At 55.8% G+C, this 127,833-nt stretch overlaps 4 protein-coding genes across 6 annotated transcripts in view; 3 read left to right on the top strand and 1 right to left on the bottom strand.

The window, feature by feature from the left end:
• Nucleotides 1-959: 959 nt before the first annotated feature.
• SNX33 (sorting nexin 33) lies at nucleotides 960-15,329 on the top strand. 2 transcript variants are annotated; one of them, XM_027123675.1, is made up of 3 exons: nucleotides 960-3,961; nucleotides 10,043-10,248; nucleotides 14,811-15,329. In XM_027123675.1, the coding sequence occupies exons 1-3, from the start codon at nucleotides 2,491-2,493 to the stop codon at nucleotides 14,829-14,831; spliced, it is 1,698 nt and encodes a 565-aa protein (XP_026979476.1). In that variant the 5' UTR covers nucleotides 960-2,490; the 3' UTR covers nucleotides 14,832-15,329. The 2 variants fall into 2 exon arrangements, with proteins under 2 accessions (XP_026979476.1, XP_026979475.1); XM_027123674.1 differs by lacking the exon at nucleotides 14,811-15,329 and having other exon boundaries at nucleotides 961-3,961; nucleotides 10,043-11,027.
• A 10,801-nt stretch (nucleotides 15,330-26,130) lies between these two features.
• On the bottom strand, nucleotides 26,131-61,398 carry CSPG4 (chondroitin sulfate proteoglycan 4). 2 transcript variants are annotated; one of them, XM_027123677.1, is made up of 10 exons: nucleotides 61,214-61,398; nucleotides 42,424-42,587; nucleotides 37,412-40,933; nucleotides 35,583-36,065; nucleotides 35,074-35,250; nucleotides 33,240-33,438; nucleotides 33,026-33,160; nucleotides 32,760-32,926; nucleotides 29,149-29,332; nucleotides 26,131-28,831 (listed from the first exon to the last, which is right to left on the bottom strand). In XM_027123677.1, the coding sequence occupies exons 1-10, from the start codon at nucleotides 61,299-61,301 to the stop codon at nucleotides 27,003-27,005; spliced, it is 6,948 nt and encodes a 2,315-aa protein (XP_026979478.1). In that variant the 5' UTR covers nucleotides 61,302-61,398; the 3' UTR covers nucleotides 26,131-27,002. The 2 variants fall into 2 exon arrangements, with proteins under 2 accessions (XP_026979478.1, XP_026979480.1); XM_027123679.1 differs by lacking the exon at nucleotides 61,214-61,398 and adding an exon at nucleotides 52,028-54,608.
• A 10,632-nt stretch (nucleotides 61,399-72,030) lies between these two features.
• CIMAP1C (ciliary microtubule associated protein 1C) lies at nucleotides 72,031-75,503 on the top strand. The gene is made up of 4 exons (XM_027123764.1): nucleotides 72,031-72,276; nucleotides 73,096-73,206; nucleotides 74,101-74,214; nucleotides 74,824-75,503. The coding sequence occupies exons 1-4, from the start codon at nucleotides 72,156-72,158 to the stop codon at nucleotides 75,303-75,305; spliced, it is 828 nt and encodes a 275-aa protein (XP_026979565.1). The 5' UTR covers nucleotides 72,031-72,155; the 3' UTR covers nucleotides 75,306-75,503.
• A 50,394-nt stretch (nucleotides 75,504-125,897) lies between these two features.
• Nucleotides 125,898-127,833, top strand: part of LOC113629360 (uncharacterized) — a 121,968-nt gene continuing 120,032 nt past the window's right edge. The window contains exons 1-2 of the mRNA XM_027123777.1: nucleotides 125,898-126,236; nucleotides 126,693-127,150. Of these exons, the coding sequence (XP_026979578.1) occupies nucleotides 125,898-126,236; nucleotides 126,693-127,150 (797 nt within the window). The remainder of the gene's footprint in view (nucleotides 126,237-126,692; nucleotides 127,151-127,833) is intronic.

A 127,833-nucleotide genomic window follows, 5' to 3' on the forward strand; every position in this document is an offset into this window, starting at 1 on the left:
TTTGCTTCACCTTAGGTACCTCCTCCTCCAGAAAGCCTTCCTTGATCCTTGCTCAACCCAGGCTGGAATAGGTGCCCTCCCATTCACATTTCATGGCACTGGTCTCACCGGGCAGGGAACATCTCTTTACTTGTCCTGACACATCTGAGCTTCTGGTAGGTAAGGACAATGCCTTATTCGTCTTTGTAAACCAAGGGGCCTGGTACAGAATACTCAGTTAATGTTTCCTTGAGTGGAAGGTTGAATGAATGAGAGACAGAATGAATGAATGAAGAACAAGAGGGTGGACTTGTCATTTGACAAGAGGGTGTCAAACTCTCCGACTGCCTTGTTGTACTGTAATCTCCAGTGCCCAGCACAGTGCCTGGCAGAATCAATGCCCAGGGTCAAGTCCCCTTTACCTCTTCCCGGAACCCTACCCCGAACACTCCTCTCTCCTGGGTGCTGCCGGCAAAGACAGGACATCCAGTCTCCGCCGGCCGCCGCACGAAGCGAAACGGAACCCGATCCTGCCGGGTCTTGTTACCGTCGTTACAGATGTAGAGGCTTGTCTTCCCCCGCCCCGAAGGAAGTCGCCCAAGACAGGGGTGCTCCTGGCCTTGTCTGGCTAGGGTACTAGGACCCGCAGCAGCCCGTATCTAAACTATCCAAACCTTCTCAGGCTTCTTCCAGGAGGGCGCCGCTGGCTCTGGGGCCCCCTCCAGAGAGCAATCCCCGGGCGGCGCCACGGCCCCGTTCCCCTCCCAGGAGCTGGGATGGGGGGCAGGGGAACGAGAGGGGGGCGTCTGCGGGTCTCCACGCACTTCCTCCACCCTCTCTCCGGGGTCCCGGCTCCGGCGCCCTCCTTGTAAGCACCGCACTTCACAAACTTTAGGAGTTTGCCTCACTTGCGTCGCGGAAAAGGCAGGAGGGTGACGGAGCCCAGGAGGCGAGGAGGCGAGGCGGCGGCCGCAGAGCTCCGTCCCTCGGTGCTTAAGCCCCTCGGGGTGAGAGGTGTCTCCCAGCCAGGGCGGACGGGCTGGCCCTATTCCCCGACCGTCTCCTTTCTCTCTCGCATCCAGATCTCAGCGCAAGTGAGTGAGGGTGATTGCCAGAAGGAAAAGCGAGGAGTAGGCGGGAGCCCCGGCTCCTGCGCCCCAGGCCAGTGGGAGGGCGGAGCCGGGCAGTCCGCGGCCAGCCAGGACGCACGGAAGTGCTGTGGAGTTCGCCCAATTCCCCAGCCTGCTTGTCCTTCTCCCTCCCTCTCCCCACCCCTCACCTCCCCCCCGCCTCACCTCCCCCCCGTCGGCTATTCCTTCCTTCCTCGGGACGCCACCTCCCGGAATCGCCTTTTTTGTTGTTGTTTTGGAGCTGGCTTCTCACTGGCGGCGCAGAGGGGCTGCGAACGCTGGAGAGGAAGGCGGGCTGGGGGCGCAGCCCGCCGCCCACCGGCGGGACCCCGCGGGGCAGAGCGGAGGACGGACAGTCGGCCGGGCCATCTGCTCTCCAGAGCTCACTCTTCAAACTCCTGTTGAGTGTGTGCGTGCACGCGAAGGGTGGGGGTCCACGTCCCGCGTGCGGGGACCGGTTACCGCGGGGTTACCTTTGGCCGGAGGTCCTTGGACTCAGATCTGGGTCAGCTTCAGGCTCAGAAACTGCTGAGAAATTAGGCAAACAAAAGAGGCCACTCAGCTAGTGGCCAGAAGTCGCCCGAGCGCCTCGTCGCGTCCCCTCCTTTCCCCGGGGCGGGGGCCGGTCACTTGGGGGCGGGGAGAGGGCGCCCCAGCCGGCTGGGGGCTGGGGGCCGGGCCGGGCCGGGCCGCCGGGGTCGAAGCGTTGGCGGCCTGTTGTGTAAGCCTCAGTCCTTGTTTTCCCGGCCTGGCTCGTTGTGAAGCCGGACACATCCACCCTTGGATTCGATTCAGGAGGCTGCTGCTTTTCTCCTTGCCCCTCTTGGATTTTCTGGATTTTTGAAAACCCAGTGGCCCAGGAAGAGGAGGAGGAAGGAGGAAGGAGCAGATCTACAGAGGAATGTGAGAGCCTCCCAAGGCCTGTGGAGCCAGAAGGAGCTGGGAGCCAGAGCTGCTGGGGTTTCTGGGACGGTGGTTTCTGAGTGATTCTCTTCTATTTTAGAACATTGTTCCAGTGGAGAGTGTCAAATTCTTGCCCTCTCAGAGCTGACTTCTCCGAGTCACTTGACTTTTCTTCTGGGAGTGGGAGGAAGAGAGACTCTCCCTTTTAGGGGCTGAGGAAGGAAGGGAGGAAGACCATGGACATGAGCTCTCCCTGCTCACAGGCATGTGCAGGGAGACCTGTTTCTGGGCCGTGGACATTGCTTTGAAGAGAGGGAGGCTGGACACCATCTGTGGGTGCTGAGACCCCGCCGTAGGGGCTGAGAGACTGAGGGCTGTGGCGGACCTTGAGTTGCTAGTGCATTCTTGGACACCCTAGCAAGTGTCCCCAGTTCTGGGCAGGACTCTGTCCTCATCTTTCTCTACCACTGGCCCAGACATGGCACTAAAAGGCCGAGCCCTCTATGACTTCCGCAGCGAGAACAAGGAGGAAATCAGCATCCAGCAGGATGAGGACCTGGTTGTTTTCAGCGAGACCTCGCTGGATGGATGGCTGCAGGGCCAGAACAGCCGCGGTGAGACAGGGCTCTTCCCTGCCTCTTACGTGGAGATCATCCGTTCTGGCACCAGCTCCAACCATGCCGACTACTCCAGCAGTCCTGCAGGCTCTCTGGGCACTCAGGTGAGCTTATACGACAGCTCCAGCGTGGCAGACCCTTCCTGGAGTGGGGGGGGCAGTGGCTTCCTCTCAAACCAGGGTAGTTTCGAGGAGGACGATGATGATGACTGGGATGACTGGGATGATGGATGCACAGTGGTGGAGGAGCCACGGGCTGGTGGGCTGGGCACCAATGGGCACCCCCCACTCAACCTCTCCTACCCTGGTGCCTACCCCAGCCAACACACGGCCTTCCGGCCCAAGCCACCCCTGGAGCGGCAGGACAGCCTGGCATCTGCCAAGCGAGGCAGTGTGGTGGGACGCAACCTCAACCGCTTCTCGTGCTTTGTGCGCTCTGGCGTGGAGGCCTTCATCCTGGGTGACGTGCCCATGATGGCCAAGATCGCTGAGACATACTCCATTGAAATGGGCCCTCGCGGCCCCCAGTGGAAGGCCAACCCCCACCCATTTGCCTGCTCCGTGGAGGACCCCACCAAACAGACCAAATTCAAGGGCATCAAAAGCTACATCTCCTACAAGCTCACACCCACACACGCTGGCTCCCCTGTCTACAGGCGCTACAAACACTTCGACTGGCTCTACAACCGCCTGCTGCACAAGTTCACTGTCATCTCGGTGCCCCACCTGCCAGAGAAGCAGGCCACAGGCCGCTTCGAGGAGGACTTCATTGAGAAGCGGAAGCGGCGGCTCATCCTCTGGATGGACCACATGACTAGCCACCCCGTGCTGTCCCAGTACGAGGGCTTCCAACATTTCCTTAGCTGCCTGGATGCCAAGCAGTGGAAGATGGGCAAACGCCGGGCCGAGAAGGACGAGATGGTGGGCGCCAGCTTCCTGCTCACGTTCCAGATCCCCACGGAGCACCAGGACCTGCAGGATGTGGAGGACCGTGTGGACACCTTCAAAGCCTTCAGCAAGAAGATGGACGACAGCGTCCTGCAGCTCAGCACCGTAGCATCGGAGCTGGTGCGCAAGCATGTGGGGGGCTTCCGCAAGGAATTCCAGAAGCTGGGCAATGCCTTCCAGGCCATCAGTCATGCCTTCCAGATGGACCCCCCCTTCAGCTCCGAAGCCCTCAACAGCGCCATTTCTCACACGGGCCGTACCTATGAAGCCGTGGGTGAGATGTTTGCCGAGCAGCCCAAGAACGACCTCTTCCAGATGCTCGACACGCTGTCTCTCTACCAGGGCCTGCTCTCCAACTTCCCCGACATCATCCACCTGCAGAAAGGTAAGAGCCAGTGTGGACTGGAGATCCTTACAGCATCTGCACTCTGCTGGGCACTGGGGGTATGAAGATGGCCTAGACCGAGCAGAACGGTGCAGCTAGAATTTCTGTCTGTGTCTCATTCATACGTTCAACAAGTGTGTCGAGCACCTACCAGGTGGCAGGTGCTATTCTAGGTGCAGGGATATTATTATGGGCAGGTCTGATCCCTGTCCTCATGGAGTTCACTGCTTACCTTCTTGTTGTCTGTTCGTTCGTTCATTCATTCATTCGTTTTCTCTGTTTCTGTCTCATTTACTCATTTACCCATCATGCTTTGAGCCCTTCAAGATATCAGGCTGGGGTCTGGGAACACGGAGCTGACTGGGGCCCAGGACTTGCCCTTGAGGAGCCCGCAAGGGGTCATGGACACAGACCCAGATAACAGGAGCACAGAGTGTAGCCTGTCTTCCCACTTGTCACAAGCTTGCCTCCCTGCCTTTGCAGCTGCAGAGGCTGTTCTCACCGCTGCATATCCTATCTGTGAGCTCCCTCCCTATCTGTGTTCTGGAGGGTGGCTGCCCCTATTTTGCAGATGAAGAAGCTGCGTCCACAGAATGGTGCTTGCACAAGGAGTCCATGGCCCAGCTGGGGCTGCCCCTTCCTCCTGCACCTCCCCAAGGACACATCCATCTCGGCCACCTCCCAAGCCCAGCCATGTGTTCAGTTCTCACGGCCCCCTCCCTACGGGAGGGACAGGATGGGTCCTTGTTACTGTGGGGCTGTCAAGGAACTTCCAGGGAAGTGACTCATAGCCAGGTCACCTAGGGGCAGCCGGGCTGGGTTGGGGGAGGAAGCGGGGGTCCAGGGCACTACCCCCATGGTCCATCCAATTCCGCCTTCCCCAGCCTGGCTTCTCTTCTTGCCTGAGCAGTGAGTCAGGAGCTGACCCGGCAGGTGGCTGAGTCTTGGGGACTACAGGCAGGGCAGGAGAGAGGTGTGGTCCTCCCCAGGGCTGCTTGGTAACTAAGGAAGAATGTCTGCAGGGCGTGGGGCTGGCTCCCAGGCCCCTAGGCCCTGAGGTCAGGCCTGGCTTGGTGGGGAGTTTTCCTCTGGGTGAGGCCAGGAGGCAGGCCTCTGGACTGCCTGGGGGACAGCAAACACCACCACACTACCTGGTCCCCAGGAGAGTCTGGAGTAAACCCGCCTTGTTCTCCTTTACCAGGAGGTTAACTTCTAGAACTTCTCCAGCTCCCAGCCTCCTTTCTTCCCTCACTTTCTCTTCCTCCTTCTCCTCTCTGCCGTTTTTTTCTCTTCTCCACATTCCTCTCTTCCTCCTTCCCTTCTTTCAGCTTCAGGAGACATGAGGCCTGAGTTCTGGTCTTGGCTCTGCCCCCAGTTTGCTGTGTGTCCCTGGGAAGTGCTTTCCCCTTTCTGGGAGTTAGTTTCCCGATCTGTAAGACAAGGGAGGGCGGACACAGTGAGCTCTTAGGCCTTCAAAGGGGTGGGTAGGGGAGAGACTCCTGGGGAGGGTCTGGTCGAGGACAGAGTGATGCCTTAGATCTGGCTCTGAGCTCTGGGCAGGGATTGGGCAGGGCTGGTGGCTGGGGCCCACTGGGGCAGGCGTCACCCTGTGCGGAAGTGGAGCCACGCTCACTGCTGTGCTACGGCCTGGGAAAGCTGGTTCAACCAGCTCCTTGGATGGCATGTTCCTGTGTGGGCAGCAGGATGGGGGGAAGCAGGGACATAGTGATTAAACAGCTGCCCCCATGCAGTGTCTGGGGACCCTCACCCAGGGCAGAGCAGGGGGCAGGAAGGCAACCCCATACTCATACTCCCAGGCTCCCACTGAAGCAGGAGGGAGTAAAGCCTGACTGGCCTTTCTGACCCTGGGGCAGGGAGACAGAGCTGAGAGAGGCCACTTCTGAGTTTCCACTGGAGGTGTTTCTAAGGTGAGGGGCCTGGGGTGATGTGTTCAACCTCAGGCAGAGGCTGCCCCACCTTCCCAGACCTGGAGGACCCCTCCCCAATAAGCCAAGTTCTTTTGGGCTTACTCTTCCCCCTTCTGGGCTCTGCACTGCCACTCCTAGGCCCGTGGTGGGGCAAGTTAGGGAGGCGGGCTTGGAATCTGGCTGAGACAGAATTGGGGGAACCACAGCCTGATGGGGGGAGGGGTGATCCCGTGTTGGCCCTGTGGATGGAGCCCTTTCACAGAGGAAGGAGAAAGAAAATTGGGCCCTGGGTCCCCAGGATTCTGTCCAGCCTGTTCATACATCTGAAAGATGGCAAGCATGTGGGACAGGCCTTGGAGGGAAGGAGATGGGAGGCCTAGGAGAGGTCAGGAGACCAGGATTTGGACAAATGTTGCCTCTGAGGTGACCCTGAAAGAGCTTCCTCGCCTCAGAAAACTTAGGAAAATGGGCCCTGGAACCTGGTTCGCACTGAGGTGCAGCCTGTCTGCCCACTGGCCCAGCCCCCGGAGCGCACTTTAGGGGTGTCCTAAGAGAAGGGCAACCATGTAATTTACCATCCAAACCAGGGCAATCTTGGGGGTGAAAGAGAGCCTTAGTAATAGTTACCCTGGGACAACAAGGGGCAACAGTGACTGTCCAGGGCCCCTGCCTGAGAGCCAGCCAGGGCAGGGCTCGGTCCTAAGACTCATCACAAGCTGCGGAGACTGGTGTGGTTCCCTCTGTTTTCAGATGAGGGGCAGTGAGGAGGAATGATAATCAGAGCAGGAACTGGAGCCCAGGTGTCTCTGACTCCACAGCCAGGCTGTCTCTACTGTGCCAGACAGATAGCGGAGGGAACTCCCTAAGGGATGGGTGCCTGGGGTAGACAAGCCAGAAGGGGAGGGAGCAGGGAGGGGGTTGGGTGTTCTAGCACCAACTGAGCTGGCATCCTCCGCAGGCTGGAGGCAGGCCCTGGACCACAGAGCATGCGTGGAGGGGCCATGGAGCTCTCAGGTTGGCCAAGGCAAAGTGGCCCTTTTGCAGGACCAAGTTCTTGCCTGGGGGAATAGGTGGGTCCAGCCTCTATGCTCTGGGCCATCATCTAGCTCTCCCTCTACCTCCCCTCCTAGGCGCTGATGAACAAAGAATTGTATCACCAGGAGCCACCACCAGCTGGGTCTTGGCTGGGACTGAAAAGCGGTTCGCACATAGTTGCGAGGGGAGCTCTTACTCTGTCAGGTGCCATCCTAAGTACTTTAAACATATTAGTTCAATTAAACTCAGGTATAACTATAGGGTGGGTACTATTATCATCCCATTTTACTGATGTGGAAACTCTAAAGCGCTATTCCGCCGTGAGCAATTGTCAGCAGCATCACATCTAGTCCAACATGTCCCATTTGACAGTGGGGAGACCTGTAGCCCTTGTTGGAGGTGACACAGTGGGATTAGGACTCAGACCTCCTGCCCTCAACCTAGGGTGGGTGGTAACTACCTCCAAGAGGTAGGGACAAGATAGATTAAGGTGGCAGTTTAGGGGATATGCCTGGGACCCTGGGGCTCTGAAGCTCCAACCCTCCTTTCCCTGTTCCTGGGACCCAGCCTACAGGACAACTGCCAGGTTAGGAGGTGCCCCTGGGCCCTCAGTTCTCAGGTTGAGTCCTAGGTGGAATGTGTCAGGTGACGGGAGACAGGCCTGAGCCCTGAGTCCCAGTCTGTCTCTGGGGTGCATTAATGTTAGCTGGTCCCAGTCCAACATTGGAGTCACAGGGTGGAGGGGTGACAGGGAGCAGGGTGGGGCCTCCCCCTTCCCCCACAGCCTTTGCCCCCCATCTCTGGCTCCCTGCCTGTCTGCGGATACCTAGCAATTGCAATAGATTCATTCCTATTATCTGGGCCTCAGTTTCCTTCCTCTAAGCCCATGGGCAAGAAAAGCTTTCTTAAATGCAAGTCCACCCCCAACGCACCCAGACTTTCTCAGGAAGGTGGAATCCAGGCTAGTAGGTGCCCTTTGCTGAAGCCTGACTCTAGTTTCTTTGTCCTGCTCTTTCCTACTTTGCTTCTTATGGTTCTTTTTACCCCTTGGGACCTTCTCAAATTCCTAAGTCCATTGTCTGGATGCCCCACACATATGCCTGGGGGACCTGGCCTAGGCTCCTTGCAGTAGAAGTGGTGTCTACCCCCAGCTGTGCAGGGATGCCTCTGGGCCAGGCATCCCCCACTTTTGGAGCAGGAAAGAGGCTGCGAGCCCCTCGGCAAGTGCCCTCCTGCCGGGTCCTGAGTTTCCTCTGCACAGTGTGGGGGTGGAGAGTGAGGGGTGGATGTGGGTGTTGGACAGCTAGTCTCTAGGGCCACTCCAGCTCCGAAGCCTCTCAAGGGGTCCTCCTCTTGGGCCTTGGGGTGATCCCTCTCCTGCTGCCCAGACCTGGGCAGTCGGTATGGAACAGGAGGCGAGAAGTGGTTCAAGGAAGGTGGCAAAAGGACTGAGTGGGCTGGGGCTGGGGACTGCAGAGTTCTTTTAGGTGCTGTGTGAGCAGCCCTGGAAACGCTCCAAATTTGAGTCTGTCCGCCCGAAATGCCGCTCTTTGCCAGTTAGCCACACACTTGCCATCTAATATAGGTGCTGCTCCTTCTAAAGGCGTTCAGAGTTACTTCCAGCCTGTGGTAGATGTTCCATAAATGCATCCTGGATGCATTTGAACAACTTGGAGTAAAAGGAACACGTTTCAAAGGTCCACGAGAGACCTCCTTAAGGGAGAGGTGGGAAACATGAAAAATGAGCGTGTTACTCGTGTGCAGTGGATGCTTTTGAAGCGCTCGGGGAGTGCGCTGTCCTCCGTGCCAACCCCTCCCGCCTCCTTAAGCTTCTTCACACAGTGGATTCCCTACAGCCCTGCGAGGAGTACCTGCCAGGCGCAGGGAGACTGCCTCACCGCCTCAGCAACTGCCCCCGCCGGCTTCAGCATGGAATCAGTCGAGTGCTGTTAATTCAGAGCTGACATTCTTTCACCAAGTGCTTGTTGATTCATTCCCATTCTTCCAAATTGGGTCCGTTCCCCAGGTTCATCCCCTGACGCCCCCATCTGTCACCTGGTTATTATAATGGCTTCCTCTAGTCCCCTGGGGGCTGGGGTGAGGAGGGAGCAGGGCCTACATGTGGGGAGACACACACAAAGGAAAACTCCAGGTGGCTTTTGAGGCTCTGTTTTAGAATGGGCTGGGTGATGGGGGTGGGGAGAGCCCTGGTGAGCTGAGACAGGGAGGCGGTCTGCCTGGGGGATGCTCCGTGTAGAAGCGGCACCCCGTCAGAGCCTTGCATTATGCGTAGGGATCCAGGGGGCAGAGATAGGAAGGTAGGAAAGAAAGCTGAATTTGATGAACGTGGGGTCAGCGTGGAACGGGCGCAGGGGTCAACTCCCAGAGGGCCTCACAGGCCAGGAGAATGGGGGACCTAGCTCTGCAGGCAGAAGGAAGCCAGGGGAGGCTTGGAGCTGTGGGTATGGAGAACCTCTCAGAGGCTGAGACTGAGGTGGGGAGGCCCATGAGGGGCCTATGGTAGCAGTCCAGTGAGGTTGAATCAGCTTAGCAGACACATACCAGGATCGGCTGTGGGCTAGGCTTTGTTCTGGATGCTAGAGACATTGAGCTCACAGCCCAGAAGGAAGCGGTCAGAGAAACCACAGGGTGGTAAGAGCTGTGGCAGAGGGAAGCCCAGGGCACCCGAGAGCACTGGGAGGCACCTGATGTACTGGGGCTGCAGGGAAGGCTTCCTGGAGGAGGTGATGTTGGAGGTGAATGGGGAGCCAGCGTGAGGGGTGACGAGGCCTGTGGTGGGTGGGGACGGCCTGGTCCTAGAAATCAATCAGCTGGCAGGGCAGGTCAGGTGTGGGCTGCTGGCGTCGCCACAGGTTTGGAGGGAAGATGGTGCATCTGGTTTAGGATGTGCTGAAGGTGAGGGTTTGGTGGACATCCTGGTGGAGACACCCAGGCGGCTGGACCATGGGTCTGGACTCCGTGGAGTCCAAGAGCGAGGCCTGAGTTCAGCCGATGAGGGTATTGTCTGCCTGGACCCGGGTCTCACCGTGGGGTTAGGGAGCGAACTGGGGAGACCGGAGCCCTAACTTGTCCTTGTCCTCTGCTCTGCCCGTGCCAGGTGCCTTCGCCAAGGTGAAGGAGAGCCAGCGCATGAGTGACGAGGGCCGCATGGCACAGGACGAGGCAGATGGCATTCGCAGGCGCTGCCGCGTGGTGGGCTTCGCCCTGCAGGCTGAGATGAACCACTTCCACCAGCGCCGCGAGCTCGACTTCAAGCACATGATGCAGAACTACCTGCGCCAGCAGATCCTCTTCTACCAGCGGGTAGGCCAGCAGCTGGAGAAGACGCTGCACATGTATGACAGCCTCTGACCACGTGTCCCTGGTCCTCTCCCCGCCCCTGGGGCCTGGTGGCTGCGATGCATGCTGCCCTCCAGACCTTCCCACACCAGCAGTGCCTGGCTGGTCAGGGGTGGGCTTTGGAGGAGTCATGGATATCCCTGGGGAAGTCCCCCACCCCTTAGAGATAGGGGCACAGCAGGGGTGAGAATGGGGTCAGAAGCCCTCCAGGCCAAGGCCTGGGCTGCTGGTCAGTCACTTGAGGTCAGGCCAGGGTCTTAGCTTCCCCTAGAGCCTATAGCGCTCGCTCACCTGGCCACCATCCCCTCATTCATTCAGCAGACGCGCAGGCCTGCTGTGGCCCCGGGTCAGACACTGGGCATCCAGGGCCGCGACACGCCTGCTCTTGGGGAGTCCGCAGTTGAGGTGGGGGTCAGACCCAGAAACAGGCAGGGGCAGTACAGAAAGATTGATGGTAAATAGCTCGTAGAAGGGACCACTCGTTCTGCCAGTTAGGGATGACTCCATGGCGTAGTGTCTTGAAGAGTGACAAGGACCTGCCGGACAGTAAGTGGGGACAGTAGGTGGGGAGGGCATTCAGAGGAGAAGAACAGCATGGGCAAGGCTGTGGAGGCATGGAAAGACCCCGTCTTCTCTCCTTTACCTTTCCCAAGCAAGTTTTTTGTTTGTTTGTTTGTTTTCGCGGTACGCGTGCCCCTCACTGCCGTGGCCTCTCCTGCCACGGAGCACAGGCCCCGGACGCGCAGGCCCAGCGGCCACGGCTCATGGGCCCAGCCACTCCGCAGCACACGGGATCCTCCCGGACAGGGGCATGAACGCGCGCCCCCCGCATCGGCAGGCGGACTCCCAACCACTGCGCCACCAGGGAAGCCCCTCCCAAGCAAGTCTGGTGCACCCCTCAGTGGTGTCCCCTTGTGTGACAGAGGGGAGGGATCTGCCTTGCTCCCATGCCCCTGTCCCCCCCCCCCCCCCCCCCCCCCCCCCCCCCGCCCACAGGAGGGGCTGCAGGCCAACTCCCTCCTGACTCCCCTTCACCAGCTGAGCCCCCTCACCCCTTGGTTAGGGGACCATGCAGCATCTTTGCCCTGGGCTCAAGGTGCTAAGACAGGCCTCGGATCCCAGGACCCTGGTGGCACCTTTCTGGAGGGGACACCCAGAAGTTACCGGGTATTTGAGTTCACCAGCAATAGCTCCCACACTCCAAGCAGGCTTGGGCCTCAGGCTCCCAGGGGCCAACTTACCCACCACCCCAGGGACCCTCGGCCCACCTGCCCACAGCCAGCCTCACTGTGATGCCGGTTCAGGTCCTGGTGGGATTGTGCTGTCTCCCACCCATGTTTACATCCTCGAGGGGGCTCCCCCCACACCCCCAGGCCAGCGCGTGGTCCAGCAGTGGGTTGGGGGAACTGACAGGTGCCACTGCTGGCCCCCCCCAGGAGGTCATGGCTGTTCCTGGCTGCTGCTGCTTCAATCTTCTTTCTTTCTTGTTTTCTTGATAAACCTTTTACAGTTAAGATAACAAAAATATGACTCCTTATTTGGATCCCAGCGGGGGATGAGGGGGTGGGGAAGGATACAGCCCTGATTGTCCCTGGGAGCGATTGGACCAGATTCTGAGGTCGTGATGGGCACAACATTTACCCCAGAACCTCAGAAGCTGGGGGGAGGACGGTGCTGGAGGCAGGGGCTAGCTGGGGACCTCTGGGTGGCCCTGGACCCCAGCTGGATGCATACCCTTCCCAGACCTCACTGTCCTCATCTCTCAAATGAGTGGAGTCTTGCCAGGGGTTTGGCTCTGCTGCTCTGTGATCTAGGACGGAAGGTCACGTGAGGAAGGGACAGTCTAATCGATAGGGGGTTCCTCTCCCCGGGAGGGCATATCCCAGCCTTGCCCCCAGGAAAGCCCCAGTCCAGGGGAGGGGGTGGGTCTCAGAACCTGTGTTCTTCCCCAAGCCGTCCAGTCCAGGCTGCCCAGGCCTGCTGTGGCTGCCCAGTTGGAAACTGAGGTGGACCCCCCAGCCGTGCCCTTGGGGGTGTCCCAGGCAGGATGAACAGGAATCTGTTTGCACACGGGAAAGAGGAGGGCTGGGGGGCCGCGGTTCTCTTGGGGCAATGGGGACTTGGTGGAGGGAGGGCTGCTGGGGTCTGGACATCAGGGGAGGCTTTGGCCGGGCTGGGGGCAGGGGAGCTCATGGTGGTGAGGTAGAGTAAGGGGTGGCAGGTGCAGTGGGGAAGGGGCAGCAGAGGCTCCCTGTTCAGGGCAGAGAGTCCTCAGAGGAACTTCTGGAATGGGCCCCTGGCCCTGGGTCAAAATTAGGTCAGATTTGGGACTTTCTGTGGAATTTTCCTTTCTCTCCTCCCTGCCCTCCTTCGTTCATTTTCCAACACATCCGAGGACCTTCCCACCCTTAACCTCTTCCCCGCTCCAACCTCACTGCGGCCTTCTGCAGTGAGCGCTCTGACCATGGGCAGGGCGGTGGGGGTCTCCTTCCCAGGCCCAGTCAGCGCTGGGGCGGTGGGAATGCTCTTCTCAACACACAGTGCCTGGAAAGTCCCCTGTTCACTCTTCTTGCCCTGGGAATAGTATTGCCCTCCTGTGTCTCTTTCTTGAGCGGGGGGCCACCTCCCATGCCTTCCATCCTCCGGGTGAGGGGTTGGTCTGACGCTTTTCTCAGGAGGGGCTTGTGCCTAGGAAAAGCATCAGAACGTGAAGTTTGGGGATGGGCCAGGCCTCCTCCAGGCATCCTGAGGGCTCTAGGCGGGGACAGACATACGTGTGATGGGAAGTGAGGATGTCACAGCCCTTCTCTCTGGTTTCTTTCTATCTCTGTGTGGGTTTGAGTGTTGGGGGAATTCGAGATTTGTCTGGGCTGGCGGAGCCTCTTTCGGCAGGGGACTGGGGACCAGTGTGTGTGTGGGGGTATCCTGGTGGTGGCTGGGCCTGCGGGCTGGCCTCAGTCTCATGCCAGGCAGATGTTCCAGACTGAGCTGAGCCCAGCTGCCTCCAGTTTCCTCCCTGAGGCGGGTGGAAAACAAGGCTTCTCTTTCTGCCCTGGGCAACTACCAGGACCTGGAGCTGGGGGGTGGGGGACCTCTGATCCCCAGTCTTGGCCCAGCCCAGGAAAGGAGTCTGCTTTGTGGCCACATATGGGGGTTGGGGATGGAGGCAGCCCTCAGATTCTGCATCCTATTGCTTCCTGGACACAGGAGTGCCATGAACCACCATGCCACAGCTGTGCCACGGCTGTAGCAGAGCCAGGCCTGGTCACAGACGCAGTTGCCCAACCCAAAGCAGACAGAGCCATACAACCTGCGTGCAGCACACAGGTCACACCAGGCTCCACACTCACACACGTATGCACGGTCATGTGCTTGCACAACTGCACTCCCAGCCACAGTGCCACAGACTGCCACACATTCACAGCCACGTCCACGCTCGTCCACGCCCACATACATGTTGTCAGTCTCAGCCACGTCGTCACTCACAGCCATACCATAGTACTGTGCACGGTCATACACTCACGTAGCGACACACACACTCAGACACACACGGCCGTGAAGTCACACATGCACATGGCCAATGTGTCACAGATGTAGATGCTCTTGGACTCCACCTGCACCGCCTCCTGGGGGAGCCAGCCGCGATCATCCCTCATCTGACACCACCAAGTTCAGTTCCTCGTTGCAGAGACGGGAAACTTGAGGTTTAGTGAGCGGTGGCGTTTGGCTGCATCACCCAGTGGGGCGGGGGTCTGCTCTAGGGTCAGAGCCCAATTCCCATCAGGCTCTGGGCTGGCCTTGCCCACCCCTGGGTCAGTCCCCAGGGCCAGACTGCCTCTGAAGGCCCCTGGCTGAACCTACTCAACAAAGCTCCAAGCATCTCCCATCTTCGGAGCCAGAGCTGAGGCTGCAGCATCAGAGAGCAGGAGCCAGAATGTGGTGGGCAGGGCCCAGGCCTGGGCGGGAGGAACATTCCTGCACCATCTCCTCCCCAAGCCTTCGAGGACTGGGCCCGCCCTGCCTGCCTGCCCGCTGACTCAGTCCTCTAGGAGCCAAGCCAGCTTGGCTCCCTCACCCACCCCCAGCCCACCCCAATCTGCTTCCCCACCACTGCGGCTCTGGTACCTCCTTACGCTGTTTGGGGCAAGAGGAGATGATGAACCCTGGCAAAAAGACCATGAGGAAAAATAAAAATTCACCTCCCCAGACATAGCTCAGAAGGGTCGATTGTGAAACCCCACTCCCGGGTTCAGCAAAGCTTTTTTCCTTTGGTTTTGTTTTGTTAGTCAAATCCCGATGCAGTCCAGTCTGTTTAAAAAGCAGTGTCTCACACAGCTGCGGCCTCCTTGGTCCGCATGGCAGCCCTGGTAGGCATTATTATTCCATTTCACAGACAGAGAGACTGAGGCTTGGCCACAGGGAGGATGGGAACTGCTTAGGATCACACAGTGGGGCCGAGGTGGGGCTGGGCTTGAGCCCAGCGCTCTGGCTTCATTCCCTAAAGTCACCTTGATTAACTCACGTAGGTCTGGAGGAAGAAGGGGTAGCAGATCTTCGCTCCAGAGTTGTGAAAGAATGGGAGGCTGGCAAACCAACTGCTGAAATGTGCAGGGGCTTTGAGGGTCCGGTGAGTCCCGCCAGCCCCCCAGGGATGAAGAGGCTGAGGGCAGCATTGCACAGTGACCTCTGCAGTGACTCAGGGTCTCCGATTACAAATGAACGTGTGCGAGGAACATCACTTCACTTTCCTGTAACTGACTGACTTTCTCTTTTGCTTTCTCATTAACCCACCTGACAGAAAAGTAATCTGACGTCAATTTGGGGACCCCTCCCTTCCCCAGGGAGACATGTAAGTTTTGGGGATGGTACATTTGAAGACCCTACGCAGGCCCCTGGCACTTTGAATTTTAGAAGCTGAATTCCCTCATCCTATCACTCATAAAAATTCCACATTAAAGGTCGTTCACATATACCTACTTGAGCTGGGTTCTGTTAATTACTTGACAATGTCTTGTAGATATTTAATTAAATTTTCTTCATTTTGATTTTTGTCTTTTCTTTCTTTTGCCTTTTGGTGTTCTGCTACTTTTTTTACCGCTTGGCTGCAAACATTGTTGTGGGTTCTCGCAGGGCTCCTGGACCCTGGCACTGGGCCTGTGGTGCCCACCATGGTCCTAGGTTAGCATTGGACCCTTTGGTCATTTTCCCCTACCTCCTGCCTTCCCACCACCTGCTCCTTTGATCCCCACCCTTAAGCCTCTGTGGGTCTGGCCTTTTCTCAGTTTGGGGCACTCCAGATTCCCTCAATTGCCCCTGTGGGCCTCAGGGAACCTCAAGGGGCTGGCACAATCATTCCACAGCCTCCACCGCACGCTCAAGCACAAGGCGCTCTGGGAGGCTGCTTACCCTGTGTAACCCTGTGTCTCCTGAGGTCAGGTTCTACCTGGGAAGGGGTCCAAGTCTCCAATCCCCCTGGATCTCCAGCCTCGGGGGCTTCTACCTCCCCCAGTGCAAGTGGCACTGTGGTGGACACTGGATGGCCAGTATTGCACAACCACCCTGTATGCAAGAGATTATCAACATCATTTTGCAGGCCAGGAAATGGGGCCCAGCGAGGGACGTGTAGAGTAACCGAGCCGTTGTGAGTGGTACGCAGGCCTGGGCCACCCGTGTTGGGAGGCAAATGGCTGATGCCTGAGGTAGGAGCTGGAGGCTAGCTGGAGCCTGGAGGCACCTGGAGCCTCTTCCAGGCTGACCTTATTCCCTTTGTTGCCATTTTGGAGGCAGTGCTCTGAGTGAGGGTAGAATGAGGCTCCAGCAGACAGCCTTTGCTGCCTCCCAGACAGCAAAGCCCCTTTCCCTCCACTCCTCAGAGGCAGGACCCGAGTGGCTGCGCCTCAGTGCAAATCCTCTCTACACCTGCTTGTTTTAGGGATGTTTCTTAACTGTTCCATGCTTCCATTTCTCCATTTATAACAGGAGTTCCAGATGGCTGTTAGGAGGGTTATATGAGCACATAGCAAGTGCCCAGTAAGGAGTAGCTGGGATTACCAGCCTCTGAGCAGCACTTGAGAGAGGCAGGGCCAAGAATATTGTTACCCGACTAAATGAGTTGAGAAAACTGATTGGAAGAACCGTCTAAGGCCACACGGTGGGTGGATGTCAGGGCTGGGCCCGAGTGCGCAACAGCGACCGTGTGCTGCTCTGTGCTGGGCATTGGGCTAAGTACCTCCCATGAGTTAGCTCACTGGTCACAGCGGTCTGGAAGGTGAGAGCTACTGCCAATATTTTACAGCACACGGAGACTCAGGGGCACTGAGTCACCTGTGTGAGATCGTGCAGCTGCTCAGTGGTAGGGCTGATTCTGCCTGGACACAGAGCTGTGCTGTTCCCACTGCACCAGGCCACCCTTCCAAGGCTGGCAGGCTGGGCAGGGTGGGGGCAACCGTCCTGCTGTAGAGCGACTGCAGGAGTGCCGGGCATTGAGGGGAGTGGGGCAGCGGGGGTAGCTGGTGGGCATTGGGTGGAGGTGGCTGCGTGCCTTCAAGGCAGCAGGTGGAAGGGCAGAGGGCTTGGCCCATAGAGAGCATCGAGCAAATATGCGATGCTAATTTTCTGTAGGGCCTCAGGCTGGGGTGTGCGAGCAGGATCCGGCTGCGGTGGAGGCGGCTGGACAGATGAGGCCAAGGGCAGGGAGCTGGGGTCAGAGGCAGGATTCTGGGGAAGGAAGAGAGTGAGTCAGGAGCCTCCTTGTTCAAGGGGCCAATATGGGGGATGGGAGTGAGAGCTGGGAGGGAAATGCTAGGACTGGGGATCCTGCGAGTGCCGAGGCTGAGCTGGGGAGGGTGTGGGCTCTGGTCCTGGGGCTGCCACGCGGGGCAGGGTGGGGCAGGCCGAGGTGGGGCGATGTGTCTGTGCCTGTGCCTGGTGTCCCGGAGTGCGTGCATCCTCCTGTGTGTTCGCTGGGGGCCGCCCGGTGTGCGCTCCTGTGCCCGTGTGTAGGTCCCCACCGGGACGCTCTTTGCTTGCAGTCATCTGGCTGCACATGACTTTCCCCGTGTCCCCGCCTGGAAAAGGTGACACCCCTGACCTCGAAGCTCTGGTCCTGCTTTGGAATCATGCTTAGCTCCTCTCTATCTCTCGCTCCATAGCCAGCTGTGAGCAAAGCCCTGTTAGCTCCTCAAAAGAGATCCCACATCTGACCTGTCTCACCATCTCACCGTGAGGCTCAAGACATCGCCACGCCTGCCTGGACTACTGCAGTAGTCTCCAAGCTTTCTTCTGCTCTCTCCCGTTCCCCGACGGTCTAACAGGAGCCAGAGTGATCTTTTAAGACCATATTCTAAATCAAATCATGTCTGTCCTGTGCTTTCAACCTCCAGGACACCCTGCCATTCTTAGGCCAGATTTCAAACTCCTACCTCAGCCCACGAGGGCCTCTGACCTCACTTTGGAACCCTGTTCCTTTAGGTCACAGAATTCCAGACCTACTGCTATTTCTTAATATGCCAAGCTTGTTGCACCTCAGGGCCTTTGCCTTTGTTGGTTCCCTCTGTCTGGAATGTTCTTCCGCCCAGATGTCTGTGCGGTGTGAACCTCAGTTAATTCAAGTCTTTTCTTAAAATGTCACCTCCTTGGAGAAGCCTTCCTTAACTTCTTAGTTCTTGTCTTCTGTCCCTTTACCCTGCCTTATTTTTCTTCATTTTACTTTCTATCAATTGCCAATTATATATGTGTATGTATTTAACTTTTTATTTTGGAGAGTTTCAAACATATACAAAAATAGAGAAGCTAATATAGCGGATCCCTGTGTGTCCACACCTCAGCTTCAACACTTACCAATCCTGGGCCAGTATCTTACTCCCCCATAACACTTGCTTCCAGGAAACTCTAGCACCACACAACCTCCTCTGCAAATACTTCAGTGCAAAAGTTAGATTTTAAATGTATCTGTTTGTTAGAGGGCAGCCTACCAGGGAGCTGGTGTTACTCTGTCTTGCCCGGTGCTCTATTCCCAGTGCTCAGCACGGTGCCTGGCTCATAGCCAGTGACCCGGGATGTCTACACGGCTGTGTCTCAGGTCTCTGGGGAGGGGGTGTGTGTGGGTTCTGGTTTGCACAGGTCGGCTGCTGTCAGGGAGTGAATCTGCACGTGCCTGTGTGCGTGGCCGCATGTGGCAGTCCCTTGAATATGCGTGTGTGTGTGCATACGTGTGTGTTGCCGCGGCAGCTGGTGGCTGAATGCATGCTTCCTCCCTGGAGTCATCTACCACACCGCCCAGGACCCAGTGACTCGCTCTGGGGAGCATTTCCCTCTTTCTCAGCAAGGCATGGGGTGTGAAAGGGTGGGAAGGGGATACGCATCAGACCCCGCCCCCCCACCCCCGCTCTGGAGGGCTGGGTTCCAGGCCAAGGTGGCCTGGAGAGCCCCTCCCTGTTCTCCACACACAGCATAGCAGGAGGCTGTGCTGTTCCAGCCGGCAGAGCAGGCAGCCCCCTTCCTCCCTGACAGTGCAACCTGCCCTGTTGGGCATCAGCTGGGTGGGGTGTTGAGTAGGTATGTTTGAGGGGTAGTGGTATCCCATCCTGGCCAACTCCTAAGGCTCCTCGGGTGACTCCTGGGTAGTTGGGCAACTGAGGCCACTCAAACTGGGGGCAACTGGGTGCCAAGTTCTGGTCCAGGGCTCAGAGCCCCCCATTCCCCACCCCAGTTCTGCACTGTAAGGGGTTGAGCCTGGGAGGTGGGCAGTGGGAAGAAGTGCTTCCAGCCTAGCACCAGTTTACTCCTGGGGGCTGCTTCCACTCAGACCCGGCTTCCACAGGAGTGTCCCTCAGTCTGGTCCCCAGAGCCCTGTCTGCCCCAGGGTCCATCGCCTCCTCGCTCAGGCTTTGCATCATCTTCTTCCCTCCACAAGCTCTGCCTTAGCCTCAGCACTCCCTGTTCTTCAGGGCACAGCCTAGCCTCCTCTTCCAGGAGGCCCTGGAGCTCTGGACCCCCCTGAGTTCACCCCACCACCCTGCCCTCCTCCCCCCGGGCAGGCAGGTTCCAGTGGGCCTCCTCCCTCTTGGGTCCCTGGAGCCAAGCCTCTTCCAAGGTAGCCAGATGGTCGCCCCCTACAGCCTCAGGGAGGTCCTCTGAATCAGTGGGGCGGGGGTGAAGGGAGGAGGTCAGAGTGGGGCTGCTGGCTTCTCCTACCCAGAACTTGACCCCTTGCTGTACACCTCACTCTCCCTGCCCAAGCCAGCACAGCAGAGTGTCTCCATGTCCCTCTTGCCACATGGGGGATGCTTGCATTTGGCCTTCCAGGAAGACTGAACATTTGTTCAGCACCTACTATGAGCCAGGCACCGTGATGCCTGTAATAAATTATAAAAATAACAATAACCCCAACTTTGAACATTCGTGAAGCACCTACACCATACCAGACCCACGCTAGGCTGTTCAGTAACAGCTGCTCTTATAACAGCAACTCGTCACAACGGTCAACGTTTACTGAGTGTTTACTATGTGCCTGGTGCTGTTCTAAGAGCTTTGCTATAGCAATGACCCTTTGAGAAGAAGCCTTGGTCAGTTGCTCTGCTTTTTTAAAAATAAATTCGTTTATTTATTTATTTTTGGCTGCGTGGGGTCTTCGTTGCTGCGCGCGGGCTTTCTCTAGTTGCGGCGATCCAGGGCTACTCTTTGTTGTTGTGCGCGGATTATCATTGTGGTGACTTCTCTTGTTGCAGAGCATGGGCTGTAGGCGCGCGGGCTTCAGTAGTTGTGGCATGCTGGCTCAGTAGTTGTGGCGCATGGGCTTAGTTGCTCTGCAGCATGTGGGATCCTCTTGGACCGGGGCACGAACCCGTGTCCCCTGCATCGGCAGGCGGACTCTCAACCACTGTGCCACCAGGGAAGCCCCCAGTTGCTCTGTTTTGATAGGTCCTAACTCAGGCAGAGGAGTGGGCGCTGGCCTGGCCCTCTAGCTAGCCACATCCCATGGCTGCCAGTAGGGACAGGAAATGGGGCAGAAATGAAGAAGTGGGGCTCTAGGCAGAAAGCAGGCAGCCTGCTCCCCCAGGCCTGGCTCCATCCTCTCTAGGGTCAATTATCCCATCATGAGTTCAAACAGGTGGGTGGACTTGTACAAGTTCATTGGGCAGACGCAGTCACGGCCTCTGCCCTCCCTCCTTCAGTTCATGTGTTCTGTCGCCAGACTCTGAGGTTCTCAGGGCAGATCATGGGGCGCAAGGGCTAAGGTGCTGAGACCTGGAACCTTCTTGGAGTCCCCAGGCCCTGCCCCAGCCACCTGTCCAGGTGCCACCCCCACAAGGCAACCTTTTAGCAGGGCTGACTCAGAAAGGGCCCTTCCGGCCTGAGTCACCGCCTTCCAGGCGTGCCCAGGCTCTGCCAGCCTCGCCTACCTTCCTGCTTGCTCAACAGCCCTTTCCAACAGGCTCCGCCTTCCCCAACAAGACCCATCAGGGCTCCCCTTGCCGCTCTCTGGTTCTTGGAGGTCTCTGTCCTGGCCAATATGTCTGGCAGCCCTGGCCCACCTGCACTTGCCCCGATGCCTTTCTGGGTGCCAGGAATCCCACTGCTGAGAGACACATCCTTGGCATCTGGAGGGGTTCTGAGCCTCCAGGAGGCCCAGCTCTGCCACTGAATGGCTGTGTGATGGTGGCAAGTCACTCCTCTAAGGTTGGGACTCCAAGTTGAGTGCAGGGGGTCCCGTGGGTAGGGGAGAGGGGGGCCACCTTTGGCTCTGCTCTACTCCTTGCCCACAGAGGCTGGGATCAGGTGGTTAAACCAGCTGGCACAGGGCGTTCTGAGAAGGGGCTGGAGAAGCAGGGAGAATCTGAGTAGGAGGGGTTCCGGGTGGTCTCCCCGCTCCTGCCCTATTTAATCCACTTTGACTCTGTGGTGGGCTTCCACGTTTGATGTGGTCAAAATGTTCTGCCCATGAGGTTCGGAGCAGATAGACCCCAGGTGTCTGGATGGGAGGGAGCCATGGGTGGGCGTGGAGAGACAGAGAAGCGAGAAGGGACAGAGTCAAACAGGCTCCTTAGAAACTTAACGTCTGCCTGGGCTCTGGATGGGGGCCAGAGCAGCAGTAGGGAGCCTCGCCTGCCCTCCTGGGGGATGAGAGAAGTTTGGAAAGGAAGTCTGGGTGGGACTGGTGGTTAGAGACCTTCCAGGCCTGCGGGAAAGAAGGGGATACATTCTGGCAATAGGTGTTTCCCAGTCATCTCTCCATGCCTAGCACTGGGCTGGCTGGACACTGACCCAAGGGAGCACACAGCATTGAACTATGTTTTTTTATTTTATTTTACTTTTTTTTTTTTTTTTGCGGTACGCGGGCCTCTCACTGTTGTGGCCTCTCCCGTTGCGGAGCACAGGCTCTGGACGCGCAGGCTCAGCGGCCATGGCTCACGGGCCCAGCCGCTCCGCGGCATGTGGGATCTTCCCGGACCGGGGCACGAACCCGTGTCCCCTGCATCGGCAGGCGGACTCTCAACCACTGCGCCACCAGGGAAGCCCTGAACTACGTTTACTACAAGGTGCAGAGGGCTGAGGCCTTCGCCAGGCTTGGGGGCCTCAGCAGCCTTGGAGGGGAGGGGAGTTGGGTGCCCCAAAGACACTCCCAGTACCAGGGCAGCACATAGGCTGGGGGTCACAGCCAGCATTTGTTTTGGGGGGCAGAAGGGACAGCTTGGCAGCCTCCGTTCAGCCTTTCTTGCTCCCCACCCTCTGTAGGATAGAGAGCTCTGGGAGGCCCGTCTTCCCTTCTTGATCAGGCCTGGGCCGGACAGCAGCTTCTCCACTCCTCTGCTGCTGTTGCTCTGCCCTGGGGGAGACCCAATGCACTGACTAGTGACCTTGGCTGGACCCCTCCCTTAGTCCCTCCCTCTGCAGGCAGGGAGGGGCCTGGGAGGGAAAGACCAGCTGGATTGCAGAAGGCAGGGTGCAGGGAGCTGCTGCACTGTCCAGGGACCTGTCTTTGGGAGGTAAGGGTGGGAGTGGACAACTCCCTGCAGACCCTCCCCACTGGATCGGACCTGGCTGCCGGCCTCACCCTCCTCTGCTTCAAGGACTTAGACAACCCGTCTAATTTGGGCTTCAGGACTGACACTTGAGCCCTCTGTGAACTTACAAGGCATCAGAAGGAAGCCTTGGGTTTAGCTCTAGGCTCTGGGCTACCAGAGCTGGCAGTCGCCGTGTTGGGGACCTGGGGAGCTCTTCCAGCTCCCAGCTGAGGCTGCGTTTGGGTAGAAAATTCCTTCTTGGCCACTGGTTGATGTAACCAAGGGCTGCTCCTGTCTTTTGGGGCTCTTAGGACATCTGAAATGTGAAGCACAACCCACCAGTTATCCTGGTGGCCACAAGGGGCTCTCTGAGGAGTTGGCATGTTTTATGAGGACAGCAGCTATCAGTTAAATACTGTACCTCATTGCACTGAGAATGGAAATGTGAGCAGGAGGTAGGTTGGTCATGCTTGACGTTAGCCCCTGCTGCTCCTTCCACGGAAAGGCCCGACACTCTGTAAGGAGAGAAGGAAGCAGCCAGAGCCAGCTGCCCTCCTACTCTGGGCTTCCCCGCACCAGCGAGCTCATGCCGCTGGGTTAGGGCATACATGGTGTGGTAGTTACTCATTGGCATGTCTGGGCTTCTTCAGGAAGGGCCAGGTAAATTTCTATCTGCACCTCCCACAGCATTTTTGGCACCAAATGCCCTTGCCAAAAATGCCTGACTAATCCTAGCGGTAACTACCCAGGGATGGCATTAACTATGAGAGGACCCGGGATGGGACAGGGGCTGTAGAGAGAGGGGTCCAGCACGTCTGGCCTCCATCTTGGCTCCACTCACTTGCGGGGCTCCCTCACTTGTGACATCATCCGTGTACCCCATCTCTCCAGCGAGCGCAGCGTGGCCTCCAAGTTCTGCAAACTCTGACTCCTCAGCCCCGGGCAGTATGAGCTCCCCACTGCTGCCAACCCCAGGTGCTGCAGCACCCCTCGGAGGATAGCCTGGATGCTATGTATACCCCTAACACACCCAGTGGCAGCAGCATCAGGACCCAGTGACCAAAGGTGTGGTGCCCGGCCGGAGGAGCCCTCAGGAAGGGCAGCTGTGTTATGGTGGTTAGATGACTGACAGCGCTGCATGAACTCCCTGTGTTCCTCTTGGATAAGAGTAGGGACAGCTGCTCACACAGAGCCCCATGCTTGCGCCATGCCAAACTGCCCTGTGTCATAACTTCCTGTCTGCACACCCATCCCTCCCACCAGACTGTGAGCCCCACGAGGGCAGGAACCGTGCCCAACTCCAATAAAAGCCACTGACAGCAAAAAAACCCCCAAAACCCAGGAGAACAGGAGACCCAAAGAGAGAATTCTGGGGGGGCTGCCCAGGTACCTCTATCCGTTTAAAATCTGGAATCTTCAGGGCCCAGAGGAAGATGCTAGCACCCCTGGCAGTTCCCACTGGTCAGGAGTGGTTGGTTGGGGCGGGGGGTAGGAGGAGGAGGAGGAGGAGGACCATTTCTCTTGCTTCCTATTGGAGGACAATGGTTCCAGCTCTATGGGTTCCACAGCTGCCACAGCAACTCCACTTAAAGGGCCAGCTCGTAGCATGAGGAGAGGGGCTCAAAAGGAACCCCACCTTTAGCACCCAAGAGGCTAAACTATTGAGGGTGGTGGGCAGGGTTTCCAAGCTGGGGACCTGGGAATCTGGGCTTCTCTGGCAACCCCTACTCTGTTCCCCACACCCCCTTCACCATCCTCCTTACTGTGGGGTCACTTCCCAGCTCTGCTGATGTCAACTTGGGTCTGGTGATGGGCAGGACATCCTGGCCCTTGGCCCAACGTGGCCAGCTCCTGGGACTGTGGGAAGGCCATAGGCAAGGAGCACTTAACTCTGAAGTTTGTATGTGCACCTGTGTGTGTGTGCCTATGAATGACATAGGAAAGTATTGATCTCTGTGTTGTTTCTGAAGGTCTGTAAGTGCACATTGTGTGTGTGTGTGTGTGTGTGTGTGTGTGTGTGTGTGTGTGTGTGTAAGAGGGTCAGAGTTTCCTGGACATTCCTGAGCACTTGTGCATAGGTTGGCTCCTATCCTCAGCGCCTGGGAGGAACCAGCTCCTTAAAGGAACGAATGGTGAGTTATTTTGTAAGGTGAGTAGCAACCTCCTTAAGCCTGGGGTGTATATCTGAAATCTGCAAGGTATTTACCTAATAAATTGAGGCCCCGCATTTAGAATGGGTTCCGAGGTTGGTGTCCCAGTGAAAGACCCTCTCCCAGGTCCTGCCCACTGTCCAGCCCAGGCTTGAGGGGAGCCGGATCAGTGTCAGCCCGTGCCAGGTCACCGGGGACAGGCCAGGCCAGGCCATGTGAACAGAGAGGGTGTCATCAGGCCTCTGGAGAAACCTGAGCTGAGGCCAGATCCTGCCTGGCAGGTCTATCACCCTCTTCTCGGCTTACTCTCCCCGGGAAACTGGTCGTCGCCCTGGGTGGAGACCGGCCCCAGATATCAGGGCCCTGAGGATGCAGCCTTGAGCTCCCGGGAGAAGCTGGGCAGAGTGTGGGGTGTGGCGTAGAGATGCCCTGGGCAGGGCCTCTGGATGAGGCTGGCCTGGGGTGTGCTGGAGAGACCAGGCTTGTAAAGGAAGCTGGGGCCAGGATCGCGAGCTCTGGGTATGGAGGGATCTCTGCAGAGCCCCCCACTTATGGGTCCTGGCCACGTTCCACGAGGCGGAGGCTTTCGGTGTGGCAACAGGAGTTGGCTGTGCCTCTGGTCTACTCTATGGTTGCCTTGCTGTGTAAGACTCTGGACAAGCCTCTTCTCCTCTTTCTCAATCCCCTCTTGGTTCTCTGGGGGCCCTTCCGGCAGGGATCTACCAGGATTCTGGGTTTCCTCCCCGAAACTTTTGAGCGTGGGGGAGGCTCTAGGAGGCTGGATGCTGAAATGCGAAAGGCATTGTGGGGAGGGGTGGTCCAGGGGCAGCACCACGGGGAGAGGGAATCTTCTCCCTTGCCCTAACTCTCGGTTCAGGTGTTACAGATGTCGAGCACAAGGGATAGGTGATGCCGCTCAGCTGGCCGGTGCTCTCTACCCCCAATGCAGCTGTGCTCAGGCCTCAGCCACCCCCTCCCACCTCCCCCCAGAGCACAGACAGCTCTCCAGCTGCTTTTCTTCTGAGGACGTCAACCTGCTTCCAGGGCTTGGGGTATTCCCTGGGACCCAGAATCTGTCTCCATTGCCCATGACCCTGGGAAACCCTCTAGAGGGAAAGGACCAGAGAGTGGTGGCTCCTCGGCAACTCGAGGGCCTTCTGAGGATGCTGTGTTTCAGGTCCATCGCTGACCACATGATGGACTCTCGGGCCATGTACAGGGACAGCTGACTTTTCAGAACCCTTGCTGCTTGCTCTGCCTTTGAGAAGCAGCACTCCTGGTCCTCTTGTTGGAAGGGTAAAGACCAGCAGAAATCTGCCTTGTGAAAATCTCCAGGGAGCTGAGGGAAGGCACCTCTGGTGGTCCCCCTCTGCCCCCAGCCTTGGGATCCCCAAGTCCCCCTCCCTCCTCATTTTTGCTGCTCCAACCTCTTGAGAGATGAATAGAGAGGAACAGACCCTGGTGGCCTAGTGGTTAGGATTCCAGGCTTTCACTGCTGTGGCCCGGGTTCAATCCCTGGTCAGGGAACTGAGATCCTGCAAGCCGCGCAGTGCGGCCACAGGTGGGAATTTGGGCCCCATCTCTCCTGGTGGCTGAGGTCTGGCGGGATGGCCTACCCTGGTGGAGTGCAGGCTCGTGTGGCCAAGGGCCCAGTGCACGGTCAGACAAACAACACACGGCTGTCCAGAACCTCTTATCCAGAAGCACCGTTTATCCAGGCCCCATGGAGCCGAGTGTCCCCAAGTACCCGCCCCAGTCCTCAGGGGAGCACAGGCACCGCGGGGGCCCATGGCCTGAGACCCTGCCCGCTCCCCAGCCCAGCCCACTCTGGGGCCACAGACCCATGCTTGTCTAGCCATCAGCCCATCAAGGCGGGGCCCTGGGAATGAGCTGGCCTCAGACCCTCCTCTATTCCTCACCCCAGGGGCTCCAGCAGTCTGGGCTAGCTCAGCACCTTGCTAAATAGCTTCCTTGCAATGCCCCTTAAATAAACCCATCCCAGAGCAACCCCCCCACCTTACACCCTGGATACATTACTCCACTGGCTTATGCCTTCTAGAGAGTGGGAGGACTCTCTCCTCCTGCCCTCTGCTCCAGGAAATACCATCTCCCTAAAAAACCAAGGGAAAAAGTTTTCCTCTCAGTCCTGGGGCAGAGATGAGGGGAGGCCTGGCTTGGAGCGGAAAAGCCAGGAATCCCCATCTGTCCCTCCCTTCCCTTTCTTCTCCTTGCCTTCTTAGCAGCCTGGGTCAGGTGTGACTTACCCAAGGTCACAGACCCAGGACCCAGAGTCCTGACCATCTAGGAAGTGGCTCTGGTTTTGACAGCCCACACTAGCTCCAGGGCAGGGGACTGACTCCAAGCCTGCCTCTGCCCTCGGCCCCTTGCAGTTCTCCTGGCTCAGAGTGAGCTGGGGAGGTTGCAGCTCTTGACTCCACTTGGTCCCGGACCCCTGGGGCTTCCTCTCAGCACCCTCCACCCCTGGTGTCCCCAGGGCTCTCTGGGGCCGGGGCCTGAGCAAGCCTGTCTCTGGCCCCATCAGCATCTGGGCCCAGGCCAGGCCTCACACCCAGTACTGGCCGTTCTTGAGGGCAGGGTTGGATGTCCGGCAGAACTGCAGCAGCTCTGGGTCAGGCTGCCCCCCCGGCGGGGCCCCCTGGCCAGGCGCCGCTGTGAGGGGGATGGCCTGGCCCGGCTCCGCCTTGCGGAAGGTCTCCGTGTCGCCCGCCAGGCCATTTCGGGGCTTGGCAGCCAGCACCTGGACGTTGTGCTTGCCCATCTTGTTGCGTTTGCGGAGGTAGAAGAGCAGAGGCACGATGAGCGCCAGGAGCAGGAGGACCAGGCACACAGGGACGATGATGCTGAACATGTTGGCCTCGAGAAAGCCCAGGAAGCGCCCCCTGGCCGCGGTGGGCGTGGGGCTGGAGGCCGCCAGGCCTGGCTCACCAGTGGGGGCGCTGCTCCCTGGCTCCCCTGCTTCTGTCCGAGCAGGCAGACTGAGCAGGGCCACTCTGTAGGGCCGGGCTGCGTTGTAAGGCTCCGTGGCAAAGTCCAGTGAGGCCACGGCAGGAGGGACACCCCTGGCCCACAGCTCCAGAGTGAGACTGTCGCCGGCAGGTCCAGGAGAGCTACCCTCCGGCCTGCCCACCTCCAGCCCCAGCCTCCCGTCCTCAAGGTCCTGCTGGGTGAACTGCTCCACAAGCTGGCCGCCCCTGGGCTCTGTCCTGGTCCGGGGCACGCGGACCACGCGGCCGTGCCGGGGTCCCGCCAGGAGCCGGAAACGCGGCACACTGCCTGTGCGGTTGGCCAGCTCGCCCGCATCTAAGACAGTGGGGTCCAGGCGTAGGGTGGCACCCTGGGGCCACGGCCCCCCTGTCCACACATGCAGCAGAGCCCTCACGGTGACATTCACCGTGGCGGATGCGTTGGCACCCCTGGCCAGTGCCAGGATGCTGAATTGGTCGTGAGAGGAGGAGAAGCTGGTGAAAGCAAAGACCACTTCGCCCTGGTCTACCTGGAACTGGCTGAAGGCTGTGGCAGGCTGCCCGTGCACCAGGAGATGCCCATGCCGGGGCCCCTGGGTGAGGCGGTAGGCTGCGTCTGCCTCCTCCCGATCGGAAACCACCCGGAGCTGCTGCCGGCTCAGGGAGGCGCGCCCTGAAGCTTGGGGCACCTCTAGGGGTGCCCGCAGCTGCACCTCAATGGCCGAGGGCAAGACGTCCACGGCCAGGGACATGGGCAGGGGAGGGCTGGCCCCATCAGACACACTCAGCTGGAAGATGCCCGCCACGCTGCTCCCATTGGCCACAAAGGCCAGCCGCCCTGCATCCACGTCGGCCTGAGTGAAGCAGGTCACAGGCCCCGGGCTGGCCCCTGCCAGGCTCAGGAAGCCATTGTGGGGGGCCCGCTGCACCTGGTACTCGATCTCCCCCGGAGCCGAGTCTGGGTCCACCACGCTCAGCTGGGCCCGGGAGACGGGGCTGCGGGAGCCCCGGGTGAGCCGGAGCGGGATGGAGGTCTGCGGCTGCGGCGGCCGCTCATTCACATCCCGCACCGTGATGGCGAAAGCCTCTGAGGTTTGGGGTCCCGCCACGGAGGCCCCCGCGGGCCCCTGGAGGTGGGCACGGAAGTGGAAGCCGTCCTGCTGGGTGCCCCCGCCGCCGTGGGAGTATACAAGCTGTCCTGCGGCCAGCTCAGACTGCAGGAAGTGGGGCCGCCCGATGTGGAGGGGCTCCTCGGACACCCACAGCTGGCCCCGCTGGGGGAACTGTGTGACCTGGAAGAGCACATCGTGCTCCGAGCGCCGGGGGGCCGGAACGCTGGCCAGGAAGTTGGAGGCATCGAGGGCGGCTGTGGTGATTTCGGCCCGCTGGCCTTCCGAGACCCAGAGACCTGGGGGTGGGACACAGGCTATGAAGGTCCCGTCCACTGAGGGGAGAGCCATGGACCCTCAGATTAGGGTCCCCAAGGCCAGGTTTGTCCCTCCCTCCTCAGACCAGGTACCCCAGGTTGGGGCTCAGGGTCCCAGGAGGACCAGGATCGTGTCCCTCCTTCTGACCTCAAAGCCTCCCCACCTGCCCACCCTCCCTATAATTTACCAGGTCCTGGGAGTTGACATGAGCTGCTGACCTTGGCCTTGTGTCCCCTCCTATCTGGGCCTCTCCCAGTGTCCATCCCCCGCAACGTTGCCATCCCACCATGCTGTTCACCTTTGTTCTTCCAGAGGCGGCTGGCGCGCTGGGGACAGGTAGCTTCAAAAGACACAGTCACAGCAAGGGTGGCGGCCATGTCAGGGGCAGGTGGTGAGGACAGCTGGAGCACCAGGGCGTCATGGGCCTCCCAGAAGGGCTCGGGGGGCATCTCGTGCTCATACAGAACATTCCCAGCATATACCTGCGGGGAGAGCCCATTACTGTGACGAGAGGCAGGTCCAGCCCATGGTGCCCAGGAGCACTGGGCACTTGGGTCTCCCTGGCAGCCCCTCGGAGCCCAGCCTCCCTGGAGGATCTCCCCACTGTGCCTCGCTCTATGTCTGTAGCCCATGCTCTCCATCACCAACTCAGTGGGTCGCCAGAAAACAGTCACGTGACAGTGAAGAGCCAGGCTCTAGAGCCAGATGCCTGTGTCAAATCCCAGCTCTGCCACCTTGGGCAAGTCACCTCAAACCTCTGAGCCCCTGGGAAAAGCAATGCTCTATCCGTGCTTCTCTCGACAGCAGGCCTTTCCTCTTTTGCATGAAATCCCTTACCCTCTTCCTTAGTGAAGACACTGCTTCCACCAACTCCTGTCTTTCTCCCACGGCATCCATTTCCCCCCAAACGGATTATTCCCATCCTTACGCAACTATGCTATCCGCCCACCGTAAAGAAGAAACTTCTCGACTTCACTTTTTACACCAACATTTGCTGTCCCACCTCCCGCACTTTTGCTCTTCTTTGCTGCAAAAATCCAAAAAGAATAGTCTATACTCTCCCCCGTGCTGTCTCGAGTGCACTCCACCCAGGCTTCCACTCCTGTTGTCACCAAGGGCACGACGGCCTCTGTGTTGCTGGACCCGGTGGCTGGTTCTCAGAGGCACTGGACACAATTGAGCATTCCTTCCCCCAGCCCACCCGGTGGCTTCCAGGAAGTTCTGCTCCCTTGGTTTTCCTCCAACCTCACTAGTCGCTTCTTCACAGATGCTCTGGCTGGTCCCTCCCCTTCTCCGCAATGTCTGTGGCTTGGCCTTGAGACTCTGTCTACAGGCACTGCCCATGTGCTCTTAGTGGGTCTCATGTCCTCAAATGCCAGCCATGAGATGACCCCCTTATTTGTATCTCCAGCCCGGGCTGTGCTCTCCTGAACTCCAGGCTCGTAGCCACCTGCTTCCTGGGCAGCTCCTCGAGGATGTCCGAGGGACATCTCAAACTCAGCATGTCCCAGACAATCCCTGACCTGCCCCACCTCTCCCAGCCTTCCCACTCCAGAGGGCACAGCTCTGTTCTTCCAGTGGCTCAGGCCCCACACCCTGGAGTCACCCCTGATTCCTCTCCACCCCTCACACACCATCATCTCTGGTCTGGATTACCCCAAGAGCCTCTTAACTGTGTCCTGGCTTTGGCCCCTGCTCCACCCCCCTCTACAGTTTGTCCACCATGCAAAAATCAGAGTGAGTCTTTAAAAACGAAAGTCAGGTTCTGTCTCTCTTGCTCAGACAGTGAAATGGCTCGCCACCATTTGGCTTCAAAGACCCCATGTGACCCCGTTACCCATGACCTCACCTCCTCCAACTCCTCCCATGGCAACTCCACTCCAGCCACACCCACTGTTCTCTAGGGCCCTCCGCTGTTAAACACCAAGGAATAGTCTCCACTTCCATCAAGAAATCCGTTCCCTCCCCCTTCTAATCCCAGTGTGTCCTCTTGGCTTATCTTCTGTTTTCCCCTCTTAGGAGACACAGGGAACTATTTTCCTTCTCTCAGAAAAACAAGACTTATGCAATAGTGAGATGGAAGCCGACTGGGGTCACGGTGTGCAGGAGATTCTAGGAGCAGCGGGGTTGTGGTGAAGTGGGGAGCCCCGCATGGTCGAGAAGGGGAGCAGAGCCCAGTCAGAGGGGTAGCTGCTCTTCAGCTGATGGCCGGAAGAGGGAACACAGGCCTTTGAAGAAACGGAAATCAGGGTTTTGGTTTTTTTGGGTGTGTGTGATTCCCCTAATTTTAAAATATTAAATGCATGTGCAGGCCAAATAAGACACATCTGTGGGCCAGCTGTGGCCCGCGAGGACTGCCAGCTGTAACCTCTGGCTCAGGCTGACGGGTGGGCAGGAAGGAAACGGAGACCCTCAGGAGTGGGGGTGACAGCCTGGATGCCTGCGTACAGGAGCTACTTGTGGGTGGGAGGTGTCTGGCTGGGGATGAAGTAAGTCACAGGCAAGGTGGGGAGGGGTCCCTGACCTCCGGGAATCAGTAGTGTCCTTTGGTCAAAGAATCTTGGCCTAGCAGTCCGAAGGCATAGCCCTGGTTTTGCTTCTTACTAGCCATGGGCTCTAAATAGAGTCACCTGACCTTCGTGAGCCTCAGTTTCCTTATCTGTAAAATGGGGACACCTGGTCCCTGCCCTACCCAGCTCAGAGTATTGTGGCACAGTGGCACTGTCAGATACCACCCAGTCCTGCCCTGCCCACTTCTCCAAGGGGGGAGGGTGTGTCTGCCACGAAGCCTCCTCCCAGCTTCCCTGGGTGGCGCTGCCAGCCTGGCCCCCTGGTGGCTATTCAATTCAGTCCTTCAGATTGCTGGGGTGTGAGGGAAGCACTGCAGGGTGGGGGAGGGGCCTGAAGGGCTCATCCTGTTCCCTCCCCCTTCCTGGGCATCCGATGACAAAGCCTCCCAGGGATTCAGGTGCACAGCTGCTGCAGCCTGCTCAATATTTCATTGTGGGGAGGGGCAGGAAGGGAGCCATGGCAGAAGCTGGGAGAACAGAGAACCCAGGCCTGGGGGATGTTGATGTCAGCGACCTGAGAAATCTTCCCACCCTCGTTAAAGTTACTTCCTTCCCCATGCCTGAAAGACCACCTCCACCGCACTCCGCCTTCAGGGAGATCCAAGGCTGCCCTGGAATGCTTGGTACCTCCTGCACTTAGAAGGGGCCTTAATTTAAGCGATGGCTGCTGGCCCCACTGGCACAGTTAGCACAGAGAGCTCTGTGATGCCAGCAGAGGCAGCCTAGAGGTCTGCCTCTTCCCACGGCTGGTGGCCTCTGCTGTGCTCTGGGATAGCTGTGTCCTGAAGCTGCCACGACGGATGGATGGCAGCTCCACTCCCAGCTTGACTTACTCGTCTGCTTCTGTCCACTCGTCTGCTTTCAGGACCCACTCTGCTTCTGGCTGGCTCTTGACCTGAGCCCCAGGCTCACACCTCTGCCCACAAGCCCAACAGCTGCCTTTACCTCAAACTCTATTCCCTCCAGACCAAACACTGCCCCTCACCAGCCACTGGATTGTCTAGGGTCCCCTACGCAGTGTGTCTTTTCCAGCCCCCTAGGGTCCAACAGCAGTTCCTTCTGGAAGCCAAGCCCCAGAACCTGATCCCTGCCCTGGGACCCTATAGCCCTGATTCCCCGCATCCTTCTTCCTCCCCCTGGAACGCTAAGCCCCATCTGCCCTACCAGCCTGGTAGCTCCTGGAGGGCGGGGCATGCAGAACCTGGACCACGGCAGCCCCAGGGAGTGGCTGCCAACGAGGCTGGAGCTGGTACCCGTGTCTACACGTGTGTCCAGGGGCAGAGTGGGCCACTTGACGCTGGATGGAGTCTAAGCGGTGGCTGTAGAGAGTGGTCCTTACCTCTGCCTGAGTGAAATTCTCCAGGGCCTCCCCGGTGCTGCCCTGCTGGGTGTGGAATAGCCGGCCAAGCCGGGGCCCCCGTACCACACGGTAGAACAGGTGGTGGGGGTCGATGCCTGTGCTGGAACTGGCTCTCAAGCTCTGGCTGCTGAGTGGCTGGATGGACCCTGCGAGAGGCAAAAGGGGCCGGTCAGCCTCTGACCAGGAGGCAGGGCAAGGCCTGTGACTGCTGGGGAGGCAGCCTGCCCCTGGCATGGCACACCCACCTGGGCAGATGGTCAGCATCCGGCTGCCCTCCAGTGAGAGGAGCAGCTGCTTCTGGGCCGTCACCCGGAAGAAGTGTCCAGTGGAAGTATGCTCGCCATCAGATAGGATGAAGCGGAAGCCTCCGTCTGGGGCTCCTAGGACAAACGTGGAGTTGGGTCTCGCTGGCCCACGCCGGCGCCCATCCTCGGGGCACCCCCACCCCTCGGCACCCACCTCTGTGTGAGAACAGCACGAGCCCGCCGTCAAGCTGGGCCTGGGTGAAGCTGTGGACCTCGGCGCCCGGCGCTGTCCGCAGCACCACCTGTCCGTTGCTGGGCTCCTCAAGGGTGTAGACCAGGTCCTCGGGGCCTGAGTCGCTGTCTGTGCCCCTAAGGGCCTCCGGAGGGATGGGCACAGTGGCCCCCTCCCACATCTGGGGATACAAGCGTGCGAAGGTTCTGCCCCCACCAAGCTTACCCACTTCTTTCCTCCCTGGCCCTGGGGCCACCATCAGGGCTCCAACCACACTGCCATCTGGGCTCCCCTGCGCAAAGGGCCCTCCACCTCATTCATCTTCCCCTGTTGGCCCAGGGCTCCCACGCCCAGGCTCCCTGCTCTCCATCTGCTCTAGTCCTGCTTGTCCGTCAAGGCCAGCTCATGAACCCCAAGAAGACCCCAGCTCTCACCCCCTCCCCAGAGATCCCCAACCCTGACCCAAAGTGCTGCTCAGTGTGGCTCACTGGCAGGGCAGGGGTTTCCCTTCAGACCCTCCATGGTGAGTCTGGGCAGGGGCTGGCACACGATGGGAATCGTGATTTTTGTCTGCCCAGGATACTTAGAAATGGGCTCCCTTTCCTGGTGAGGGATGGGGCGGGAGGCTTGGTGAGCTGGAGAGGCCAGGGTCTTGCAGCACTGGGATGGGGGCCCAGGTGTTTCCAGTGCAATCACGAGCCCCCAGGCAGGTGGGTGAAGGCTTCCTGGGGGCAGGCAGCCCCACCCCACGCTCAGAGTGAAGGGGATCCCCCCTCAAGCCTCCCACCTGCGAGCAGGGCAGGATCCTGTTCCTGTTCCAAGGGTCCTGTTACAGGTCCTGCTGCGTCAGCAACTTATGAGCGGTACTGGGGAGGGGCTCCCATACCTGGAAAACTGAGCCCTCTCGGATTCCCTCCCCCACCAAGGCTGACCTCAGCCAGAGCTCTGGAAAGAAGGCGGCAAGGCATAGATGCCAGGCTTTAGCACCGGGCTCCTGGCACAAACACGGTGGACAGCACCACCTGGTGGCTGAAGTGCTACACAGCACCATCTGACTGTGGGTCCAGGGCAGCCCTTAGCCTGAAACCTAACCTCTGCTGGCCTCCCCACCACGGGGCTGCTCTCCACAGGCACATCCTACACGACCAAAGATTCCCAGAGCCCCACGTCACAGGCAGCCCAAGTCAGCCTTCTTTTGAAACCTTCCATGGCTGCTGCTGACCCAGAGTCCACACTCTAGAAGTCAGCATTCAAGGCCCTGCCCATTTGCTACCCTGCTGTGCGGCCCTGGTCAAGCCACACCCTTTCTGTTCCACCAGTGACTTCTACTGTGACCCTGGAGAAGTCTCGTCACCTTTCTGGGCCTCAACTTCCACCTCTGCTGGATGGCAGCACCACTACTCTGCAGTAGCGTAAGAGGCAGGGGATCGGCCAGCCAAGCGGTGGCCTTCACTTGCTGGCGGTGGGAGTAGAGAGCAGTTGGAATCCACCCTTAAGGGTCTGAAAGAGCTTTCTTCAGGAGTCCTGGTCCTGAGCCATGGAAAAAGCTTCCTGATGAGGGTGAGTCCAGGGAACAGCAGGACCAAGCATGTCCATTCACAAGGCTGTCTATTGCACTTATAAGTGTCCAGTGATAAAGCCCCACACCTGTGTTCTATTTTCAGTGCAGTTGCTCTTCTCTCTTCCCAATAACCTAGTGAGGCATGTGGCAGGATCCCCATTTTACAGAGGAGGAAACTGAGGCTCACAGACGGGGAGCTATGTGCTGGCCTCTCTCTGTGAGGGGAGGTGGGAGGTGGTCCTAGAATGCTCTCACCTGCAGGCCTGTGTTTGTGGTGAGGATGGGGGGTTGGTCGTTGACAGGCAGGATGGTGATGGTGAAGGTCACGGGACGGCTCTGGCGGTCCATCTCTGAGGCATTAGCCACTAGGACGAAACTGTCTGCCAGCGTCTCGCTCCCGTCATGCACATAGAGAATCAGCTGCTGTTCCACCTGCAGGCAGGCCCAGGGCTAGAGGTCAGGCCCCAGCAGGCCTGAGACCCATGGTGGGTCTCAGGCCCAGCACGTTTCATGCCCTGCCTTTGGGTGCAGGAGGAGATTGACTCCTCCAGAGCTTCAGTTTCTGCAGGTGGCAATGGGGACAATCATTTCTCCCAGAGCAAAGGAATGAAGGAGTGGAGGAAATGGGGACATTCATCTCTCTCTGCCAGTGAGGGAGGGTGAGATGAGGTGCTCTGTAAACGCGGGCTCCTGCCTCCTATCTGTGCATACCCCCAGACTCTGCCCCCAGAGCTGGGCTGCACCCTGGGCCTCCCTGACCATACCTCTCTCCAGGAGAAGGTGCTGAGGGTCCTGTCTTGAGGTCCTTCCTCTCTCTTCAGGACCCCATGCTGGGGTGGCTCCAGCACCTGCAGGTCAAGGCCCGGCAGCGTGGGGAAGTAGGGCCCAGTGATGCGGAGCAGTGGAGGGGCCAGCGTGCGGGTGCCGCCCTCGGGGACGCTGAAGTTCAGCGCCTCCAGTGGGATGGCAGCGGGCAGCACCTCCAGCTCCACGTGGATGCCCTCGAGGGGCGCACCCAGGCCTGAGGACACATCCAGGGAGAAGACATCACTCCAGGCCTCAGGGCGGGAGTGCAGGTACAGGACCCTGCCCGCGTCCACCGCCTCCTGAGAGAAGCTGTGCACAGGGTCCAGGCTGGGCAGCTCGGCCGCCGTGGCGCCGTGGGACAACATCACCAGGTGGCCAGAGCTCGGTGGGGTCTTCACTGAGAACACAATGTCTGCCGGTGGCACTGCCTCCTGGGCTGCCTGGTTAGGAGAGGGGTCGCAGAAGGAGGCTGTTGAAGCCTCTGAGGTACACACTCCCTCGGCGACGTACACAATCACACATCCTCAGATTCAGTGACACGGACACACAGTCTCACCACACACAAATGTTTGGACAGAGACACATATATGTCGCACACATGTGCGCACACACACACTGACTCCCCCTGCCATGCTACTGCCACAAGAGGGCGCCCCATCCTTCTCAGCGACACAGACTCCTACAGTACAGGCCCCAGGCAGCTTGCAGACCCTAGTCCAGTCTAGGGCCTGGAGGGAAGGTGCTTCCTCATCTGATGGTCCAGCCATAAAAGGCTACACACCACCCCCAAACTCACATTCCTGTTCTGTCCCTCTGACTGGAATACTGTCCCTTCATTCTCTGCTGTTAAATCCCAGACTCTTCAAAGCCTGGCTCAAATGCTGCCTTCTCCCGGCAGAAGACTTCCCGACAACAGACATGTTTAGTCACAGTCTGCCCTAAAGTCCAGACAGCCAGAACCACAAGAGGCTCAGAAGTTGGCAGTGTAAGAGAATAAGGCCCAGAGAGGGCAAGCAACTGGTGTGAGGTTGCACAGCAAGGCAATGGGTCTGCTGGATGGCCTGTGGTTGTTCTGTGAGGTTCCTGGGTGGTCAGCAGCCCTGTCCAGACCCTGAGGTCTGGTCTGGGGAAAGAACTGAGGACATGGGGAACTTCCCTGGTGGTCCAGTGGTTAAGAATCCACCTTCCAATGCAGAGGACGTGGGTTTGATCCCTGGTCGGGGGAATTAAGATCCCACATGCCTCGGGGCAACTAAGCCTGCAAGCCGCAACAAAGGCCCTGCGTGCCTCAACTAAGACCCAATGCAGCCAAAAATAAAAATAAATAAATAAATATTAAAAAAAAAAAGAACTGAGGACATGGGAGCTGGGCGGTGGGGGCAACCAAGCCTGTCTTCAAGGCCTATAGTCCTCAAAGTTTGTACCTGTTAAAATCCTCCAGAGAGCCTACTCTTGTTCGAATACAGATTCTCAGGCTCCACATCAGAGTCTGTGGTCTGGGTGGGGCCCAGGAATTTGAATAGTTGGCCACAGCATGTACATGTGTGCACATGACATGTGGAGGAACACGTAACCCATAGGCAGCCGTATGTACAATAAACTCCCCAGAAACCCTCAGGCACCCAACATGCACATGTACAGTTACATACCTAAGGCACATACACACACTGGCCCAGAAGCCACCACAGGCACATCCCAAACCATCCAAGCACGCGTGGCATGAAGGCTGGAGGGAAGGATCCCCTTCACCTGGCCCATACCCCTGCTCACGCCCTCAGCCCTTTACCTCCAGCTGGTCTCTTCTGATCTCAGCCGCCTCCCCCTGGAAGACATAGATCTTCTTGTTCTGGACCAGGTGCAGTGGGGCCAGTGGTCCCTCTAGGGCAATGGTCACTTGTAGGGCGGCATCTGTGTGCACAGGCCCTGCCTCCACAGAGAAGCCCAGGGTATCATGGGGGCTGAGGCTGCCGTTGTGGCTGTAGAGAATGGCCCCATCCAGCAGGTCCTGCTGGGAGAAGGTTGTGACTGGCTGGCCAGCCCGGAGCAGCAGCCCCCAGCGTGGGCCAGCTGTGACATGGTAGTGGACCTCATCCCCACCGCGGATATCTAGGTTGGTGTCCAGGTGGAGCACAGCTGTGTCGATGGTGCCCTGGCCTCCTTGAGGGACCACAAGGCTGGAGCCGTTGGCCACACGGAGGTAGGGCTCTGAGGCCTGAACTTCGAGCAGCGCTGTGGCCTGGTGCTGCCCGTCGGACACCTGCAGCTGGATCCAGCCGCGGTCGGCTCCCGAGTGCACGAACAGGACCCGCCTCTTCCTGAGGTCCTCCTGGGTGAAGCGGTAGATGGGCCGAGTGGGCTCATCTACAGCCACGATGCTGCCGAAGAGGAGGTCCTTGCGGGTCAGCACCAGCTGAGCATCAGCAAAGCCGGAGTCAGCATCGCTGAAGGCCATGTCATCGGTGGTCAGCAGCCGCTGCCCACCGCGGGCCACGTGGAAGACGCGGCTGACGGTCTGCACAGGGGCGTGGTCATTCACGGGCTGGATGGCCACCCGGAAGACACCCCGTACCTCCTCCCAGGCCACGTCACCACTGCCCTCGCCCTGGCGGGTAGCCACAAAGGGGATGTCATCTTCCGTGGTCTCAGAGTCGTCATGCTGGTAGACCAGCCGGCCGTGCAGCAGGTCCTCATTGGTGAAGGATGTCACCGCGGGGACACTGTCCTGTGCCCCCTGCCACACCAACCTGCCGTGGCGGGGCTGCTCCATGACCTCATAGAGGTAGCTGGCACTGTTGAGACTCTTGACAAAGAGGTGATCGGCAGAGAGGACGCCCTCGCCACCCTCAGGCACGGAGAGGAGGACGTTGGTGAGGACAGGGGCGTCCGGATCACCACCGATGTGGATGGGGAAGGTGTACAGTGGGGAGAAGTGTGGCGGGGCTGTGACCCGGAAACGGAAGGAGTCCTCGACTGCCTCTGAGGCACGTGCTGTGGCCCCATAAGTCAACCGGCCAGCCTGCAGGTCATCCTGGGTGAAGCTCTGACCGTCCGACAGCCGCAGGCCCTGCAGCTGAAGATTACCCTTCCTGGGGGCCTGAACCACCTCATAGTGGAAGGTGGTGGGGTTCGGGCCTGCCTCCTCCAGGGTGGCTTCCAGGTGGGCTGTGGTGATGGCCTCCTGCTGGGCGTTCTGGGGGTGCAGAGGCTCCAGCCGCAGCAGCCACACCGTGGCTCTCTGGACTGTCACTGGGAAGGACAGATTGCTCAGGGTCTCCTGGCCCACCTGCACCTCCAGGGCCACGTTCTCCACGGTGTCCTCGGCCCGGTGCTGCGGGTCGGTGCTCAGGTACCTCACGCGGCCCTGCTCCACGTCCCGCTGGTGGAAGGCCTGTGTGGCCCGCCACTCGGTGCCCTCCGCCCCGCCCGCCCCCTGCTTCTGCAGCTCCCCAAACTGCAGGGCCCTGGTGAGTCGGAACAGCACGCTCACATCCTGCCCCACAGCATTTGTCTCAACCGACAGGTTGGAGGGCAAGACAGGTGCAGTGGAACCCTGGGCCAGGCGCAGCCCCGTGTTGTGGCGGACCTGAATGGCCGGCCGGACGGCCACCACCTTCAGCGTGACCGGGGGGCTGGCTTGCAGCCCGTCGCTGACCCGGAACGTCAGGTCTGGGGCGGGCCCGCCGCGGTGGACGTACACTAGGCTGCCCGCATCCAGCTCCCGGCAGGAGAACTCGGTCGCTGGCTCCCCAGGCTGGTCTTGGCGCTCCACAGGGAGGCCGGCGGGGACACCGAGGAGCTGGAAGGTGAGGCCCTCGCAGGCGGAGTCTGGGTCATCGGCCTGGAAGACCTCCGGCCCCAGCAGCTTCTGAGTGTGTTCCAGGATCACCATGTGGCTGCCATGCGGGAAGATGATGCGGGGCGGGTCGTTGACGGGGTTTATCTGAATGGGCAGGATGTACCTTTGGCCCCTCCGAAGGCAGGAGGGCACGGGCCCCCGAGCTGTCACCGACACCTCAAGCACAAGCTGGTCGGAGGTGTCCTCGGAGCCATCGTGGACGAAGCGGGCCTTGCGGTTCACCACGTCCAGGAGGGTGAACATTTTCCGTGCCTGGGCACCCGGGATGTCCAGCTCCAGCTCGCCGTGGCGGGCCCCACGGCTCACGCTGAACAGCACCTGGGATTTGCGCAGCTCGGCCTCGCTCAGATCCAGCGTGGGCTGCACGTGCCGCCACTCCAGCCAGGCTGTGCCGCCCTCGGCCACCACCAGTGGGCGGACGGTCAGCAGCTGGGTGAAATTGGCAAAGATCGGAGGCAGCCCTGGTTCAGGGGCGCAGGGCTCAGGCAGCTCCATGGCCGGCCAAGCCTCAGGTGCCAGGGTGGAGAAAGCTTCGTATGGGCCGTAGGCATCCTCCTCCTCCTCCTCCAGCCTGCAGCCAGCCTCCATGCTGCGAGTCAGCAAGGCTTCCCGGAGCCCCCGTCTCTGACCATTGATGCTGAGATCCTCCAGGCAGCCCAGCAGGGAGACGTTGACAGCCAGGCCCAGGCGGTGTTCCTGGAGATGGCGAGAGCCCTCTGCATCCAGCCCTCCAAGGAGGAGACTGCCTCGTGGCTCTAGGTAGCTAAGGACCCCACGGTTGGAAGTTCGTGTGGGGTACTGGTCCACGGAGATTTCCAGCCTGTGAGCATCCACGTGGACGCTAACCTCGTGGGGCTGCCCATCGGCCACAGGCACACTGTTGTGGAGCAATACGGTGCCCTGGCCCTTCTCCACCACAGCCCGCAGGTGGCCCTCAAATATGTCCACATAGATGAAGTCCTCATGCCGGCCCCCTGCCTGGAAGGCCAGGGGCGCCTGCCGGCTCCGTGTGGTGAGTGTAAACTCCAGGGTGCCTTCGTCCCGAGTGCCCCAGGCAGGGAAGGCAGCCAGTGAGTGGGGCCCAGAGAAGCCCATGGCCACGTCATCACCGGCAGAGAACTCCTCAGCACAGCCCTCAGGCACGTCTGGGGTCAGTGGCCGAAGGAGGTTGCGGCCATTGAGGGTGGCTGTGTGGAGGCAACCCCGCAGGGGTCGGCTGGCTCTGCTCAGGTAGGGCAGGCCAAGGCTCCCGGTGCCCCCCAGGAAGAGCCCATAGGGGACCTCCAGGGGGGCCTGCTGGACTTGGGCGGAGGCATTCAGGAGCCCATCGACTGACAACAAGGCCCAGCTGTCTGACACGGTCAGCCCCACAGTGTGGGGAATGGAGTCGCTCAGCAGTGTCTCTGCCAGGGTCTGCATCCTCACCTCCTCCTGGCCCAGGATAAATCTGACCTGAGGAGAGACGGGGGAATGGGGGATGGGGGAGGCACACTGAATCCATCACTTCTGCAGTAAAAGCATAACTGGTCCCCCACACTTGGGGTCCCCAGAGCAGAGGGCCTAGGACAAAGGCTTCTCACGCCACTCCTCTCCCTTTCCTGCCATCTCTTTACGCATCCCCCAAACACTCACCAAAGTGATCTCTGTGCCAGGCCTGGATGGGCTCAGGGGACCCCGATGTGAATCCGATGTGGTCCCTGCCCACACAGACCTGTCATACAGCAAGATGCTTTCCTAGAGATTCAGCCTAGATTCTTTCATGTCTCCCCTCTTTCCTTGGGTGAGAGGTGCTCGAAAAATCACCTTGGCATACGGAAGATTCTTCCCCTGGCACAACGGGCACCTGGGAATCCCCTGATGAGTCCCCCTAAGTAGACCAAAACACCGTGGGGTCACTGAGGCAGCCAGGCTCACTGTTCAGAAATGGGGAGCCCAATCAGATGCTCTGTGTTTTGACCTGTCCAAGGGGAGGTCCTTGGGGAGAGAAGAGAGACATGGTTCTGTCCCCAGGACACTGACACCAGAGCTGGCTCTGGTGTGGTGTTCCCACAACCAGATGGTAAAATGGGTGGTATGAAACTGAAAGAGCAGAGCACTAAGAACGTATGGCCTTGAGAGTCCACGTACGGAGCACCTTTCTAGGGGTGTGGCATCAATATACCTGGCAGGGAGGAAGAGCATCAGTGCTAGGTTGTACCAGGCCATGTTCAACAGTGACACCTTGTGGCAGTGAGAAGCAATGGCAGCATCAGATGGACTGAAAGCAGCTGAGGGATTCAGAGGGCCAGAGGCCTCTCTCCCCTGGGGTGTGGAAGCAGACGGCTCCCCCAAATTTGGACTAAGACCTCATGTTCTCAAACTCTTCATCGTTAGGGGGAAGCCTCAAGAGAGAGCCAGAAGACTCTTTGCCAATAAAGCTTGTGGTGACTTGAAGGATGAAACGGAAAACTGAGGAAGCTGTGGCAGTATTGGTCGTTCCATCGACAGACCGTGGTGAATCAGGGTGATTGGTGCTACGCCAGAGGAGCGCACGGGGGTGCTGGGACCCAGGAGAGGGGACCCAGTCCAGGTGAGGAAGGGATGCCCATGCTGAGACTTCAAGGAGAGGCTGGAGTTAGGCAGGTGCAGGGAACGAGCGAGGCTTGCACGAGGCAGAGGGAGTGTAGTGAGCAAACGCGAGAGACCACAAGGCAGCAGGGAGCTGAAAGCAGCCAGCGTGGTCAGGACACAAAGGACCGGCCAGGGGTCGTGGTGAGAAGTGTGGCTAGAGGGCAGGAGGGCAGAGCTGGTTCACGAGGAAGTCACACCTTCTGGGATGTTTCTGTCCGTCTCACAGTGGGGAACTTGAGACCTCAAGGCAAAAGTGACTTCCACAAGGTCACACAGCCGGTTGGGGGCCACTCAAAGCTAGAGAAGGAATCCAGCAGGGAGATGTCACTGACCTGCAGGCGTCCAGAGTGGAGCTGCAGGAGGAGGTAGTCAGCCGGGCCTGCCGCCAGGAGAAGCAGGGCTTCGGGCTGGGACGTAGAAAACTCCAGCTGTAGGTCTATGTCAGTCAGAGACATGGCCACAGGAACCTCCAGGTGGTTCTCTCCGAAGAAGGAGGCTGTGTGACAGAGAGAGCTGTGGTGAAGCTTAGCCCCTTGCCTGGAGGAGAGGTGCTGCAGGGTGGACGGGTGGGCTGCAGGGAGGGCATTGCATGCTGGTACACCCTCACGGTTCTTCTATGTGGCGCTCTCCCGTGACCTCAGCTGGTCCCAGCACCTGCTTGGTCCTGGCACCAGAAGGCACGGCCTCACCTTGTGTCCAGCCCAGACCCTGGCTCTGAAGGAGGCCAGACCCAGCATTTCAAGCATCTCAGGTCTCTTCCTCGGAGGTTTCTGGGGCCAGAGGCCTCTGGCAGCTCTGGCTCTCTTCCCCTGGGCCCCAGAGGAATCTCCATCCTGGGTCTGGCTCAAAGGGAAATGGTCACTGGCCTGATCACCTGGCTCGATGGTCAAAACCCCCAGGGATGAAGCTCTAGGAGAACCACCTCTACCCAAACTGATCTCTGCTCAAATTCCTTCTAAGCGCCCGTATGGTTTAGCCCCTGGGTTGGCTGGGACCACAGCTGGGCTCTGGTGGTGGTAAGTCAGGCAACCCACCCATCCCTGCATCTCTCTTGGGCCATGCTCCCAGCCGTCTTTGGGGCTCAGGGGGGGCCGCTTGTTGGCCTGAGTCCATCAAAGAGCAAAGGCTCTGAGGCTAGACGGAGACCACGTGCAGTGCCGGACCCAAAATGGGCCAAACTTCCTCCATCACCCTGTATTGCTTCCTGCTGCTTAGCTATTAAAGGTCCCCGGTGAGCGGTCAGATCCGGCCCCTTTATTTCCACCATGGCCAGGAAGCCAGGGATGACAAGAGCTGAGTTCTTCAAGCCTCGGTCTGAGGCTGAAGACAAGGCCTGGGAGGGGATGACGGCCTGATGGGCAGGCCAGAGGGCCTCCCAAGACAGGAGGTCATATTTGGGGTTTCCCAGGGTCAGGAGTCCCTGGGTAGGGACACCTCCTCTTTTTAAGTTGTCACCCCCTCCAGGCAGTTTCCCCAAATTAGCCTCCCTTGGCCTCTAACCTGATGCCACAATTTCTGGTCCATTCCTTTTGTGGAGTTTAGTGCCCAATATAATGTTGACTCTCCCCACTTGACATCCAGGGCTGGGGAGACGGGAATGGGTTACAGAGATGATTCACCCCTCCTTGGGTTTCTCTTAAATCCGGTGAGAGTGAGTAAAGGCTGATGGCCTTGATAGGAATGATCTGGCACCAGCCATACACATGCTGGTCCCCGGGCAGCCTGAGCCAGCTGACATGCACCTGAAGAAGTAGCATCAACCACTGGAGGAGTCCCAGACGTGTATGTCCTAAGGGCAGCCAACACAGCCTGGAGGGATGGAGGGATGTCCAAGAAGGATGACGCTCTTCCCCCCCCGGAGTTGAGCTGAAATCCCTTCTACTTATCCCCTCTGGCCAGCACTTGCTGGCAACACCAGAGCCTTGTCTGGGAAGCTAAAGGAATCAAAGGAGAACTGCAAAACCATCCAGGCGGACACAGCCCAGCAGGCCCAGGACACCTCGGTGCCCGTGAGGGACAGACCAGGGAACTGGCAGCTGGCAGGCACCTACGGGGGTGCCTTATCTGCAAGATCATCGATTCTTAAGGACAAAACGCAGCACGCTAAGCTGAGGGCAGCCGCAGCCGAAGAGTGGGGGCGGGTGGCCCCGGAGGGTGGGGCCACCACGGTGGCACGTAGGAACTCAGGACGGCTGGCAAGAGCTGACTGTTACATTTTCAGGAATTTTGCAAGCCAGGTGATGTTGCCCAGTGAGAATATTTATACCACGGGAAGAGGCAAACACTGCAAATCAGGGCTCCCTGTCTCCAGGAGAGTCTGTTGCTAAACATTTACCTGCCTGCCACGCAGGAGTTGGGGGCCCACTGCTTCCCCTGTGTGGGAGTGAGCACAAGCCCGCACCCACGCTCCCTTTTGCTAAAGGTGGATGTCAACCTGTCAGGGCACAGTCAAGCAGAGGAGCAGGCGGGAACTTAAGTAGCAGGCTGTCTCTAACTACTGAACCACCTGCCTCCAGCACCCTCCCAGCAGGGGAGGGTAGCAGCCTGTTAGGCCTGGTTCTCCAGGCCAGAGTGGGAGGGTGACAGGAAGCAGAGGTTCTTTCCAGAGAGCTGGGGGCTGAATGGGCCCATTGAGGGGCTGAGCCCTGCTGTTTCCTGCGGGGCCAGGCGGGAAAGGGCTCACACAAGCTGCCTTGTGCTGCTGGGAGCGCACAGGCCGGGCAGCCCCCTCGCCCCAACGGAGGCCTCTGAGGCCTTGCTGGCCAGGATTTTGGAAACTCTGACAGTGCCACTCCCCCCACCTCCTGGTCTCCTTCTGCTGCCTCTCTTACTGTCTCTGATGGGCTGCAGTTGTAAGAACCCAGAGTCCCTTTTCTGGGCTGGGGGCAGGGGGACAGTTGGAGAGGGACTTCGAATGGAGAGGGGATGCAGGATAAAGAAGTCATGAGCTTGGAGTCAATCCCGGAGGGCTTCTTGGGGGAGGTGAGGGTTGTGTAGAGGAGCAGAGAGGGAGGGAAATGGGCAGTCTCAGAGGGAAGCAAGGACAAGAGACTGGCAGGGATATACAGGTTCTAGAAATGTTGAAGACAAAGGCGTAGAGAGAAAAGAAGCATGGGCCACACCAGGCTCAGCAGCCTGAGAGGGCTGCCAGGGCAGTGAGGGGAGGAGAGGAGGCATCATTACTGCCTGGAGAACTGTCCTTGACTCTCCTGGGCCAAGAAGACCCATGATTCATCAAAACACCAGTTCAGGCCTGCAGCAGCTATGCATGCTGCCCTCTGGGCCAGAAGAAGGGGCCCAACTCAGGCCTCAGTGTCACCATTCTGTAAAATGGGCACTCCTTCCCACTCTTTCCTCCTCCTGTCTGTGGGGATTAGTCCTGGAGGTCCCTTTCTGGTCTGGGTCTGCTCTCAAACGTGACTGTGCGGAGGGTTAATGGTGTGGACTGCTTGGGTGGCTCCAGGCCTTTGGCATGGGGGGGGCAGGATGCCCCAAAGGGTCTGGGGGACAAGTAGGAGGGTCAGGACGAGTGCCACAGGTATGGGTTTCTCTGCCTGGAAGAGGATACACAGCTGAATGTCCAGGGGGGTGTAGATGTGTGCTTGCATGTGTGTGCAAGTGTGTGGGTGGCTGCTGGGAGTGTATTTTGGGTTTGCATAAGGCTGTGTGCTTGTGCATGTGTATGCGTGTGGGCTGGGAGCTGCCAGGACAGAGCAGTGATTGTGCCCAGGCCTGTCCTGCCCCTCGGTGCCCGCCCGCCATGACTTTGGTTGTGCCTGGCTCCATGAAAGGGGCAGTGTGTTCCTGGAGGGTTGCAGCCCCTCCCACCCGGCACCCATCCACCAGAGAGGTTTGCTGAAGGTGGAGAATCCCACAGCTTCCCACCCTTCCTGCCCACGAACAGGGCGCTGCTGTCTGGGCCCAGGGTGGGCGCTCCATCCCTCTTCCTGAGAGGAGGGCTGGGGGCACAGAAAGAGTCTGTATCCGTCCCCACTGCGGCCCTTTCTCACACAGGGGGATGAAGCCTAGGCCAAGGTCCCCCAACAAGCCACCCTCTGGCACAGCATGGGTTATGCTGGCATCTCCTGGCTCCCTGGGCCACTCCTAGGATGGTTATGAATGGGGACCTGGTCCCTGTCCCTGGGGGACCCCAAACATGAGGCTTACTTCCATCATGGCGCTCAACCCTCTGCCTATCAGCGGGGTTTTGGCCTCTCAGTCTCTCTCAGGCTCCCCACTCCCTCCCAGGCTGGCCAGGGGCAGGGTCTCAAGCATGAGTGCCTTTCCAGTCTTGGGGCTGCTGCAGACCCTGCTCCTTCTGGGTCCTCAGAACCCCTGGGGCTGGCCAGTCTGTCTCTCTCCCCGTCTCTGTCCCACATCTCCCTTGTCTCTGCCTCTGCTTTTCCTCTTCTCTCCCTCTCTTGGTCTTTGGCCCCCCTCTTCCCTCTGTCCCATCCCGGCTGTAACTGGGAGTACCGCCCTTGCCCCAGAACAGTCCAGAGAGCCAGACTTGCCTCCCCAGCCCCGGGACCCTCACTCCTTGGTGATGGGTTCCACAACATCAGATTCTCTGTGGCCCTTGTCTGCAGTAGGGTACTTGGCTTCCACTTACCAGGCAGACAAACTGAGGCTCCAGGGGAGAAGCAATCTGACAGAGAGAAGCAGAAAGCCTGCAGCTCCTGGCCTTGCCACCTGTTGGCACCCCACCCCAGGCAGTCAATCTCTGTGCGCTCCCTCCCACCACATTCCTGGTTGCCTGGGAGCAGCCAGGCGGCCCCAGAGCCGGCATGCGTCACGGGCAGCAGCAGCATTCCTGGGTGTCTGCTGCTGCCTGACTTTATAAGGGAGAAAGTTTGGGAGCCCAGAGCTGCCGGCAGGACGGCCGGTGGAAAGTGCCCGGCCCCACAGTCAAGGGTGGGTGGTGGGAGACCTGGACGTGAGGATGTGGGGAAGGTACATCCAGTGGTACCAAGGTGGAGCAGGAGGTGAGAGACGGATGGGGAGAGACTTGGGAACCATTATTCATTCATTCATTCACGCACAAATATAATAACGTAGCGACGGGGATGGAAGAGGAGAACTAACCTGGGAGATACAGAAAGCCTGAGAAAGGCAGTAAAGGTGAGAATGAGACATAAAGACCCCCTCCTCCACAAAGACTGAACTCAGGGATCCAGACGGAGGCCTGAGGAAGGAGATGGGGGAGGAAAAACCAAGAGACAGAAAAGGCAGGATGTTGGCAGTGAGCCTGCTGCTGTGCACAGGATCCAGGAGAGGGAGGAGGGGGCACCCCACCAGCCAGCTGCGGAGGGAGGGGCGAAGCTGGGCTCTTCCACCGTAGCCTCTTGGGGTTTGGCACCAGGGGTGACAGATGCTGGTTCCAGATCCCGGCCCTGGGTAGGCAGTGGTGAGGCTGGGAGAGTCCCCCTGAGGGAGTCTGACGGGGAGCTGCGGGGTGGGATGTTCCGGGAGGGCCAAGACAGGGATGAAGGGCTCTCTGTCTCCCCTCGTGTGTGTGTGTTTGTGTGTGTGTGTGTGTGTGTGTATGTGTGTGAGTGGCCCACCTGCGGGCTGAATGCCGGCCCTGTGTGAGAGCAGGGATGGGCCCGGGGCTCTGCTCCCATCACCCAGGCCCTCTGGACCTCAGGCCTGATCCCCTCCTCCCACGCCTCCAAGGGACTCGCTTTTTCTTTACCAGCACTCTGCCGCCAAGCTAGGGGACCCCTGAGGAGGGTGGGGTGCAAAGTTCCCTCTGATTTAGAACCAGAGCTTCAGCTCCCAGGACTGCCGGTGAGGCTGACTGCTCCCGCCCATTTCAGGGCTGGGAAAGCAAATATTCTGAGATGAGAACTCAGCCCCACAGAGCACTGCAGACTCCTGAATGGACCCAGTGGGCTGCGTGTGGGCCTGAGTGTGAATGAGTGCAGGGCAGCGCCACGCGTCACAGCGGGTCGAGGTGAGCGTGGGCAGGTGAGGATCTGGTGCGGTGGGCCCAGTCTGGCTCTGGGTACTGGACCATGACTCCCTGGCCACGCCTGCCTCCCTGGGCTCTGGGGCAAGGGAGAAGCGGTCACGGCATCTATTCAGGTGTCTGCCCCTCCCTCAGCATGTTCCATAGTCCCCCCCAAGGCTCAGCCCTCCCAAACCGAGCTATGACCTTCCACCAAGCCTGTTACCACTGAAGGTAACGGGCGAAGGTGACGGGGATGACTTCAGGTCAGACCAAAGGGGCAACATAACCTGCCCTTGGTGGTGACACAGGGGTCATAGAGCCAAGGCTAGGTGGCTCACTACCTGCCAGGGCTGGTTGCCTGCGAGAGGCTCACACATCTGCAGACCCACTGTGCTCACCGCGCTGGCTCTCCTACCCACTGATTCCAGACCGGGGAATAACCCAGAGGCCTACCGACCGCCTGCTCCTCTCCTGCCCTGTGAGCCACAGCCATAGGAACAACGGTAGGTTAGTTCAAAATCACATGGGACTTAAAGAAGCAGCCTTCCTCTTGGGAGACAAAAGCTGTCTCAGCAGAGAGCAGGAACGCCAGGCCCTGTCTGACCACCTCCCCGTCTCAATACTACGAAGACCTCGCTGGGGTCAAGGTGGCCCCACCCCTCCTCGCTCCAAGAACTCTTGAGCCCTGAGACTCACTCTCGGGGTACTTGACGTCTTTGGTTGCCTTTCTGGTTCCTTGCAAGGCCAAGGAGGCCAGGGCAGGACAACAGTTTCCTTAGCTATTGGCTGAGCCCTGACTCTGGTCACTGGTCTCAGCTACTGGTCCTCTAACCAGGCATCCGGAGGCCACCCATGCTGAGTGGCATACACTGGGGAACACTTCCAATTCAGGGATCCCCTCCGGAAGGTGAGTACCCCTGGAGAGGAAGCAGGGAACGGGTTGGGGTGGGAGATGCTGAGCTTGGTCCACAGACGTCGACAGGGGCAGGGTTGGTGTCCTGGGATCCCAGCCACACGTTCCAACCCCGGGGCCACGTGGGGCACAGAGGAAGTGGGAGGGAAAATGAGAGGTTTTGCTGGAAGAAGCAGCCCAGAGTCCACCCAGGCTGGAGGGCAGGGGCGTGGAGGAAGCGGGGCCCTCAATGGAGTCTTTGTGGAGGCCCTGCTGCTCCCCAGGGTGGGGCTGCTGTGGCATGGAGCAATTCCGAGCGGCCTTTCCTTGCCTTATAATTTTCCTCCTTATGGGGCAGCTGAGTGGATGTCTATGCCCTTTTCCACATCCCATTCCTTCTGGCTTTCTTGGCCCCAGAAGCAAGGTGGGATCCTCATCTCAGTGGGCCCAGGCTGAGGTAGGGGTCCCGGCAGGGAAGAAACAGAGTGAAGGACCCTCGCCTGGCATGGGTCTGCAGTCCCCCACTGCAACAGGGTCCTTGTGAAGCTGCTCCCATTTTACGGGTGAGGAAACTGAGGGGCAAAGACAGCAGTTATCTGTTCGATGAGCAGCTGCAAGGCTGGGACTCGAGCCCCTGTGGGTGTGGCTCCACAGCTGAGTGCTGAGGGTTCAGGGAGGGGGGTGTGCACACAGAAGGCGGGAGGGGGGTGTGCACACAGAAGGCGGGAGGGTGGGGGTGGGTTTTGTTGCTGCCTGTGAATCGGAAGTGGAGCATCTGTGGCTGGCCCCAGTGGGAGGAGGGTGTGAGAGCTGGCCTCCTGCCTGGGAAGACACACTTTTTCCCCTTCCTTTCCGGTCCTCGGACAGGGTCGGGGTTGGAGGTGGGGGGGAGTGAGGAAGGGAGGGGAAAGCATCTGCTTTCGATGGGTGGTTTGGCAGCTGGCCTTTCCCAGTGTGGCTGGATGGGGTCTGGTCTGGGGCCACCGGATCAGGGAGGGACCTTCTTCAAGGCTGGCTGCAGATGGCGCATTCCAGAAACCTCTGATAGTGCTACCCATGCCCATGGGGGTCTTGGAGGTGAGAGATGAGGGTGGAGAGGCAGGGGGTGTGGGCTCTGCCCAGGGTGAGAAGCCTGCTCTCTGATGGGCCAGCCCTCTCTTGGGCAGAAGCCAGAGGTGGGACGCCTGTTGCTCATCTCCAAGTCTCCCCATCGCTCTGGGATGAGAAACCGCTAAGGGCAGGGCTGCTGGGGAGGTGTCTCAGGGCTTCCCCCAGCCTGGCAGGCTGGCCTTGGAGACAGTGAGTGTGTGAGCTGGGATGGGGGACAGTGGAAGCAATGACTGTGGGTTTGGACAGAAGCCTGGACGAATTTGGCACAGATTGTGCTCAACGGGCTGTGCCTTGGCGAAGCCACAGCCATCTGTGCCTCAGTTCCCCCATCTGAAATATAGGAAGGAGGGGTGGGAGGACCCCACAGACAGAAGTCCCACATCCAGGAGACTGGGGGTAGCAGAGGCTTGGGTCAGGGATCAGCCCCGCAACACACACACACACACACACACACACACACACACACACACACCTGGCCCCTGGCCAGCCCAGCCCAGCAGGAAGGGGCTGGTGGGGAGGTGTGATCACTACAGTGGGTACAGCACAGCCACCTCTGAGAGGCCACAGGCCTGGCTAGACTGGAGGCTCTTGAGGACAGGACCCAGGGCCTGTATCTCCGGGCCAGCGCATCTGCCATCCAGGAGGCCCATACACAGGTACCAACAGATGAAACATGAGCACCTAAGGGAATGCAAGGATCAAATGGTGGTGACATTTGCCCCGTAGGAGGGATTTTCTAACAGCATTGCTGTCTCACAGCAGCCAAGCAGAGGAGCAAGTTCCTGGCACTGGTGCTGTGCCTGGCCTAGGAGGGTGGACCAGGACACCACAGTGTCCTTGCTGGTGGCCTCTGTGCTAACCAGCTTCTGCCAGAGATCCCCAGACCCCCCGGCCCCTGCTCCACTGCTGGGCAGGCCTGACTCCTCTTGGAATAGTTCCTTGCCTAGTACCCCCATCTGACAACTCCGCAGACCCCTTCAGTCCGTCAGCACTCACTGAGCTGTGCCCCACCTCTGCCACCCTCTCTCCAGCCGACCTCTTCTCCCCTGACCTCAGGCACTGCCTCTTTGCTGTCGTACCCATATCTCTGTCTCAAGCACCAAGTCTCCAGGGCTCTGGGCCTGCTGGTCAATGCCCCCTAGACGTCTACACCGGGAACATCTATAGGAACCCCCAAACCCAAGCTCACCCGCTCAAGCCAGACTCAGTATCATCTCTCCTCCAACCTGCTCACCACCCAGTGAAGGCCCCACACGCACCCACCGCTGGGCAGAAACCTGAGAGTTGCTCTGACCCTCTCCCTCTTCCTGACCATGAATGAACGTTCCCTCCATTCAGCTCCATTACTTGTCCTTCAAGTCTGTCTCCCCCTCTTGCTTCTCTGTGCCATCCCACAAGACACATGGTCACCATCCCTTGCTGCCTCCCTTTGCTAGGTGCAGTCACAGTTAACCTAAACTGAGGTGCTCCATCCTCCTCCCTTGCCTGGATGCCTTCGAGCCCCTGCCCTCTGGTGTGGCACTGAAGGTGCTGGGTGACCTTGCCCCTGCCCCGCCAGGCTTTCCTGTTCACTCCTTTGAACACCCCACGTGCCAGCCTCACCAGACCCTGGGCACCTAACAGGTCCCCATTCTGGCCTTCGCTCAGGCTGGGCCTTCTGCCCAGCAAGCTCTTCTTTCCTTTTTGCCTGTGAAATGCCCTCGTGCCCCTTCAGGGAAGAAGTCCTCCCCCACCCTTCCCCATAGCTCCTTCTCCGCATTTGGGGTGCAAAGAGACTCAACCGTGGCTTGGGGAGTTGTGTGACTGTCACCTCTCTCTGTTAACACTGTGAGCCTCAAAGGGACAAGACTGGTGACGGGAGATGGCAAGATAGGAGGGAGGGGCCCAACGGGGCAGGAGGGGTGCCACATTCCCTGGCTGACCCAGCAGCGAGGGGCTGCACCTGGGAGCTTGCCCCAGCTCTGCCCCCCACTTGTCTTACCTCCAAGCTTCTTTCAGTCCTCCTCTGCCCTGCAGGGCCCCGGTGCCTGCAGCCGGGGGTGGGGTGAGGCTGGACACAATGGCTGGGGTGGAGTGGGGCACTGCCCCATCCAGGGAGAGCTTTTCTGGGCCTGTGGTGACAGTCTGGTGCTTGTTTTTAAAGAAAATAGAATCAGAACACCTATTTATAGCTGGAGGCCACAGCCACAGACAGGAGACGGATGGGGTCTGAGGCTGCGCAGCTCCCGCTCAGGCAGGCGCTGGGGGTGGAGCCGTTCCCAGGCCCCCTGCCCCCCTTTCTCAGCCCCCAAGGCAGTGCCTGTGGGATCCTGACATTCCCTGGGACAGGATGTAGCCTGCTCTTTGGGGCAGGGGAAGGAGCGGACTTGGGTGAGGAGGATGGAAATTTTCTCTCAGAATCGGTCCCTGGGGCCCAGAGTCCTTTGTGGGAATGGGTGGAGGTGAGGGTGTGTTACATGTCTGCAAGGCACAGGAGGCAGAGAAGGACCTCTGGGGGTGCGGGTGCCGCCTGCCAGCGCACTGGGTAAAGGAAAGAGAACAGGGCAGCCAGAGAGAGAGACGCAGGGATGGGGAGAGAGAGATGGAGAGACAGCCTTGGTGAGGACACAGAGACAGGCAGGGGTCCGCGGAGAGAGATCTGCAGCCCAGCGGATGCCCTGAATAGAGGGGAGATAGAGGAAGCAAGGGGAGATCTGAAGTGGGGGGTTCCGTCCCACAGAAAGTCTTCACAGTGCTCTGGGCAGACTGGTCAGTTGGATCCAGGTGAGAAAGGGCAAGAATTAGGCATCTCTGTGGCCTGTACCCAAGAAGGCCAGGCCTTGCATCCTCCTCCCACCCCCAGGACCTGGAGACCCTCTGTTCCCGGCAATCTAATGCTGGGAGGCCCAGGTCCGTTTGGAGGCAAAGCAAAGCTGTGGGGGCAGAGCTGATGCACACGGGCTTTGTCACCAAGATCGTGGAAGGACTGTCCTGGACAGAGCGGGCAGGGCAATTCCAGGACTGCTGGGGACAGGTCTGGGCTCTGACTTGCTAGGAGGTGAATTCCCCGGGCCTGGAGGAGTTACAGGCTGAGGCTATGGCCTGGGCTCACACCTGCTGCCAGCCTCTATTCAGACCCCTCCCCTCCCTTGGTTGTGCCGTTGGGGGCTGTGGGATGGCTACAGCCTGGGGCATGTGTCATGCAGCTACAGCCACAGCGGGTGACTCAGACAGTTAAAAAAAGGAGCAGCTTTGAGCAGTGACTCAACTGGCTCTGGAGGGGCTGGGTGGGTCTGGCTGGTACAAGATGGGGTGACTGGGTTTATTTTTGGTAGGGTGGGGCTGGGGCCGGGGGTGGGGGTGGAAGAGGGGAACTGGGGGTGGAGAGGAGCCGCTGCTCTCATCCCAGGAGAGCCCCAGGGCTCCGTGCCAACTTAGGAAAACGGTTTCTTGATGCCAGAGAGCTCTGGCAGGCTGGGCTGCCTCTCAGCCCCGTTCTGAGCCTAGCCTGCCTTGCTGTGTGGACCCAGATAAGCAGCCGGCTGTCTCTGGATAGAAGCAGAGATCTTTGTCCTTTTCCCAAGAGGCTTAGAGCTGACCTTGGACAATGAAGATCCTACCCAGAGGCCCAGAGACGGACAGAGGTCTGCTCAAGGCCACACAGCAGGGCCAGGTATCCCAAGGGCTGCCATTACACATTTGGCTCATGTCCCTACAATATCTCTTCTATCCCGGGGCTGTCAACAGTTGGAAGGATGGGCTCCCATTTGAGTACCTGCCCCTGGCGAGGCTCAGCTGGGCTCCAGATGAGTGTCCGGAAGCACATGGGCACCAGATGTCCAGAGATAGAGCCTCAGCCGGGGGCAGGAGCCTGGATTCTATTGGCACGCATCTGGGGAGCTGACCAGTCTTTGCCCAACAGTCTGTTCAGAAGGTTACCTCCCTGGGGGTGAAAGTCGAGGATGCCCCCACACTGGGATCTTGACTTGGGGGCCCAGGCTTTTTATCCAGTGTCCCTCCCGTTGGCACTCCCCAAGGCTGCTCACCCCACTCTGTAGCCATTTCCCGAGACTCACTTCCCCTCTCCTCCACCAACTCTGATCTTACGCATACATGGACTCAGGCGTCACCAATACCCCTGATGGGTCCAAGCAGCCCAGGAGAGACAGAATCCCTCAGTCCTTCATTCTGGATCCTGCTCCTCACGATGCAGCCACTACTGCTTAATGAGTGGTGGTAATAGCCCCAGGGAGCTTCATGGGAGCCGTCTCACATCACTGGGCCCTGGCCTCCAGCCCCTACCTCCAGAGGGGCCCCTGAAGGGTGGGCAGAGAGCAGGGAAAAGACAGGCTTCTAGGCTCCCCATCCTATAAAAGGTCCCGAGGCCTGCTCCTTCTCTCCGTCGCCACCCATCCGCTCTTGGGACAGGGTCTGAGTTTCATTTGGTCATTCGTTCAACAGATTGATTGTGCTACGTCCTGGCTCAACCATCTCCATCCAAGGGACCGTTAGGCTTTGGGGTGGGGCTGCAAGGGGCTGTCCTGCTTCTCCTCACACAGGAGAGGTGTGTGGACCTCAGCCCAGTGAGTCAGTCAGATGCAGGACCCATCCCCACCCCCCTTTCTGAAGGGTCCTGGGCTGGCGGGCAGAGGCTGGCTTGACAGGTCCCCTGGGAGCCTGCCTCCCCCTTTCCGTGTCACTTCATCCCACACAGACCCTCTCTAATCCCCTGCTTTGGAAACTTTCTCAAAGATTCCTAAGCAGGAACCAGCCCCCACCCGTCCTCCGCCACCATTGCTGGGCCTGCCCCACTCCAGAAGAAGATGGGAATAAGAGGATAACAGCAACCTCAGGACCAGGCATCTACTGAGCATTTACTCCAAGCAAAGGGCTTTAATCCCCAACACACACAGGAGGTAGGAATTATTTATCCCATTTCAGAGAGGAGAAAACTGAGGCTCAGAAAGGCCAGGTCACCGGTATTGAGGCTGGAATTAAATTCTAAGCTCTCTAACACCATGTTTTTTACCACCGTGAGCCTGGCCTCCGGTCTCCCCCAGCCCTGTAGAGGTTCCAGGAGCTGAGGACTCAGAGGAGGGAGAGGTGGGGCCTGAGTCAGGACTGAGGGGCGGGAGGGAAGCTTACTCTCAGCTGCTCCAAGACGCCCAAAAAGGGTGATTCGTTCCTGCCCTCACCACGGTGAGAAGTGTGTGTGTGTGTGTGTGTGTGTGTGTCTGGGCTGGAGGCCTGCCTGGCTGGCCTCCAGCTGTAGGAGAGCTGGACTTGCCCCAGTCACTGCACACAAGGGAAGGGGCAGGGAGGGCTGGTGTCGTGGGAATCAGCATCCTGGGCCCATTGATATTTATAGCTGAATGCGGGGGTGGGGGCTGCTCTTAGGTGGGAACGGAAGTTGGTCTCCTTTCCTCCACCCCCTCTCCATCTTCCCAGAGAGAAGGATGGCGCAGGCTAGAGGCCCCGGCCTGGTGGTGGAGCTGGGGGCTGTGTGTCCTGAGTTGGGGGCTTCCCCCAGGCTTCTGGCTCCGGGATGGACACTCTCTTTGCTAGGCCCTGAGCCAGGCTTCTGAGAACACTGTGTGTGTGTGTGTGTTTGCAAGTGTGTATCTGCACACCCATGTACGTAAACCTACTGGGTGTCACGCTGATGGAGGTCACAGAACAGGGGCAGGGGCCAGATGAAGGTAGGGGGAGAAAGGCCTGTAATCTCACAGAGATGGAGGGCAGGGCCCCAGAAGGGGGGCAGACCAGGCTGTAGGCCTGAATAATCAATGGTTGGAAAAGCCTCCCGGGGTGGTGATGCTGGAGCTGGACCTTGAAGGATGGAGAGAAGAAGAGAAGAGCCGTTGCAAGGAACAGCTTGGGCAAAGGTGGAAGGGTGCCAGGGATTATGGATTATTATCTGATGGTCTAGTTCATCAGCCAGCCTGTGGGACACAGCATCATCTTGAATGTGGAGGCTGATCTCCTGGGGGGAGAGAGGGCCCAGCCACAGCCATGGTGTCTCTGGGCCTGCAGGCAGGTGGCACCATGAGGCTGCTGTCTACCTGGATACTCAGGAGTGTCCCATTTGGTTCCGAGAGGGACAGGAATGGGATGCTGGGGCAGGAGAGCCCAGGTCCCCAGGGCTGGCTGGGAGGAAGCTGGGACTACCTTCTGCTCCCTGCCTTCAAGTCCCCAGACTTGCTCCACCTGGGGAAGGACACCTCCCAGGGGCCATTGATATCAATCTTGATCTGTATTCTTTGAAAGCCAGGAAGTCCTTTCTTGTATGTGACCTGACTCTCCCCTGCTCTCAGTATGTCTTAACTCAAAGCAATTAATTGGTTTTCAAGCCTTTCTTTTAAGCCACAGAACACTTTATCAAAACTGTATCTTACGTCAAACACCGATCTGTAAACACATGTTCATGAGACTGCTGTGCATGGATCGGGGCGGTGCAAGCATCCCGTATTCCCAGATATGGGAATGTAAAGCCCCGGAGCACCGTGGACACAGTCTGAAAACCCCTGGTTGGCTCAGTGATCTCTATGCCCCTTGTGGGCCCAGTCCTGGGTGCAGCAAGACAGTGGAGACCTCAGAGAAAAGTAGATGGGAGCTGCCCTCGGGGAGCTGCTGGTCCTGTGGGGAAGGCCACACCCAAACCAGGGTACAAGGACAAACAGCAGAGAGGTCTACCCCCTACCCTGCTAAGGATCTGCTGTGTGACTCTGAGAAAATAGCTGTCCCTCTCTGGGTCCTGGTTTCCCTATGAACCATGGGGGGCTGGCCTGGGCTGGGGAGTCTCTGCAGTGAGGTCCGGGAGGGGAGGCTGCCTTACTGACCCACCATGACACTTAAACCGCAAGAGACACACACACTGAAACGGTTTAGCATGAGCAGTGGCGGGAGGCCTGGCTAATGCACGTCAGAGCTGGCGGGGCCGGCTCTTCTGCAGGCGGGGAGCGGCACGGGCGTGGGCAGGAGCTGAGTGGGAGGAAGGAATGGTCAACAGGAGAGGCACTGTCCAGAAGATGAGTGAGCCGCGCCACCAAGCCACCTTGACAGCAGCCCCAGAGCCGCTACCCTACATCTGAGACAGATGGGGCTTCATTTGCCACCCCAGCTGTCGGTGGAGGAGTGGTGGGCTTCCTTGAAGAAGATCTGCTTATGCTGTGAGGAAGTGGGGAGGGTCTGGAAAGGTAGGGGTCACTTACTGGAGGGGTCTGCAGAGATGGGAACAGAGATCTGGGGTCCTCAGGGACCTGTCTCTCTCCTGAGGACTCGTCTCTCTCCTCTGCTGGGGGGCCTGAGTCCACTGGTCGGTGGCCGCCCACCTGGCCTGATCTGGGAAAGGCGGCTGTGGTTGGGGTGAGAACACCATGGCCTGTGTACCCCAAGAGGGACCTGAGGCCAGTCCTTCTCGTTCTCAGAGCCTCAGTTTCCTCATCTGTAAAATGGGGAATGTTTCTTGACTTATAGGGCTGCTGTGAAGCTGCAGGATAACATGGTTAGTGCCCCCCACGGGGTGTCTCGGGAGGTAGGAGCTCTGTTATAAGAGAGCTCCATCCTCTCCCCTGTTTGGAGTTACGGGCCCTCCTGAGAAGCAGAGAGCCAGGAGCCCCTACCCTAGGGAGAATCCAAGTACAAAACTGTTCACACAAATTTGGTTCATTCAAAAATTACTCATACACACTCAGTAATAATGGTAATACAATACTTCTGAAACACACCCTACGCCTGCACCTGGAGGACGAGTCGTAACTCTGGAAGGCTCTACAGAACTGGACCCACGTTGGGTCAGGGGCATGTTGGAGGCAAAAGGGGAGCTGGATGGGGCCAGGAGTTGGCGGCAAGGCGGTAAAGGAGCGGAGGGACCTGGAAGGGAACAGGCTCAAGTCTCAGACCCAAAGGCCCCCTTGTTTATTTGCTCTTGGCACTGAATAGGAGCCCCAGCGCAGCTCAGCAGCCCCTGTTCCCATCTTGTCCTCACCTCCTTCCCTGAAGGCCCCACCCAGCCCAGGTCTGCGAGCACCGCTGGTTGTGTTCACGGTTGCGCGGGCTCACATCTGTGTGCGCCAGGGAGTGTGGTCAGGGCTATTTCCAACTCCCCCTCCCCTGCCCGCCCCCTCCTTGGCAGCACGCCCAGTTCCTCACACCCCACTCCCCTCCGGCCCTTCATCAGCCGCCTGGCCCACCTGGCGCAGCCCCCTCCTCGGGCCCCCCAGGCGGGCAGCACTGAAAGTCTCTTGTCCTGGCTGGGCAGGCGGGTGGATGTTGGGAGCGGGGCTCAGTCATACTTGGTCTAGAACAGCTTTTTCAGAGTCCGGGGGGCGGGGGGTGGCGCTGGGCCTAGGGCCCTGGCCCCTGCCCTGCTCTAGAGGGCTGGGGCAGTGTACGTACACACACAGACACACACAAGGCTGAGAGGCTGTCTCCAGCACCACTCGTTCCCCCAGACCATCCTTAGAGGCAACAGAATCTACTCTGGTTCAATTCCTTGCACCTGAGGCTCCCCCGTCCCCACCCCAGCCCTGCTCTATAAGACACCCCCATCAGTTCAGAGCCCTCACCCAGATTACACAGGAACCCTCTCTGCCAGCTACTCCCGCCTGAGTCCCACGTGAGCCCCTCACCCTCTGCCTTTCAAAGTCAGCTATGCCAGGCAGGGAGGAGGTGCGGGAGCCACCGGCACTGCGTGCTCTGTGCTCACTCTGGCCTCCCAGTTTTGCTTGTGCTGTACCCCCTGGCTGGAAGCACATCCGCTCAAACCCAGTCTCGGCTCAAACCCAATCTCCCCAATGCCTGTGGCTCTGCTGGGCCTCCCACAGGGCTTAGAAGCGGCTGGACATCACACTTAGCATCCACACTGGCACAGGGGTCAAGTCTAGCCGCCCACGCAGGCGGGGAGCTCCCACAAAGTGCGCCTAGGGGCTCTTGTTGGGCAGCTGGGCTTCTCTGTGGGTTACAGCACTTTGCTTCCTCCCTGGGTCCTCAGTTTCCTCGTCTGTACAATTGGAAGGTTGGCCCAGATGGTCTCCAAAGGTGCTTGACTCTCAGGTCCCATGACCTGGATGCCCTGGAATGTTGATGAGTGCAGGGAAAGCATCCCAGTGTGCCTCACTCTGGTACCTGAGACTTGGGGGCCTTTGGGGCTATGGGTGTCCAGGAGGGGTGGGAGTGATACCTTCCTCGGTAGGGGCTGTCCCTATTGCAGAGACCAGGATGGGGGACAGAGGGGGACATGGCATGGAAACAGAGGTGGGCTCTTGGAGGGGAGCTCTGCCTGTGAGGGGGACAGGATACTAGCTCGCCCACCCCCTCACCACTTCCAAATCCCTCCTAAGGGCCGGGGTCAGCTTGATGTTATAAAACCCCACTGGCACCACGTTGCTCTCCTCTCTAGAAGCTTCGCCGGCTCCCCACTGCCAATAGGGTACAGCCATCTCAGGTTTCTGTGCCCCAGCCCAATGGCTCTTCCTGGCTTGTGCTCAAAACATATATACCTTCCAGCCAGGCTGCTGGAACTCCGTATCTCAACCTCCCTCTGCTCATCCGCCCTCAGAGCCTTTGCTCGTCGAGCCCTCGCCTGGAGTTCAGATCCCCTTCCCACCCTCCAAGGCTTGGCTCAAGGATCACCCTCTGCCCCGCCCCAGCTTGCCTCTGAATTTCTCTTCACCATTCTCCTCATCTGGATCTTTGCAGACACGATCGGAATTGCTGTTTGAGTTTTAATTTGCTTTCCTGCCTCCTGAATGAGTCCAAGTCCAGCCTATGCATTTCTGTGCACTCCTGACTGCCCAGCACAATGTCTGCACACTGTTGATGCTGAGAAGGTATTTGAGAATGGTTCTCCGTTGAAGCCCAAGGAGGTGGGTACCGGAGTCCCTCCCTTGGCTGGAGGCTGGGCAAGCAGACCTCTCTAGTCAGCTCAGATGCCCCCTTCCTATCCCTCTAGAGGCCCAGCCCACAACCCAGGCCCTGAGACCTTGAAAGATGGGGTCCCTGGGGACAGGAACAGGGAGCCTGGGGATCCAGCTCTGACTCACCCCACTGGGGGGTCCTCTCCTGACTCATTTCCCTTTTGGGTGCCTCGTGATTACTGTCCATTCTAACTGGCTTCGCCATCTAATGGGGACAGGGGTGTGGCCTAGGTCCCTGGAAGGGAGACTCCGGCCCTTCTTCTGCTCTAAGTTGTTCTTGGGAATGGTCCCGAAAGATGTAGGCTGAAGCACTGATTCATACGTACATGGGTAGTAATGACTGATGGGTCCTGAGGCCACAGTTCTTACGGCATAACTAGACCATGCCTTAACTAAGGGAAGAATGCCATAACGGTGGGATTTCTGGCATTGCAACAGAGACGGTTACATCCTAGCACCTCTCAGACGGCAGTCTCTGCTGGAAGCAAGAACCAATGCCTGGGACAGGTAGGTGTGGCAGGGGGGTGCCCAGAGCTGCCTGAGGGGCACAGGATATCTGAGGGGCACCAGCCCTGCCTCTAGGAGGCTGAAGAGTGGGTGGTCCTGTCTGTCACTAACTAGGCCTTCTCAGTGAGGAGAGAGGAGAGAGAAGACAGGAGGAGGAGGAGGAGGCCAGGAGGAAGGTGGTGGTGAAGAGGCCAGACAGAAAATGTACCCAGGAACAAGGGGAACAGGAGCAGAGCTGGGGCGCAGCTGGAGGAGGCCCCAGGAGGCTGGGGTGCTTGTGGGGCCCCACACAGGGTGGGGCAGGGTGGCTTCCTCCCCATTTCACGCCTTGCAGCACTCCCCCTTCCTTGCCTGGGTGTCTGAGGTGGGGGACTCGCTTCTCACTGTCACTATGTGTCCTTTGGGCACCAACTCAGTCATAGAAAGCCTGCTGGGCACAGGGAGCCCAGGCGGCACTGGGGTGTCTCCACTGGGTCTAGAGAACAATCCTGCACAGAGCCACACCCTAGGGAAGTGACCCTGGGGCCAACCTCAGATAACCAGAGCCCACATGACCCCCTAGATCGAGAGCCACGGCTGGGGGTCCTGCATCCCCTGGGGGTGGGGTGGTACTGCCAGAGACCCCAACCTGGGGTGGCAGAAGTGCAGTCCCCTCGTTTCCCAGTCTGGGGGCCCCCTCTGGGTCCTCCTGTCCCTTTCCTCTACCTAAGAAACCCTCCACAGCTCTTACCAGTCTAGGTCGGCGTCTCAGGCCCCTCACTCACCTGTGGATGCTGGTCCCACCAACGTAGCGAAGGTCAGAGCCAGGGTCAGGGCGGGGGCTGAGAGCAGGAGCCGCGGGCCGGAGCGCATCGCGGCGGGCTGGGCAGCGGGACTGGCGAGGAGCGGAGTTCGGAGCCCGGAGCTTGGACGCCAGAGTCTCGAGTCGAGAGAACTGGCGCGGGCTGGGGCTCTGGGCGTCCCGCCGCCTACTTAACACGGGGGCGGGGCAGGCGCCGACCGGCGCGCGCGCTCCGGTTTCAGGCCGGGGCTGTCCTGTCTGCCCCCCACCCCTAGTCTTCTTAAAGGGCCCGTGCTGGGCTGCTCCTCCCCGCCAGGGGTCAGGGGACCCTTATAGCTCGATCAGTCCCAGGCTCCACGTTAGAGATTTGGGACAAAATCCCAGAGGAGCCCAGACCTCCTGGGCTCCGGCGCAAGGGCTCCCGGAGAGCTCCGCCGGGAGGAGATGTGAGCTGAGCTAGTCCCGTCACTTCTCTGCCCTCTGCTCTCGCCTGGGTTGTGGCAGGGGCGTCCTCACGCCAGGCCTAGGAGGAAGGACAGATGCCCTCCACCCCACAGACAGCTTTTGGGCTGCTTTGCCTCTGAAGTCTCTTCAGGACGCCATTTGGACAGAGAAGCACCAGCCTGAGGTTCTACCCCGCTCTGTGCCCACTGGCATTGCAACCCTGACAGGGCCTCAGTTTCCCAGTCTCTAAAGGAGAGATGTTCTAGAGTCTTCCACAAGGCAGGAGGGATTCTCAATTCCCTGGTATCATTTAGTTGCCTCTAACTAATCCTGCAAGGTGGGTGACAACATTCCTGCCCCCACTTTATGGAGGAGGAAGCTGGCTCAGAGCTGGAAGTGGTTCTTGCAAGGCCGCCAGATGGAGAGTACGTCCCTGGCCACATGGGACCAGAACCCCAGGCCGCCTGACTCCTGAATCTGGCTGTTTCAACTTCCTGGGCTGCCTCCTGGAAATCTGACCCTGGATTTAGCGCCTACCTAACAGCTTCAGGCTGGGGTCCTGCTCCTCTTGGTTCCCTCCCAGGCAACAATGTCAGCCTTGTCCCAAGCAGGAGAAAGGGCAATATTATCGCAGAGCGTCCAGCACCTAGAGGCTCTGCCTGCACTCTGCCTAGCCCCAGCATCAGCGGTGCCTGGCTTCGGTTTCTCTGTCCAGTGAATGGGTGGAAGAGTACCCCTGGAGTGTTTCCCCCTCCTTTCCTCCATCAGAATCTCTCTGTCACACCTGCCTGCTTCAGCCCACCCCCCAACCCCATCCCACCACTTGCTGTCTCCCCAGCCCCTCCCCTTGCCTGATGTCAGTCCTATCATGGGTACGGCCCTTCAGAGTTTGCAACAAAATTTTGCCCCGTTTTGCAATAGAAGAAACTGAAGCTGAGGAAGATTAAGGGACTTGAGCAAGTCTACACAGCTGCAAAGAGGTGGAGCCAGGTCTTTGACCCCAAGCCCAGGGCTCTTACCACCACAGCACAGTGGTAACCAGGGCTCTGGGTTCAAATCCCAGCTCTCCTGCTTAGCTGTCCAACCTTGAGCAAGTCACTTCACTTCTCTGTAGTTCAGTTTCCTCATCTGTAAAATTGGCTTTGTGAGGATTAAATGCTTTTTTTAAAAAATAAATTTATTTATTTAGTTTTGGCCGCATTGGGTCTTTGTTGCTGTGCGTGGGCTTTCTCTAGTTGTGGCGAGCGGGGGCTACTCTTTTGTTGCGGTGCGCTGGCTTCTCACTGCGGTGGCTTTTCTTTGTTGCAGAGCACGGGCTCTAGGCATGCAGGCTTCGGTAGTTGTGGCACGTGGGCTCAGTAGTTGTGGCTTGCAGGCTCTAGAGCGCAGGCTCAGTAGTTGTGGCTCACGGGCTTAGTTGCTCCGCGGCATGTGGGATCTTCCTGGACCAGGGCTCGAACCCGTGTCCCCTGCATTGACAGGCGGATTCTTAACCACTGCGCCACCAGGGAAGTCCCAGGATTAAATCCTTTAACGTACCTCAAGTGCCCAGCCCGAGGTATACAGCAGGTGTTCAACATGTGCTTGTCTTTTTTCCTCCTTGCCCTGTAGTCCTGCTACACATCCTCCATGTGTCTCAAAGTTTGCATTTAGCTTCCAGAGGCGGCTGCACACAGTAGATACTCAATAAATGCATGCTGGGGTTGAGTAAGAAGCCAGTTGTTGCTGTTCTGTGGGGATTTTGGCAAACGCAACAACTCCCATCCAGTTCACCCTAGGAAGCCTGGGTCGGGGCTATGCTCAGCTGGCCTCGGTGGCAATAAAGCCATTGATTCTGCACTTGTCCCTTGTTTTTCCTTCTCCCCAGGTCAGCAAGGCACCTGGTCCTTGTTAAGGGCTAATTACTGGTGAAGTGTGGGCCCAGAGTTGCGGAGGCTGCTGAGAAGACAACATTTGGAGGAAAAGAGATTTCTTTTTAGAAATGAAAAAAGAAAGGAGGAGAAGACTTTCGCTTATGAATCAAAAATGTGGGTGGCGCTTTCTGCCCACCCCATCTGCCCATCCTTCCCCCTCCCCATCTTCTCCCATGTCCTCCCCTGATCCCCACCCACACAGATTTACCCACCGCTACCAGGAGTCATTGGTCTGTCTGTGGAGCCTCCAGACGGAATTCCCGCCCACAGCTGAGATTCAGGTCAGGATTAGCTTGCAGCCTCCCCCTGCCTGGTTGCTAACCGGGGAGAGAAACACAGGCCTGGAAAAATAATGGCAACAAGCACGGCGGTAATAGCCCACACTGGCTTCTCTGCTGGGACTTCTCAGTTTACAAAACATTGACCTGGTTTTTTGGCAACCCTGGGGAGTGTGTGTGTTGGGGGACAGTGTTCCCTTTTCACTGATGAGAAGACTGAGGCTCTAGTGGAGAAGGGATGCTGGGGCACCGGCGCACATAGGCCTGGCCTTTGTTCAGCCTATAGCCTAGAACTTGACCCCCCGCCTTGTGCTGAGCAGCCTCATGCCAGGAAAACAGGCAGAAAGTTGAGGCCTCCTGTTGCCTGGGAACTGATCCCTGACTTCCTCTTACTGTCTCAGAGCAAAGGCTGTTAGACCAGGCAGTGCCTGCTCCTCAACTGTCCTCTCCCCAGCCTCCTCGGCATGCCCCCGCTGAAGCCCCCACCACATCCCCATCCTGAGTAGAGCCCACCAGGGCCTCCCTAGCATCCTCAGGCCTTCTTCCTCTGCCTTCTGACTTTTGCCCTGACTTTCTCTGGCTTGGGTTGGCCGGGTGTCCCTGGTGACCATCCCCGACTGCCCTTGCCTCTGTGGCCGTATCTCACCTTCCTCCAGGAAGCCCTCGCAGCCTTCCTTCTCACCACTGACCTCCCTTTCCATAGACTCCCTCGAGTACTGATCTCTGTATTCTCCCAGTGCCCCCCAGGGCACACATAGTTGAGTCAATGCCTCCTGGCCCCCTGGACAGATTTCTTCCCAGCAAATCACCGGACAAGGGTACCTGGGATAGGGGAGAGGAAGACTCAGAACACACTTGAAGAAGGATGCCCACGCCCCAGGGATGAAGGAGGATTCAAATTTTTCTGAAGCTACAGTGACCTGTGGTTTGTGCTGCCTCAGTTTCCCCAAGTGATCGGCCTCTGGGAGAACAGACAACTCTGCCGCTTCTCTGCTGGCAGAGTTCAGCCAGGCGTGCCGGCCAGGCCCTCCTGGTCATTCTTATCCTCATGCCTCTTGGACGAAGAGCGCCTGCTCTGGCAGCGGCCGTGGCTCAGTCCTGCCCTTGGCCAGGGCCTGGCATCTGAATGCCTCTGTGTTTTGCACCCTGACCGCCTGGGCCCCACCCAGGGAGCTTGCGGCCAAAGCCAGCTTGTTGGTGAATGGCCGGTGCTTGTGTCCTAGATGGGACAGTGCCTCAGCTCATGCTGTGTCCTAACCTCAGGGAAGTGACCTCTGCCATGAAGCATATAGCACTCAGGCCACTACTGTGCAAGGGGACATGGGCTTTTTGGCCCCGATTCTGTGGCCCTGTAGTCACATGGCCAGGAGCTCCATGGTGGTGGGCCCCAGGCCAGGGCCTATGCTAGGCGTGGTCTTGCTCCCACTCGTGGCTGGCGGCATCCGTGGGGCTCCTCCAAGTGCAGGCAGCCAGGATCAGGAGGGACGGGGGCAGCTCTTCCCAACAATTGCACAATTCAGGAGCTGAAATGTTATGTTTGCTGCCCTCGGGAGCTGGCTGTGGGCTGTGGTCGGGTGGCCGGTGGCAGGGCTTTCCCTGGCCAGGGGAAAGCTGTCTTGGGGAGACAGGGGCTGGGGGTGGTAGAGGACCCTCTCAGAGCCTCTGTTCCCGGGAGCAGGAAGTCGTCTTGCACACCACATCCACAAAGGCTGTGGCTTCAGTGGCTATGACCAGCTGGCCGCAGCTCACTCCTCCTGGGGTTGTGCTGTTTCTAAATATTGGTTCATGCTGTTACTCTCTGCTCTGCTCCACAAATGGACATTCAGCTGGCTGCAGAGAGAGCCTCTGGGAGGGGGAATGAATAGTCCTTGTTTGGAGGGAATATTTGTGAACATACTTGCTCAGGCTCTAGCGTGGGACAGGTACTTTGGGGGCTGGGGTGGGGCTCCCAAAAGGAGGGTTAGAAATACCTGCTCAGAACTGGGAATGAGGTTTCAGTGGGCTTTAGGAGACATGGGTCTGAGCTGGCGACTGGGCAGGGCAGTGAAAAGAATGTGGGGTTAGGAGCCAGAAGCCTGGTTCTGCCAAGCCTTTTCTGTGTGGCCTCAGGCAAGTCTCTTCACTTCTAGGCACCTTTTCCCTCATTTGTAAACAGTAGAACCGCCATGATGCTTGGGTGATGCCTTCCAACAGAGGTGCTGGGGCTTTATCAACTATGAAGGGCAGTGCCTGGTGGTTATGATGAGGCCAGGGTTGTGTTCTCTGCACATCTTCCAGGAATCCTTTGAAGGGGAGGCAAGATTGACGACCAAGAGGCAGCTGGAGCAAGCTGGCGGGGCTGTCTTCAGCCACTTCACCCAAGAACATACAGCTTGAATTTCAGCTCCTATTGGCCCCATTGGCTAGGTGTCCTTGTATAGTGACAAACCTGTGGTAGCCAGCCTCCAAGATGTGGCCCTCAATGGTCCTCACCTTTGGGCATTCACAACCTTGTGGAGTCACCACCCACACACATTGAATAAGGCTGACCCAAATGGCCAATAGGGCATTGCAGAAATGAAGGAGTATGATTTCCAAGGTCAGGTCACAAGAGACATGGCGGCCTCTGCCTTGCTCTGGGGGAAGCCAGCCACCATGGCCTGAGGACAGTTAAGCAGCCTGCGGAAGGCCCCTGTGGAGAGGAACCGAGACCTTTTGTCAATGGTCAGCACCAGCCCACCATTCACACGAGTGAGCCGTCTAGGAAGTGGATGTGCCGGTCCCAGTCACACTTTCGGATGACTGCAGCTCCTACTGACATCTTGACTGCTACTTCTGGAGAGACCTGGAGCCAGATCCATCCAACTAAGCCACTTCTAAACTCCTGGCCCCTAAACTCTTGAAGCTGTGTGTGATAATAAATGTGTATTGCTATTTTAAGCTCTCAGGCTTTGAGGAGGATTTGTTACACAGCAAGAGATAACTGAAACAGACCTCCACGAATGTAAATTGCAGTCCAGTCAGCCAGACTGGGTCTGTGTCTGGGTTCAGAAAGTAAGACTCTGTTCGCATGAGGAGGAATGATGTTTCCTTGATCAATCAATGGATCAACTCATTTATTCATTCCACAATCCTTTCTTAAGCACTTACCATATGTCAGGGCACTATGCTGGGGGCTGGAGACACAAGAGTAAGTGACAGAGCCCTGCCTTTGGGAGCTCACAGGCTCCCCAAATGACTTGGTGATTGTTGGATGTGGGGAGTAAGGACAAGGGAGGTGTCCAGGACAAGCCCAGATTTCTGGCTTGGATAGGTGGTAACATCATTCATTGAGATAAATGGGGGACAGGGAGCATCTCATGAGAAAAGCTCTGGGCTTATTGACTTTTAGATGTTTGTGAGAATCTCAAGTGACACTGTGCAGGCTGTCAGATATGGGAGTCTAACCTCCTAAGAAGATCTGAGCCAGAGACATATATATTCGGGAATTGTTGGGGTACAGATAATGGGATTGAAGCAACAAGTGGGGATACTTCCCAGTGAGAGGAGGGTGGTGAAATGGGAGAGGAAGGCCCAGGACTGAACTTTTTTTTAAAATTTAATAATTATTTATTATTTATGGTTATAGGAAACAAATTTTAAACAAATTTGCATACATGTTTTGTTGCTGTGATATATGAGAGAGTGATCAATAAAAGACTGCAGGACTGAACTTTGAGACACCAACATTTTTTTTCTTAAAAAATTTTTATTTTAACATAGTTTCAGACTTAGAGAAAAGTAGCAAGGCCATTACAAATATTTTTCACATACTCTTCACCTAGATTTCCCAAATGGTAATGTTTTATCACCTTTAAATTTTTTTCTACGTATATACATATTTTTTGCCTGTAAGCATTTTTTTGAGAGTAAGTTGCAGATATAATGCTCCTTTATCCTTAAATACTTCAATATGTATTTTCTGAGAACAAGGACCTTCTCTTTCAGAACCCAGATCAGGAAACTAACATTGGTACAATACTTTTAACTAGCTACAGGTTTTTTTCTGGCTTTGTCAATTTCCCCAGTAATATCCTTGACAGCAAAAGAAACTCCTGGCTCCTACATTGCATTTGAATAGCAACGACATTGAGTTTCTATTAACCTGGAAAAGCTCTTCAGTGTGTCTTTGTCTTTCATGATATTGCCATTTTTGGCAGGTACAGACCTATTTTATTTTGGAACATGAATCTTGATTCGAGTTTATCTGGTTTCTTTGCAATTAGATTCAGGTTATGTACCCTTGGTGGGAACACCCCAGAAGTGATCCTGTGTCCTTCTCAGTGTATCCTCTCAGGAGGTACACAGCATCTATCTGTCCCATTGTTGATGAGTTTTTTTTTCTTTTTATTCTCTCTTTATTTTAAACCAGTGTGGCTCTCTTTTTTTAATGTACAAGGAACTCTTTTTTAAAAATTAATTAATTAATTTTTGGCTGTGTTGGGTCTTTGTTGCTGTGTGCGGGCTTTTTCTAGTTGCATCGAGTGGAGGCTACTCTTCATTGTGGTGTGCAGGCTTCTCATTGTGGTGGCTTCTCTTATTGTGGAGCATGGGCTCTAGGCATGCGGGCTTCAGTAGTTGTGGCACGTGGGCTCAGTAGTTGTGGCTCGCAGGCTCTAGAGCGCAGGCTCAGTAGTTGTGGCGCACGGGCTTAGTTGCTCCACGGCATGTGGGATCTTCGTGGACCAGGGCTTGAACCCGGGTCCCCTGAATTGCCAGGTGGATTCTTAACCACTGTGCCACCAGGGAAGTCCCAATAATGTTAACTTACATTTCTTGGTTGGGGTGGTGCCTGCCAAGATTCTCCCTGTAAAGTTACTGTTTTTCCCTTTGCAATTAATGAGCATATGCCAACACTGAAAGGTCAGGCTGAGGAAGAAGAGCCAGGAAGAAAGCTTGGGAAGGGGCAATGGGAACATGGGAGGAAGACCAGAACATCTTGGAACCAGGAAGAAGTCCTGCAAGAAGGAGGCAGTGGCCGGTCATTGTGGCCCAGGGCTGCTGAGAGGCCTGTCCAGTGAGGGTGAGAGGTGGCTATTGGCAGCAGCTTCCACATGCAGGTCACAGTTTAGGTGCAGCGATGGGTTTGAAGCCAGCCTGCAGGGAGTCAGAATGTGAAAGGGAGGTGAGAATGAGACTGTAGGAAAAATGCCTCTTTGGGGAAGTTTGTCTGTGGACTGGGGAGAGGTGTGCGTGGCCAGGAAGATGGTTTTTATTTTTTAAATTTAAAAAATATTTTAATTATTTTTTTTGATAGCAGTAATTAAAAAAAAAATTTAATTGATGTATAGTTGATTTACAATGTTGTACCAATCTCTGCTGTACAGCAAAATGACTCAGTTATACATATAGAGACATTCTTTTTTAAATATTCTTTTCCACTATGATTTATCACAGGATATTGAATATAGTTTCCTGTGTTAGATGGTTCTTAATAGATGGAAGGGATGCAGAGTATGTAGAACATGATAGCAAGGAGCCAGATGAGGCTCCTTTAAAGAAAGGAGAAGGTGACAACGAACAGTGAAATGTTCTTGAGACACAGAGGAGATGGGACGAGGTCTTGGTGGGTCCTCCTAAGCCCCAGGAGGGAAGTGGGAGCAGGTGACAGCAGATGGAAGCTGCTGGTTCTGACAGCGCAGTACGGAAGGTTTGAGTCCAAGGCCAGTCTGATGTCCTCTGTTCTCTCTGTGAGCAGGAGGTAGAGCAGGGGCTGCAGGGAGGGCCAGGCACACATAGGGGAATAAGCCATGTCTGAATGATCTCTGGGGAGAGGGAGAGAGCAAGCTGACCAGCGCGGACATGGGCAACTGGGCGGCATGGACAAAAGTCCAGTGTCTGTGGATCATGGGTCTACCCCCAGCAGCTTTTAGCTGCCTGGTACAGGAGGGCAAGGCAGACACGGTGACTCAGGGCTGGGATTTACCAGCAAAGAAGTGGGACAAAGAGGGCAACCTGAAGGATGCAGAGGAGGTGCAGGGTCACCGATGGGACCTCAGTGATAGCAGGCAATCTGTACAGGGTGAGAAATGGAAGGACAGGGAATGGTGCTCCTGGGAGGAGGGTGAGAAGCCCAGGATGTGCTGGGGAGGGTGGCTGAGAGGGAGTGGAGCAGAGGCATTTGGAGATGAGGAGGTCTGGGACCTGGGAGGCCAAGGGATGGTGGGTGGTCCCTGGGGAGGCCTAAGTCACTGGGGTAATAGCAGGAGTTGGGGACTGGGGAAGAAGACCATGAGCCAGGGCCACCAGGTCAACACGTCAAGACAGATGGCGCCCCTGAGAGATGAAGCGGGGCACCCTGGAGGCTGGAGTCTTGGGGAGATGTGCTCTTGTCAGGGAGGGGACACTGCCTGGGTGGATACCAAGGAAACCAGGGACTTGCTCCACCTTGGGCTCTGAGGGACAGATCAGCAGCTTTGAAGCTAGCCGAAGGCTGTCTCCAGGGGTGAGCTAAGTCTCTGTTAAAGTTGGAGGGAAGGGAGCCTTTGGAGCAGAAGTGGGGTGGCTTGTGACATTCCGGGGTGTAGAGTGGCTTGGTTTCCCTAAGAGAGCCAGGTACAAGGATGGCAGTCAGCAACAGTGTTTGTGTGGGTGTCAGGAAGGCTCCCTGGGTCTGAAATACTTGTAGATCACCACCTTCCCCCCAGCCCAGGAAGATGAAGAGCCCAGCCCCACATCTGGCCCCCATCAGCAAGAGGGGACCGTCAGGGCTTGGGCCCAGCAGGCTTGCAGCTTCCTCCAGGAAAAGCTGACAGTGACGGAGGTGAGGAAGAGGCACTGCCTGTGGCCCGAGGCCAGCTGAGGCTGGGCCAATCCCAGCCTTGCCCAGCCCTCTGTCTCCAGAAATCAGAGGCTTGGCTGCCCCATGGGTTATGAGAGAGGCACAGGAAAGATCTGCTGCCACTGGTGGAGCGGGGAGCCCTGCCTTCTGTTCCAAGCCTTTCAGCCCCACCAGGGGTTTCTGGAGCACCCAGCACACCTGGCTGGTCTGCTCTGAGTCCTCATTGTGCCTGTTGGTTGGAATGAGTTCAGAGCATGGTTTGGTTCCCATTAGATCAGAGGCTAGGATCTAAAGAGAGCTCTGGGGTTTGTGTTCTGGTTCTGTCTCTGCTACTAATGTAATGGGAAACTCTGGGCAAGTCTTTGCCCCTTTCTGGTCTTCAGTTTCCTTATCTGTGTACCGGGGCTGTGACAGACACTCTCTCTAAAGCCAGCAGTCATCTGTTCCCCGAGATGGAAACCCCTCTAGATCAAACCCTTAGTCTGAGCTATGAACTGCTAGGTGCAAGCAGGCCCCAGGGCCCCTGAGCCTCTGGGGTTTTTCGGGGTGAAGGAGTGGCTAGCATTTCCTCAGCCCTGGGGCTCATCTATCAATCATATGGTAGCTGGGTATATTCCCTATCCCTCAATGTTTTCTCTCACACTTCCGCCCCCACAGGGGGTGCTCTTGACCGCAGGCACAGGAAGTAGCTTCTTGAGGCCTCAGCACCACCCTCCCTCCTCCTTTATTTGCTCCCCATTGCCTGCCTGAAATGCCAGCAGCAGGCAGGTATTCCTTGAGCTAGACGTGGATCCCTAAAGACACTGTGGGATAGGAGTCTGGGAAGCTACCAGACAGTCACACCTTAGTGTGAAATAATTGGCTTGATACTTTCCCAAGAAAAAACAGACTGTGATAGAAGGGAGGGTGTGTCCAGAGCCTGGGAGATAGGTGGGAGGGACAGGGAACAGAGGACCACCCCAGGGGGCTGTGCAGGTGGCAAGAACCCTTCACCCATGACCCGTCCGCTCTTTCAGAAACCTCAGGGCACCCACCAGGAGTGAAGAGCTGGATCTCTCACTCCACTTCTCCATTTTTCTTTCCTGCCCCAAGGTTCTGGGGACCCTCAGGCTACTTAGCCAGGTTGGGAGCAGGGACAGGGGGGCCGAGTTCTCAGGGTTCCACAGCTGAGCTGCCAGCGTAGAATTTCTACGCTACAGTTCAGGCGCCACGGCAACTGGAGGAAATAAACAGTCTAAGTTCTGCAGTGATGTCATCCCCAGCTCCAGCCTGCCGAGCCCTGCAGCTGGCTGTACCCCAGACGGCCTCAGCTGCACAAGCAGGAGGACGGTCTTGCTTCCCAGCCTCCACACAGCCTCTGGCTTCAGGGAGAGAAAGTGGAAAGAGGGGCTTGGGCAGGGGCCCCTGGAACAGGTCCCACCCAGGCCCAGCTCCTTGCCCGCTGCTTAGGGTCTCTCAGCAGCTGCTACTGCCCTCTGCTTGGCCCCAGACATGAAACTACCCAAGGGGGTCAGGAACCCTGTGTTCTATGGGCAGCAGCCAGAGAAGAAGGTGCAGGTGCCCTCAGGGCAGGAGATAAAGCAGACCCCTGTTGTCCTGGCAACACTTAAAGGTGAGACCTGGGCTTGGGCTCATTCGTCTCTCTGCAGAGCTGCTGAAGGTGTCCTAGCCTTCCAGTCCTGCTTCCTGCAAAGCCCTTGCAGACTCTCCTCAAAGCCACAGAAGATCAGCACTTCCAAGCTAAACTTTGCAGGCGGTATTAGCTGCTGGGAATTTTTTTGGGCGGGGGAGGGGGGAGGAGAGGTGGGAGGAAGGGGTTTGAAGTGAGGCCAGTTTTGGAAAAAGGCTAGGGATTCTGTGTCATCTTTAGCCCAGCTCTAGCTTTCCTCACTTCCCTTGAATCTTACTCTCAACTGAAGGCAGACAAACTAATTCTTACTACATTGTTAATGACTGATGGTTGCTCTATGTGGGAGGTGGTTTAGTATGTGATTAAACGTTTAGGCTCTGTTGGCTGGTGTCTCAGAATTTTCACAATAATGGCTTGTGTGACTTTGGGTAAATTGATATTTCTATGCCTCAACTTTCTCATCCATAAGATGGGAAAAACAAGGGTATCTGTCTTACAGAATTGTCGAGAGGCTTAACTGAAATAACCCACAGAAAATGCTTAGCATAGTGCTCGGCACAGAATAAGGTCTCAGTTACTTGTAACTATTACTTTTCTGATTATGCATTGCCTGTCCAAGGGAAATCACATTTTATCTGGGAACACTTTTCCCAAAGGAAGCACCTCAATGGTGGTCTTTGTCTCAGGGTGACATCAGTGAGAGCAAAGACCCCAGAGTTCTTAAGGCACACTGTATCTGGGGCTTCCCCTGCCTCTGATCTTGTGGGCCCAGGCTGAGGGCCACTCTGTCGGTGCTCACAGGTCCAGGGCCTGCTAAATACCTTCGGCCATCCTGCACGGGCTACGTAGACCATGACGTCTCCATGTTCCAGGAGCCAGCCTACACCCTGCACACCCTGCATTTGGAGAAGCGTGAGTGCCCACCACACCATCATCCCCGTGAGCGTAGGATTACTATTGTTGGATGTTTGGGGCTGTGCTGAGAGGTGAGGAGTCATGATCTGTAGCCGGAGGCCTGGGAACCCAGGCCTGTCCTGAGTGGGACACCCACGTGGCCTGCTGGGTCCACAAGGAAGCCAGCAGGGGTGCGAGGTGACCCATCCCTCTGAAGGCAACTCTGGGCATTTCCCAACTGGACCTCCTGAGGGAGCTTCGAAGGGACCTGTTGCATCCAGCTGGAAGGGTCTCCCTTCTGTGTGGTCTCTGGCTGGGGCCCTTCCACTCTGGCTGCCATGGGTTCAACTGCCATAGCAGCTGGGCAGGAATAGCTGGTGAGTGGAGGGAAAGTGGTGGTGGGGGGTGGCCTCAAAGCTTCCCAGGTGGCTTAGAACCCCCGGGAAGGTGGGGAGCAGAGGGCCATCGAAGAGCTGGGGATGATAGCCAAGGCCAGTGAGAGGAGAAGGTGGGCAGGGGCGTGTATCTGGGGGTCTGAGACCTCGGCCCCTCCCTGAGGTGACCCACCCTCCTCAGCAGGGGAACCCCCTTTCCAGGGCTGGGTCCCTTCTTCATACTAACAGTAGCCACTATGCCTATTATTATCCCCTTGGCACCAATCCCCGGCGGGGTGGGGGCTGACCAAACTCCTGCGCAGCTGTTATTTTATCTGTTCCTCTGAACAAGTTCATGTGTTAAAAGCCCCATTTTACGGATGAGGAAATCAAGGCTCCCAAAACACTCAAGAGCCCGAGGAACTGGAAAGGAGCCTTCGATCTTTTTCGGGCGAGGGGGATCTTGCCTGGAGGCAGGCCAGACTCACCCTGGGGCGGCCTCTGGGGCTGACTGGGCCTTTCCTTGGCTGCCTTGCAGGGATCATGGACATATGCAACCCTGGGCCTTGCTATTTCTTGGATCCTAAAATAACTCGGTTTGGAATGTCCAGCTGCCCTCAGGTTCCCATGGCGGAGCGCATCTCTAACCTGCGTAAGATGGGCCGGGAGAGGGAGGTCGGGCTTGGGAGGTTGGGGGATGGGGGTCCATGCTTGGGACAGGAGCAGGGGCAAAGGGGTGACGACTCCCTTCGCCAGGTGTGTCTGCGGATTTTGGCCTCTCCCTGCAATGTCATATCAAGACACTGATGTCACAGTGTCTGTGTCACAGGACTTAACGTCTTGAGGCCGACGTTATGCATGTATGTTGCAGGGTGATGTTATGATAAAAACATCAAAGGGCTCATGTCTCGGTAGCAATATCGTCATGCTAATGAGTTCACGGACTGTAGTGATTTCAGGATGTTTTCTTGGTGCTGTCACAGGGACAATGACAGCCCAAGGGTGATGTTCTTATGATACCTGGGGTTTTTATATTATGAAAACAGTGTCACAATCCTGATATCAGGATGGCCGAAGTCCCTCCATCCCTTAGTCCCACACAGGGGCGGTGATATTCCTGCCCTATGCTAAGGTGGTTATAGAGAAGTCATACCAGGCTAACCAAGACCTCAGCTCCTTCCCTAGACCCGTTAGTTGGACACCAGGAGATGTGGCCTGGCTCCTGCCCTGAGACCCCTCCCCTTCATTCATCCACTTTCAGGCCTGAGCCCCACCCTGGCCTCCTGCCATTACCACCTGGAGAAGACCCACCCGCCTGGGGAGCGCAGGGCTCCCAAGTACACCTTTGGCTACCGGTGCCCATACAGAGTGATGGACCCCAACCCGGGCCCCAACCACTACCAGCTGCCACTCCTGCTGGGGCCCAACCTGCCCGCCAACAGAGCTGCTCCTTGCTACAGCCTGAGCCCCTTGCACAAGAACTGGTTCTACAAGGAGGATGTGGCAGGAGGCCCTGGACCTGCCATGCACGCCCGGCCTGAGCCGTCTGTCTACCAGAACCGCAGCCCCATGTACAGCATGGCCAGGCGCTTTGCCTACCCGCTGGACCACACACCTCGGCCCGGCCCCGGCTCCCATGACGTCCAGCAGGTCACAGTGCACAAGTCCCGCACGCCTGCTTTCACCATGGGCATCAAGCACTCGCCCCACCTGTGCCCACTGGTTGTTGACATTCATGACTGAGGCCCCTCCTGCTGCACTCACCCCCACCCCCTGTCCCCAGAAGTTATGTTTCTATACCAAATCGAGCAACTTAGCAAGGTTTTATGTAGCAGAGATGATACCTGCTGTGTCCAGCACATAGAAGGCATTAGATAAATATTTTCATTTATTCCTTCTTTTTGCAAACACTCACAGTGGCTTTCTTTGGGCCCTGATGAGGGGCTGGGGATACTGGCAGTGTAGTAGGAGTCCCTGTCTGGGGGATGTTCTGCTGTGGCTCACCAGGTGTCCTCCAAGGAGCCCTGGGCAGAGGCGCCGGGGAGCTGAGTTCTAGGCCTACCTCTGCCACTAATGTGCCGTGTGGACTTGTGCAACTCCCTCACCTCTCTGGGCCTCTGTGAGGGGGGACGGTGGACCTGGAGGATGTCCAAGTTCCCTCCAGCTTCCGAACTGTTTGATTCTGATCCCTGACGGTGGTCAGCCCCCAAGAGAGGAGCAGGGCAAGTGGAGCAGGAGGGAGGAGCCATTCTGGCTGGGCTGGGGGGACAGGGCAGTTTTCCTGCTGGAGGAGCCCAAGAGGACAAGCAGAGACAGTGTGTAGGAGGGAGGGTATTCTTGGTGGAGGTAAAGATGAGAGGGAAGGTGTGCAGGTGGGACCAAAGTGTACAGGGGCAGGGAACCGGGGGAGGCTCAGAGGGCAGGCACCTGGGCTGTAGCTGGGCAGGAATAGCTGGTGAGTGGGGCTAGATAAGACGTGGTCTTTTCAGAATTCCTTGGGCAGTGAGAGAAAGTTGGACAAGATGGGCAGAGCCTGGAAGCTAGCGATCAGCCTAGGGAATAGGCAAAGCGCAGGGGGGCTGCTGGGAGGAGGGTCTGCACGTCACATACTGTCTTTGGAGATTTGCCTGTGTGTCCCCAGCTTCAACGGCCTAGCCGTCCGGGGCCCCGTGGAGGAGGAGAGGAGGAGACATGAACCAGCCAGGAGGGGGCAGTATCGCCTCACTCATGAGTCCAGGCGGTTCCCGCAGCCCCTACCTCTTCTGGCTTCGCCGCCGCTTTTGGACAGACTGGTGCCAGCTCTCCTGCCGGTGTCTGGGGAGGCTGGGGTCTCAGGGTCTGGTAGTCATCTTTCCTGAATTCTTGGTATCCAGATCCCCTGTTGCGACTTGTCCCCAGCCCTAGGACCAGCCCCTCTCCCAGCTCCCCAGGTCACAGGAGATGTGGGGAGGAATTCCACACCTGCTCTGCAGCCTGCGGAAGTGGGGAAGGGAGGGCAGGAACTGTGGAGGGAGAGGGGCTTAGGGAAGGAGGAGTGGAGGCTGAATGTCCCCCAGGCCTGAGGGCTCAGGCAGAGGCATGTCCTTCTGCAGCTACTCTCCCCAAAGCACAGGGAGGCAGGAGGAAAGGGGCACTAGGAACCAGTGTCTGGTGACTCATCACTGCGAATTTGAGCAATATTCAGGTTTTAATTGAAAATGAAAATGGTATTGAAGAACTAATTTCAGATAGAAAGGAGCAGAGAACATCTTTGGAATATCAAAAAGAAACAAACAACTGAATATTTAAAAAAGGGGCTTGTAGAAAACCCCACTGGGGTCATACCTGACTCTGGGCCTGAAATTTCCTCCCCCTCCCGCCCCAGCCCCCATGCCTGGGATATTGTGTCTGTCCTGTCCTCCCCACTTGTCCACAGGGCTGGTCTGGGCAGGCTCAAGAGACAGCAAGTGAGCTTGGGGACCCATCTGTCTTGCAGCAGATTGGAAAGATGTCATTTTGCTGACAATGCCATTTATCACGGTGGCTGCAAAAATTAGGGAAGCTTGGGCTGAAAGTGTTGTGTAGGGGTGGAGGTTGGCAGGTGGCATGGCTGATGCCCTCTTGTGTCACCAGGTCAGGGAAGCTACAGCTCAACCTCTGAGTAGGGATTTTCTGATTTAGTGTTCAGCCCATCCCAAGGCCCTCCATTAAAGAGAGAAGAAAACTGAGGCCCAGAGGCAGGGAAACAGCTTTGGCTCTATGACAAATTAATAGCCTGTCTCTAAATAAAAGTCCAGGCTCAGTTTGTGATCAGGGTTAGGGCTCAGTGTGTGACAGGGTCAGGGTTCAATGTGTGACAGGGTCAGGGCTCAGGGTGTGACCAGGTTTGGCAGTGTGATTAGAGTGAGGGCGCAGTCTGGGGTGAGACCCTTGACTTACATTAGGACTAAATCCTAGTTTTTGCCTCCATGGCTCAGTCTGTGACAGACCTTCAGCCTGGCCCCAGCTGCCACCAGTTATGGGCAGGGGCTGGGTATTAGCCCTAAAGCTAGAACTAACCCTTGGTTTGAGGTCCCAAGGGAAGGAGAGGAGGCTGGAGGATTCAGTATGAATCTTCGGGGGATGAAGATGTTTGGAAGAGAGATGGCCCCGCCAAGAAAGGGATGTGGCCTCCAGAGAAGATAAACGGGGCCTCCCTTGTCCTCAGCCCACGAAGTGACAGGGTCATTTAGCTTGAGACGGACCTTTGGACGAAGCAGTCCCCGTCTCTTGGCCTTGCCTCTCCTGTGGTGGTGACCACGTAGATGACTTGGAGAAGGTCAGTGGGCATGTCGTCTCAGGCCTGGCCGGGTGATGACCCTGCCCCTTCTGAACAAATCGGGGGCCACGCTTGACCTGGCAGGAAGCCCTGGTCTGATTCTTGTAGGACTTCAGCCTGTGCCCTCAGGTACTTAGGTCCTGAGCCTGGCACATGATCACACAGACACAATCATTCATTCGTTCAACAAACATTTGCTAAGCTCCCGCCCTATGCCAGGCTCTGGCTGTGCCTCGGAGTCCCAGCTGCGCCCTCCAGGAATTCAGAGCGTGGCTTGGTGGAAGCAGCGCTCTCCAAGCGGGGGCAGACATAGGAGGGTGGGTGAGGGTCAGTGCATGGCAGGGCACCTACCAGCGCTTCCGCCCTCCTTTCCCAGGGCCAGGGGGAGGCCTGGCCACCGTGGGTCGCCCCTGCCAGGGCTTGATGGTAAAACTGAAGTCACATAACCCTCCTGGACACTGGCCGGGGTGGATGATAGGTCGCCGTCATTCTGCTGTTGCTGGAGGGACTCTGAGGGCCAGTTGTCACTCTGGCTCCCAGGGCTGGGGGGATGATGGCCATGGGCCAGGGGCAAAAGAGGGACCCTGCCTGCGGGGACACACTGCCACACCACACACAGGCTCACAGGTGGGGGTTGTGCACAAACACATGTCCTTTACCCACATACGCATGGAGACAGGACACAGAGGCTCCTGACAGAACTGCTCACACGTGCACGCGCAGGCACGCGCATCCTACTCCATACACACACCCTGACACCAAACCCACTCAAACACGGGCCTTAAATTACATTCCCAGGGAAAGGCATAGACACAGACACACGCATACTCCACGCACATTTACTACCACACACCCCTCTCTCCAGGCGCCTCCTTATCTCACGTACGTACTCATGTCCCCCAGGCTCCCTTGCAGAGCCCACTGCCCTGGAGATTCAGAGTAGATAAACCGTGAGAACCCTCCCCTCCCCGACACCGTGCAGAGGGAGTGGAGTGGGGGAGGGCTTCGGGAAGGGAGCTCAGCAGGGTCCCAGGCTGGGGTCCCACCTCTGGATGGGGCGCATGTGGTTGTGAGCCCTCCCTGACCAAGCCAGACCCCTTCTCCCTGCCCCCAGCACTCCGAGACCCCACTCCAGGGGCTGCCCAGGGACAGGAGGGCTCGAATAGGAGCTCCTGCCGCCCGGCTCTCCCGGGATCCCCGGTGGGGTCAGAAGCTGCCTTGCCAGCCTTCCTGTAGGGGAAGAGTCTGCCACCGACCTGCTCCTTCTGGCTTCTCCTCTCTCCTCTCCGAGTCCACGTTCTCCCATCTGACTCTTCTCCTCTCTAAGTCTTTCTGCCTCCCTCTGGTTCTCGTCTCTCTCTCCCTCTTGCTCCCCATGTCCCTCTGCCTAGTTTATCCTCTACAATAAAGATCGACATTTTTCAATTAACCCCCCAAATAACAGAATGGCTCTTGGAGGCCTGGACAAGAGGAGGATTATGTGTGTGCGTGTGCGTGTGGCCCATGGGTGGGGCTGGGGACACCCATGGCCCCACTGTCCTTTGTTTGCTCTTTCTCTTCCAGAGCCTTCCTTTTTTCCTAGGAGAGTGGAAGCGCGTTCCCTTCAGGGGAGGAAGGGAGACAAAAGACAGAAATAAAAAACTGTCATGGTTTTCTTGTAAACACAGTGTATGGTGCAGAGCGGGGGCTCAGCAGGAGACAGGGGCTGAGGGAGAGGCAGGGACAGGGAAAAGTGGGGCTGAGAGACACGGGGAGAAAAGGTGAGCAGGTGGGAAGGAGCCACTACCTCAGGGCCTGGGTGGGTGTTGGCTGCCAAGGGTGTGGGGGGAGGGGAAGGAAAGGGGTTGATCCGGGATGGTGGAAGGGACGGGAAGAGGCTAGACCCTTATACTGAGTGCCAGACAGGGCCAGGAGGGAGAGGGCCTCCAGGCAGCTATTCTCTGGACATCCACCCCATGCTAGCTCTGGGGACACCAAAGTGAGTAAGATAGACACGTGTCTGCTCTCGTGGAGTGTAAAATATACCGGAAACAAAGCAGTGGCTTCGTGTGTTCAGCACTTGCCATGTGCCAGTTGCCTACATAAGCCAAGGATCAGAGAGGGTGGGGAACCTGCCTAGTGATGCACAGCTAGGGGTGGGGGCACCAGGATTCCAGCCCAAGTCTACCTGACTCCAGTCCTCCCTTCACACAGCCTCAGCTAGGGGGCTGGCTGTGGGGGGCTGGGAAAAAGGGTTAGAGATTTGGCTCTGCCATGTCTGATGTGTGACCTTGAACAAGGCCTCCCCTCTTCTGGTCTCAGTTTCCCCATCTGAAAAGTAGAGAATGCTGGCTGCACTGCAGGGCTGTGGGGAGAAGCAGATGTCTGGATATGGGTGATCACTCAGCTCTGGTTCCCTGGAGAGCCAGCTGATGGTGTGGGGGAGCAAAGAACATCTGGTGCTGGGCGAGGGAGTGACCAGCAGCAGCTGCAGGGAGGCTGGCTTCCAGATGCGCTCTCTTCTTCCACCCAGTGGTAAAACTTAGGTATTGCATGGGATGGGTCTAGATGGGCTTGCATAAAGGTCAGAGCTGGAAGATGCCTGTAGAGTGTGTTCTCCGGTCCTCTCTGGCCCTGTTTTGCAGATGCCTCGAGAGGGGAGGGACTTGACCCTGATCACTCAGAGAAGCAGCTCGGGCTGGGGCTGGGCTTGGCTTCCAGGGCAGGGCGCTTCCCCTCAGCCCTGTGGTGTTCAGGAAGTCCCCAAGCGGCCTCAGAGCAAGAGAGGTAGAGCTCTGCGTCCTCTGCTTGAAGTCACCTCTTCCAGGGACCCTTCCAGGATTTCCCCCAGCAAGAAATGGCCTCAGTCCTGCCCTGCAGCCCCACATACATCCTCTCCTTTTCCTCCTGCTCCAGCTGCCCTAAACTACCCTATCCCATCCCCTAGCAAATCAGGGAGTGGGGCCCTTTGAGACATCAGGAATGCAGGAGGACAATCTCCACCACCTAGTGAGCACTGCCAGGGTCCCAGCTCTGTCCTGGGACTTCACCTGTATTATATCACTTGAACCTCATAATGACCCCAGGAGGTCAGGATTATTTTTGAGCCCCATTTTTCAGGTGAGGAAACAGGCACAGAGAAGTGGTGACTTTCAGATCCAAAGCGACAGAGGAGAAATTCAAACCCAGGTCCGTCAGTTCTCTGGAGAGGAGGAGTCCTTATCTGGAGATGAAAACTATCTGCATGACTGTGTGACAATCAGCCGTGACCAGACATGGACATGACTAGTCCAGGGTCTTGTGGGTTCAGGTCTCAGCCACACCACTGTTCTGCTGTGTGACTTTGGGCAAGGCCCATCCCTCTCTGGACTTCTGGTTCCTCATCTGTGAAGTATGTGTGTGTGTGTGTGTGTGTGTGTGTGTGTGTGTGTGTGTGTGTGCTGGATTCCCTCAGTAATTCATTCTGGAATTTGGCATTCTAGCCTTGGGCTCCGGGATGGATCTGTTTTGAAGGGCACTGGGAAGGGATGAGCAAGTGGCAGGTCTGGGAAGGTGGAGCTCTGGCCCAGGAGTTGGGCTCCTTGGGCGCACCTCCTGCTTGGGTGTCAGCACGTGGGGCTGCGGGGATCATGGGAAGGCGTGGGCTGTAAGGGAAGGAGAAGGGACCAGATCGAGGACAGGTATGGGGTGAGGGGCTGGCCCTTGGGCCTGGGAAACTTTCCCTCTGCTGCCTGACACAGAGGGGAGTTTTTCTTGGCAGGAAACATCCTCATCAATCAGCAGCCATGGGGGGCGATGGGGGGGCGGCCACTCCCTGCAGGCCAGGCTTGAGGCAGACTCATAAATCCCACTGGAAGCTGGGCTGTAAATTCCTGGGATTCACACTCGGCCACTTGGAGGACAGAGGCACTGGGGCTGTGGGACAGGCTGCTCCTCCCTGGGCAGCACAGGTAGAATAGCTCATTCACCGGCCTGGGGGCTCAGGCAGCCTCCCCTCCAGCCTCTATGGGAGACGCGGCTGCCGACTCTGCGTGGCACATCGGGCCCAGCCTGAGCCCTCTCTGTCCAGACCCCGGCTACCTCTGCCTTCAGTCTCAGCCATGCCTGTGCCCCGGCCTGATCTGGCCTGAATCACACCAAGGGGTCACATGTGTGGACACTTTCTGTGTCCTCTGAGTTCTCATGGGGGCCTGTGCCAGGAGGGACCACCCCACTTACTGCATAGCAGCTTCTCCTGCCACTCCTCATGATGGTCTGTCTTGGTGATGACGAGGATGAGGTGGGAACCGGGGCCCAATCTGTGTATTTCTCATTCTCGGGGGTCTGGGGTCCTAAATCCACTGCCTCTCAGAGAGGGAAGGGCCTCAGAGATGCTCTGGCCCAGGGCCACAGTCATTTGTCAGCTTCCACCAGGACTTTGTCATACTCAGATGCTAGCCTTTCCTCTCATTTACTTAATATTTTTCTTTAAACTGGCTCACTTTTAAAATTTAAACGTGTTGGGGCTTCGCTGGTGGTGCAGTGGTTGAGAATCGGCCTGCCAGAGCAGGGGACACGGGTTTGAGCCCTGGTCTGGGAGGATCCCACATGCCGCGGAGCAACTAGGCCCGTGAGCCACAACTACTGAGCCTGCACGTCTGGAGCCTGTGCTCCGCAACAAGAGAGGCTGTGATAGTGAGAGTCCTGCGCCCCGCGATGAAGAGTGGCCCCCGCTTGCCACAACTAGAGCAAGCCCTCGCACAGAAACGAAGACCCAACACAGCCAAAATAAATAAATAAACTCCCACCCCCAACATTTTCTTTAAAAAAAAAAAAATTTAAATGTGTTAAGCCTTGTCTTAAGCAATGTTTGTGAAGTCAGGGGTCTGACTTCACACATACATGAGAGTATATACATGAAAATAAATACATAGTTAAAATAGCAGATGCCCATCTCTGTGTATTATCTAAAATAGTCTTATATCTCACCAACGATGCATGCACCATTCTTTGAGAACAGTGGCTCTAGTCTTCTTCCCCTATTTTACAGACAAGAAAACCAAGAGCCAGAGAGGTATGGGCACTTGCCCAAGGTCACACAGCACTGGGATTATCAGCCAGACAAGCTGACTCTCGCCTAGTGCTTATTTTACAGGAGCATGCTCATTGTTTGTGATGGGACTGGTCAGGGTGCGTAGGCTTTCCTTTCTCCAGAAGCACATTTGGATTTCCAGAAGTCTTTTGGAAACCAGGTCCTGACACAGAGGAGTACACTGAAAGGTGGGCTTCCTGGCAGCAGGAAGGCAGGCAGGAGGGCATTCTGGGTCCCCTGGTGGGACCAGGCACTGGCCTTCCTCTCTGTCTGCCCTTCTTCTTGGTGCCCAGGGCTCCTGCAGTGTCTTACGACTGGTGGGGAGGTGGGGAAAGGGATCCCAGGGGAGGGAGAGAGCAGGGCTCCGGCAGCAGCTCTTCCCAGGGGAGCTGCTTACTGACACAATAATGAGTGGCACCAGCTCCCAGGCTGGCAAGGAAGGTGGCCTCATTAGCGAGCGTCTTCCCCTCCACCACCTCCCCCTTCCTAACTTCGGGCTTCTGCCACCTGTACTGCCACTGCTGCCACCATCATCCCCCCAGAGATGCGGCAAGACAAGACGGCTCTTGCCGGGGACAAGGCTGCCGGCTCCCGGGGAGCCAGGAAGGAGATGTGAGTGCAAGGCAGCCAGGATGTATGGGTGTGTGTACACCGCACACACACGGCCCATGTGCTCCCCCCAACATGCTCATGCACCAGTGCATGCATACTGTTAGATGTGCACTCATAGGTTCATGCACACACACACACACACACACAGAGAACACAGAGACATATATGTTTACATCCAAACAGACTTGCATGGTAATGAGGTCTAACCAGACTCATAGTACAAGCACAGAGACTCAGTAGAGACCTGTCCACACACAGAGTGAACCTGAAGACATACTATGCACACGTGTGCATGCCCACTCAGGGTGTAGACACACAGCCACACCAAGAGACTCGTATGCGTATTCACAGCAACATCCTGACGTGTCTCCACATTCAGGAGCGCATATGGAGCTGTACACAGTCTTGTACGTGTTGATGAGCCAGCAGACGGGACGTGCACTTTTGTGTGCAGGGACAGCTATGCGCACACATACATGTTACAGATGCACAAGTGGTATGTTTTTCTTGGAATCTAACAAGGCCGGAAGTGCTGGGACTGGTTAATTCCCTGGGGGAAGTGAGCAGACAGGAGCTGAGGACACATTTAATTAATTCTTATCATTCCTGACAGAGGGAGAGAGGGATGGATGGAGAGAGAGAGAGAGAGAGAGAGAGAGAGAGCAAAAGGAGCAGCTGGAGGAGTGCAGGTGAAGGGGGGGTGGGAGCAGGTGTGAGAAGTCCTCAGGGCCCAGGGCATTAACCCTTTCAGCTCAGGGCAGGCCCAGGACCCCATCACTCTGCCCCAATCACCAAACCAGATGGGTCCTTTAAAGTCAAGTGTTTGGGCTGATGTATAAATCTTGTAGATCCTGGGATGGGAAACTCAGCCCATCTTTCACTTGCTCCCAGTGAGTGGAAATCTGCCCCCCTGAACCTCTCACCTCAGCCCCACTCTGCTCTGTGGGTCTCTCAGCTCAGGGGCCGTGGAGGCTCCCCTTTCACAGGGCCAGTGTGGGGGAGACACGATGGCCCAAGGAGGCCCCTCCTGGACATCAGTACATCTGCCTCCCCCCCAGCCTGATCTCAGACAGGGTGGACAGGGGCTCTGAGGAAGAGAAAGGGTGCGTGTGGGGGGTGTGTGTGGGAGGAAGACAGAGACACAGGGACCAGAGATGAAAGAGATGGGAACACTAAGGAGAGACAGAGACAGATGTGAGAGACGCTGAGACTGAGCTGGTGAGAGCCAGCCCGGTGCAGAGACACAGAGAGGAATCTAGAGAGAGAATCAGAGCCAGAGGAGACAGACCTCAAGTAAAGGAGGCAAAGAAGGATTGGGAGAGCGGGAGAGACAGCCCAGCTCCGCCACTTTCCTTGGTGAAGAGGGAGCCACTCCACCTGGGGACATGGGGGTGTAACCCTGACCTAGAGGAGATGCTGTGTGACCTTGCCCAGGCCACCCTACCTCTCTGAGCCTTGGCTGCTGGTTTGTAAAGTGGGGGAGGGGACCCAGCCTCTGAGTGGGCCCTGGGGCCCCGCGGGGAGGCTGGCCTGGCCCTTTGTTCCCTCCACTTCCCCTTGGGGCACACAGGCCTGCAGATGGGGGTGGGGGACGTGCAGGGGCTCAGGGTCTAGGCCGTACTTGGAAGCAAACCAGGTGGTTTGGCACACCAGGTGGAAGAGGAGTGTCTCGGCGGGGCCGGGGTAATGTGCTGCAGCCACGCGGCGCTGAGCGATGGAGCGTTTGCCCTGAATATTGAAAATGCATAAATATCCACTTTTAGGCACCAAGGCAGATGTAAATAGAGAAGGGGCGTGTGTGCAGCCCTCAGTGGTAATTTATCAGCTGTGCTACTCACGGCGGCATGGGCGCTTATGTTTGGCTGCCGGGAGCATTTCTGAGATGGCTATATGACCGCCAGCTGCCACCTGGGAAGGGGCTCCTCGGGGACTGCTGCCCGTGGTGGGGGTGAAGCAAGGCAGCGTGGTCATTCCTGGGCCTGCTCTATCCCAGGCTTTGGGGCCTCTCCACCTTCCCCTCCTCCAGCATCTCCTGGCTCAGGGGGGTGGGAGGGAACAAATCTGTGTCAGGCCTGGCGTGTGCCCAGCCCTGGTGCCCTTGGATAGAATTGGAAGAGCTCCACCCCTGCCTGGGAGAATGTCCAGACTGGGAGACAGAGGGTCCAGACTGGGAGACAGAGGGGCCACCCTGGGTCCTGCCCTCAGGAGCTCACACAAGGGGCAACTGAGACCCAGGGGGAGAATCACGTGGCCAGTGGTATCCTGCCTCAGCCCGGCACATCCGTAGCTGCCGGCCTAGGAGGTGAAGCATCAGGGTCCTTGCAGCAGGACTGGACAGCAGAGGCCATGGCCCGTGGGCAGGGAGCTCTCTGGCACCCGCTGGAGAGGTCATGGGCCTTGCCTGATGCTGGCTTGCTGGACCCTTCTCTGTGGGCTGGCAAGTAGAGGCCCTGAGGAAACTCCCTGTCTCTCCTCCCAGAGCAGTGGCATGGACTTGGAGACCCTGATCCCTGTGGCCTGTACAGCTGAGGGGTGTCTTTTCCTTAGAGGTGGGGCCCATAGCCGTGTTCGGGAGCCCACTTTCCCCCAGCAGAGAAGCCATTGACCTCCGTGGGAGGGCACCGTGTTCTCCCTGCTGCGGTCCTTCCACCGTCCCTGAGCCTTCTCCTCCAGGGAAGGGTAAGGTTGGGCTTCCCTGCCCTGAGCGAGAGCCCACCCGGGCAAGAGGGAGCTGGACTGTCACCCACCACCTGGGCTGCATGGGTAGTCTATTTAGGGGTGTTGCAGGCACTGAATGAGCCTCACGAACCTGCCAGGCAGAATGGCCCAGGGCCTCTGCACAGAGCAGGGATTGGGGCGGGGCTGGGTGGACGGGACTGAGTGGGAGGTGGGGCATCAGTGGAGGGAGGGCTGAGGCTGAGCCCGGGATGGAACTTTCCTTCTCTTCCTTGCTTGTTCCTCATCTTCGTCTCCTACATCTCCATTATGGTCCTGACTCTACATCCTGGCCACTCTAGATGTGTGCTCTTTGCTTCTGCCTCTGCCGTGAACTGACTGCATCATGTGGAAGGTCCCAGGTCAAGTTACTTAGGGGGACAGTCTGGTCTGGGTTATTTCCCACCAGGCCAACGGTCAGTGAACAGCCCACAGCGTGGCCTCAGAGGTCAGACATTCATAGGCTCCAGGGTGACCCAGAGGGAGCCATCAGACCTGGGAGTGATGCTGTTTTCCTTGGAGGGAGGGAGGGGGGACGGGGGACCACGACCACCGGGCAAACTGGTGGCTGAGCTGGGCTCAGCAGCCTTGTCTTCCCTGGCTCAGAGGTTACACTCACGCCCCCCACCCCGGACCCCTCCACCTGGGGTCCAGTAATGCTTACCGTGTGCCGAGCACCACGCTGGGCTTATGGGGGGACGGAGATGAACAAGACTCAGTCCCTACTCTCAGGGGCTTAGAGTCTCACGCGGGAGACAGTGTGTCCCAAAACAATGACATATGGGGACACGGGGAGCTTGGGGTGCACAGAGGAGGGAGAATTTAGCTTTGACTGAGGAGTAGGGGTGCTTCACGGAGGGGGTGATATTTGACCAGCGCCACAAGGTGGGATGTGGTTAGCATGTGGTTCTGGGGTTGCTGGAAGCATCCTATCTTTGTCGACAGAGATGGTGTAGCATGTTTGCTCTGCTTTGGGGACTGGGGGAGCTGGCTGCCAACCAGTCTAAACTCGGTTGGTGAGAGAGCCCAGAGCCTCGGGAGTTAGCTGAAAAGTGGGCAGGGTCAGCTCCTGGAGGCCTGGGGGTGGGCGAGGGTGTGGAGAGGGAGGCGGGTGCTGGGGGTGGAGGTGGGCGTGTCCGAAGGGCTGTGTAGCTGAGCTGCTTGGCTCGTTTGGGGGTAGGGCTCCCGGGACCTACATTCTGAGCTGGGCAGACACATGGCCCTCTCCGACCCAGCGCCCAAGCTACAAGCTGATGTCAGGGCTAAAATTAGCCTCGTGGCTGTGAGGGCAGCAGGAAACACAGTCATGGGAATCGCCCTGCCTTTTCTCTCAGAGGAAGTAACCAGGGCTGCTGAAAGATGACGGACACAGGCCTGGTCCCAGAGCGGGGCTGGGTTTACTGCAGCAGCAAGAACCCGCACAGCCATCCTAACTTGGCTCTGGGATCAGGAGCCTTGGGGGGTAGGAGCTTTTCTCTCCTGGCCACCCCTTGGCCACTGCCAGCTGCCTGGGGGATGGGGTGACCAGGTTCTGAACCCCTGGGGCCCACAGCACACTGATCAGGCCAGAAACCCTTCCTGACCCCTTCCCCACCTTCTGCTTGCCCAGATGCTCAGCTGATTCTCTCTCCCGGTTGCCATGGGAACCCCAGGTGGCTGAAGTTTACCTGAAGCCAGCTCCCTGATGAGACGAGCAGGAAGAGGACTGATTCCCAGCCTGGGCTCTGAAGTTCTCCCCTCCTTTGGCTCAGAGCCTCCGTCTGGGCTCTGCCCATTTAGCTTATCGCCTGGCCTCGTCTTCACCTCCTCCCTCCCCTACACTCCCCACAGCCTTCCAGCCACCTAGTCCTGACAATTTGTTCCACCTCCAAAACACCCCTGGGACCCATCCCCTCTGCACCAGCTTCCCTGCCTCCGGCCTGGTGTCCCTTCTTCAGTCTGCTCGCCATGCAGTGAGAGCGGTCCACCAACTACACCCCTCCTTGTCTAAACCCTTTGGTGGTTCCCACTGCCCTGAGGACAAAGCCATGCTCCTGACCAGTGCCTGCTGGTCTCAGCTTCTCTGATGCCCCTCTCCACACCCTTCCTGTGCTCCAGCCACCCTAGGATGTTGGTTTGTGGACTGCGTAGGTCAGTGTTGTGAGCCCTACTTCCAGAACCATATTCCATAGAACACTAGTGTTTTTCCAGAGTTAACGTGTATGCCTGCCTTGAAAACGGGGTCCGCGTGGAACTATTTTGAGAAGCACTGCATATGCTTCAGCTCCCAGAGATTCACAAGGCGCTTTGTTGCATGTTCAAGGATCAGACAAGTCCTGTAGTAAAGAAGTCTGTTTCTCTTTAATTAAGGCAGAGATTCCCAGAGTGTTTGCCCATAAATAAGGAACATCTTTGAACTGCTCTAGGAACTAGTTTCCCTGGATCACTGTTTGAAAAATGCTGGATGGGCCCTAACGCGTGGTGCCTTGTCCTTTGGGGTCTGGGGTCCTGAGGCCTGCTCCGCCCCCGGGTACGGAGGGGCCTCTCATGGGGACACATCTTGGTTTGGGGCAAGAGAGGCATTAGAAAGCTGCCACTGTTAACACTGCTCCCATCTCCGGGCCTGTGGATCAGGTGTGGTTCCCGAATGTGTTTTGTTTAAATCACACAATGTTCTTTTAAAATTTGACCCGGGTGCCAACATTTAAAACCTGGGAGATTCCACAACAGATTTTGAATTTTAAAGTTCTCTTAAAAAAACGAGAAGCCCTATCCACACGGTGTGCATATATCCCTCTGTGGAATTGAAGAATGGCACAAACGATTTACATGCAAAGCAGATCATTTCACTCCTGGCACCCGCTGAACCCCCCCTGAAAACATTTGAGTGTCTGACCCCTGTCAAGGGGAGTGCGCGGGGCCCTTCTCAAAGAGCTCCGCTTCACTGGGGTGACCTATGTCTACCCCCTCCATGGCATGTCCTTCTGCAAAGGGCGGAGGCAGGTGGGCTCCTGGAATGTTCCTCACACCCCGTGAAGCACCAGGTAGGCTACGCCAATCAAGCCAACGAAGTCCAGTGAAGTCACTCACCCACCCCACCCTCTGCCCCCGTGGTCCTGGAATGTGACGGGCACCAGAGTGGTGGGGAGGCCTGCCCTGGCTCCTCTCATGTCTCCCGCCTGCGGGCTTAGCCCACAAGGAGATGTCTGGCAGCTGCTCAGGTCACCCTGGTAATCAGAGCGTGCTGGGTGCGAGAATCATTCCCTGCAAGAGCTAAAAGCTGAGAACGGTGTGGGACCGACCACGCCGGCACTTCTGAGCCCTCTCGCTGCTGCGGAGAACCCGCTAAAAATAGCCCGCTCCCTCCTGGCTGACGCCACCACCGGAACCGGGAAAAATCAGCTCAGGAGCTGCAGCTGGGGCAACCTCTCCGGCGTCGGCGTCGCCTGCCGGGCCGGAGGTGGGTGGGGCTGGTGAGAGCCAGGACCCTGCTCTGGGAAGGCTGTGGCGGGCAGACAGAGCTCCGACTTGAGGGTGTGTGGGAAGGCCCAGAACTGCCCCCCCCGACTGCCACACTGTTAGGATAATTGGGGCAGTCCCCCTGTCAGGCTGAGACGGTGCACCGGGATGGGTTCTGTCCTAGGTGGGCTGCGGGGTGGGGGGCTGTCGACAGGGGACTCTCCTGCTAGGCTCGGCATTCAAGCTCTCAGCGTCCCCACTGAGACCCACCATCAGGATGTCTGAGTCCAGCCATCCGCTTTGCTTGAAGATGTCCCATCTACCTTGAGGGACCCTTGTGTATGTCTTCTGTCCTCCAGGAAGCTACTCGGATCCTCCTGTTCAAGGGACCAGCCACTCCTCCAAACATAGCCCTCTCCCCCCAGGGCTGCCCTTCCCCTAGTGCACCTCAAGATGCTGTGGCACCTTGGACACGCCACTGTCCCTCTGTGAAATCAAGGTAGAGCAGGCTCTGAGGTCCATCTGGTTGGAGCCCATTGGACATGCTATTGTGACATCCTGTAAGTGTCGCCATGCTCCCCACAGAGTCCTAGAAGGGGAGAATTGGAGATCTGGGCACGACCGCTGGTCCACGCCCCTCTCAGAGACTGGGGGTCTAGCCTCTGCTCACACGTCTCCTAGGGCAGGGCCCTCGCTACTTCCTGAGGCAGCCCCACCCTGCTGGCAACCTCTTACCCTGCCTCTACTCCAGGCCCTGCCTCTGTCACAGTTCCCTGGGGGAGGGCTCCAGCCTGGCCGAGGGGCTCACGTACTCCCAGGAGGGAGTGGGGCTAGACCCAGTCAAGGCTTCAGAGGACAAGACCTGGTGGGCAGGGACCAACCCCTGCTCGGGCTAGACAGCAGGGAGGAGAGACAGGGAAAGTGAGGCTAGGGGTGCTGGGCCCACCCAGCATGGAGAGCCTGGGGCTCGTCCTCAGCCACAGATGAGGCTGATGGCAGAGGTGTGGAGGAGAGGCCAGGGAGACAACAAGGCTTGGTTATTGAGGAAGGAGGATCCCCGTCCCTGCAGGGGGTCGGCCAGGCTAGGCTGGCCTCTGCAGTGGCGCCTGGGGGACCAGTAGCAGCAGGGGTACCAGTGGGTGTTGGAAGGAGGCTTCCCTCCCCCACGTTTGCTCCTGAGATGACCCTGGCACAAAATTGCCTTTCCTGCCATGGGCCGGGATGACAGTGAGGGGCCCAGATTTCCTATTGCCCCTGAACTTGATCATGAGAAGGGCTGGGAGCACAGAGGTCCACGTGCCCTGGCTGCCCAGCTTTGTCTGACCTCAGACCTGGGGTGAACGCTTGTGTCCTGGGACCTTACTTGTCCGTCTGGGCAAGTTCAGTATAGAGCCAGACTGGGTCCAGGTTAGTGGCTGGCGCTCTGGAAACTCAAATCTCACTGACCCGAGCAAACCTCAGCACCTTGCTTAGTCTCCCTGTGCCTCAGTCCCTACATATGTAAAATGGGGCTGACAGTAGATTGTCTCACAGGACTGCTGTGAAGATTAAATGCACATATATATAGTGCGGAGCCTGAAGTATGGTGTTATGTAAATGTTAATTAGTACTACCAGGTCACCAGTCTCTTCTGAGAATTCAATAAAACATATAGACCCCTTTTCAGAAAAAACCCGCACCCACATAACCCAACTTGGCATAATTTCTTGGACTACGAACTCCTGGAACCTCACATGTGTAAGAAAGCATGACTGAGGAGCTCTGGCTCTAAGGGCTTTTTTTTCAGTTGATTTTTTGGGGTCAAATTAATATATACAACTAGTTTTAAAAGTTCAAAGATAAATGTCTGTCCCCGCTTCACCCCCTCCTACGGCCCAGTCTCCTCCAGAGGCCACAACTTCATGCAGGCATTTCCCCGGATATTTCTCTCCCTCTCCACACACCGAGTGGTGTCGGGAGCAGGTGGGTGGCAGGCCTGCTCCTCTTTCCTCCCCAGGGACCGTGGAGTCAGGCTTTGCCTCTCTGACTCTCTGATTCCACCTTCTGAGTGGCTCTCGGGTCTGCCCAGGGGCCTCCCACACCTCTGCCTCCCTCCCCCCACCCCAAGTTCGGATGCCTTGTTTGTTGCCCCAGCGGTCCCCCCCGCCTCCGCCCTTGTCCCTCCCTGGTAACTAGAGCAGCCTTCAAGTCGCAAATCCCACCACATCCTCTTCTGCTGAAAACTCCCCAATGGCTCCCCATCGAGTGCAGTGATTTTAGCATCATGGTGGAGGGAGAAAAAAATATGTAAGATTCATGATGCCCAGGGTGCAGAAAAAGCAGAATTCTTCCTGGTAAATGTGACATCATCAAAGGGGCCTGGTGTTGGTCCAGGGGCCTGTGAGGACACTGAGCCAGGCCAGGCCTGCGAGCACCCTGGGGGGGCGGGGCGGCGATGGGGAGAGGGAGGAGGAGACTCTGGGATGAAACCATTTCATGCAAATATATTGAAATGAGGCTTTGGGCGGATTTGATAAGCTGCCAGGAACAAAGGCTCTGTGATGCTCCTGTCTCCCACCTCCCCCACCAGCTGGCCGGACAGTTTCCTTGGGGGAGTCTGGAGGAGGGCTGCAGGGAATGGCATCTCTGGCCCTGGACCTCAGGGAATTAGGGGAAAAAGCCACACATTTGAGCTCGTCCCCTGGCCTCCTTCCGCACTTTGGTGGGTGTTCATTGCTACAGGATGAGAGGCAAGCGCCCTTCGGCAGGTACGGTGGCTGGGTTTCCAGCTCATATCTGAACGACACTCTCTTTTCTTTTCTTTTCCTTTTTAAATGGACCTCAGGTACACAGAGCTGGGCAATCACAAACCCTGGTTATGACACGCTCATTATTGGCCCATGCAGGGCCACTTTAATTAATGAAGTCATTAGTTTACAGTGATATATTTTTGTTTACAACAATATAGTGAACACGTATGGGCTCAGAACTCAACCCAAGATCCATAGCCTTAACAATATTTGCACCTGTCTTGTGCTCCTCCCTTATCCTATTCTCCTGACTGCCTCTCAGAGTTAATTACAATGCTGAATTTTGTGTTTATTATTCTCTTGACTTTAAATATAATTTTATTATTGTATCAGTCAGGATAAACTAGGTTATGCCACAGTAACAAATAACCCCTAATCTCAGTAGCTTTACCCAACAAAAGTTTATTTCTCACTCATGCTGAGAAATAAATGTAGACTGGCCGAGACCACTGCAGACATGGGCCCCAGGCACGGTGCAGCCACCATCCTCCGAGATTGCTATTCAACACTAAGATCTGGGGTTTGCTTTGGGAGGGGAAGAGAGTAAGAACAAAGCACACGTAGTTAGATGTTTCTGCTACAAAGTGACACTGAACACTTCGGTGATGTTTCACTGCCAAAGCTCTTCCCATGGCTCTCCCTAATTTCAAGAGGGCAGGTACCTAGAAAGAAGGAAGAACTGCAAGTTTTGTCGAGCTTGGGTAATGTTACCAAAATCACATACCTGTGTATACCGAAATAATAGGTTTTTGTTTTTCTTCTGTTTTTATTGAGATATTATTGACGTACAGTGCTGTATAAATTTAAGGTGTAGAGAGCATAATGATTTTACTTACGTACATCATGAAATGATGACCACAATAGGTTTAGTGAACATCTATCATCTCATATAGCTACAACATTAAAGAAATAGAAAAATTTTTTTCCTTGTGATGAGTGAAAATATGTTTTTGATTTTAGTTGTGAACCTTATAGAAAGGCATCCATCATGTTACATGTGATCTTCTGAGATTTACTTCTTCACTCAACATTATGTTGCTAAGATTTATTCATACGATTGTATGTGGCTGTGATTTCTCCCGTTTTATTACAGTTCGGTATTTCATAGAATGATTCCATCACCATGTACCCATTTTCCTTTCAAAGAGCATTTGGATTGTTCAGGTTTTATTTGTTTGTATTTGTTTTGGTTTTTGCTTTTACAAACACTGCTACTGTGAACAGTCTCATCTTGAAATTTCACTTGGATTTCATCATCCCAAACTGCAGATTTTGAGCTGCTCATGGAGAGTTCCAAGCGGCTCCTGCCTCAGCCTTTGTGGCCCCAGAACTCAGGTTTTCTGGCCTCTCAGCGACGGAGGCAACTCTGCTGGGCCTCCTCACCTTCCTGCTGTCCTCCCCAGCGGAAGGACTAGTGAGCAGGGACACACAGCTCTCTGTCTGCAGCTACTTCTGCTTCTCCACGTGCTTATGTCAGGAGGCGGGCCATTTTACAGTGGAGGACACTGTGTCAGTGGTCGGGTCCTTCCTTCCTTTTTTCCAGCACACACTAAGCTTTGGCTGAGAACCACATCCTGTGCTGGGCGCTGGAGAAATAAAGACTAACTCATTAAATTACAAAGCGCCAAACTCTGTTGGGCTGGGACCACAAACAAAGGGACCTGTCCTCAAGTGGTTCCCGGTCTAGATGAGGAAACAGGGACATAGACACTGTACTGGACTTGCTGATGTATAAGATGTGCAGGGGTGCAAGTCACATCGTGGATTTACAAGGATTCAAATAATCTAAGTGTTTTTAGTTACATATACGTCTATGTCTCTATGTCTCCATGTCTCTATTTATCTATCTATCCATCCGTCTAGTGAATGTGATCTTACTTATGTAAATTCAGTATCCTCTGTACCGAAATAGAATAGGAAATCAAATCTTGATTGGTAGATTATCATTTTTATAGATCATAAAGGTTTTAAGCTAATATCCATGTTTTAAGTTCTTCTAGTTGGGGCCACTTAAAAATTCTCCTAGAGAGATGTGTAGCTCCAGCTTTTAGCTGCTCTTCTGATTTTCTCTAAGTCCTTATCTTCTTTTTTTTTTTTCTCAGTTGCTGGTGGACCAAAATATCACTGCATTCTCTTGGGAAGTTAATATTAAGCTTGACCCTAGAAATGAATCTACTGCTTTTAAGCCATGGCTTACATTCAAATTGAAAGTGCTTAGGAAGTAACCCAGATTCTACCTCTGATCAGCGATGTGGCTTATTGTTGTTGCTTTAATTAAGAATACCTACAGCAGGGCTTCCCTGATGGCGCAGTGGTTGAGAGCCTGCCTGCCGATGCAGGGGACACAGGTTTGTGCCCCGGTCCGGGAAGATCCCACATGCCGCGGAGCGGCTGGGCCCGTGAGCCATGGCCGCTGAGCCTGCGCGTCCAGAGCCTGTGCTCCGCAACGGGAGAGGCCACAACAGTGAGAGGCCCGTGTACCGCAAAAAAAAAAAAAAAAAAGAATACCTACAGCAAGTGAAACTGAAGTCTTCTCTCTGATGTCTTGGGCTGTCTTGTCCAGCCTCACTTCAAGAGGGTGGTATCATCTTATGTGTCCACAAATTCAGCACATGTCGGCATAGGTTCCTTGATGCAGGCATCCAAGGAGATGTGGATGCCCAGAGGAGGGTGGCTCTAACTCTGCTTGTGTAGCGAGCATGGTGGGAGAGAATTCACAGAGAGGTGTCACATCCGTAGAGTCCTGAAGAACCAGCTGGCATTAGCCAGGAAGTGAAGGGGGAGCTGGAGTTCTAGGCCAAGGAACAGCATGTGCAAAGTCACGGAGACAGGACAGGACATGGTGCCGACAGGAGGCGGCATCAGTTTGCAGAGGCTAGGACAGAGGGTCATTCAGGGGATGAACCACGTGCCTGTGGTGACTTTACCTGTGCTCAGCAAGACTTCTGCTTCTCCCATCATTCTAGGCACATGCTCTCTTTTTTTTTTTGATTTTATTATATTTTATTTTTGGCTGCATTGGGTCTCTGTTGCTGCGCGCGGGCTTTCTCTAGTTGCGGCGAGCAGGGGCTACTCTTTGTTGCGGTGTGTGGGCTTCTCATTGAGGTGGCTTCTCTTGTTGCAGAGCACGGGCTCTAGGCGTGCAGGCTTCAGTAGTTGTGGCACACGGGCTTAGTTGCTCTGTGACATGTGGGATCTTCCCAGACCAGGGCTCAAACCTGTGTCCCCTGCATTGGCAGGTGGACTCTCAATCACTGCGCCACCAGGGAAGTCCCATGCCCTCTTGAAATTAGGGAGAGGTGGCAGGCACCTTGCATGGCAGCGTGTGATGGATTTTTTAAAAATTGAGATATAATTCGCATACAACATTAGTTTCAAGGGTAAAGATTTTTTAAAAATTGTAGTAAAATATATATAACATGAAGTTTACTTACCATTTTAACCATTTTTAAGTGTACAAGTCATTGGCATTAAGTACATTCACAATGTAGTGCAACCACTACCACTATCCATTTCAAGAACGTTTTCATTTTCCCAAACAGAAACTCTGTACCCATTAAGCAGTAATTCCCCACCCCCCTCCTCTGCCTCCAGCCCCTGACGGCCACCATTCTACTTTGTCTCTACTAATTTGCCTATTCTAGGTACAGCCTATACGTGGAATCATACAGTATCTGTCCTTTTGTGTCTGGCTTATTTCACTTGGCATAATGACTCCAAGTGTCACCCATGTTGTAGCATGTATCAGAATTTCATTTCTGGTCATGGCTGAATATTATTGTTACGTGATGGGATTTGACTTTCTCCTGGAAGTGTTGGCCTGCTGGGGAGAGTTTCTTGTAGAATGACAGCGGGCGCCTGCTGTTAAGGATGCTCTCTGATCCATGTGTGGGAGCCTGTGGCAATGGTTCCGGAATAGAATGATGACCCTTCCAGCCCGGTGTAGCCGCACCTCCCCCCGGAAGCTTGTCTTCCCCTCTGAAACCCCCATGGCCTTTTCTGTCTTCTGAGTATCAACAGCTGAACCGCACAATCTCTGCTATCTGCTAACCTTTTGGCAGGTGAGGACTGTGCTCCCAGCACTCCAGGACCCTCAAGCCTGACCCCAGTTTTTCCTCCTGCTGTCCCTCATGGCACAGCCCGTGAATGGCTGAGGGCTCAGTGGACACAGGAGTTGGGGTTCAAGGGACATTGATGGCAGGTGTGGCCCTGGGGAGTCAGTTTCTCCTGCCACCTACCTCCCCTCTCTCCCAGCCCTGGGCTTGGGTCAGCCTGCATCCCCTCCTGGGGCCGAGGGAGACAGAACAAGCCTCAGGGGTGTCAATAACAGGGTTATTATCCAGCAGGATGAGACTGAGCTCTCTGGAATCTCATAGCATTTTTCCAGCCCCGGCCACCCATCATATCGCTGAGTGATGGGACTCCGGGGACCTGTGCTTCCAGCAGCGGCTCCCGCTCCCGTTCCCGCGCCCCTCTTACGATTGATCAAGTAAAACTGCGCTGAGCAAGTTCACACTGCTCCCTGCCACCTTGTGTTTTGTCCTTCCCCTTCTTTTCCTCTCTCTCCTGCTCCTTAGACTTCCCCACTGGGCAGCTGAGATTCAGTCCCTGTTGCAGCTTGGGTCTTGGGGATGTGAGCTGTAGGCAGTGGAGGCCAACCCTGGGGGCTGCGGACTGAGGTCCACCTCATCCTCCTTGTGTGACCTTGGGCCTTAGTTTCCTTCTCAGAACAGTCAGGGGGTTGGACCAGTTGTTCTCTGAGGTTCCTGTGACTTAGCTTTTTTGGTTTTTTTTTAAGATTCAAAGCAAATTGCAGTGTTTTCTTCCAAGATCATGACAGTGTGAAGGAATTGGGTGGGCACGCTGATTCTGTCTTCCCTTCGCTCCACAGGAACCCCAGGCAATGAGGGCATCCTTCTTTCTCCTCCAGGGAAACATGTTACTAGCCCCCAGGCCAGTGGTTGGTGACTCTCTTTAAGGTTGTCTTAGAGTCCAACCCATTAGGTCAGAGCTTGTGGGGGAACCAGATGCCATCTTGATTCAATAAACATGGAGCAGACCATGCAGGGAGAAGGGTGGCAGTGCAGGCCTCTCTGGCCCATCTCAGGCTGGATCTAATTGTGCCCACTCTCAGATCGCTGGATGTCTGCCGTGCTCCAGTAGCTCTCTGGGGAAGGACGTTTCACAGATGAGGGAATTTACCAGCCTAAGGTTTTATAACCACAATATTGGGCCAAGTCATTCTAGTGAGAAGCTGTCAATGATTTACCTTTCTTCCTAAGTAGGTGGAGAGATTAACTAAAGAACGGCTGGGCATCACCTTAAGCAGATCCAAAGAACGACGATTTTCTTCACAAGAGCTTTTTCTTCTGTCCATCTGGAAAAAGCTGTCTTTGATCTTATAAAGCAGCCCCTCCCTGCTGTCTGCCTGCAAAGGTGAGCCTCAAACACCAGGTGCTGGAGACTGCGCTCCAGTGCAGAGCTCTCCTGGTCTAAGACCTGTCGTACTCCCCAAGTGAGAGTGAGGGGAGGCTGGACTGCTTGGCAGTGTCCCCCAGGGGCATTGGCATTTTCTCACCCTGGCATCTTGAATGAGGTCATATGCATGAGGTTGGTTTGAATCAGCCCCAGGAAGGAGACTTCAAGGACTTCACAACCCCCTGCAACTAGGAGGTGGCCTGGGGAGACACGGGAAAAACTGGGGTTGTGGGGGAGGGTACATGGATTCTGTTTCTGGCTGTGCCACTAGCCATTGTCCACAGTCTCTGCCTCTCTGGCCCTCAGTGATAGCCCCACCTTCCACTTCACTGGGTGTTGAGAGGATGGGGATGAGGTAGGAAGCCTAAAAGTATTTGGCAAAGATTTCTACCCCCACTCCCTGGTCAAAACATTCAGGCCTGTATTTAAAGTCCATCATCAAACCTCCTGAAAAGAAAAACATCAGCTATAATGGGGTTACCCAAACAAGTGATAACTTTCAAAACAAATTTTTCTCTGTCTTTTTGTCCCTAACAACTGTTGGTTTTGCAGTTGCTCCCTTAATCCCCTGAAGTCCCAAGTGCAAAACCAGGTCTTATTATTTTTTTTTTATTATTGTCTAAAATTTTGGTTTTACCCTCCTTTTATACCCTGCTTAAGGCTCTTATCCCTTGGTGATTTTGTAGGTATTGCAAATCCAGTCCCAGAGCCAGAATGTGGCTTTGCTGGGTCATCTTCCTCTGGCCTTCCTAGGTTATGCCCTATTTATTATTTTTTCTTTTTAAATTTTCTCTGTCACTGTTAAAGTTTTGCAGAAAAGTAGAGGGAGTTAGTGGTAGCCCCACAGAGCACAAATTTAGAGAAGCATGTTGACTGAAGCTCCACTCGTTTTAGCTATTGGATAGACTTCAACATTACTATAACTCCAGCATCTTTCCCCCTAAACACTGCCAGTGCCAAAGACCTTTGGATATTGTGACAAGGTGTCAGTTCCTGCCTATTCTGGGCTAACGTAACTGTAAGGCTTGATGCTGAAGCTTTGGCCCCAGCTCCAGGAGCCACGCTTGGAGTATACTGGGAGCTGCTCTGCCCTGCATCCCAGGGCTTAGAGTGAGCTCCATCTTGGGGCCTCAGCCTTCCCCTCACACCCCTGCAATGTGGTCCATGCCTGCCTCATTCTCTGTTTTCCCTCTCTTGGTCTCTGCAGTTCTCTGTGGGTGCTGGAGATAAGCCCTGAAGTCTGGCTCTGTCTGCTGTGGCCCTGATCCTTCGCCTCTGTAATTTTCTCTTCCTCCCTAAGTCCTCTTCTCCCGGGGCGGGGCCTGGCTTACAGGATGCCCTGGCTACGGGGACTTGGGCTTGTAGAGACCCTGGAAACCAGGACTACAGCATTCTCTGGCCAGAAGCCCAGACACACATACTTGCACACACACAAACTTATGTTTACAATTTTTTAAAACATAGGTATAGGTTTATAGCTGTTCTATATCCTACATTACATTATAAACATTTCTTCTTGTCATTAATAGTTTAATATTTCAAAGGTCCTTACTATTATTTATTCAGTCTTTCAGTGTTATTTCCAGTTACTCTTTTTTATTTTTTTTGAATTTTATTTTATTTTTATACAGCAGGTTCTTATTAGTTATCTATTTTATACATATTAGTGTATATATGTCAATCCCAATCTCCCAATTCATCACACTACCACCACGCCTGCCACTTTCCCCCACTTGGTGTCCATACGTTTGTTCTCTACATCTGTATCTCTATTTCTGCCCTGCAAACCGGTTCATCTGTACCATTTTTCTAGGTTCCACATATATGTGTTAATATACGATATTTGTTTTTCTCTTTCTGACTTACTTCACTCTGTATGACAGTCTCTAGATCCATCCACGTCTCAACAAATGACTCAATTTCGTTTCTCTTTATGGCTGAGTAATATTCCATTGTATAAATATGTGCCACATCTTCTTTATCTATTCATCTGTTGATGGACACTTAGGTTGCTTCCATGTCCTGGCTATTGTAAATAGAGCTGCAATGAACATTGTAGTATATGTCTCTTTTTGAATTATGGTTTTCTCTGAGTATATGCCCAGTAGTGCGATTGCTGGGTTGTATGGTAGTTCTATTTTTAGTTTTTTAAGGAATTACCATACTGTTCTCCATAGTGGCTGTATCAATTTACATTCCCACCAACAGTGCAAGAGGGTTCCCTTTTCTCCACACCCTCTCCACCATTTCCTGTTTGTAGATTTTCTGATGATGCCCATTCTAACTGGTGTGAGGTGATACCTCATTGTAGGTTTTTTTTTTTTTTTTTTTTTTTGGCAGTACGCGGGCCTCTCACTGCTGTGGCTTCTCCCGTTGCGGAGCACAGGTTCCGGATGATGAGCAGGCTCAGTGGCCATGGCTCACGGGCCCAGCCGCTCTGTGACATGTGGGATCTTCCCGGACTGGGGCACAAACCCATGTCCCCTGCATCGGCAGGCGGACTCTCAACCACTGCGCCACCAGGGAAGCCCCCTCATTGTAGTTTTGATTTGCATTTCTCTAATAATTAGTGATGTTGAGCAGATTTTCATGTGCTTCTTGGCCATCTGTATGTCTTCTTTGGAGAAATGTCTATTTAACTCTTCTGCCCATTTTTGGATTGGGTTGTTTGTTTTTTTAATATTGAGCTGCATGAGCTGTTTATGTATTTTGGAGATTAACCCTTTGTCTGTTGATCTGTTTGCACATATTTTCTCCCATTCTGAGGGTTGTCTTTTCATCTTGTTTATGGTTTCCTTTGCTGTGCAAAAGCTTTGAAGTTTCATTAGGTCCCATTTGTTTATTTTTGTTTTTATTTCCATTACTTTAGGAGATGGATCAGAAAAGATCTTGCTGTGATTTATGTCAAAGAGTGTTCTTCCTATGTTTTCCTCTAAGAGTTTTATAGTGTCTGGTCTTACATTTATGTCTCTAATCCATTTTGAGTTTATTTTTGTGTATGGTGTCAGGGAGTGTTCTAATTTCATTCTTTTACATGTAGCTGTCCAGTTTTCCCAGCATCACTTATTGAAGAGACTGTCTTTTCTCCATTGTATATCCTTGCCTCTTTTGTCATAGGTTAGTTGACCATAGGTGCGTGGGTTTATCTCTGGGCTTTCTATCTTGTTCCATTGATCTATATTTCTGTTTTTGTGCCAGTACCATATTGTCTTGATGACTGTAGCTTTGTAGTATAGTCTGAAGTCAGGGAGTCTGATTCCCCCAGCTCCACTTTTTTTTCTCAAGACTGCTTTGGCTATTCGGGGTCTTTTGTGTCTCCATACAAATTTTAAGATTTTTTTTGTTCTAGTTCTGTAAAAAATGCCATTGGTAATTTGATAGGGATTGCATTGAATCTGTAGATTGCTTTGGGTAATATAGTCATTTTCACAATATTGATTCTTCCAATCCAAGAACATGGTATATCTTTCCATCTGTTGGTATCATCTTTTTATTTTTTATTTTTTGCCGTATGCGGGCCTCTCACTGCCGTGGCCTCTTCCGCTGTGGAGCACAGGCTCCGGACGTGCAGGCTCAGTGGCCATGGCTCACGAGCCCAGCCACTCCGTGGCATGTGGGATCCTCCTGGACTGGGGCATGAACCTGTGTCCCCCGCATCGGCAGGCGGACTCCCAACCACTGTGCCACCAGGGAAGCCCTGGTATCATCTATAATATCTTTCATCAGTGTCTTATAGTTTTCTGCATACAGATCTTTTGTCTCCCTAGGTAGGTTTATTCCTAGGTTTTAATTTTTTTTGTTACAATGGTAAATGGGAGTGTTTCCTTAATTTCTCTTTCAGATGTTTCATCATTAGTATATAGGAATGCAAGAGATTTCTGTGCATTAATTTTGTATCCTGCAACTTTACCAGATTCATTGATTAGCTCTAGTAGTTTACTGGAGGCATCTTTAGGATTCTCTATGTATAGTATCATGTCATCTGCAAACAGTGATAGTTTTACTTCTCTTCCAATTTGTATTCCTTTTATTTCTTTTTCTTTTCTGATTGCTGTGGCTAGGACTTCCAAAACTATTTTGAATCATAGTGGTGAGAGTGGACCTCCTTGTCTTGTTCCTGATCTTAGAGGGAATGCTTTCAGTTTTTCACCATTGAGAATGATGTTTGCTGTGGGTTTGTTGTATATGGCCTTTATTATGTTGAGGTAGGTTCCCTCTATGCTCACTTTCTGGAGAGTTTTTATCATAAATGGTGTTGAATTTTGTCAAAAGCTTTTTCTGCATTTATTGAGATGATCATATGGTTTTTATTCTTCAATTTGTTCATATGATATATCACATTGCTTGATTTACGTATATTGAAGAATCCTTGCATCCCTGGGATAAATCCCACTTGATCTTGGTGTATGATCCTTTTAATGTGCTATTGGATTCTGTTTGCTAGTATTTTGTTGAGGATTTTTGCATATATATTTATCAGTGATATTGGTCTGTAATTTTCCTTTTTTGTAGTTTCTTTGTCTGGTTTTGGTATCAGCGTGATGGTGGCCTCATAGAATGAGTTTGGGAGTGTTCCTTCCTCTGCAATTTTTTGGAAGCATTTGAGAAGGATATATGTTAGCTCTTCTCTAAGTGTTTGATAGAATTCACCTGTAAAGCCATCTGGTCCTGGACTTTTGTTTGTTGGAAGATTTTAATTCACAGTTTCAATTTCATTACTGGTGATTGGTCTGTTCATATTTTCTATTTCTTCCTGGTTCAGTCTTGGAAGGTTATACCTTTCTAAGAATTTGTCCATTTCTTCCAGGTTGTCCATTTTATTGGCATAGAGTTGCTTGTAGTATTCTCTTAGGATGCTTTGTATTTCTGTGGTGTCTGTTGTAACTTCTCCTTTTTCATTTCTAATTTTATTGATTTGAGTCCTCTCCCTCTTTTTCTTGATGAGTCTGGCTAATGGTTTATCAATTTTGTTTATCTTCTCAAAGAACCAGCTTTTAGTTTTATTGATCTTTGCTCTTGATTTCTTTGTTTCTATTTCATTTATTTCTGCTCTGATCTTTATGATTTATTTCCTTCTGCTAACTTTGGGTTTTGTTTGTTCTTCTGTCTGTAGTTCCTTTAGGTGTAAGGTTAGATAGTTTATTCGAGATTTTTCTTGTTTCTTGAGGTAGGCCTGTATAGCTATAAGCTTCCCTGTTAGAACTGCTTTTGCTGCATCCCATAAGTTTTGGATTGTCATGTTTTCATTGTCATTTGTCTCTAGGTATTTGTTGATTTCCTCTTTGATTTCTTCAGTGATCTCTTGGTTATTTAGTAATGTATTCTTTAGCCTCCATGTGTTTGTGTTTTTTATGTTTTTTTCCCCTGTAATTGGTTTCTAATCTCATAGTGTTGTTGTCTGAAAATGATTTCAATTTTCTTAAATTTACTGAGGCTTGATTTGTGACCCAAGATGTGATCTATCCTGGAGAATGTTCCACGTGCACTTGAGAAGAAAGTGTAACCTGCTGTTTTGGGATGGAATGTCCTATAAATATCAATTAAATCTATCTGGTTTATTGTGTCATTTAAAGCTTGTGTTTCCTTATTAATTTTCTGTTTGGATGATATGTTCATTAGTGTAAGTCCCCCACTATTATTGTGTTGCTGTCGATTTCCTCTTTTAGAGCTGTTAGCAGTTGCCTTATGTATTGAGGTGCTCCTATGTTGGGTGCATATATATTTATAATTGTTATATCTTCTTCTTGGATTGATCCCTTGATCAATCAAGGTATTGTCCTTCCTTGTCTCTTGTAACATTCTTTATTTTAAAGTCTATTTTATCTGATGTGAGTATTGCTACTCCAGCTTTCTTTTGATTTCCATTTGCATGGAATATCTTTTTCCATCCCCTCACTTTCAATCTGTATGTGTCCCTAGGTCTGAAGTGGGTCTCTTGTAGACAGCATATAGATGGGTCTTGTTTTTGTATCCATTCAGCAAGCCTGTGTCTTTTGTTTGGAGCATTTAATCCATTCACGTTTAAGGTAATTATCGATATGTATGTTCCTATGACCATTTTCTTAATTGTTTTGGTTTTTTTTTTTTTTTTGTGGTATGCGGGCCTCTCACTGTTGTGGCCTCTCCCGTTGTGGAGCACAGGCTCCGGACGCGCAGGCTCAGCAACCATGGCTCACGGGCCCAGCCGCCCCGTGGCATGTGGGATCTTCCCGGACCGGGGCTCGAACCCGTGTCCCCTGCATCGGCAGGCAGACTCTCAACCACTGTGCCACCAGGGAAGCCCTGTAAAACTTTTGATTTCTCCATCGAATCTGAATAAGATCCTTGCCGGGTAGAGTAATCTTGGTTGTAGGTTCTTCCTTTTAATCACTTTAAGTATATCATGCCACTCCCTTCTGGCTTGTAGAGTTTCTGCTGAGAAATCAGCTGTTAACCTTATGGGAGTTCCCTTGTATGTTATTTGTCATTTTTCCCTTGCTGCTTTCAATAATTTTTCTTTCTCTTTAATTTTTGCCAATTTGATTACTGTGTGTCTCGGCGTGTTTCTCCTTGGGTTTATCCTGTATGAGACTGTCTGCGCTTCCTGGACTGGGTGGCTATTTCCTTTCCCACGTTAGGGAAGTTTTTGACTATAATCTCTTCAAATATTTTCTCGGGTCCTTTCTCTCTCTCTTCTCCTTCTGGGACCCCTATAATGTGAATGTTGTTGCGTTTAATGTTGTCCCAGAGGTCTCTTAGGCTGTCTTCATTTCTTTTCATTCTTTTTTCTTTATTGTGTTCCGCAGCAGTGAATTCCACCATTCTGTCTTCCAGGTCACCTACCTGTTCTTCTGCCTCAGTTATTCTGCTATTGATTCCTTCTAGTGTATTTTTCATTTCAGTTATTGTATTGTTCATCTCTGTTTGTTTGTTCTTTAATTCTTCTAGGTCTTTGTTAAACATTTCTTGCATCTTCTTGATCTTTGCTTCCATTCTTTTTCCAAGGTCCTGGATCATCTTCACTATCATTATTCTGAATTCTTTTTTTTTTATTTTTCTGAATTCTTTTTCTGGAAGGTTGCCTATCTCTGCTTTGTTTAGTTGTTTTTCTGGGGTTTTATCTTGTTCCTTCATCTGGTACATAGCCCTCTGCCTTTTCATCTTGTCTGTCTTTCTGTGAATGTGGTTTTTGCTCCACAGGCTGCGGGATTGTTGCTCTTCTTGCTTCTGCTGTCTGCCCTCTGGTGGATGGGGCTATCTAAGAGGCTTGTGCAAGCTTCCTGATGGGAGGGACTGGTGGTGGGTAGAGCTGGGTGTTGCTCTGGTGGGTAGAGCTCAGTAAAGCTTTAATCCACTTCACTGCTGATGGGTGGGGCTGGGTTCCCTCCCTGTTGGTTGTTTGGCCTGAGGTGACCCAACACTGGAGCCTACCGGGGCCCTTTGGTGGGGCTAATGGCGGACTCTGGGAGGGCTCACGCCAAGGAGTATTTCCCAGAACTTCTGCTGCCAGTGTCCTTGTCCTCTCAGTGAGCCACAGCCACCTCCCGCCTCTGCGGGAGATCCTCTAACAGCAGCAGGTAGGTCTGGTTCAGTCTCCTATGGGGTCACTACTCCTTCCCCTGGGCCCCGACGCGCACACTACTTTGTATGTGCTCTCCAAGAGTGGAGTCTTTGTTTCCCCAAGTTCTGTCAAAGTCCTGCAATCGAATCCCACTAGCCTTCAAAGTCTGATCCTCTAGGAATTCCTCCTCCCGTTGCTGGACCCCCAGGTTGGGAAGCCTGATGTGGGGCTCAGAACCTTCACTCCAGTGGGTGGACTTCTGTGGTATAAGTGTTCTCCAGTTTGTGAGTCACCCACCCAGCGGTTATGGGATTTGATTTTATAGTGATTGCGCCCCTCCTACTGTCTCACTGTGGCTTCTCCTTTGTCTTTGGATGTGGGGTGTCTTTTTTGGTGAGTTCCAGTGTCTTCCTGTGGATGACTGTTCAGCAGTTAGTTGTGATTCTGGTGTTCTCACCAGGACTGGAGACACTTGAGAGTGGGAAAAATCAAAACTTTCAGGTAAAATGTTGTAAAAAGTTAATAAACAGAAACCTCAATTACAATAGAGTTGGAGACCAGAAAGGGGAGCTCTCACACCCTACAAGGGTAGCAGAGCTCCCCAGTTACTCTTAATTAGAGGTAATCTGATAGCATAAAGCTTTGTCCACACTTGAGATTATGTCTTCAGGAAGGACTCCAGAAGGGAATGACGAAGTAAAAATCAGAGGCCCTGGCTATTGTTATCTGTCTAGAGTGGATACCTGCATCCTTATGACATTGGGATTTGAGCTGCCCTCACCCCAGCCTACCCACTCCCAGCAGCTCCTAGCTTGCTGTGAGTAGGGGAGGCACCCAGGTAATGCTTCTGACAGTGAGTGACTTTATTTCCTCTGGTCGAGAGTTCCCTGATTACAAACTCTTTAGTTCCTTTAAGAGACTCCTGGTTGGGCCCCAGATACAGGGAACCAAGTGCCCGAGTGAGCAGGAAGGCCGCTGGCTCACCAAATCAAGTTCCTGGAATGCTACTGGATGTGAGGAGGTTTGACAGCAAACAACAAAGTGGCTCAGGGTAATAAGTAGTGAGTGTTTTTTGAGGTTCCTGCTTTATGGTTTGCCAAACTGTTTTCTTCTACATCTTCATAATCCTTGCAAACTAAGCTGTAAGGCAGAGGTCCTTATTCTGCCCATTTCCTAGAGGAAATGACTGAGGCTCAGAGCCACTCGGCAGTGCTTCTTCCTCTTCTTCTTTTTTTTTTTTTTAATTTATTTTTTGACTGGGTTGGGTCTTCATCACTGCGCGAAGGCTTTCTCTAGTTGTGGCGAGCGGGCGCTACTCTTTGTTGTGGTGTGCGGGCTTCTCATTGCGGTGGCTTCTCTTGCTCCGGAGCACGGGCTCTAGGTACGCGGGCTTCAGTAGTTGTGGCGGGCAGGCTCACCGGTTGTGGCTTGCGGGCTCTAGAGCTCAGGGTCAGTCGTTGTGGCGCACGGGCTTAGTTGCTCTGCGGCATGTGGGATCTTCCTGGACCAGGGAACCCGTGTCCCCTGCATTGGCACGCGGATGCTTAACGACTGTGCCACCAGGGAAGTCCCAGCAGTGCTTCACAAGATGTAGTCTGTACATGAATCACCAGGGATCTTATTAAAACACAGATTTGGATTCAGGTGATCTGGGGAGGGGTCCTAGATTCTGGTTTCTAACAGGTGATGTCGATGCTGCTGGTCAGAGGACCTCACTTGAGTAGGGAGGTGCTGGGGAGCTCTGCCAGGTTGCATATGTCCTAAGGGACTGATTAGGGACCCATGTCTGTCTGACTCCAAAGCCTGCACTCTGGGTCTGCTGTTCCCACCTAGATTCCTGCAATCCAACCACTTACTTTACAAGAGGGCAGAGAGTTGGATGCTTCAGCTGGAGGGTGAGAAAGCTCTGTTCAGGGAGGGGCTGCTCTCTCCAGGCCCACCCCCCTCCTCGAGATTTAATGAGGAAAAGACGGATGGAGGGGGATTGTCTCCAGGGTAGTGAAGCACCACAGCCGGGTAGCCATCAGTGGGTCTGTTGGAAAAATTAATTTTTTAATTAAAAACATTTTTTTCTCCCCCTCTTCTTTCCCCTTGGCTTTAATGTCTCAGTCTGGAGTAATTATGATTCGCTCTGGGGAGACTGAACCTTAGAAAAATTGTTGGTGCAACTGGGGAAGAATTTATCTGATTAACTTGGGCTCAGCCTTTGAAAAAAAGCAAGAGAAGTAAAAAGAAAAGGGGAGGAGGGAAAGCACTAGCTCCCCATTCTCCTTCTGGCACAAAACTTAATCACAGTGTCTGGGAGGCCAGGTGGGTACTAGCTGCTCCTTCAGGCCAGCCTATACAGAATGGGTGGGGAGAATCAGGGCTCATTTTCTTTCCCTTCCCAGGGCCCGATGGTCCCCTACACCATCCTGGCCCCCACCTGTCCTTCAAGTTTTCCACCAGGGGCTGGGCTATGTCACTCTGACTAGCCCAGCAAGGAGACGGTCTCTTAGATTGGGTTCCTGAGAAGCAGTTGGAGAAGGAGATCTGAGTCTAGAGGTTTATTAAATGAGTTCTTTCAAGTGATGCCCACAAGAGAGTGAGATAGGATGGGGAGGAAGCTAGGCAAGGATGAGGGGGGCCAGCTGAAGTCTGGTCTCAGCCTGATCCCAGGGGAGCCCTGGAGCTTGAATAGTGTCAGACTTGTCAGGAGACAAGGGGGCTGGGGAGTGGGCTTTTGTTCCTGGATCTGTCAGCCATTGGCTGTGGGTTGCAAACCTTCAAGCATTTCCTGATAAGGCCAGTCTTCCTTGGTGGAGGGCAATGCTCCAGAGAAGGGCAGCTGTGAGCTGTTAACAGCCAGCACTCACAGCAGCTGGGGGGCAAATACACTGGTGAAAGGGATCTGGGTGAGGCACAAACAGCACCTATTACTGGGGGAGGTGGACTCTGGTGGGGCTGGAGAGAAATGGATGGATTCATGGTGATTTAGGAGGTAGAGTTGATGGGATTTAGTGGTTGAATGAAGGGGTGATGGAGCGTGAGATGACAAGGGGGCTTCCAGGCTACTGGTTTGGGTGACTGGGTAGCTGGGAGGGCTAGGTTCTAAGATGGGCACCCAGAAAGAGGGTAGACCTGGTGGGGGAGGAGGGTGATTTGTTATCTGGACATGGTGGACCCCCAGGTGGAGGTGTGGAGCAGGCAGCTGGGTGTGCCAGGTTAAAGAGATGTGGGTGCCATGGCTGTGGAGATGGGAGAGGGTGGGTGGGCTGGTGAGGGTGGGCAGTGGGGAGAGAAGAGGCAAAGCACAGAGCCCTGGGAGCCCCCCACAGCTGGGGCTGGTGGAGGACAGGGAGCCTAGGGGCAGCTGGAGGAGGTGCAGCCAGAAGGGCAGGAGGAAAACCAGAGAGAGCAGGGTCCCTGATGCCACTTCTCCCGTCTTCTGTCTCAATCATTACCCGTCCCTTCTGCAAGTGCATCTTTGTGGAAGGAGGCAGCCTTGAGGAACCTTGCTAGATCCCCTTGAGGGTGGGAATTGTGCCTGTCTGGATAAGTATGCGGTCCTAGCACCTATCGGACTCCCAGGCACATAGTAGGTGCTCAGTAAGCCTTTGCTGAAAAAATATAGTAGCACCTACCATGCACCAGGCACCGTATTAAACTCATATACCTCTGAGGAAGGTGCTATTATCATCCCCACTGTACAGATGAAGACTCAGAGGCACAGAGAGGTTAAGTAGCCCACTAAGGTCACACAGATGGTAAGTGGCAGAGCTGGGACATGACTCCCCAGGGTCCAGGCTACTGTGTGAATGAGTGAGATTTGAGGCCAGCTTGTTTGGGACCAGAGCACATGACTGTTCCATGTAGCACAGATACATACAGTCACATGCACATGCAGCCATGTTTGCATGCAGTACAAAGACAGCTCTTATCTGCTACAGGAAAGGATAGCCCACAGCCTTGGGGAGGGGACCCTTACAGTGCAGCCCTCTCATCACACTGGACTGGCCAAAGCCACTTCAGACATAAGTTCCTGCTGCCTTTATAGCCCTTGAGGACAGAAGGTTACTGGGGACTGGGCTACTAGGGGGCAGGTGGAAAGCCCTGGTATCAGGCAGGGCACCCTTCAATTCAGCTCTGCCATGACAGTGTGGCCTGGTAAGTCCCTGAGCCTCTTTGAGCCTCAGTTTCCTCATATGTGAAGTGGTTCTACTGTAATTATACTTCTTTCCCAAGATTTTTGTGAGAATCAGAGACGCTACATGGTGTCTGGCACACAGAGGGTTCTCCTCTAATGGTGTCACTGTTGTATGGGACAGCCCTTATGCCCCCAATATTGTTACATTACCCACCTCTTCGCCTGGTATTGGAAAATGTAAATATTGCCCTGCAGTAAATGGGCATCTTGTGGTTTTCAACTGCCGGGCTGCCATGGATGACATGCTGCAGACATGTCATCCACGGGCCTGTCCAGCTAGCTGGTCGATGACTGCTGAGGGGGGAGGCTGGGAGCAGGGGCTGGGAAGAGAGGCTCCGGGCTGACAGTGTCCAGACTCTCTTGTACAGGGGCATCTGAGCTGGCAGTCTTTAGTCAGCCCCCACCCATGACCACCACTAGGGATACTGCAAAGGTGAGACTAAAGACTCCCTCTGGGGTCCACCATCAGCTTGGCTGCCTGAGCGCCCAGAGCCACCACATTACCCAGCTCCAGGGGGTACCATTCACATTATAGGCTATGGAGTTGGGCTCCAGGGGGTGCCATTAGTGGGAAACAACATGAATAATGCCCCCTGGAGGTGTGCAGTTGAGGCCTGAGAGCTCTTCGGGGTAGCAGTCTCACAGCTCTACAGCTACCAGGAAGACCTGAGGAAGGGGACAGCCCTCCTCCTGGATCTACCTGTTGCATGGGTACCCAGGCAAGGGCAGACAGGGTCCCAGCCCTAGTAGCCCTAGTGCTACTCTCACTACTGGCACCCAGGCCTCTAAGTAATAACCCTGAGCACACCATGCCTGAACCCCTGCCTTAACACATCTTCTATGGCTCCAGTCTGGGAGCTCTGGAGGGCAGGGCTTGGCCCTCTGTCCTCCCCTTCTCTCCTCCCAAGCACAGGGCTGGGCACATAGAAAATGGGAATCATGTTGGAGGCAAACTGAAATTAAAACATCAAAGTCTTTCATTCCTCTCTTGAAAAGACATTTAATTCTCAACTTCCAGCTGCACCCTGGGCCCTGCCTGGGTGGTGGAAACATGAGGATGGAGCAGATTGACCCTGCCCTTGAGGGCCCACAGCCTTGTCAGGGGACAAACATGTAAACAGACAGTAGGAGTCCACTGTGACCAGAGCTATGACAGGCAGCATGAAGGAAGCCATGGGAGCACAAGGATGGACAGAGGGGGCATCTGAGAAGGCTTCCTAGACAAGGTGATCCCTGAGTTGAAAACTGAAGGATGGGTAGGGGTTTGCCTGGTAGAGATGGAGGGAAAGGCATTCCAGGGACATATGCAAAAGCATGGAGGTACACAATAGCTGGGCCTCATGAAGGACCTACAGGCTTGTGTGGGCCAGATGGAAGATTGCTGGACAGACCAAGAGTCAGCAGACCTGGGTCCCAGTCCCAGCTCCGCTTCTAAGTACCTGTGTGACCAAGGACAAATCCTCCTCTTACCCCCCACTGCTTCCTCTGGGCCTCAGTTTCCTCATCTGTGTAATGGGAACTGGGCTACTTCATCCCCAAAGCCTCTCCAGCTTGGAAGCTCTTGGCCTACCTTCCAGGAATTTGCCTGGGGACACAGGTGTTGTGACCCTCTGGGGAATGCTTTTAGGTTTGTTCTAGTTAATTCAGGCTTAACCCTCTGAGTGCCAGAAACTTTTGCTTTATTGCCAGTCTCCATGAGCAGACTGAGAATTGGGCCCACCTTCCTGGAACACCAAGGTTGGGATCTGAAACTGGACACTTACCTCCAATGGGAGTGCTCCTCTATGGCCTGCTTGGGTGGGAGGGGGAATTCGGAGCTGCAGACTGTCCTCCTTCTTCCTTCCAGCCGGCTCTCTGGCTCTCTCGGTAGGACAGCCAAGCCCTACCACAGACCTTTGCATGGACTTGCTCCTTCGTGGTCGCTGGTGTCTCCCTTTTATAAGCATCGCCAACCAATCAGCTCACACTTTCCCTCCCGTAAGCTGGAACTGACCAATCACATTCAGCCGGGTTTCTCTGTTGCTAGGTGCTGAAGGTTACCTCCCCACCACCAAAGGGCTTGGGTTTTAAAAGTACAGTCCTGGGTCTGGAGCTGATCCAGGAGGTTGGGTGCTCTGGGAAGATGGATTTAAGATTTCTTGAGCACAGTGTCCAGTGGGTTCAGCCCACCATCAGGGCTGTCGGAGCTCAGAGGAAAAAGGAGAGAGCACCCGGCCTGGGGTAATCCTGGAGGACTTCCAGCGGGGTGCCAAAGGAAGATTTTCAGGCCCAGATTTGGTGCCCTTTTCTATGAACAGTGGATCCTTCTCAGTCCCCTGACGGCAGCCTCAGCATTCCCACCCTGGCAATGTTGGGACACCTCCCTGCCCCGCTGCCAGCACTGGCACTGTCCTGGCCCCTGAGCTCTCCTCGCCCTAGGACCCTTTCCCTTTTTCTCAGACATACACCCAGGGCCCATTACCCCCAGGCCTGAGTCATGATCCAGACACGCCTCTCTGGCTCCAGAGACTAGGCATGGAGGCGGCCCAAGAAATGATACAGGAGGATTCAGAGAGAAGGGGAGGATAACCTAGGCGGGGAGCGCAGTTTAAGCAAGGGCTTTGGAGGCATGTGTGAGAACATTTGCACGTATACCTGCCCATATACACATATGTGTGCATGTGCTGGTGTTTCCATGCACAAGTCTTGGACACACGTGTGCATGTGTGTAAAAAGCCGAGAAAGGACATTGGGGCCTCCTTGTCTTGGACTTGTGGATTTTCTCACACCCCTGTGGTCTCCCCATCAGAAGCCTGGCTTCTAGCTCCCTGGGAGCCCAGGCCCCTGAACCTTGTCCCCATTCAGTCCCCACCCCATCCAATGTAGCAATTTCTCTATGAAAAATACTGATGAGACTAGTGGACGGTGGAGCCAACATCACCTCCAAATGGAGAAAATCCAATCCAATCCATCATTCCTTCCCACTACCAGGGCTGCTGGCAGCCCTCTTGCCACCCAGTTTGACCTCTTCTGGGCCCTGGGGCCCTGCTCTGGCACCTCAATCAAAAGGGCCCACTGAGGATGGTGGGGTGAATAAGATCTGTGCCTCCTTTGCCCCAGGCTCCTGAGCCTTGCTCCTCAGAGCAGCCTAGTGTCCTCGTCTGTGCTCAGGGCAGTTCCATCTGGGTGGAGCCTTGGTCTCCTCCCCTAGAAGAGCCTGCCTGGGCTCCCTAGGCTACCACGAGGGGTCAGCTCACCGCCCTGGGGAGCAGAAGGGGGCCTCGGCTGGGGTCAGGGCCCGGCCTCACCAAGGACTATTTTCCCTCTGAGCCTCAGTTTCTACATCTGTAAAAAGGGGACCATGATCCCCAAGGCTCAGATGAAGGGGGCTGGGCAGGGGCTCTGTGAACTCCTGGGCCACCCTGTGCTGGTCTCTCCTGAAGCCTCCGTCAGTGGGAGCATCGAAGTGCATGAGCCAGAGATGGCAAATGTTTGGCCCTTAGGGTACTTTACAAAATTGAATTAGTGGCCAATATTTTAAAAATGGGCAGTTTCCGTGGGAAGTCTGGCTTTTGGCTTCTCTTGAAAAATCAGCAGGCCCACATAGGGTAGTTGGGGTTTTTAGCGAGAGCCTGCACTTCCCTGGCCCTTCCTCAGCAGGTCCGTTTCTGGTTACCTGCCTGACCCTGGGGGTAGTGACCCCTGACCCTTTCAGAAAATGTTGGCATTTCAGAAGGGGTCTTCTGCGGTGGCCCCGAGAAATGAGGGGCCTCTATTCTGGTGGGGGAGGAGGGCACGTCTGCCTCCTGGATCTCACAGTGCACAACCCCCTCTGTTCCCCACCCCTCAGTCTCAGCAGTGCCTGATGGCCTGTCAGGTGGGGAGCAAGGAAGGAGTCGAGCCTTGGAAGTGACTACTTTTCCTCCTTCATCATCTTGACCATTGCCCACATGGGGTATCCTTCCAAGACCGAGGGAGCCAGCTGGGCAGGTTCTCCCAGAGCAGGTGTAAAGGAGGCTAGATGTTCCTTTCCCTTCTGATTCCTCAGTGAAGCTCACCTGTTCTAAGGCAAAAGTTTGTGCTGTAGTCAGCTCTGTGGGATCAAACATTTGGGGCAGGGCTAGGAGAGCCACTCTCATCAGACTGGAAAAGGGACAATCTGGTGTTCCTGATTCACCCCTCCCCAGCTGTGTGACTTTGGGAAAATAACCTCCAAGCCTCAGTTTTCTCATCTGTAAAATACCTACTTGCATGTGTTGTCATAGGATCAAATGGGGTCAAGTGTAAGAGAACTGCCTGGCACAGGTCAGGCACACAGTAGGTATTTAATAAGTGTCTGCTGAAAGGAGGACTTGAGGGTTCTCAGGCCCAGCAGTGGAGCCTGCAGAGTTGCTCTGTAATAGAGACTGAGTAACAGGGTACTGGCTGGCTGGGGCTGAACGGGATGACAAGAGTAAGGGGCCTCTGCCTTGAGACCTTGCCCCTTCCAAGCTGGGTTAACTGGGAGAAGGTGGGAGGGGGGAGCAAAGGGTAGCAAGTCCTTCTCTTTCCCCACTCCCCACCCTTGTGGTGGGGACACAGCTCTTTCCGCAGCATCTGGGCCCCTTCCTTAAATGGGGAGGGCCCCTGCCTTCTTCAGGCAGAAGAAGAATTACTAGAATCTGGCTGCCTGATTTTCCACTGAGATGGGGAGTCTTGGGGCCCAAAGAAGCGGGTATGGAGGGGGAAGATGGCTCTATAATCAACTGGTCCTGGAGTCACTTCATGGGGTTTCCCCATCAGGACTTGTGAATGGTGGGTAGGGGACTGAGGGAGACCCTCTCAGATCCTTACCCAGTCTTAACTTGAAAGCACAGGTAGGACAAGGATATTCCAGGTCTCTCAAGGGGGAACTTTGGACAGAGAGGATCTGAGCAGCCTCTGAAAGGAAGGCCCTCCTCCTCCTTCCCCTAAAGGTTGCCATCTGGCCATCTTCTGCACGCAGCGATGGAGGCCACTGCTTTCCCCTCGGGTGTGCTTTCTGGAGCCACAAGCTGGAGGTACACATCTGGGTGTGGCTGCTATCCCAGAAGAGGGGTCTACCCAGGGAAAATGAGGATTGTGGTGGTGATGATGGCAGCCGATGGCATTTATGAGCACCTGGGCTAAACACCTCGTGCTGCACTCGCCGCAATTCCAGGGCTACAGACCAGCCTACCTCATTGAGGCACATCCTTTACATGAAAATTCAAATGGAAACGGAGCCACGCACAGGGAGGAGGGAGAGGTGCATCAATTCATTGACTTCACAAAAGGATTGTCCTTGGTGGTGGTGGTGATGAATCAGAAATAGCTCCCCACACGTGCTTAGGGTAATAGTCCATGTCCAAAATGTTGATGTACCTTCCTGGTTTTTAAGAACGTGTTCAGAGAACCAAGTCAGCTGCTTTGAGGTCTCCAGACTCCCTGATTACAGGCAGGACAGATATTTCAGGACCCTGGAGAGTGCCCCCAAACTCCCCGGAGGTGCGTGGAATGCGGAGTTGGGCTTTTCAGAACTGGCTCATCCTGGGAAATCATCATATGGGTGGGACCTGGGGACTAGAGCCCTGGGAACATGACTTGCCTAAGTCATTCAGTGGGTCGGTGGCCTCAGGTTCCCCAGCCTGACTGCCTGTGGATGTGTCTTCTGGAACGGAGGCAAAAGCAGGAACAGCCCAGCTAGCTTCTCTATGCTGAGTCTGCAAAGACACAGGTGTCTCACTTTCTTCACTCTAAAAAGTGTGTGCAAATAAGAGTGCTGTGAGTCGAATCCTACCCCCAACACCATCCTGGTTGCTGTGGGTTTGGGGGCAGTACTTAGCCCTTCTGATAGGCAGCATGGTAGATGGTTATAGTTACGGCCTCTGCAATGTCACTGCCTGAAACTGAATCTCGGCTCTGTCTCTCCCAGGCTGTGTGAACTTGGGGGCATTAGTTAACTTCTCTATGCTTCAGTTTCCTCATCTGTGAAATGGGGATGATAAAGCACCTACTTCAAAGGGTGCTATAGAATGAAACATAATATATAAAGTACTTAAAGCAGTGCTTGGCATGTAGTTAGTGCGGCAAAATGTTATTATTATTTTTTAACCTCAAGCATGTCTGCCCCAGCTCTGGTGCATGGCCAGGTTCTTCCCAGTTTTGCTTCCAGCATCAGATTGGGAAGAGGCAGACATTTCCTGGGCTTGTAAACTGTTGGAGGACCTGAGGAAGCATTGGTTTGGAAACTGGGTGGCCCCACTGCCCTGGGCCAGGGGCTCTGGAACCCAGAGGAGAGGCTGGCACCAGCTCCCTCCCTGATGCTTCTTCACATGGTTCTAAGCATGGTCTTGACAAACCAGAAAGGTCTAGGCTCAAATCTTGGCTCCAAGGCTTATAGGCAATGACCTTGGGCAAGTCATTATTAGCCTCTTGGAGCTTCAACTGTGTATGGGCATAACAATACCCTTGACATGGTTGTTTGGAGAATGAGTTGAGAAAATGTAGGCAAAGGCCAAGCACACGTGCTCTAAGGGCTGTGTACTGGTGGCTGTCACATGACTGTCTTCATAATGTCTCTGTCTCATTTTGGGTCTCTTCCACTCCCCTCTCTCTCCCAGTGGATGAAGTTCTCATCCTTTCTCCTTGACTGCCTCACTTGGTCCAATACAAAAGACTTGGGGACCTTTGGAGTCGGCCCATCCAGGCCCAAACCTCAGAGAGAGAGGTTTTTAAAAAGATAAGAGTGGGGCTTCCCTGGTGGCTCAGTGGTTGAGAATCCGCCTGCTGATGCAGGGGACACGGGTTCGTGCCCCGGTCTGGGAGGATCCCACATGCCGCGCAGAGCGGCTGGGCCCGTGAGCCATGGCCGCTGAGCCTGCGTGTCCAGAGCCTGTGCTCCGCAACGGGAGAGGCCACAAAAAAAAAAAAAGATAAGAGTGGATTCTGGCCTCTAGTGGTCCATTTCCTGTGGCCTTACCCCTTCTCTATGCTTTGTCTTAGCATTAATGCTCTGGGTTCCTAGACAACTCCTTTGTCCCATAGCCCTGGACAGCCCCCCTCTCCACCCACAGCTCTGCCCCATTCCAGTGGCAAGTGGTGAAACATTTATCTTCTTAGCAGCTCAGATTCGACCAGCATGAACTGGGCCCATTCTTGGCCTTATCACAGGAGTTATCTCATTTATAATGAGCATTTAATTAGCATCTACTTTATGTCCAGCAATGTAGGAAGCACTTTACACACCTTTTCTTATTTAATCATCCAGTAGCCTCTGGAGGTAGCTATTATTACTAATTTTATTTTATAGGAGAAGAAACAGGTCGGGAGGGGTTGAATGATGCTTGGGTCACAGGCAGGGGGCCTTGGAGCAGCAGGGAGGAAGATTGTGAAGCACTCAGCACAGTGCCCAGTACGCAGAAGGTGCTCAGTAAAAGGGGACAGCCTTGTCCACCCTGGGTTCCCTCTCAGGGACCTCTAACTGGGATGACTTCTCTTCAGACCCTCTCTCCCACCCTTGTACCAGCTCTTCTAATGGCCAGACCGCATTAATCTGCATTTGAGCCTGGCACAGTGGTAGAATTTCAGGCAGTGTGAGAGTTGGGTGTGTGGGGAGGGGGACACAGAGAATGGCCACTGGTTCCGGTCATGGCTAAGGCCCCTTCTTGCTTGCTGCCGTGGCCACTTCCAAGCAGGACTCCAGGGTCCAGGCTGGAGAGTCGCCAGGGAGTGATGTCTGGTTTTCGTGAGCTTCTCAGTAGTTGATTATTTATTCTGCCTGGGAACTTGAACACAGCCCCAGCCCTTCAGGCCTCCCCTGCAGCCTCTTTGGGTTTGGGGTGCGAGGGGAAGTGGGCTGAGACCTCAGGGGCTTCATGTTCCCTTCTGCCACTGTTACAGGGCCTGGCCTTGACCATGACCTCCCTGAGATGCACACCTGGGCTGCAGAGGAGATCTGACTTCTCAAAGTGGCTCTGCTGTGGGCAACTCACCATCTGGCCCAGGGCAGGTCTTTGTTCGTTTTTGGGTTTCAGTGTCCTCATCTGTAAAATGACAGGAGAGAGGGCCTCCCTGGTGGCGCAGTGGTTGAGAGTCCGCCTGCCGATGCAGGGGACACGGGTTCGTGCCCCGATCCGGGAAGGTCCCACATGCTGCAGAGCGGCTGTGCCCGTGAGCCATGGCCACTGAGCCTGCGCGTCCGGAGCCTGTGCTCCGCAACGGGAGAGGCCGCAACAGTGAGAGGCCCGCGTACCGCAAAAAAACAAAACAAAACAAAACAAAAAACGAGAGGGGAGGACTGACTGTTCCCTGAAGGCTCTCCCAGCCCTGTCATGCAGTGGAGTAAATACCACGGAGCACCCCTCTCCTCCCCTCTGCCTGCCCCATCAGAGGGTAGGTAGTGGAGGGTGGGCACAGAGGACCTGGGGCAGATAGGATGCTGGGAATGAAGCAGATGGAGGAGTCTCAGTGGTTCCTAGCTCGCTGGCTTGAGCAGTTGGTTGACAGGGGTATTGTTTAATGAGATAGGGAAGAAAAAGAGGCAAGGGTGACTTTGAGGAGGGATGATGAGTTCAGTTTGGATCCATTGAGTCTGAGGTGCTCAAGAGATGGGTCTAAGCAGCCAGCATGGAGGTGAACTTGGATTTGAACCAGGGATGTCTATATCAAAGGTCACATTCTTTCTAGCACATCACCCCATGCAGAGTGTGCAGTGCACACAGCTGAGCTACTGAGGGTCAAGGAGGGGTTGCAAAGGGCTCATACTCAGGGGCAGGGCCAGCACCCAATAATAGTAGCGGGGAGGAAAATAGAAGCCTTAATCAGAGAGGGCTTCTTGGAGGAGGCCATGGAATGTTGTGTTCTGTAGATACCAGGAGAGGATGAGGTCTGAAGGGGTCCTTGAAGGCCATGCTCAGACAGATTATGTGACTTTCCCAAGGTCACACAGCTAATAATGGGCAGAGCACGATTGCAACCAGGTCTGCCCCATTACAGTCTCCGTTCTCAGCCCCATAGGATGATGCCCTCAGGGCATGAGGCCCAGTGGGGGAAGAAGGAAGGGCCAGAAAGAGGGTGTGATGGAATTAGTCTCTTCAGTTCAGACCAAGTTTCCCCATCTGCATGTGATTAAATTCCAAATCAACAAAGAGACAGCAGGGCTTTGACCAGTGAAGTCTCAGAACACAAGAGCTGAGATTGTCCTAGTTTTAAGACAGATTTGACTCTAGGTACAGGGTTGCCCTTGAATATAGGTGGCCTGGGCAATTACTTAGCACTTGTGAACTGATGTGCACCCAGAATCTCCCTTTCCCCCCAAACTGGTCTGTCACCTCTCCCGAGAGTTCATTTGCCAGCCCTGACTTTGGAACAGACAGTTGCCTTCTGGTCTCCTCCCAGGAGGGAGCACATCTTTGGCTCCTCCCACCTTGCCCAGAAGGGGCTTACCAGACACTTTTCTCCTGGCCAGAAGGGGCAGAGGTCCCAGAGGAAACCCTTCCTTCCTGCTTTGCAGAAGGCCCTTCCGCCATGCGAGGGACTGGCTCGCCTGACAGAAGGGCAGGGAGCCGCTGGGCACACCAAGCTGCAGCGGAGGCAGCAGTGGCGAATGCTAGCAGCTCACAGGGAGTATGCAGTGTCAAATGGGCTGCGTTACTCTCTGTGCAAATTAAAAATGAAAATCAAACACTCAAACTGATTTCCTTCCCGTCTGTTTCGTCTGTTTGCTCTGCTGTGCCAGTCGGATCCAGTCCGCCCAGCCCAGGACATCCCAACTTCGCGCTAGGGCTGGGCAGCTCAGGCTGCTGCCAAGGTCTCTGCAGGCCTGGGGAACTGCAGGCACCTCATTCCAGCCTTGGGAAATCGAGTAAGGGTCAATCCAGCCACGTCTCTGAGCCTGAGACCTAGTGCTGGGCTTGGGAAGGGAGGCAGGTGGGAAGAGAACATTAGTGTGGTCCAAAGGAAACACCCACGCTGGTCTGAGAGGGAGAACCCTAGGGAATACTCCCAGGGCCATCATTAACTGACACTATGAGCCTGGGTAAGTCTTGTCTCTTCTCTGATCTCCTTTTCCCCGTCTGTGGAATGGGGAGAGAGAGGCAGATGGAATAAGTCCCTCCTGGTCTAGTGCTGGCCTACAGGCTGGACCAGCCTTCCCTGGGGACTGACTCCACCTCCGTCTCCCTGCTTCAGCCAGCCAGGGTCCCTGGCCTCTTCCCTCCCTAGCCAGCCCCTGACCTGCCACTTATCAGCTGTGCAGCCATGGACAAGTCACTTTATATCTCTGAGCCTCAATTTCCTTGTGGGTGAAATGGGGATGTTAATACCAGCGTATTTAGGAAGATTAGCATGCAAGAGGTTTATTGGGGTCAAGCCCCCTGGCGGGGAGGGAGTGAGGGAAGCAGGATGGGGCAGAGGGGGAAGCTGGGTTGCGATGCATTCACAGTACAGAGCCATGGGAATCTCTGGACCTGAGCTCTCTTTGTGGGGTTGTCCTGAATTGGGACAAGAGGGTTGGGCCATTATCCCCTGTCTTGACCAGTCGTTGGATGCAGCTGTCCATGGAGGGGCAAGGCCCTGGGCAGGGAGCCTCTCTCTTCAGCTGAGAGGCAGGTGCTCATCTGTGGCCAGCCAGCCTCAACTGTCCCAGCAGCAGGGAGAAGTGCTTCAGCCTGAAGGGGGTCTGTGCCCCCTGCACATGGCAGACGATCGAGGGAGGCCGGTGTGAGGGTTCCCTGGAACGAAGTCATGAAGCCTGGAGGGGTCAGCTCACAGTAGACTCTGTTGAAAAGCCTCGGGGGCCGCTCCTTTCCTCACCTCCACACCCAGACACTCGCCAAGTACTGCTCCTTCAATTCTTAAGTATCTACCCTCCACCCCACCCCATCTCCTTGCCTGGAGGACCCCAATAGCCTCCTCTCCAGCTCTGACCTCCAGTTTTAGCCCCTCCATCCATCTTCCCCACAGGAGCCGGAGGAAGTGTCCACAAGTTCGGATCTGATCGTCTGCCTCCCCCAAAAATCCTTCAAAGTTCAATTATCCTCCCATGGCATTCAAGGACCTTGGTGACTTGGCCCTGTTGCCCTGCCACCTCCCCCCAGTGTACCCCACTTGCTATCCTGCCCCTCCCTCGACAGTGTGGGTGCTTCCTTATTTTTCTGTCTGTTCTCATGCAGTCCTCCCTCCATCCCTCCCTCTCTCCTTATTTTCCTCCCTCCCTCCTTCCCTGGCTTCCCTCTTTCATTCAAACACCATCCAAGTGGCCAGCACATACTCCCTAAATCCCTGCAGTAGCCAGGCCTGGACTGCTGGGGGCTGAGGACGCAGAGATGACTCCTGCTTGCACTTCCCCCTCCCCAGGCGCCCTTCCAACGCCCAGTGAATTCCTATGCACCATTCAAGGGCAGCCAATCCACAGACTTTTGGAGAGCCAGATCCGGTTGACACCAGCCCAGGTAAGTGCAGGAGGCCCCTCCTGTCCTCTGAGGCTCAGGGACATGCCCCATGGGCTCCCCACTCAGTTCTGTGATCCTGCCAGCCACCCCAACACAGTGCCCACACCAGACCTGGCCTTCCTCTGTGGATGTGGCTGTCCTGGTGCCTGTCTGCCCACAGCCTGTGAATTCCCTGAGGACAGGGCCCCACAGAGCCTGGCACAGAGCACGTCCTCTGTGAGTGGGAGCTGAAGTGTAGGTTTATCCCCTGAGCTGTGCACACTCCCAGGTCCCTAAACTGCCCCCTGCCCCACTGGCCTCTCAAACTGCAATTCCAACCCCAGCTCTCAGTAGTAGGCAGGGTCACCGCTCTGCCCAGATCTCCAATAGCCACCACTCCTGCTGCCCCTGGCACCATCCTTTCCTGACACCCCGTCATGTGACTGTGCTGGACTGCAGGTCCCCCATGTCCATCCTGGCCTTAACTCTGTGCCTCAGTTTCTTTATCTGTAAAATGAGGATAATCCTTGTTCCTACTTCTCCAGGCTGTAGCATGCCTTCGCTGAGAAGGCACACGGGATAGTCTTCTGGACAGCAAAGTACTTCCCCACTTATAGGTAGGTGTGATTATTGTAGAAAAAGCTGATGTGACAGAACTGTGGATTGACCTGGCTTGGTCCCTGCTGACCTGGGGACGGTTCCTGCAGGGCCATCCCAGCATCCTTAGGATGGGCCCTTAAAAAGATAAGGCCAGCTCAGAAGCAGCTATTACAACTCAGAGAAGAGAGCCTCCCACAGGGCAGAGGGCAGTGCTGCCCAGGAAGGGAGCAAGTTCTGAAGCAGTCCCCCTCCGGCTGCTGTCTGGACGCACAGGGGAGCACTGGGGGAGGGGAGGTGGCACTCCACAGAGTCCCCATTCCCTGACCTCCCCCCAGGTGGCTGGGATGAAGCAAGGCAGGAGGGCTTGTTGCGATGACCAGGGCCAGCCTCTTGTCTCTGGAGCCTCACTTTCCCATCTATACCTGGGACCCACAAACCGGTCTCTGTCCAGTGGCACTCATGAGGGTGATGCAGTCCTATTGGAAGGTATGTGGTGTCCTTAAGGAGGGGCAGCTGGCTACGGTCTGCCAGGAGTAGGTTTTAGAATGTTCGCTGGTGTGTCTGTTTCCCCCAGTGCTGTTGACTTCAAGGTCCCAGGAAGATGCTTGACAAGGGAGCAGCGCCCCTGATGGAGTAGATGGAGGTTATACCAAGAATTCACTTCTTCATCCTCTCTCCTGCCCAGGGAGACAGGAGGAGTAAAGAATGACACCCTTTTACAGATGGGCAAAGGCCCAAAGAATCCAATTCAGCTCTTACAGGCCAACAGACATCTGATGGGGGAGAAGTGGGTGAGGGCATGGGCCATGCTGGGGGTGGAGGGGAGGAGGAAAGCCCCTTAGAGTGCTTCATTTGGGAAGGGCTGGGGAGGGTGAGCTCAGGGGGAGAGGTGGGATGGGAAGGCACTAGGCCAGCAGCAGGCCCCAAGCAGCCCCCACCCCCGTCCCCACTGCGGGGCTCTAGGCCCTGGAATCTGGCTCAGGTGGGGTCATTTTGACTGTTGTGTCTTCTCCATTCCCTTGCTATGGGCTATAGCCCGAGATCAACCAGAGATGGCAGAGGGAATCGGTCTTAATCTCTGCCTTACAGTTAAATGAGGGACGGAGAGGGGCGGGGCTGCGGAGAGTCACTCAGTTGGAGTCTCAGTGAAGGTGAACCAAGGTCTCCTGCTCCCCCCACCATGCTGCCAGCTCAGATACCAAGAGCCTCCAGCATGCCCCACCTTGTGCTAGGGCCGGGGCATCAGAAGAAGGCGGTAGAAGTGGTCCCTGGGTACAAAGGCGCTGGGTGGTGGTCTGGGAAGCAGTTGGAAGAACAGTGGGACACTGTCCTCTGCTTCAAACTTCCAGAGCCATCAGGCTAAACCTTCAACTCCTTGCAGGGCCCACCAGAACCTGTTGTCCTGGCCCCATGAAGCCCCATCTCCAATTCCCTCTCCTTATGCTCTGGCCACATGGGCTTTCTCTCCTTCCTCTCACCACAGGGCCTTTGCACGTGCTAGTCCCTCTCTCTGGAGCTCATTACTTCTCTAAGTTAATGTCTACCCAACCTTCTGGTGCTAGGTCAAATGTCACATCCTGCAGGATGCCTTTCCTGACTCCCAAGACCAGCCTGGGCCTCAACCTAACAGCCCCATAGATCTTCATGGCACTTGTCCTAGTTGTAATTTTACATTTCTTTGCAATGTAAAGAGTTCTGTCTGTTTGAGCTCTGTCTGTTTCTTTCTCCAGACTCTAAGTCCTCTGATGTGTATTTGCCACACCTGGCACAGAGGCTGGCATGGAGCAGTCCCTCAACAAATGTTCATGGAAAGAATGAAGAACAGTGGCTCTCACTTCAAATCCTAGAACCGCACACTAAACTTTGGTTTTCTCTTCTCTGAAATGAGAATGATAACACCAGGATTAGTGTAAAGATGAACCGATGTATGAAAACTCCTGACACATAGTAGGTTAAGAGTAAAGAGGAGGAGGGAGATGGGAGTGGGCGGGGGTACTTGAGGAAAGCTGCTTAGGGATGCAAGGACTTGAGAGGCGGATGGGTGTGTGGAAGCCAAGAGGCCGCAGAACAGGTGGGAAAAGACTTGGAGGTGGGGAGATGGGATGAGAGACAGTACAGAGACAGCCTGCCTGGATGGGCTATTTCTCTGAACGCCTTAGTGACCCTATTTATTTTTCAGCCTGATCCAGGAAGCCAGGGATTGGCTGAGAAGGCAGGCAGGAAATGCCCACTGCCTCCTGGGACTCCACGTGGGCCACTTAGCCCCCGGCTGGACTTGGCTTAGTGACTGGGTCTGGGACATTGCCAAGGTCTCCCCCACTGGCCTGCAGACCTGGCTGAAAACAGCAGAGGAGCCCTGAGCAGACATCAGCAGAGGCACTGACTCAGCCCTTGTGGCAGGAAGCAGCTAGTTCCCAGCTTCTCGTGAAGGAGCTCCTTCCTGGAGCTGCCCACGGCGGGCTGGCCCCTGGCCTCTGCTGCTCTGGCAGTGGAGAGTGATTCCTCCAAGCGGGTCTGTTCATATTTATACCTTGCCTCTCTGTAAAGCCTGTTGGGAGGCAGAGGTGGTAACAGTTCCTGGTCACTAGCACAATGGCAGGACATAAGGGGGTCCCAAAGAATCTTCTGTACCTGCCTGCCTCTGTGCAGAGTTCCTGGATAGAGGGACATGGCCTGGGCCTGCTGAGGGAAAATAAATGACTTAGATTTACGTTCATTGCCCCTGTGGGGCACACCAGCATGTCTCCATACTTAGGGAAGAAGCTGAGGCTCAGAGAGGGTGCGCTGCCTATCTGAGGTTGCACAGCAAAACTGGGGGCATAAATTCCCAAGCACAAACACAAAGGCTGTGTGGCTCCCAGAACAGGAGAGTGGGAGAAATGGATGGGGTCATAGACTGCTGCTTTGCTTGGATATCAGGGACTCTGGGGAAAGGCTGTTTGTCTCTGTTTGGCTTCCCTAGGGCCCACCTAGAAGCCCTGGGAAGACTCCCCAGGAGGTGCTTTGAACCAGAGCAGGCAACATCCGCGAGCTCATTTCCCTTGAGGCCCCCAGGAAGTCTGGCAGGAAGGCAGGAGGAAAATGGCCAGGGAAGAAGGGAAAAGGGAGAGAGTAAGGGCCTTTGGGATGGTCCCCAGAGCCAAGGCCAGGTGTGCGGAAGGAAAAGAACATTTGCTGAATACCTCCTGCGTGCTGGGTCACTCTTGTGTGTGAATTCTCATGAATTCTTCGCCAACCTCCTTTGTGGCTGAGTATTTTGATTCCCATTGTACAGAAGAGGACAGTGAAGCTGGAGTTGGCACTGGGTATGGCCTGACAACAAAGGCTTGGGTCTTTTCCGGGCACCTTGGTTGGTGGGTGCTAAAGTCTGACCCTTCTGGGACTCACAGCAACACTACAGCGAGGCCGGGCTTCTCCCACTTCCAGCTCCGGTCAGCAGGGGGAGGCTGTGCTGCGCCTGGCTGGAGATATTGGGGGAAGTTGGGACTGGGTGGAGTGAAGAGGAGAGAAGAGGAGAGGAGAGGAGAGAAGACAGGAGAGGAGAGGAGGCCTCTTTCAAAAGCTCCTGGATTTGGGGAGCCCTTAGCAATGCCTCTGTGATGGCTGGAGGATGGGGAGGCCTCTGCCTAGATTAACTAAGTGGCATCCCCACTGCTGCCCCAGAACAAAGTTGAAACTCCTCAATTCAAGGCTCTTACAGCTTCTCCTCCCCGCAAATACACGCATTTTCCCTGTTTCCCGCTTCCAGGTCTTTGTATATCCTCTTCTCTTACCATGGGATGCCCTTTCTGCCCAGTCAATTCCTACTCATCCTTCAATATCTAGCTTCAGTGTCAACTCCTCCAGGAGCTTTCCTGGACCTCCTCCACCCCCACCCGCCGCGAAGTTCTGTCATACCTCCTGCTCTCTCATTTTTGGAGGGATCTACCACCAAATCAGAGCCCCAGAGACGATGGAAGCCAATGGCCTTCCAAGGAAGTGTAAACTGAGGCCAGAGAGAGGCAGGCATTTGCCCAAGGTCACACAGCAAGAGCGGGAGGCCATCCTGTGAGCCCTGTCCTCTTAGCATGACAGGTGTCCTCACCCTGTGCTCAGATCCGGACAGCTGCTTCCCTGATCCCTCCTCTCCCCGCCCCGCAGTGCTGGGCGCCCAGCCTGCACTGCCTCACACCTCCAGCCTGCCCCTAGGCTTAGCCGCCAACAAGCACGGAGCGCCCCCTGGATGGCGTGGTCAGGCCCGACCGCCCTCTCCTTGACTCACCTCCAGCCCGGGAGGGTTGGGCTCAACCGCGGCGGACAGGGCGCCGCCCGCACCGCCCCGGCTGCGCCACCGCCCCGGACTGTGCCGGCGCCGGAGGCCGCCCTCCTCGGCGCCCCCAGGTGGGGCAGGTCGAGCCCGGTGCGCTATCCCTTTAAGCCCGGGCGAGATGGGAGCTGTCAGCGACAGCCGAGGCTAGCGCGGGACGTAGCCGCCCGCCAGGCCGCAGCGAGGAGCGAGGAGCAAGCGGAGAGCCGAGGGGGCGGTGGGGCCCGGGCTCGGCGGGTCCCCTCGCCGCCCACAGTGCGTCCGCACCTCGGGCCCGGCGAGTGGCGGGCGGCACCCCATGTAATGCGGAGAATGTGAGGGCAGCGCAGGGCGGTGGGGAGGAGGCGCGGGAGAGGGCGTCGGCAAGATAGAGAGGCAGCCGGAGAGACTGAGGACAGGGATCGGGGCGGCTGCAGGTGGGAGAAAGGAGAGAAGATAAAAGGATAGGCAGTGACAGAAAAGGGGGAAAGAAAGGAGCGGGAGAGCACGCGGCTGCAGGCGGCGGAGCAGGCGAGGAGGAGGGAGCCAGCGCCTCTGGGTGGGAGCGCCGGAAGCCGGAGTCGGGCTCCCCGGCCGGGGGTCAGGCTTAGAGCACGGCCGCGGCCCGGCAGGGCAGGGTGAAGGAGCAGGGACGCCCGAGGGGGCCCCTCTGGGAGCACCGGAGGACCTAAGGCGGGGCCAGCCCGGTAGGACCGCAGGGCCACTCCTCAGGCCCCGCTCCGGGGGCTCCGGCAGGCCGGGGCCAGGGGCCTTTGTGAGCGCCCCAGGAGGGCGAGAGTCGGGAGTGCGGAGCCGGGTGTGCGGTGGCGGGGGGGTGTGCGCGCCCGGGTGTGCGCGTGTGTGCGCGAGTGTGAGCGCCCAGGAGGGTGGGAGCGCGCGTTAGGGATTCTGCTGGCATCGCAGAGTGGAGAGCAGGAGGCAGGAGCGGGGCGCGCGGGGGAGCGCGGGGCCCTCCCGTGCACACGCACACACACCGCGCGCGCTCACACACACATACACATACACACACACGCGCACACGCCCTCCCTGCCTCGCTCGTTGCCGCGGCCACCATCTCAGAGCCGAGCCCTGCGGAGCGGGAACCCAAGCCGGAGCGGGAACAGGAGGGAAACGGAGCCGGGGAATGCGGCCCCGGAGAGGAGCTGCGCGCAGACTGCGCGCCCGGAACGGTGAGTATGGCCGGGCCGAGAGACCGCGGCGGGGCGGGGGCCGCGGGGGCGCAGGCCAGGGAGCCCGGGTGTCTCTGCCTGCCGGCAGCGCCGCGTGCGCGGCCTCTGATTGGGCGGGAGCCTCAGGGGCCGCGGGTTGGGGGTGGGGTGTTGGGTGCGCGCCCGTTGTGGGAGGGTGCACGCGCGGAGCTGCAGGGGGGCGCGCTCGGCACCCCTGTTCGTGACCGCGCTCTCGCCCGCTGGGCGGCCCCGCCTAACCCTCGCGTGTCGCGGGAACCCCGGCGACTTGGAGCAACTTTGCGTGTAGGGGGAGAGGATGGAGGCTCTTTAGTGGTGGAACTCCGGCCTTCCTTTCTCGAGGAGAGAGGGAGGAATGGGGCGGGGGCGCGGGTTGTGCCGCCCGGCGGGCCAATGGGTGCATCTCCACCACCCCATCAGCGCAGCCGCCGGCTCTCTGGGACACCCGTCCAGCCCCACGGCGCCGCTCTAGAGCCGCTCCGGGCGCTGGACCCCTGGACCCCTCCAGGGTCAGGCACAGCCACAGCTTCCAGGTCCCAGGGCCGCGAGGTCATCTTTGCAGCCAGGCTGAGGACACGGGTTTGAGATGGGGAGAGTTGGGAGACGTTCCCGTGTGTGTGTGTGTGTGTGTGTGTGTGTGTGTGTGTGTGTGTGTGTGTGTGTGT

Source organism: Aethalodelphis obliquidens, unplaced genomic scaffold (genome assembly GCF_003676395.1).
Source record: "Aethalodelphis obliquidens isolate GAN/ISIS:26980383/991018 unplaced genomic scaffold, ASM367639v1 scaffold26, whole genome shotgun sequence".
NCBI lineage: Eukaryota > Metazoa > Chordata > Mammalia > Artiodactyla > Delphinidae > Aethalodelphis > Aethalodelphis obliquidens.

Bases quoted from the DNA above. Each gene is read 5' to 3' on its own strand.
- SNX33 (XM_027123674.1), top strand. From the start codon at position 2,491: ATGGCACTAAAAGGCCGAGCCCTCTATGACTTCCGCAGCGAGAACAAG. The intron at 3,962-10,042 runs GTAAGAGCCAGT...TGCCCGTGCCAG, and splicing joins CATCATCCACCTGCAGAAAG to GTGCCTTCGCCAAGGTGAAG.
- CSPG4 (XM_027123677.1), bottom strand. From the start codon at position 61,301: ATGCGCTCCGGCCCGCGGCTCCTGCTCTCAGCCCCCGCCCTGACCCTG. The intron at 42,588-61,213 runs GTGAGTGAGGGG...TCTGTCACACAG, and splicing joins GGTGGGACCAGCATCCACAG to CCTCCTTCTTCGGAGAGAAC. The intron at 33,161-33,239 runs GTGGGTGCCGAG...CGTTTGTCCTAG, and splicing joins CGTGCTGTTCTCACACAGAG to GAGCCCCAGACGGAGGCTTC.
- CIMAP1C (XM_027123764.1), top strand. From the start codon at position 72,156: ATGAAACTACCCAAGGGGGTCAGGAACCCTGTGTTCTATGGGCAGCAG. The intron at 72,277-73,095 runs GTGAGACCTGGG...CGGTGCTCACAG, and splicing joins TGTCCTGGCAACACTTAAAG to GTCCAGGGCCTGCTAAATAC. The intron at 73,207-74,100 runs GTGAGTGCCCAC...GCTGCCTTGCAG, and splicing joins CACCCTGCATTTGGAGAAGC to GGATCATGGACATATGCAAC.